This window comes from Poeciliopsis prolifica, unplaced genomic scaffold, assembly GCF_027474105.1.
Source record: "Poeciliopsis prolifica strain line A6 unplaced genomic scaffold, Auburn_PproV2 SCAFFOLD015, whole genome shotgun sequence".
Lineage (NCBI taxonomy): Eukaryota > Metazoa > Chordata > Actinopteri > Cyprinodontiformes > Poeciliidae > Poeciliopsis > Poeciliopsis prolifica.
Window position 1 is genome coordinate 11,110,552 of NW_026562390.1, and position 144,179 is coordinate 11,254,730.

The window sequence follows — 144,179 nt, forward strand, 5'->3', positions numbered from 1 at the left end:
AAAATATTCTAGATTTGACTGAATAATGTGCACATTCCTAAAACTCCAGGTTTTCTGAATCACCTTTTATTGAAACTTTACCGGTTTTTTGGTACAAGCATACCAAAATATTTCACTCTCCCTTGCATTTTCTCTAGACATCTAGATTTGGAGGACATCAGAGATTTTCAATGAGATGTAGTTCTATGTTGTCTGGTTCCTTCCAAAATCTTATTTTCATCAGAGAACGGTATTGATGTGTTGATTTGAATGCATTAAATCACTCCTTATTGTCAAGTTTCTAGCAGACATTGGAAGGTTTTGGGACAGAATCGGCCAATGTTAAGAGCTGCTCTTGAGGGGTTTTTTCATTAATAAATGATGCTACCAGTAGGTATGGCGATTTATAACATTTTACATTTTCAGTGCTCTACAGGCATTTGGACAATTATATATTGAGAGAAGTGTAAAAGCAGCAGTTTGTAGGCAGGTCGAACTTTTTCTGAATCATAAACACTGTTTATTTGTGAAACCTGTCTGTAAATTCCAATAAAAGGTCGCTGACATCCTCGGCCCATGGAATACCAACTACAACCAACCCGATCACAAACAAACAGACCCACAAACGGTGAAAGCTGGTGTCTGGAAGCCATCAGGAGGAATGTGACACTGGGAGCGTGACCGTTTGTTCCGCTATCTTCTTTGCTTTTTGTTTTTCTTTTGTCATCATCATGACCTGATGTCATCTGAGGACATCACATTCACTCAGAAAGGTCAAGCTTTTACCATATTCAAGTAAACATCTCACAGTCTTTTTTTTTTTTCTTTTTTCATTTACCGACAGAGTACAGAGTCTCTGCTGGTAAATACAAACTGAGCTTCTCAGACTTTCCGGGAGGGATAATTTTGTATATTTTTTGTAAACAACCTACAATTATCTATTTACAAATAAACAAAACTTGTATAACATTGGCATCTGACATCCGTCACTGGGAGATTTTTAATTTTCTTGCAGGTACTTTCTTCTTCAAATTCCTTTTACAAATTTTTAACTGGATTCAGATCTGGGTGTTTCTGTACTTGGATGTTTTTTGCTCTACAAGTTATAGGTTAATAAGAGTCTTTTGAGACTTACGTCAGTCTTCATCATATTTACTAGAAGTACAAAATGTTATGACAGGCATTGCTTTTGGGCTGCTAATGCACTGTAATTTTCCTTTAACTGAAGTTTCTGATTTGGATCCAGTCACTGAATTTGTTTGGCAGTAACTTTCCAGTTACTGCAAACTTCACCAGATGTAATATTTAAAGTCAGGGTGTGGAAATATATTTATAAATCTAAGGATACATCCAATACACAAGCTTTGTCTACAGTCTAATATGCTGTTTTTTGACGATTATATTTTCAAAACAAAACTAATTTAAAAAAAATAAAAAAATTTCTCTATGGCGTAGTACTGCTTCTGTTTAATAACAACGAACCTATAGCTGATGCCAGTTAATTAAAAGCAACTTCTTGTTAGTAAATTCAGGTGCCAAAGCTCAACACAATCATACCTACATAGCTGTCTAAAGTTATGGCTGCAAATGACAAGTTGAACTCTGTAATCTTGTTTTAACAATTTAAATAACAGTATAAGTTCCAAGGGCAGGTGTGCGGTCAACACTTTATAATCTGAGGTTGAGATCTGTGGCTATGTAAAGCCTGTCCAGTTGACAACAGTGCATGTCCTGCACTTCAACTGCATTTTGTTATCTATCAGGCCCACAACAGTGGAAATGTTCCCTGGAATTTTTATTTTCATAGCAACCTGGAACTTGCTATCAAATTTAAGACATTTGCATCCAGTGCTAGTCTTATTTTTTAGTTCCTTTGGTAGTGGCTTTGCAAAAATATGTATGCACTCTTAGTTATTTTTTTTTAAATTTCACTACGATTATTAGTTAATTTATTCCTTGTGAAACTAACTTAGATATTTATGAATAAAACCTTATAACATCACAGCCTTTTTTTTTATTATGAACAATTTTAGTTTTTTGCTGCAAAATCCAAGTGGTGAAGATTTAAATAACAACTAAAATAATGATAATAATAATAATAATAAAAAAAACCTGAGAAACAGATTCTTCAGTAACTTTACTCTCTGAGTGCATGACAGTGTTTCTGTGTCTGAGACGTGCAGGACAGGTGATTACCACTTGGTGGCGTGAGGAGGCATCATCTCTGAAGTCTTGATGCCTGGGAACTGACAGGCTGGCTACCAGCTGCAGGCAAGAAAAGGATGGCGACAGGAGGGGACTGTGTCTGCAGAGCCAGGGAAGTCGGTGTGTGTGTGCGTGTGTGTGTGTGTGTGTGTGTGTGTGTGTGTGTGTGTGTGATCTGGTTTAGCTCGGCCTGTGAGGACATGTAATAACATTGTGGATGCTCAAAAAATAGCAGACTACAGAGTGAAAAGTGGGCATATTAGCTGTCACAGTTAAACTCTTAAGTGTTTCAGAAGAGAGAGTATGTTCAGAGTGATTTAGTTTCTGGGGTATAGTTTTCTCTAAAATGCATTTATTGACCATATTTTGTTACTTTCACTTTTTATTATAAAAATTATATACATATTCACATACAAAAATGAACCTACTTCCATTTTAAAAATGAGAAATGTTGAGTGGCGACAGATAGGGCTGAGTGCATCACAAAACGTGCAGAGAGCAGCCTTGCATAAACACAAACGAAATATGTTTTTTATACGAGAACATTATATTCAAATCTAAATCAATTCAAAAGGATCTAAAGACAGTTTCTATTTTATTAAGAAAATGTCCTGTAAAACCTAACTCATTGGGTATTTGAACACATCCCAGAAGTTTGCATTACTACCTTTAACAGAACAGGTCTGGAAACATTGTTAATCTTTGAGTAGCAGAATCTAAGGCCAAAGTTTAATTCTGATCTCACATCTTGAGCTTTTCTACTGTTCAAAAGTGTAAACATAACCTTTCTTCAATCTATTTTACCATACTTTCCAATTGAATTTATGTTCCCTTTTATTAAAGGTTTTATAGGCTCTTGTGGCCTTTATTTGAGCGTAGTTCAACAGGAAAGTAGGTCATGAGGCAGGGGGAAGACAGGCGGCAAAGGTCATCAGGCCAGGAATCAAATCTGTGACGTCCACATCATGGACTGAGGCCTCCTTATGTAGGTTGTACTTTACCACTGCACCATCACAGCCCCCTATTATTCTTATGTTCCCTCAGGTTTCATACGTTTGTCCGTGTACAAGCACCAACTTTCAAGTATTTTTAGGATTTTATGTGAAAACCTGCAGAGAAAGTGAAGATTTGTGAAGTGAAGTGAAGGGAATATTAAGCTTGCTGTTTTGTCTACTGACCTTACGTCTGTTTGACACGGTTGACCCCAGCGTCTTGAGCATTGTGGCGGTAAAAGGAAACAATACCAGAGAGCTTCAGGTCTTAGCTGTTTCTTCGCCAGTCCATCTCACTGGTGGAGTTCCTCAGAGCTCCACTATTGGGCCAATTTCATTTTCTATTTACATTCTGTCTTTGGATATAATCGTCAGATCGTCTATTTTCATTTATATGTATGTAATATTTTGATCTATTTTCCATCTTTTTGAACTGGGTGGCAACCAGAGCGCTTCCAATATACTGTAAAAATTGAAAGCCTTTTGTGTTTTTTTTTATTTTTTTTTATGCCACACTTATATTTTGCTCCAAACAGATTATCCACAGTTTATTACGTCCCAACTTAAATATTTCAACTCTATGTATTGGTTTCAGTCAAACTTGCCATGTTTCATTGATCCAGAATGCTGCAACCCGGCCGTTTTCTGACAAACTGAAAACCATGAGCATATTTCTCCTGTACTTGCTTCTCTTCACTGGCTCCCTGTTTGTTTTTGGAATCGATTTCAAAGTTTTAGTGGATATCTGTAACTGAATGGACACTCTAATAGGTATCTGTCTGAGTGTGTTGTTATTCTTCTATCTTATATAAACAGCTTTAGCCAATAACAGTTGTTTTTGAAACATTCTATGAAAACGACCGAAAAGTTGAGCTTAGAGGATGCAAAGACTTGCAACTAAACATACAGACAACAACAACAGGATGGTTTAGACCAAAACATATTTCAAATGTTAGATTGACCTGTTCAAAGTCTAGAACTAATCCAAGGAGAATATGTAGCGAGAGTTCAAGGTTGTCCTCTCCAGCCAATCGGACTGAGGTAGATCTGCAGAAGAATAGACATAAATGTCAGTTTTCATGTACAAAGCCTTTAAAGACATGCCCAAAATAACTAAGTGGGTCAGTTTCCTTTTCCTTATCTGTGAGGGATTACAGTAAAATTAATAGTTCATTACAATTGTCCACTGTCACTACAGTCTTGTCCAGGAGAACTGCTGCTGAAAGGCAGTGACTCAAGCAGTCTGTTTGCTTTAGAAAGAAAACCTTTTTACAATCTGAATAATAAACCGACCTCAACAACATTTCATCACTAAGATCAAACTGGAAAGTATGCAAAGGACTTTAATCTGTCTGTATGATTGGATAGAAATGCCTTTTCTTGTGATAAAGAGCCTTGATATTTGTGGTGTTGAATTGAAACCAAAATGGAAATAATTCAAACTAGAGATGCGAACACCAAAATTTTCAGGTTGAAAGTTTTCACACAACACAGTTGTGCACTATTTTGTTTTGGGCTGAAACATAAAATTCCACTGAAATATATTGAAGTCTGTGGTCTTGCTGAATTAGAATGCTAATGTGAAATTAGTACATTTATGAAGCACTGTGTTTTTTATAATTAGCATACACTCACTTATGAATCCAGTCCATTACCGGACTTATCGTGACCACATGAAAATTGACTGCTAGCTGCTGTCTCCAGCTTGTAGCTGTGCACCTGCTGTGCAGCAATAGCAGCTGAGTGCTGCTTTTCCCCTCTACCTTGCACTGATGTTATCTTTGGTTGCATTGTATGCATCTGTCTTGTCCTGACCTCATGCTCCTCATAGATGTCATGTCAACTGATGCACTGAGGGATTTTATGCTGTAAGTCATCCGCAGCGGTTAAACCCGCCAATTATTTTCACACTGACAACTTTTCCTTTTGGGATCTGGGGATCAAAGTAAATGTTTTTTAAAAGTCAAAGTTATGACAAATTACTCAGCGGGTGATGCAATCAAACTCATTATTTCTAAAAGTGAGATGAAAGCGATGAAGGCGGCTGACTGGGACCACACAGGATAAGGCTCAGGGAAGTTGGGGAGAAGGAAGAAGAAGAGTGGATAGAGGGCAAGAAAAGAAGCAGAAAGTAACACAAACTGGGGAAGGGATAAAAGTGAAGGGAGAATGAGGAGCATCCGACATCTCTCTCTCTCTTACAAATGTTTCTCTCAGCCGCTGAGGCACACAAGAGCAAACAGAGAAGTCTCTTCATGCAGCTCCAACTGAACGGCAGATGAAATAGCTTCCCACTATTCATGATGTGACTTGTAAAGAACAGCTGCAAGGAGATTGATGAAAAAAATGAAGCTACTGTAATGTGAATTGCATGCTGCCTCCTTTGGTCTTTCTGTGGAAGAAATGGAATATAGAGACTTTGAAAAAACATGGACAATGTTTCATCCAACAACAAAAATGTTATTGTTTTTCTCTAACTGACGGGACTTCTTGCTTCTGTTAACCGTGAGTGTGAAATTGCAGTTTTATCCATGGGAATATTTTCCTTCATACCACTGAAGTCCTGCTAACTCAGTCAGGCTGGATGGAAAAAATCCCTTCTTCAAATTTCAAGTTTCCAGTTTGCTTACAGTTCAGTTTTGTTTGTTCTTACTAATCTTGTGGGAAAGTTTAAACAACACTTCTATCTTTTTCACTTTTTCACTTCACAAAGGCCAGATTTGTGGAGTAGAGGATAAATAACCTGGGTTATTTTTATATTGTCATATCTTTTTTTGTTTTATCTGAGCTGTGGAGATCTCATTGAATACCACGAGCCTCTTAGTTGCTTCTCTAATTAACACTGTTTTTCTTTCTTGATTTTTGAAGCTTTGCTTTTATTACCAAGTTCTTCCCAAATGCATCCTTGACCTGTCTTGCATGTTCCTTGGTTTTCATGATGATTTGCCTTCATTAATGTGCACTGACAAACCTCTGAGGCTTTCACAGAACAGATGGCACAAATGTTAGCAGGAATAAGTTCCTAGTTTCATCCAATAGCCTTTCTGCCTGGAGTTCCCATGTTTTCTCATCGCTGGCGACCCCAGTGTCCTCCACCGTCACAATCAACACCAGGCCTGCGCCCCACAACAAAGTTCAGATTTATAAGTGGAGGGAATATGTTTAAGTCAGGTGTTAAAAGAAAGAGGAAGTTTCAGCTTCACAATGAATGAACTCCAGTAAGTCATGAGGCAAACAGACAGTGTTATGCAAGTTCAACCTCCAGAAGAAGCTCAAAGTTCAAAGACCAATTCCTTACTCATGCAGCTTTTCCTCTTATTTCTGTCAGGAAAAAAAAATGTTAGAAAAGATATATTTCCATATGTTAATGAAAATCTTTCCAGGAAACTCTGCTTGTTGTTTAGATGCACTCCAGGACAAGCAGGAGACAGACATTGTGGGAGATTGCATTCAAACTTAGTGAAGTTTATTTAAGCACAGCGTCATTTTACAAAGCCACCTCTCCCATAGATGAAGGATTGGATCTGTGTTGTTACTGTCTGTATACATACAGGTCTAGGAAAAACTAAACTGCATGCCCATGCTGTGACTGGAGCGCTTCATGGATATATATATTGCAGTGATATCAGGCTGATTAGCGGCACAGTATCAGTAACTTTTCCTCAAATAATAAAGCAACGACTTAAAAAAAATGCCATAAATTCACAATTTCAGGCACTAGATAAGACACTGCAGACCCCCTGCAAAACACAGAAATATTTCAGAGAAAAAGTTTAATGTGAAAGTTTGAGCTAAGGTTTATCAGGTCACCTCATTTAATAGGAGTCGTTCATATGTCTCTCACAGTTTCGGCCTTGCCTTTAATAAAGCATCATTTCCATGTCAGCCGTCCATTAGTTTCTTTTATTAGCTGGGATGGTATTTTGGAGCTGCTGATCTGATTTGTGAGGGCATATTGAGTCAGGCATGTGTTTTTGCTTCGGAGAACATTTGAAAGTGTTTAGTTTTTGTGAACTTAATGAAAACATAAATCTGTTCACAGAAAGACATGTAAGGTCTTTGGATCGGAGTTTTGTCACATGCATTCAGTTTTTACAAAAATGACAATCTGTATTTCAAAGCACAGGTGTTAAGCATCACTGTTTAAAGACAGCTCAAAAGTGTTTACGAACCCTCACATTTTGTATTGTTACAACCCGAGTATTTGATTTTTCTAATGAGATCAATCTTTTTTTTTTTTTTTCTCAAAGCTGAAAATCATAGAATTCAAACATATTTTCCTTCTGTGATCCAATAAACATGGGCCAGTCCATTTGAAGAGAAGCATTCCCACAGCATGATGCTGACACCACCATGCCTCACCTCTAGGACAGTGAATTTCACTTACAAGATATTTTTTCATGTTATAAGGGAAATAATCTATCAATGGAACCGGTACTTTCTAATCAATATTAAATAACTATTGATGTAAAACCAGCTGATATATCTTGCTAAATGGTTACTAGTAAGTTAGTTTTATTTTACTTCAAGTGTACAACAATATTTGAATGAGAAACCAGTCCAGGGTTTCGTACTCAGCGTTACTTCTGACTAAGGCGCCACCGAACATGTTTTAGTTGTGCTGAGATATTTAAAGGTTGGTGTTTCTGTTTCATAACCTTCAGCTCTCTAATGAACATCTGGACCCCTCCCAAAACAGCTTCATTTGTGCTCTCTGATGACACACAGTTGGATTCCTCTCCAATTGATTGCACTGGATTTTATTTACAAGTATCAGAGTTAAATAAAAAGCATCTATCATTATCCTCCTACTGCTACTTTGTGTTGATGTAACTCAGCAGGTAGATGTTTGTGGTTGTAACACGTAAAAATGTGAAAAAAGCTCAAGAGGTACAAGATAGAAAGTCCTGAAACTAGAGATGTGCTTCAGTGATGCGCTTTGGAGAACATCATCAAGAAGCTTGTGATATCACCTTGGAAAGCTGATTGAATTTGGAGTTTTACTTTCTTTGGTGGCTCTGTTCTCTCGATGGTTCATGGTTCCACCAGTAAAATGGATGAAGACTCATGGTGTGCAGCCTTTGTTCTCCTCTGTATTTCTCCTCTCACAGGCATGGCCAGTAGTTGGTACATGGTGTGCTTCAGTCGCTCACCACCCCTCCTCCTTTTTCTTTCCTCCTCCTCTTTCTTTTCTTCCTTCTCTGAGGAAGCAGATGGCATTTACTGTTGGTTATTTCCCTTTTCAAAAAAAAAAGGGCCTGTTCGATATTCTTAGCTCAGGAACTGCATGGGGTAAATGTGACCTTGCTCAGGGAATAGATTTAGTTGGGGATAACTCCACCGTTCTGGCCACCCCCTTCTTTTCCTTTGCTTTTTTTTTCTAGTCCAAATATCTGTCAACTTACATGGAAATGGAAACATTGTGTGGTCCAGATGCTGGGACATCTCCATGTTTTCCATGTTTTCTTCCCCCTTCTTCTCATCCTGTTCTCTTTCTCCTCAGCCCCATGTGTATCACTCATCCTTCTCTCACACGTCCTCGGGGACCCTCATTTCAACACCGTGCCCCCTCCCCTGGCTCCTCCCTTATGCAAAGCAGGTGTCAGCCAAGACAAGGAGGACAGCAGCAACCTCACAAAGAAGCCAACAAGGTCTTGGGGGGCAAGAGCGCTCACCCTTCGACACTGCATGTAGTCCCCTTCTGTGTCTCCTCTCTTCTTCATCTACATGCATATGCACTCCACACATGTGCTCCCCCCTCTACCCTTGTTTTTTTTTTTTTTTTGCACGTACACAGTCACAAAACACACACATCCCGTGGGCTGGGTTGGAGCTGGGGACAGGGAGAGCTGGAACTGCCTGTCTGTCATTAGTATTCCAGCAGGAGGCTCCTGGCCCCGGCCAGACATCTGAGAGGAGCAGCCGCAGCAGATAAAGAAGAAGCCATTAATCCACGGAAGATTACCAGGACTGATACTTTATCCCACCGTAATACAGCAATGCAACCAGACTCATTCCATTTACAATGCCGTCGGTAGAAGAAAGAGGAGGGAAAAGAGGTTGGGTGAGCTCACCTCTTTGGATGGCAGGACGCACAGAGAGAGCCGGCTTGCCTTCTTAGCTCGTGCCATTTGAATTTCTCCTTTGATGGAGCAGGGGATGGGCAGAGGCACGAGCGTGTGGGCCCGCATTTGATTTGGAGATGTTTTGAATTCAGAATGGGTCACCCCCCTCTCTACCCACCCGCCACCGCCCCCTTCAATCACCGTGTCACAGATGGCCACTGTTTCCAGATCTAAGTTGCTCCAAAGAACAGCTGGCTGTCTTTTACTCCACGCTGAGTCTGTTTGAATCAAATACCCTTAAAAACAACGGTTGTATGAGTCAGTGTGGTGTGTGGTTGACGTTTTCCCCAAGCAACACTAGCTGCACTGCGAGAACCGTAAGCCACCAGTGGTGGTTTTTTGATGTGGGCGACAAAGTTGTCTAAGGCTTGTTGATGGGTGGTAATGCCAAGAAATAGCTATTTTGTCTAAGACTTGTTACTAAATAAAATTAAGTAGCGCTTACATTGAATTAATTTTTTGCTCTTAGCATGCTCCCTCCCGGGGCTGTGATACATGTCTGGTTTACGGTTCACAGCGTAGTGCCAAAATAAAAGTCTCTACATTACCACATTAAAGGCCAATTTGCTTTTAGACCGTTGTCTTGACTTTAATCTTTAGTTCTTGCTGTAATCTTTTCAGTTCCCATTTTGTTTGAAAGGTCTTTCCGTATGCAATCATTCCTTTGAATCTACTTTCTTAGTTTATTCATGTATGCTGTTCTTTATGCATTTGGATTTTGTTCTAATATATCAATGTTGTTGTTTTCTTTGTGTCTTACTTCAGCCTCCAACTGTTTATAATTCACCTTACCTCAACTCACCAGTTTTGTCCTTTTCCACAGCTGCTCTCAATCACCTGATTTCCTCACCTTCATCCAATGTCTTCCTTCTCTCCCTCTTCACTGGCTTTATTGTTCATGATTGGATCCTCCTGTTTTTGTGTCTGTTTCCGTGCTCCAGGTTTCTGCTCTCCTCGTGCATCGTCTGCAGGCTTTTTGTTTGCTTTTATCATCACATTCACTCCAAACTCCTGTCTGTACAACTTTAAACACACACAGCAGCATAACTTGTTTTTGAAGAGTGATGGCTGTGTTTGTCCATCTTTAGTTCAAAATGATATATTTGTTTAATATTAGGTCATGTCAATCTTCAAGTCAGTAACTTGTTTGTTTTTTTTTTCCATTCTTTCTTGGTATTCAGAAGTTTCACGACTGTCGCAGGCCTAAAAAGCACATCTATCGACCGGCTAAACATTAAACGAATCCATTGATCATGGATACTTTTAAAAACAGTTTGTGTTTAAAACAAACTGAGGATTTTTTTATTATTATTTCAGACAGACATTTCACCATCCAAACGAAATAAAAGAAGAACTTTCCGATTTTCTAAGTGTAAATACAAAATCCTATTACCAAATGTTTATGCTCAAAATATATGCACATACACCACCTCTTTTGTCACTGAGACTAAAAAGGAATATGATGAAGTTTGACTTATGTAATCATGCCTCTTTTCCATCCTGTAGTTTATGACATGGACGTTTCTAAATGTCCTCAATGTCTCTAATAAATTACAGGCAAAACATTTTTTCTTTTGTTCTTTTTCCTTTTTATTTAATAAATGTGTGTTTGGTTGGCTGCAGAGTTTGACCAGGGAACCAAGCATGCAAGAATCACCTCTGTGAACCATGCTTGACATATATATATATATATATATATATATATATATTATATATATATATATATATATATATATATATATATATATATATATATATATATATATATATATATATTTTTTTTTTTTTTCAAAGGTGAAAGCTCAGATTTCCAGTTGAAACCATCCATCATGTGATAAGACTATCAGCGCAGCCTGGAGAACCTGATACAACAAAGGCAACCCTCAGAGGATGGAGTGAGTCTAAAGAGGAGGAACAATGGCACGGTAGATGGCGCAGATTAGATCCAAACTGGATGTACACATGCAAACTGATAGAGCTCGGTCGCAGTTTGGATTTCTGGATGACGAAACAAATTGCGACTGAGGAGAAGGAACTGTTGACTCAACAAGCGGTGTTGACAGACGAGCTGAGGACAGGAGGGGCCTGATAAAGGAGAGAAGAGGGCAGCAGGAGGAGGAAATAATACATTCGGCTCAGACAGAGAGAAGGATGAAGGTGCATGAGGGTCCACCAATGGTTGCAGCTCGGAGCTCATGTGTCCTGCAGAAAATCCAATCCTTTAGACTTGGCAGATAGTGTTACCATGAGAACAGCAGTGAGGTTATTGTGAGCAGAGAGAGATGGGGAAAAGCCTAACTTGCTCCAGCAACCATCTGTTACTTCAGCTCAGCATGGCAATGAGACTCACCTTTCTCTGGAAAGGAATGCAGAGGTCCAAACATGATAAAAAAAAAAGACAAAGAAAAACCACAAACAATGACCTCTCACTCTGTCTGGTGTTTTTGACCTGCATTGGGCAAGCAAACTTTATTGTTTAATGGATTTAGGAACAATGGTGCTTCTTCTTGGGAAATATAAAGAGCTGAGATAAGAATAGTACTTTTTGTTAAATCCTGAGAAGAGTTTTATTTTCTGAGAATTTGTCAGTAGCAAGAATAAATCTTGTGGCTCCTGTGGAGGAAAGATTTTATAGTTTGGATGAGGCCTTATGGTTAGCCTTATTTTTCCTTTACCCTTTTATTGTATGAATGTTGAATATTTAGTTTGTTTCAGTTAAATTAATTTAAAATCTAATGCATTTATTTGAAAATTTTTAGACACATTTACCAATACAAGTACAGTTGACTTGCAAATGTATTCAGAATGTGTTTGTCAAACTTGTGGTACCAGGGTGGGCCCCCAGTATTTGAGGGGTTTCCAAATTGCTGAAATCAACAAGTACTTAAGACCCGCTCTAAAATGTCTCTTTGTGTCTTTGGGGTGGAGCTAATCAGCCGTTCTGGATTGCTGATTTTCCAAAGGCCCACCAATAATGTGCCAAGCAGCACTATGCCCAGATATTTCAGCATCCCAAGTTATTTTGAGCATTTTAGATGTGCTCTATGAAAACCCTGCAAATTGGTGAAATACCACAATTAGATGACGGTCCACTGCAATACTTTTAATGTTTTTTTTTTGTTGTTTTTTTTACAAAACAACAATTGATCTGTGAATGCGGGAGAAAAACTAAAAACCACAATGTCTAATAAATGGGGACATATTATCAAACAGAGATTAAGAAGCAAACTACAACTGATTCTAACAAATCGTTTAGAAAATCTGTCACTTATTTGCCTTTTGTTTGACTAAAATTAACAGAGATTAGTGATATGAATCACCATATGGTCTTCTCCAGAGGACAAAAAAATGGTCTTTATATCTTGACAACAGTTCAGCTTTAACAATGCTGTCTCCATGTCAGTGATCTAGTTTTTGTGGCCTCCAAGGAAACATTTCAATTCCCCATCCATCTGTGACCTCCACAATTAACTCAGCGGCCAATCATATTAGAGTGGGATTCAAGAGGATGTGAGCCACTCAGAACTCTGGAGACAGAATACTTCATCCTTGCTGTGAGATGTAGCCCATAAGATCTGTGTTGTCAAGAGAAGTGACTGTCAGTGAAGTGGAAGAAGCAAAATGCAAAACAGGGTCAAAAAGATGCTGTGCATAAGTATTCGTTCCTTGAATGTGTGAGCGCTTCACTCTGCCTTTGACGTTGTGGCTCGTACTCATGCAGGCCAGAGCAATGTGTTTCCATTTTTCTTCATTATACCTCATGTACCAGCAGAACTCTGTTTTGTGTGCACTGTATTTAATTGTGGCGTAATGACACCGCAGCACGTCATTGATTTCTTCTTGGGAAACCTTTTACGTGTCGGTATTAGAGGCGGCATTATATTTCACCTGCAACCTAACGCAGCACAGTGTGGCTTGTAGCAGCATTTGCAATGATGCTTTTCAGTAAATTAAGAAGAACGGAGCGAGCATGCAAAGAGCAACCATTCTCTACTCAGACGGATGTGGGTTTGGTGGTTATTTCCCGGATGTGGTTTGGTGGTTTCATTCAGGGGTTAAACGTACGACTAAAAGAACATGTTCACTTGTGTATACCCTCCCCCTCACCCACTCCCCTTCAACAAGGTTCCCCAAAATAACCTTTAATTAACAACTTGTACCAGACAATGAGATGGGCTGTATGGAGTATATGTGTGTGTTGCTGTTTTTTTTTTTTAATGGATGAAGAATACAAAGCAGGTTTATTTTGTGTGTGCTGTGAAAGCAGTTTTTAATGATGCTGCAGCTTGTAGATTCAATTTCCAGCTAAATACAGATCTAAAGCACAGCTCAAGACTTCGTTCTCTGCAAATCAGTGTTCCATTCAGAGTTTATATAATAATAGTTGCACTAAATTTTCAGATGTGGAAAATAAAGAGTTCTTCAATTCACCGTCTCAGTCAGATTATGAGCCAAAATTGCAGAGGAACGTAGAGCTCTGCAACTCTGTTTAGAGAGAGTATGCATGATTTCATAATGGAAGATGAGCTGAGCAGAAAGGTAGATTCATAAAATGTTCAGCATCATAATTCTGCGTATTCTGATGAAATACCAAAACAGGGATGCAGGTGTAATTACAGCTGGAGGTATTGACTCTTTATGTTAGTTTATCACATAAATCACAGTTAAAGTTTGTGGTTGTAATGTAAGAAATAGTAGAAATCACGTCTATCGTGATTCAAAAGAATTGAATCTTTTCAATGAAAGAAATGACTAAATACCATAAAATTGTGATTTATGCAAATGCATGACAGGCAGTGTTTGTGTATCTGTCCATAACTGATTGGATAATTCAGTCTGCATCACGCTATTCGACTGTAGCTGAGAAATGTTTGTCTTTTCAGAGTTGCTGTTGAGTGCAGACTATTTGAGGTGTGATCACATGATCAAGGGTGGAAGTGTGTTACCTCTGTCTCTCAAACTTTTGCATATGTGAGTCAGAGTCTTTGTAAAGGTGCACACTCTTCTCTCTCTTTAATCTTATCTTTATAAATCCAAACTTTTTTTTTTTTCTTTTTGGGAGAGGCACCCTTCTCGTGAGAGCTGCAGAGAATTGCATCATCTGATCTTTTACAAAGAACTCTGGAAAACATCTGAGAGAGCGAGAGAGACGTTCTCATGTGCATGCGCTAATAACTCCCTACCTGCGGTCAGCACATCTTTAAATCTGTACCTGGCCTTCTCTTCTCACCCCTCATAATCTCATCTTTGTCTCAAAATGTGCTTCCTCTCTCTTCACCTCATCCTGTTTCCTCTAAGCCGAGAACATCTCAGCCTTGCTTTGAAATGCGGAAATGAAAGAAGGTCTAAGCATTTGGCAGCTCGAGGAACCATTCTTCCATAAACACTGTATGATAAAGGTTACAAAGGCACAGACGGAGATAGAGCATCACAGTTTTCAGGGAAAGGGCTTACTCCCATTGGTAGATGGTTGTTTCTTTTTTTTTTTTTCTCCCCCGATGAGAAAAGCTTGTGCTGAAAGATGTGGTCTGTCTGTGTTGACAGGCTGAAGATAAGGAAGTGCCCTCAGGTATTAGTTGTCATTGCTTTTCACCAGAAAGAGGAGCTGAGAGCAGCTACCTTATTTTCTTCTTCCCTCCTCAGTGGACCACCTCTTCTTCCTCTTTTTTGGATGAATAGAGAAATTTGCAACAACAAAGCCTTCGACTCTCATTAAGTCAGCTGCAAAGCCAGACACAACCAAGGAGCACAATATCTGAGGCAGATGAGTAATCCCCCCTGTGCTAAATCTGAAAGCTGGCACAGAATTTCAAATGTCCATAATAACTGCCAGAGAACGAAGTGAAGGACACACACACACACACACACACACACACACACACACACACACACACACACACACACACACACACACACACACACACACACACACCCACACACACACACACACACACACACACCACACACACACACACCACACACACACACACACACACACACACACACACACGCACACACACACACACACACACACACACACACACACACACACACACACACACACACACACACACACACACACACACTGTGATGAAAATAAATTTCTTATTGACCATTAGCCCAATGCAGCAGAGGACAACTAAAATGTCCTTCATCTTAGAATGTCACACTGTGAGTCTAAGTGTGTGAATATTTTTGTGCACCGAGTCTCCAAGTGAAACATCTTGGAGGACAAAAACAAACAGATCTCTGGCGATTAGCAAAGTCTTTAAAATGGTGTCTTTACTAAATAATCACTTCAGTGTTTTTGGGTTTTTTTTTTTTAATTGAGAATAACCAAATAAGTCAAAGCAATTTAGATAAAGCCGAATTCAGTGAACAATTGCATCTTATCTAATAATTAACCACTGCCCCTTTTGGCCAAAAGCTGCAGCAGTATATTTCCGTCCTCTGCTTCCTGCATATTCAGCAGCAGATCAAGAAGGTTGCAGTAGCTTGCAAGAGGGGAAAACACTATTGGTAAATCCATTTAGCTTCTATCCACTTTGGAAATATGGAGCCGAGATGCAGGAATGAGTCAGCTCTTTTCACTTGGGGAATGAATCATTCATCTTGGCTGCCAGCAAGGTCCAGAACCGGATGAGGAAGAGGGGGAGCAGGAGGAGGGGGAGGCCGGTTGAGGGGAGGTTGAGCAGGAACTGATGGCTGGTTCTTCTGCTGACTCCACATGCAGCTTGTGGAGCTGCTGGCGTCCGATGCGCCTGCTCTGGGACGGCTGAGATGTTAAGAGGACAAACACTGAGGTGCACACACTGCAGTGAGCTGAAAGCATGTCCAGACCAGAAGCATGAATTGATTGCATCACTTTAAACACACACCATCCCCACTGCGAAACATGCCACTGTTTGTGTGGGCTTATTTGTGTAATTAAAAATTGTAAAAAAAAAAAAAAAAATGCCACGCCCAACCTTCCCTCCACCTCTAATCCACAGCCTGTCTCTGTAACAGCAGATGGTTACCTCCAGCCCGTGAAAGGCCAGCACACCTGATTCAGTGCGTCGTGATTTCAAACCTTGGTAGCATCTGCATAAATGATTTAATGTCTTACATAGATTTTGACTTCATATTTTGTCTGATTTACTGTTGAGGAAAGTAATTCAACTCTGGTATGAAGCATAGAAAGTGGATACTGGATATGTTTCTTACATTTTTCCAAAAGCTGCAAATATATAGTTAAAGAGGTCACACTTAAAAGTAGCGGGTTTTATTTCAAAGATCCACGACTATGGTGGTGGCATTGGGATACCTTTCTTCAGCAGGTTGAATTCATTAGGGAAATAGATGAAGCATGTTTAACATATGAAAACATCATGAAAGAAATTCTGGTTGAAATCTAATCAGACCATTCCTGGTATGTATTCTAAAAAAAAAAAAAAAAAATCACTTTAAAGAACCTTTCTTAGGCTTAAAATGGTTTGAGGGTATAACAACACATATTTATCAGTGATAATCATCTATGATTTAGAGATTCACAATATATCAGAGCACACTATCTGTATTTGCAGTATTATAACTGACTGGAAACAAAAATTGGCTGGCGATGGTGTTTCTGCTGCCATGCAATAAAACTTTGTTCCAATGATCTGTTTGACAACTTGGAAGGAGCTCAGGGACAGTGATGAAGACACTATAACAATCAATGGATCCAGTCATTTAGACCACTCATGTTTCACATCTCAGGTGTTCCTATACTTAACTCCAGCTCTCATTTTGTTTTTTAGACTCCATCAGGTAAGCTCCCCCTGATTCATGCTGATTTATGGAGCTTACGCCTGGAAGGTATGTTTTAAATTAAACTCACAGATGTTTGGAGGTTTATGGATTTGTTTAACTAGTTCATTCATAGGTTTTGTAGAGTACCTTTTGCAATATACCAGAAACAATTTTGACATTTTCTGTGTCTACTTTTAACATTGTGTGACATATGACTGCAAGCATAAAATGCCTTTTATTGGAAAAGTCCTGGACATTTACTGCAAGCTTTGCTATTAAAACAGTTTCCCAGGATTTGAACATCTCATATTTCTGATAATAGAGTTGAATATGATGTAGCTGCAAGGAAACAAAACAGTGTTTCTCTGATTACTCTGAATAGCGGTGTAGGAGTATAAACAAGTTCATGGAGAGGGCATGGCGGCCTTCAGAGAAAGTTTAGACCTCTGACCTCGCAGGGAAGTAGACTCTGAACAGAAGGTAGGGGCCAGTTCTGCAGACTCTGCAGGACTCTTCTGTCCGCCATGTTGCAGCTGGAGTACCACAATAAGAAATCACGTGGCATCATCTCTCAGTCAGCTCTGAATTATGCTGTGCTAGGGGGAGGTGCTTCTTTCACTTCCCTCAGAAACTGGAGTCTCTGCAAGAGGTGAAACACCACCCATCTGTATTTTGAGGAACATAATGAAACATAATGAGTGTTCTCTTCACAATCCCTGTCAATATTGACCAACTTAGTGTCAGTGCACAGCATATAAATCTTAATCTGCCCAGTGATGTGGTGACTGTGGAAACCACTGGAGTAGAGAAAAAGTCATTGTAATGTTTTTGATGTAGGTTTTAAAGTATTTGAACCTTTTTGGCACGGTGTAGTGTCCTACTGGACAAAAGCCCGGATCATTGATACAAAGCAGGATGAAGATGAGCTTCACATTGGTTAAGGCAAATTCTGACTATAATCTGAATGCCACAGCAGAGACTAGAGCTGGAGCAGAAAACATGCTTCTGCCCATTTTTGGAGACTCTGGTTGAATTATAGATTTCCTGTCCATAGCAGGCAGCAGTGGCAGCCAGAGTGCTCTTCCACATGCTCCTGATTGATATATGCAAGGGTTGTCTTCCAATTATGTCCAACAAATCTGCCCAGTCTTTCCTGTCATCAACAAGTTTTTTCCCATCGATATAACATCTGCTCACTGAATCTTTTCTCCTTTTTTGGACTAATCAAGTAAACTGGAGAAATGGTTGTGATTCAAAATCACAGTAAGTCAGCAATTTTATTATATTTAAACCAGCCTACCCGGCAACAATAAGCACGGAACATTAAAAGACCCTTAAACAACCTTTCTACCCAGTAGATTGAACTTCTGTAAGTTGTCCTTGCCACATCTACAAATAGTTTGGGTTGGTGCCATGGGATCGGCTAATTCACTATTTGTGTTAGCAAGCATGTGAACTTAATAATGAGTGTTTTTAGTTACATATCAATTAAGACATTAATCTAGTGTGTCTATAATGTCACAAGCAATGGCGATTGCCCTCAGTTGAGTTCTCTTTGTTTATTTAATGTCTTTTTCTTCACACTGCAAAAATCCCATCTTCATCAGAAGATCACAGCACTATGATGTGTCCCATATGATGTGTCTCTCTGTTCTCAGAGAGAGCGATATGGTGGAAGACCAAGCGAAGTTACATTGTGGTAGGACAAACTACCTGCACAGACAACTGGAGGAGATGGGAGAGCAGCAAAATGGAGGGTGGCTGGAGAAGGGACAGGGAAGCAAAAAAATATATTTATATATATGACATTGGAGTAGACAATATTAGGGAATATGAGGGAGGTAAAAAAAAAAATAAAACAACAAAAAAGCAGAGCTGACTTTCTAAGAGGCATCAAGTGACCTCCTCCCTCTCCGCTGTCAAAAAGCAGGAAGGAGACAGGTTGGAGGCCATGGAAGGGGAAGAGCGTATTGGATCAACCAAGCAGAGTGAAGCTGCATATAGATGTCAATAAAGGTTAATAAGACAACAGAGTGTTTTAAAAAAGGGACATGGGCTGAGTATATTATAAATCAGATCAAATGTATTTCTCTATGTCTGAACACGTATGGCTTTATTGAGAGTAGTGAGTAGAAGGAAACAGACATATGATGAAAAACATGAGGATTAAAGTATTATCTGACCAAGTATGATCACAGGAAGAGGAAATGTCTCATCACACAGAGGAAATGCCTTTATAGGACGGGGAAACAGGTGGTGCTACCATGTGATCGAGACAGATCAACATGTGGAGATCAAACAAGGACTGTAACCTCTTTGGAAACAAAGGATTGCACATTAAAATCACATAGATTTGAAAAAAAAAATATTTTGATTTTATTTTTATACTAAAATGACATTTTAAAGGCTATTTAAATTTGAATTCACCAAACAATCACCTGTATTTTATTTCTACAACTTCAAGGTGAAAGGATTATTTCTTGATAAAACAAATCATTATACTTTTATTGTGAAACTCACAAGATGGGAGATTAATTGATGCAGGTTTTCTTGAAGTTTTTCCTCCAGTTGGAAAAAACGTTGCTGTTTTAGACACGGGAAGTAATTAAATTGCCTCATAAACCATCCTATGAAGATAAGTTGGCTTCTTTTCCAAGGAAGCGTCATGTCTTGATGAGGCGGAGGACCCAAACACAGGTGTAAAATAATCACAGCCCAAAACTTATAAAACCAAGAATCAAAGGAGACAGAAAACCCACAAGAGGGAACCTGAAACTAAAAGAGAAACCAACAAAGACTGGATGATAAATTATGCTTTACAATATTGTTGCGGGTACTTGAATTCAAATTACTGAGGTGTAGGCAGCATGGAAAGTCTAGAGTTAAGCACAGACTAATAGAAGTAGCATCACTCTCTTCTGGTTGGGCAGAAGATAGCCAAGAAGGTGAAAAACTAAGGCTTCAGACTAGCGTGTCTAAATTTATTTGATCAATTTTCATTTGAAAAACCCTAAGACGACAGAGTATATACTTGATTTTCAAGGCAATACAACCTTTGTTTTTACCATGGTGAAACCAGGCTTTTATTTTTGCTAAACAATGTGCATGTCATCTGCACTTATACTTGTGAGTTTCTTGTGAATTTCACAATAAAAGCTTTGGTAAAATCTTGTCTGCATGGCTAGAACCGATTTGACTTCCATGATAGTTATGCAAGAGGATAAATACATAGGTAGCATCAGAAATACAAAAAATAAGATTTTCTCACATTGTTGAGATATGCATTTGTATTAATACCGGTAAACACTAATAATATGTGCATTGAATTCTCTTAATTGATTGCTAAATTTTGGGAGGGTAGATCAATGGACGTGAAACATGTGAGTCTGATTAATGGGCTGATGTTGACAGAAGCAGGAAGCTGGAACAAACTGGCGTGACTGGCTGGAGAATGACTCTGAATGAGCAAAGCCAAGAAGGTGAAAAACTAAAGCAATGACAAATGACATATTAAAGAACAAAACATCAAAAACCTTCGAAGACACTGAAGCAACAGAATAACTAAATCAATTCCAGTGGATCCTGATACAACGAGTCTTAAAAAATGATTTGTCTTAAAATTTCACAACAGCTTTATGAAAACTTTATGAAGTTTGGGTTAAATGTGAACTCACCAAGTCCATAGCAAAGTTTGTAGAGACACAACTATGAGTATCCCTGCCATACATCTGTCTGGTATAAAGCCAAATTAAACAGAGATTAATTTGGCTTTATACCAAATGAATTTCTGATGCAAACCATGAACATGGTTTGCATGTTCATGGAGAGAACATGCAAACACCTTGCCAAGATTCAAAACCAGCACAGTTTCTCAGGCGGCTGTGCTAACCACTCTGCCCTTGCTTGGCACATGAACAGCAAATTAGGTAATATTTTTGAAGGATTCTCTTTGACTGATTCAAAATTCATATGCATGTATTTTGGTAACCGTTTAATATCACTTGTAAACATTTTTTTTTCTCCTGAATGAGAAATGCAATCTTTCCAAATCGCTCAATTAACTGCACAGTCTCAGCCATAGAGGATTGTGGGAACCTGTTCAGATTCAAGACAAACCAAAGCAACATCTTCATTCTATGCATTTAGAAGCCCTGCTTTATCTCCAACCAATCTCTCACTGCTTTTTTTTTTTTTTTTAAATTATGGAGAGAAAATATCTGAAAATCCGAGAGCAAAATCTTGGTCTAATCTGTCTGTCCCTACACCAAGGACAAGCTGCGACATGATGTGTGCGCTGATGAGTGGATGAATGGTTGTCAGCTGCCCTCCACCAAAGAGCTGCATGATGCCACAGTGACAGATAAAAAAAGGGGGGTTAAGGGGCTATTTTGCCATGAAGCCTGCACACCAAAGCAACCATCTGCCCTGAAAACCCCACATCTTCTCTGAACTATCTGAAAACCCACAAGGTGTACAAAGAGGTAAAACAATTACAGTCTATAACGGTGACGGCTTATTCTCATAAATTACAATACATAGAGAACAAATACAAATAAGCCGGGAATGTATACGTAAATAAGCAGTTGTATTATGATTCTTCTGAAAAAACAAACACCCAGCTTTGTCCAGCCCAGCATGAGGCACTGACTGCTCTTTATCATCACACCAGAGGGAGCTCCTGTCACTGCTGTACTATTCTTTGTCCCTCTGCACATTCTAATGCTTCATCCCTTATGATAAATTAATGCCAACTGATGATGACGGATATCAGCGTGCCAAGGTAACCGCCATTATGGAGCGGTGATCGAGGGTCGCTCAAGCGGAGCGGATGTTTATACTGTCCCCCTGGTGTAAAAGTGCTGCTGTGGAGCCGTCATGATGACAGGGGTCATTAGCTCAGGGAAGGTCAACAGTGTTGAGCTTATTCACTTAGATGTGATAGAGACTGATACTCTGCAAAAGGAGGAGGAATATGTGAGCCGCCACTTGGAATAGTTTGAGGAAGATCAATAACCTACAAAGGAAATACCACAGCTCAATTTTTTTTCGTCAGCCCAATGCAATAAGTTAGTTAATTTTTTAATGGTCGCTTGACAGAACAGTTTCATTAGTTGTTGTATTTAAACAGCATCTTCTTAGGTTTGAAAATGCACAGTATTCACACATAATGTGTCTATACACTGTGACCTTTATTTAGTATCTAATTGAAGAGGATGTACACTATTTTTGGGTGTTTTATTAGAAATGACTTTTTTAAAGGTTTAGACTGCATGTTCTGGATATAAATTGTCCACATGCAATTTATATCCAGTGCTCATATAATAATAATTGGTTAAAAAAGAAAAGTAAGAGATGCATCTAATTTTCTCTGTTCACAACGTCCATATGTATAAATTTGACTTGACACCAGGAAATGAGTTCAACTTTAAAGTGGTTTCATATCCATCAATGTCTACTAGGAACTAACTGCAAGAACAGCTACTTTCCCAAATTTGCCCATGAGATTTTTATTTCAAATAAAATTAAAAACTTTAAAACTGTAACTGTAACAAACAACAGAGAATGAAGACTCATCATCAGTTGAGTCCTCGTTTCTTATATTTTAGAGAGGTAAAAAAAAGTCAAATCTCACAGATCAGAGTTGTTCTTAAAATGACACATTTGTTTTAAAGCCTTTAGCACATCTTTACTGGGACAGTAATTCATGTAAACTGTGTCCAATTGATGACAGTGTTTATTCTAAAATGCCACTGAATTAAAATTTGTGTTATTTATACTGTAATATAATTAGGATGAAATTGCCCTTCATGCCCTTCCATGGACAGATTTTCTCTCCACATTTATCCACAGATATTCCTGGATATTAAAACTGTTCTGTAACTTTTCACAATGCTTCAAGAGTTTCCATGTCAAAAATGGTTGAAACTGGCAATTTTTCATTTCTAATTTAATACTCCTTATTTAGTATTAGGTGTTCATCCCCAGTGGGTGCATTCCTACCTTGATACAGGAAATATTGTTGGTAAAAAGCTGGCACTCCAAAGGAAGTTTTAATGCCAAGATTACTGAATTTTCTTACAGAGACAATTTTCAGACATTTTATAAAGAATGAAAAGTACAAAGTATATTATGTGCAAACCAATCACTGATGGGGCTGCAGGGGTTAAGATAGGATTCCAAGATAATACTACAACATGATTCTTAAATTGATCAGATGGCATGACTGTTCAGCAAATTAACATGGTTAGATTCAAATTTGGATTCTGATAATGTTCATCGGGTTTGACAGACTACAAGAACACAGGTGACCAAGAATATCATAAAAATCAAACTGAGGCCTGTTTAATTTTTACGATGAGAGCTTGAACTGGAAAGCTGTTCAAGCTTTGATTTATCCATCTGATTGACTTCTGTGGATGTCTGCCACTGGTAAATGGCTGCACTGGGCAGGGAGCCATGCTACCAATCTCTAAACTGTCACTGGTGACGCTGAATTTGGGACTTGTTTTTCTAGCTTTTAATTTAGATGCATTTTGAATATTTTAAGGTTTAAAATGTAAAGACTTTTCTCCAGTGAATCTCCTTCTTATCGTTGAATTTCTTTATTTTATTATTTTCAAGCCAAATACAATGGACAAAGAATAATTAATACATCTTGCTTCCTCATGGCGATGATAGCGTACTATTTTACTATTTTAACACACAAACTGTTTCCTTATGGTCAAAGTTTGGTATGGATTTCTGACTTTGGCAGCACAGGTGTAGGTGATCTGTCATGCCCTCTTTATGTCTTTACGTCGTTATCTCTGATGTTTCCCTCTCCCTGTGATTTAAATTTGACGATAATACAATATCTTCGGATTGCTAGAAGGGCTACAGTAAGAACTGAAGTCACTCCTCCTTACTTGTAAAGCTTATAGAAATAGATAGAAACCGAAGTTGCAAGTTACATAGAGATGATTTTGTTCATTTGCGATTAGACAGCAGAAACAAGAGAGACCTCGACTAATGTAGGGACTTTTCTCCAGTGAATCATCTTCATTTACTTTTCAACAACAACACTTGGTATATTTACTCAAGCATGTCATAACTGGTATTCAGTATAAATGTGCCTATTAGTGATTGCTATTGAGGTCCATTTCAGGCAAAGTGCTGAATCCATATTTATGGGTATGACTGCCATTTTAAAGATGTGTGACAGAGGAGTCATGTCCTGCTGCACAAGGCTGAGGTGGATATAACATTTGCTAGTTTGCATCAGCTGGAATGAGACTCTTCTGCATACAGGATGGCACTTTGACTCAGAGCAAAAGAAAAAAAATGTATTGGTTTTGTCACTTGCAGTCTGATTTTTGATCTTCTGGTTACACGTGTGATGCAATACTCATGTCAAAAAGTCAGTATTATTCCATGATAAATATGAGATATGGATGCTGAGCCACATGAGCAATAGTTTTATATTAAAGCAGTACATGCTGTCTTGCAAGTGCCATGCATTTTGTTGTCAGTACATTTAGGATTTTTTTTTCTGCGTTAGATTTTATTGATTCTTCATAAGCACCTGAAACGAGGAGGAGACAAGAAGAAAATGAATTGAAACAATTGTAAAGAGTGAGAACAATCAGAAAAAATATCTCATCTTAAAACATCTTTGTTCTAATTTACTATTTCTTTGAAATATTTCATAAGTAGCATCAAACCTCTGGAATATTCAGTTCTAGAAAGATAGAATTAAACTACGGCAAGCGTAGATGAGTTTAATCCAATTTTTTTTTCCATTGTCTCTGAAATCTGGTTTCCAGAGTTCCATCAATCAAAAGGTCATAGTGTCTTCATTTTGGGTTTTTTTATTTCCATGTGTTTGACATAATCTAGAATCCACACTTTCATCATCCATAAATAAGTCAAAACATCCCAGCGGAGACTTGTGCATGCTTTTTTCCACGGCACATTTCACATATTTGGGGATGGGCCAGTATGAGATCCTCAAAGCCGGATACTCTTGAGTCAGAAACATTATTCCACTTCATTCACACAAACACTGAAAACAAAAAAAAAAGCATAACATGATGAAATTATTTCCATTTAAAATTCAAAAGCTAGAATTTTGTTTAATTGCTGATGCATTATTAAACAAAAACATCTCATGAACATTCATCAAATGAATTTTGGGTAAAATTTGCCCTTGGCCCTACACACCTGAATCAAAAGAGTGAACTCTATCCAAAGTATGCAGTCACGTTTTCCAGGTGCTAAGCACATAATTATTTGACTCAGGTGTCCTGAAGCTGAAACCGATTGAAAGGTTGCAAGATGCTGGCTTGGATTTGACTTGTGTTACTTTATGTTATGAAGTAACACAAACACAACATGCTGATACTAAATTATTCAATTTCTGGGATGCCTAATAATTTTGGATTCAGCTTTTGAAAGGATTTGCATTGGTTTGTCTACATTTTATAATAATGAGTTTCTCTGGTCTGAAATGTGAAGTTAAGTTGAAGCTGGGCTGCTGAGCAGGATTAGGACCTTCTGCACAGACCTCCATTCCACTGAAGGAGGAATTGAAACATGAAAAATGTGCATAACAGGTTTCTTCCAGCTGGAGAAATCGTAGAGGAAATATTGTTCTGAATTGTTAGCAAGTTGATGTCAGCAACTAGTGAACAGATATGAAAAAATAAATTAAAAATTGATGCCAAAAGTGGGTGTGTGACAGTATATTTTCCAAGCAACAAAGAATGCACTGCATCTATGGCTGCAGATGCAGATTAGATCAGCCATGATGGCTTCCAATATACTGTTGAGCGAAAGTAGGACTATATTTAATAATGCTAAACATCTGTCCGCATTCCTTAGTTGTCTGTTGGTGCTTCATTCCAGCAGCAGTGGGAGAAGCAGATGGAGGCAGCCAAAGCAGTCCTGCTACAACATCTGGAACAATGTCAGTTTTCACTAGTTCTGCTACACTGCTGTTCCACTAAAATCCAAAGAGTATCCTCCTTCCCCTGCTGTTTCTTTCCTCTCCTACTTCTAATTCTGCAATATCCACCTTTACGTTTATATTTTTTGAACTTTTATGAAACCATTTTTTTCCGACCCTGCCAGGGTGAAAAGAGCTGGCCTGAAGTCCCTGTGCTTTCAGAACCTAATCCAGAAGCTGTGGAGGAAGCTTTGTGGACACAAAGCTTTGGTCTTGTGCCAGGGGTATTTCTGCTGCAGGCTGACTGGGGCCAACATCATATGTGATTCAGACAGAAACCACTGGTGTGACCCAGCCCAGGGATGGAATGCTGGAAAAAAGCAAACGACTCTTTTGAGGAAAAAATGTCCAGTATTCTGGAAACCTGTAAAAGTAACTAGGCTGCATTTCCAAGAAACTGATTAAATAAAATGGACCGATTCACAGAAGCATACTGTGACAGGAAGCCACATTGAGAGCTTACTGTTCATAAAATGTAGAAAACACAGAAGATTTCAACCAAAGTTGTCATAAGGTATACGTCGCATTACATTTGGAGTAAAACTTGCACAGCATTTCAGAAAATGGACTTTAAACTCACTCTGCCATAAATTTTGCTATTTACCAGGAAATCCTGAAACCCGGTTGTTTGGTAATGAGTTTGTCAGGCATGCTTGGTTAATCCAAGGTCCACCAAACTGGCAGAAAAAAAAAATCAAGGTACTGTAAAAGTCAGACTTAAATCAGTGCATAAGCATGACCTTTAATAATCTATTTAGGCTTGACGCCCGGCCAGTCAATGCCAGGATATTGCAAGCAATTGTTAGGTTAAGAGGTCAGTTACTTTTCATATCACCCCAAGTTGGTTAAAATCATTTTTTCCCTCAACAACAACAACAACAAAAAAAATTGAAAAACACAGAATTCTGCATTTTCTGTGTGTATCTTTGTCTGGCAATATTTGTTCTGTGATCTGAAAGAATCAATTCTGATAAAATGCTAAAATGTTGGTGGTCTGGAAGCTGCCAAATACTTTTTTCTGGCGCCGTAAGGAGGTGCTGTTATTTAATGCTGGCAAGCGTAAAACACTCAATTTAGTATAAGTAAATATGGGCAAAGGACGCTTCAAGGTAACTGCAGTGAAGGCGCTGCACTCCACAGTGAAAGTCTGAGGGAAACACAGGAGAAGAAAACAGAGGCAGTCATTTTGAACAGCAGCTGCAGTGCAGTGACACTGTGCTGACAGGTCGGAGATTGGAAGTATGAGCAGCTAATCCTGCAGGGTGAACTGAAACACTGTGCCTTTCGAAGGACCAAGGTAAACTTTGTTGAGGACAGTGAGTTAATTGAAGTGTCACTCTATTCTCCATTTGAATGACATCTAGTTCAAATGAAAATCCCAGTTCGCTCCTCTCACATTTCCCAACTCTGCATAAATCTCTCTTTGGAGGTCAGTGACTCTGAAAACAGCAGCCGGCCACTTAGTTCACACCAATATCTTAGTCATACTCGGGCATAAAGTGGTTGCCGGGCTTTATCTACAGCCAGCAGGATTGACTGACAAGCATATTAGCTCCTTTTGTCCCAAGGCTCCGAAAACACATCATATTTCCTATAACTTTCATTTTCTCTATTCAGATTGCAGCCGCATTGAGGCATCTCAGTTGCATACTAATTGCACGACACTCAACCTCTGAGGACGAGCGAGCCGTCTATGCAGAGAACTACTTTTCACCGTTGCACAATAACGTGCACAATCTCAGACAGGCATCCAGAATAGCAGAGATCTGCCGCCATCCGCAGAGAACCCGCGATGATCAAGACACGGACAAAATATGATTGTTTGGGGACAAAAACTCCACATGGTAATGTAAACACAGACTTTCTTCATCTGCAAACCCCATAAAACAGCTTTTCTTTTTCTCTACCTCTGATGATATTCTGAATCCCCTGCTGTTTCTGTCTCTCCCCAGTTTTAACTCTGCAACGGCCCCCTTTTGGTTTTGCTTCCTAGTTAAATGACAAAAACAGGGCCCTCGCTCTCTCCCATGGTGGATATCACAGGATTTTTCTGCTGCAGTTTTCTACAATCTGTCTGCCCAGGAGAAAAGATGATCACAAATAGAAAAAATAGCAAAGCTGCATGTAAAATATTGCACCTTGGGTCTCTGGACAGGTTTAAAACATGTTCTGGCAGACAGACCAAAGTTTGAAATTGGTGAAGCCAAATCAGAGTCCTTGAAAGCACAAAATCAGATGTATGAGATTAAAAAAATAACAAAAAACACAAGGAGTAAGAAGTGGTAGGGTGCTGAGCATTTCACTGCTTTGTCATTTGATACCTTTGCAGTGTTGTTTATCTCTACACACATTTTTTTTCATTAAAAAATAATCCCTCTCTCTGTTAGGAAGCTTGTTATGTGCATCAGTTCTTTGATAAATATATATTTTTTACATAATTCCAACAAACTGCATCCATTTTACTACTATAAGAATTATCTATATGAATCACTCATCGTAACTCTAATTTCATGTGAAGTTCTTTACATACAAAATGCAATGTGTGCAAAAACTCTCCAGTTTTAGAGAACTATTAAATCAATTATTCATCTAAACTGCAGCCGGAAATGATGGTTAAGTTACCTTAATTGAAAGAACCAATAAAGAAAGCCTCTGCTGATCTTAGCTTTTACATTTAGTGCTTGTCATAGATAAGCATTTATTTTTAAATGGAGCACCAAAACCTCTGCATATCCTTGGAAAAATACACAGGTCTTTTAAGGAAAAGAAAAGTGCAATGACACACAAGCTACTGCTTTGACACAGATGTCTGGCAGGTGCAAATTGTCAGAGTTTTTGAAATATGAATATTAATGTACAGTAGAGAAACTGAATTATTATGCTAAAAACCCTCCGTCCTTCTGTTTCAGGCAGATTAATGCAGCCAAATATGGACTAATATGCATAATACCGTCAATTAATTCAGTCTACATTCAGTACAAAATTCTCCAAGAAGACCAGAAACAGTGGAATAAAAAAAATGAGTATTTTAATGTTTTGAAATATGTTATAATCATATCTCTCTATATGACAGAGTGGGTTCCGGGTCTAACAATTGAACGCCTGACTGAAATAAATGGAGGCTAAAATCTGCCCATCAATAAGCAGCTTGGGCCTACGCCATGAGGGCCACATGCTTCCCTGCAGATGCAGCATTTAGAAAAAAAAAAAAAAGATGCATCTGGATCCTTAATTGTGAGTCTGTAAGTTTGCGTGTACGCGCATATGTGTGTGTGTGGGTGTGCATACATGGACACAAACTCGGCTCATGCAACTTGGTGCTCCTTTCTACAAGGATTAAAACCTCAGACATAGATTCATCTAATCTCTGGTGGCCCAAATGGAGAGACAAAATTCAATCCCTTCTCTGCAAACTGTGATCCTCAGCACACAGAGGAACAAGTGCTCCCCTCAGAACCTGGCCGCATGAAGATCGTTCCCCCTGCAGCAGTCAACAAAGGAACAGAGCCAAAATGGGGGGGAAATATACTCCAACCATTGATTGAGAAGCTTTTAGAACAACATTTAGCAACAATGCATCAGAGGATTGTCGCTAAATGAGGAGAGGAGAAATATTCTTCCAATCTTCTTTAAAATGTTTCTTTAGTTCAGTGACCCATCTTAGGTCTATGCACGACATTTCCATCAAAGAGGTATTAGAGTAGCGCTTTGTCAAAAGGTCAAAGGTTTGATTGAGGAATTAACTTGTTTTTTATGAATCATTTACTACTTTGTAAATACTACTTTAAACATACTTTGTTTTTGTTTTTTTAATCCTAATACTCCTACTCAAAGAAATGGGCTTAGAAGATGTGAAATTAATCCTTTCCTCTGAATAACAACATGCTGCCTTCTCTACTTTTCTTCTCACTGGACTGTTTTCATATTTTGCTACATTAAAATGACACATTTTATTGGGATTTAGTAGATCATCAGAAATAGAATATACATTTGTAGAGGAATTAAAGAGATAAACATGAGTAGGCAACACCCCTCATGTTTTTTTTTTGTAAATATTGTGTCCTATCTTTTCATGGCGTAGCACTGACACTTTAAAACAGTCTAATGCAGTCACTGTACAGCTTGTGTAACAGTGTAAATTTGCTCTCTTCAACTTAACTCAACACACAACCATTAACGTCCAACTGTATTGTTTTACCTTTAGTAATTACACAAAACTGTTACAGATTCTGAATTTAATTTAGGTCTCCACTGACTTAGCCATTGCAACACATTGATTAATTAATTTATTTATTAATTTATTTATTTATTATCTAAACCATCCCATTGCAACTCTGGCTTATGTTTTGTGTTGTTCTGCTGGAAGATGAACCTCTGTCCCACTCTGACTTTTTTTTTCCCAACCTGTGACTAGTTTTTTTTTTTCCTTCTCTTGTTTTTGGCTCTAACATTTTCTCAGTTGATCTGAGGATATGAAGAAAAGCGACCCCACAGCATGCCACCATCATGTTTCACCATGGATGATGTAGGCCAAAAGGTTAAATTTCAGTCTCATTTCATAATCCTTAAATAGCTTGTAATAAACTGCCAGTAGTGCATCTTATAGCTGTGGGTATCTACACCTCCTCCATAGTTACATTAATTAATACTCTTCTTTCTTGCCTTTTAGTTTATATGGATTGTGCACCAGTGCTCTGGGAGATGCTCAAAGCTGAACGTTTTATAATCTATATCTGCTAAAAGCATTTTTCCCGAACACTTCAGTAAAACAGTGATATAGACAAAACAACTCATTGGTCTTTTGAACTGCCTAAAGAAAAGAACATACCTTGTATCTCCATTTCATATTAGTTGACTTGCCAGAAGGAAACAGTGTATGTGTGATAATACAACTTTGCAGCAAAACATTTAATGCTGCAGTTGTTCCTTCCTGTGTGGCAGTGCACACATTCCTGGTGACACTCTCTCTTTGAGTTGAGCCCAAAGCAGATGCATTCATAAACAAGCAGCAAAAAAAGAAACAAATCTGAGCTGAACCTGAAGCCACCTCATCTCAGAGGCGCTGCAGAGCACTCGACAAGCTTCTGATGTTTAATATTCAAGAGTAATATGTGAAATCAGATGAACAGAGGAACCCAGGTGTATGAGGCCTCTGTCTGTGCAGGATTCAATCAAAGCCAGGTCAGCTTTATTCGATCTTCCCTTCCCAGAATTCTCTCTCAGGTTCTTCTAATTTCACTTCAATTCGGAGAGCTCTGTGGGAATGAATGAGCACTTCTCCCACTGCATCAAACAACAAACATTATTTCTGACTGTTTGCATGATTGCAAACTGTATATGAATGTGTACCTTTGTGCATTATACAGTGCCAGACTGTGTTGGATCTTCATTTCCATATTTTCTATCCTCTTTTGACAGACAGGAAATCACATCTGACACAAGTTATCATTGTTTAGCTCATGAATTTAAACCAGGTAAACAGAATTTCTGTAATGCAGCTCAGCCTTGGGCTTTCTGAACTTTTGCTTGTTTCGGTTTCGAGATATCTGTGGCATGTTTAGAATTCTTGACTGGTGATATTAGAAAAAAAAATGTCAGTTTCAGTTTCATTTTTCTCTTTCAAGATGAGAAAAATGAAAAGGCAGTGCTTGGAAAGATGTATAGAAGATGCTGGGGCAGACTGGTGACTCAATGAAAAATACCAGGAGGAAGCTCTCATTGTGAACTTTAATGTTGAAAAGGGGGGCATATTTTGACTTGAGGTCAATGAATAATAATGACTACAATAAAGAGATTGCATCCTGTTACAATGTGACAAAATACTGTTTCGCTACAATGTTATAACAAAACATAATAAAGCTGTAACAATGTTTTGTTACATTGTATGTCATCAGTCAAGAAATACAATGTAACAAAGTTTGAAGAAAATACAGTATGATTGATTTCACGTCTTCTGAGCTAATTTCTTTGGATAGTAATGTTAAAAAAACAGGTTTATATCCTTTGGATTCTATACATGGTACATGTTGTTCTAACAAATGTGCCATGTAGAAATAGTTGACCAAATGTAAACAATAATTGTTTACATGTAAACAATGATACATGTAAACATCATTGATTTTTTTATCAGTGATGGTAGAAAATACAAGCTTAACATTGGTTTTGTAAATGCATCTTTTTATTTTTAAGAATAACTTTGATAACACTTTTTATCATCTTTGGTTATAAACAACTAACCATTCAATTACTGCAGTCCTTTGATTAAATAGCAATTTCTTGCTGCTGCAACTTTATATAAACAGTAGCTTTAAATAAAGCTACTGTTTTACTTAAAATATGTTTTAAGTTGAAAGGTTATAGTAAGACATTTCATGTTGGTCAAACCCATCAGTGAGAAATTGAAATTAACTTCTTCTATCTGAGCCATGTTAAAAGTGGAAAACAAGATTTTTTTAGGATGTCTTGCTGTAAAATGTTCATATAGAACAGAGGGAATGAACTAACCAAAAGCTGATGTGGCAGAGGTCAGTCTGGAAATAGGCAGCTTTTGCGGTGAAGTTCTCCCAGGTCTGGTTGCCTGGGTTTAAAACGGGGCTTGGTAACCATTGAAATGTATTTATTGAAATGTATTTAATATATATTCATATGTTTTTTAAGGCTTTTATAAACATAGAAAAGCATATCTTGTCACATAAGAGATTCTCTTGGTGATCAAAATGTCACTAAAATATAGAAAAAGTGAGTTCTCAACATTTTGGCTGGGATTTCAACCTTGGAGCGGAAACATCTGGCTGGTTTGAAATCCTTTAATTCATCATGTCGAAAATGCACCATCAGGAAGAACAACAGGTTTTGCAGCAGATGATGTTCTCTCATCTCATCCTGCACTGACTCTGGTTTTATTTGACAGCAGCATGTGAGAGAGATTAAATCCTCTGTGGCAGCCTCTCCAGCAAACTTACAACAACCTGCCTGCCAAGCATCTAAACTCAGGGAGAACTACTGTCATTACCCACTGTTCTCTACATCAGTAAATCTGTCAATAATATAATGTTACCCCACAGCCACTTACCTTACAGGAGTCTTTTACCTGGTGATTTTTAAATAAGATATAATTACACTGTATGCCGCAGAAAATTACCTTTTAAAATTGTTCAATGCATATCTAATACAGTTTAAAACGTTGTATATGCTCACAGATCTAAAATGAGTGCAGGTGTGTGCATGCATGCGTGTGTGTGTGTGCAATAAATAAGGAGATCTGCTATGCAAAAGGTCAGAGGATCTCATTTTCGTTGGATACATCCACATAAATGCTGCCGTGCATCTTAAGAGCACTGCAGCGGTTTGAAGCTTCTCTTTCCTAAAAGAAGAAGAAAAAAAAAAGCATACATATCTGCACTCTTTGACAGAATCCATTTCCACCAGCAAAATCAAATCCTTTCAAACGTTTTAAATACTTTTTATGTCTATTGATGGTAGGCTTGTACCCCATCTCAACAGAGATTATCGGGACTGCACAAATTTCTAAAATATTTCACTCCAGGTCTTTATAGCCAAGGCAGTGCAGATGTCCTTCAGATATCTGCAGAAGTCTTATTGCATTCACTTTAGACATTATAGCCAGGTATGTTGCTTTCCGTCCATCTTTTTTATGGTGGTGTGCTTTGGATTATTATCAAGGTGGAATATTCCTCCTCTGGCACGTCTCTAGAAGTTGTGAGTCATCTTGTCAGCCACTATTTTGACAGATCCACATACATGGTGTCATCTATAAATGTCATCTCAACACAAGCTGAACACATGCCTCACTGTCAGGCCCTGGCATTTACTGTGGCAGTCCTGGTTTAGCTCATACAAAAAAGAAGGAAATGTCTTGGGCTCAAATTTTACTCAAGTCCCATTAAACATTTACTTCAAATATCTCTTAATAAATTATAAAATAGAAAAAACAGCTGCTGCTGTTAATGACAGAGAACTTTTGAGCTGTGATACCAAGAGCAAGCAAATAATTTCCATATCATTTTGACCCTTCTGCTCACAAGTTGTGCAAGTTGTTTACTAGCCTGCTTGCCTTTACTAAACTTGCCTCTCTGGTGTCAGACAAACGGTTGCTGCGCACACGGCTGCCATGTTTGAAGCTAATTTGAAATAGGAATTATCTTGAAATATGTATAAAATGTCATATTGTGTCTGCTTTGGTTCATTTTGTTCCTGTATTTGACTGTCTTTGAAACAGAGGGAGTTTTGAGGTAGGGTCGACTCTGCGCTCAGCAACTAACTCCCAGATAGGAATCCTAGTTTTCCCACCTGCATTCATAGTGATGTTTTCCTTTAACACAGACATACATGCATTGTGGGGGCTGGGCACAGGGGGCGTGGCATTGCCCTCCTTTGCCTCTGTGCCCATTAGGCAAAGGACTAGTGATATAGAGATGACCTTGGGTGCTTTGGCTCTGTCACAGGGGAGGGCTCAGCAGGGGGCTGTCCTTCTTGGTGTGTTGTTGCTCCCTGCCTGGCAGCCCGTTTTTTCTCGAGGTCGCATCGGCCAGCAGGGGGCCATAGGGACAGCTCTGTATTTTAGTGGAGATCCTTTCCTCTAGGCTGCCTGTGGCTGCCTCATCAGGTGAGATCGCTCCGTGCCCTCTGACTTCTGGTCACCAAGGCGGGCTGATGCTTGCCAGCCAGAGGCTCTAGGCAGGTTTCGAGGGGTCTTCATGGGCGAGTGCCTGGCCACTGAGGTAACCAGGCTCCGGGCTTGGCCTGCAGTGGGGAATGTGACTGTTTTGGGGATTTCAGTGCCCTGCGTCTGACCCTTTGCCTTGCTGGCCTGAGGACAGCTGTTCCTGTGCTTTGTAGTAGACCTGTTTTCATGTCCAGCTTCTGACTGTCCTGTGGGGTATCTGGTGTTTGTCTTCCCCGGGCTACTGCTGCTTTCAGTTGCCAAGTTTACCTGCTCTGCCCTGATCTTATGTGCTTGTGTGTCAAAATTTTGTTCTCTCTTTCTATAACATCTTTGAGCTAATCAGATGACAAACTGGCACCCACCTCTATCCCTCGCAAACTCACGCATCCACACATCCTTATATTTGCAGTAATCCAAATGGATTAAGATCATTAAATTACAAGTTCCTATTTTATGCACGTGGTCTGTCTACTTTAGTGACATATTCAGATGTCTTGATTTCATGAAGTCAATCAAGCAAAAAGAAAAGTCTCATCTAAAACATATTGGAAGCCAGCTTCAAATACAGCAACAAGAGACATGAAAAACACTAAAAACTGTCAATCACCAAACAAAACAAGAGAAACAATCATATTTTTCCAATGTTTTTCACTGTGCAGCTGAATAGTTTTATAGAACAACTGTGCCAATCAAAGACTGAAAAACTGAAAGGTTTTTATAAACATTTTGTTTAGAGTGCTGTTCATTTTATTAATGATTTTAAAGTAATTTTATTGTCTACAAAACACAGACAGTTAATTTAATGTATCATTGGTTCAGTTTTTAATTGTTGAACAGGTTGTCTTTCAAGTGGACTGCAATGTAAAAGGAAGGTTAGTAGTACAGTGAACAACTGGAACTGCTTGTGTGTGTGTGTTAGTGGCTGAAGGAGCATACAGACTACAAATTAGTGCAGAAATCAATGACATTAATAGAAGAATATGTTGGCTATATACAGTATTTAAGGTTGAAGTTGTGGTAGTTTTCATTTTTAACTTCAAAATTCTCCTTTAGCTAAATTGATTTTTTTTTAAAGCTTTTAAAGATTCTTATCTAACTGAAGACAAATGATGTGTGCATCAAAAGATGCTGTGCTTATATCAAAATTAAGCTGCTGAATTTCACTTGCCAATGTTTTGACTGTGCCAGCATGAATTATAAAGCACTGTGTCAACAGCTCATTATAATTCATGGAAAAATGGCTGTGCTTATTTTTCATATTTTTGCTGGATCAAGTTCTTTGTTCTGGCTATGTGAAAACTTGATTCAAAGCCAATATATCTGGGAAATATCTATTAAAAGAATTTAAAAAACTGTTAAGTGTTTAAAAAAAGGTTTTCATCATCTCAGGAGGGATGTAACTAGTGACAACCAATCGTTAATACTTGCCTGTCAGAGCTGAAAGGAACAGCAAGCAGTTTAGACTTTTGCTCCAGTCATTGTTTGTATTTCATTGTAGGAAAAGAGAGAACAGATCCAATTTAATTTTGATTTTGCAGTAGGCTTAATTCAAAACATGTTTGCAGCAGAGATATCACAAGAATCCACATTTAAATGCTTCAAAAGGGAATGTTTTCACAAAAACAAACATGCACATGCAGACAGCTACGGTTGACTCACACATGCAGGCCCGTGAATGCACACAAACACAGAGAGAACTGTCAGTTCATCTCAAAACCCTTCACACGTTATCATTTCGCTCAGCCCAAAGGACATCCTCTTTGAACGAGGCTTCATTCTCAGACACACTATTTTATTTGTCCTTATAATTCTGGCTTAGTGCAGCTGACAAGTGTGATGTCCTTTTGCACGCCCCGGCTGAGGGGTGGGGAGAAAGTGCTGACATGGACACTTGTCCCATGAATTTCAGCCCAAGCAAAGGGAATCTGCTGACGCCGCCGACTTTGGCAGGAGGAAATCTCAACAAAGAAGTGAAATTAAATGCCGACAACTCCGTCTGCGCTCCCCGGACTTACACCACGGCTTTAATATTTCATACCTGCTTCCATATCTTCCAGATCTATTTATTGTCTGACCTTATGAGAGTGCAGGTTCAAAGAATCAAAGAAATAGACAAGATAACAATGTCCTCTCAAGGATCCTGGCCACGGATTTTTTTTTTTTTCCCCGGCTGTTTAGGATTTCAAATGAACCCTAAATCATTCACAAAGAATAGAGAGTAAATTGGATTATTTGGCTTTCCAGTCATGCTTTTAATTTCGTGAGGAAATTTATATTCTGAATTGCTCTGTCTCCACAATTTAATGCTCAGCACAAAATGGTGTAGAAACACTCTTCTTGTTTGCTATTTGCGATTGAAAAATACTGCAATTGCCTTAAACTGTTTGAGTTAAATATTGGCCAAAAGAAAAGAAAGAATCTGTTTTAATTTACAAACTTAGGCACATCAGCATTCAAAGGATACTAAGAATTATAAGTAATCCATACATACCCTTCTCATATTATTGGGTTTGTGTTATTATAGTCACAATTAATCTTTTTATGATTGTTAACAATTTCAGACTGTGAAATACATTGCCCAATGATGTATTACTTTGAATTGATTTATTATATAAAACTCTGCTAAAATCCAGAAAGGTTTATATTTTTGACAAGTGTTGTTACTTCTCCTGTCACAACACAGGAAAAAAAAATTGAATTAAAGGAAAGAATCCAGTAATTTGAAGGACGACACAGAATTGGATTGGATTTTCGGGACTGGACCCAAAGAGACTTTTGCAGACTGTGTAGAGTCGACACTCTTTAGTTGCGGCCTTTTTACATCATCATCAGAAGCATCATCATCAAAACAATAAAATGAAAAAAGAACTTGTGCGGATTTTAGGTAATAGTCGAAATCTTTCGATAGATGCTGAAAAACGCGCATGCACACACACACACAGAATATTTGACCACAACCCAGTGTTTTGTTGTGGTTTCCCCCCTCAGGAAGTGGCACACTTTCATTTATTTCTCATGATTGCATGACATCCTTAGTGCAAAGATGTGACCTTGGAGAGCCATGTTGTTATACTTGTTGCAGATATGCTTTTAAAGTGCCGTATCTTGCACATGCGAGGGAACAGTGTTGGAAAAAAAAACACCTAGTATATAAATTTCCACAGTAGATTTGAATCTATGAAAATCTATAAATCTGTGAACATCCGACGATAAGCTTGACTGACGAACAGTTATTTGCATAAAATTGCTTCGGAGCAGAAAAGTGAACAATACAAAGATGAAAATGTGAAATGTTTCCCAGACTTTTTTGTGAATGTTCGCATTAGATGTTGCTACCTTGTTTGCCACTTCGCTACAATCCCAACTCTGCCTGTATTAGCAGAGATGCTTTTAAGGGGAGCTGACAGTAAAATGGATTAAATGGGGTTTGCTGACAGAATACATATCAAATCTTAGGGCATGCAATTGTGGGGCTGCAGTATTTGCAAGGCTTATGACTTCTGCTGAGGCTGTGGATCCATCGCGCCTCTGCCAGCTCTCCTCTTCTCACTGCCGTTCAGATGAGGAAGAAAGAGGGGGAAAAGGAAAGAGCTCTTGATCACCTGCTTTGTCTGAAGTGAGTCACCTTGCAAATATATGAATAGCAAATGCGGGAAAAGTAATCTGGTGGTGCACAGGTACATCCTCCCATTTGCATATCTGCCAGCCCCCGTGTTTAGCTGCCGCATTTTAAAACTTGGCATCGGAAATATGCAAAGGTATGCATATATTTCACCCCCTTTTTCACACTACACCATTCTTTTTCTGCAGGTCACCCACTTTTGTCTCCTCAAAACCCTGTACACCCTTCACGTTTCCGCTCTTCCCCTCTCTACCTTATCCTTTCCCTACCACCTCATGATTTTCTTCTCATTGGGTCTTCTCTCAGACATCAGGGTGCAGGTGGAACAAGAAGCAAGTGACAAATCTTCCCTTTCTCCTGCATCTCTCACCCACTGTCCTGCCAGAGGCTTTTCTCAGACATTTTACCTCCTTCATTCCAGCAGTTATCCATCTCATCTGACCACATTGATATTCAAATCTGACCCAGGCTGAGTTCCACCTTCACTGAAGGTCTTTCCAAACAACCAAGAAAGAAGAAAGTCGCACCACTTTTCAAGCCTGACTAAGTGACAACCTCAGACCTTTGGCCAGTAAAACATATACAGTAAAAACACATAAGCCTGCATGCCTTCTTTGCAGAAGTGTTCACACCTCTTGACCTTATATTTACAACACTGTAGCTGAAATGTGTCATATGCATTTGCATACAACTGTGGAATTAATGTTTTAAGGGAGACATACAAATGGACTTTCTGCCACATATGGTTCAAAGCCTTATAAGTGGAACCATGTATTTCTTGCTACACTTGCTAAATTTGTGTAGAGCATGATTATTGGTTGTCTTGCCAACTGAATCTCCAAGACTGAGCTTTGGATCTCGGCATTTCCTCCAGCCACCATGGGCTGTTTCTCTGATTAATGCTTAACAGGCATTTTGTTAGGGGTATTTAGACAGGAAATAACTTACCCACGGGTGACCTCTATTTATCAATTACATGATTTCTGAATACATTAATTTGCATAATAAATTCTGAAAAGTATACATTCACTTCCTTTCACGTGAAATTATCCCCTACTTTGTTTTGACTGAAAACACAAAATCCCTGTCAAAGGGTTTATGGCAACAAAATACAGCAAAGCTGTAGGCATATGGACATGATTGTGCAACAAATAAAAGTGTTAGTCAAAACGGTACCGCACTGCAAATATGTGTGCAGATGAGGTTCCCTCGCTTCTTCTGAAGAGACGATCCTGGAGGAGAGGTGAGAAAGCACTGTTTACCTGTCTGCTGTTGCTCTTATTGACATGGTCCCACATGACATGTGAAAGAAGACAGAGTCCAGCATCTGGCCATGAGCTATCATTATCTTTGCCTTCTCCTCTCTGATGAATCTTGCCCAGCTCCTTGCTGAGGAGCACGGCTTTATTTAATGGGCTCTTTCAGCCGTGGTTTGCCAGGCGGAAGCCTCTTACAAACCCATTTAAAGATGGTTCTATGGATTTCATGGCTCCCCGGGCACTCTCTCCTCGTTTCAATAAGGTGAAGTCCAAGGCTTTATCCATCTGTCAATGGGCCAAGGGAACGGTGCATGCAGCAGTTTTTTAATCCCTGAGATGCCACTGTCCACTCTGTGCTCGGCTGTTCTCTGATAGGACAGGCTGGCTGTGCGGCGCTCACCTGGGGACTTTTGAGTTCCTGTGGCAGAGCAGATTTATTGTTGCATTGATGAGGATAGAGTCTGGGCAACTTAGAGTGTGCCTGCAGACACAAACTCAGATAATAGGATAGGAGAGGAACGACATAGAAAGAAGATCCAGGTGCTTCTGAAATAATTACACATCTGCTATGTGGGATGTGCAAATATGTCTACCACAAATTTATTCATCATTTTCTTGTGAATTTTACATGTGTACTAACAACAATCACATTTGCAGGAAAACATAAGACCATAGTTAAAATAAAAAGAATCACACACCAAACTTTTATAAACTCACACTTATTAGTTGCTGCGTTGTATTATATTTGTAATGCTGATTACATCAGCAGTATTTGCAGTATATTTTTGATAGATTATAAGCATATTAAGTAACATGCGATCTAAGATGAATATTGTTAAGTCAACTTCATGAAATACAATTGAAACCGAAAAGTTAAAAGTTTAAATCAAGGTTCACAAATGTAATGAGATTAAAAAAAATTCTCATCTTGTTTTTGCATTCTCCTTCCTCTTTGCTGTGGCAAGATAAGCTTAGCTCCTCACCCAGCCTTGTCTGCCCCAGTTCCAGTTGTCTGAAGAATTGCACTGAGCACAAACATGAGCAACTTTGGGAGAGTTGCTATTTTCCTGACTTACAAAGATAAAAAAACACACCATCCTTCCTTGACTGATTTGTTTTATTAAAATGCACAGATTTTTCAAACACAATTGCACTTTTTATGTTTGTAGCTATTGTTGTAGCCAATTGCTGATGTGTGAAATGTTGGCACACATGCACCTTACTTCACTAGATGTTTGTTTTTTCATTTTTACTTATTTTTGTTCGTCCTACATACATGTGCTTCCTCGTGGCACTCCATTAGGGGATATTGGTGGTCTCCGTACATGATCATTTAGAATGAGTGTGTACATGCATAGCTGTTTATCTCTGTATTTTGCTCAGCTATATTTTTCTACAAATGAGCTCTGAAGACAGGTCCCAGCCTCCCCTCAACCCTGCAAGAATAAGCAGCTATATTTTCCCATTTTGGTTTTATTATTAAACAGCCAAGCTGGTCACTCCATCATATTTTTATTATTATCATGTTGGAATTTCAATTTGCTATGATAAATTTAAGTTTTCTTATATTAGAACAATACTTGAAGACTTTAGCTTATGATAAATGCAATTCTGACTTTAGGTTTTCTAGTGTTATATCATTTAGATAGTTAGAAGCAAAAGATGCAGTCATTTTTTAGTCATGATAAATCAGGATAGAGGAACGTCATTGAGTGTTTCAGACATGAAAGTATTCTTCATTCTGAGTCTCTTGATTGTGCCCTAGAGAACAGGGAAGCACTCGTTAATGGCATTATCAGAGGCAATCACTTCACTGAGGTCAGACAATGAGGACTTAAAAGCCGTAAAGTTTGCAACAATGACAAATTATCTGCCAACACCACACTCAGAGTCACACAAAAACACATTTTCTCGTACTTTTTGTCTGGAAAATCGAAGAAAAACTAACATTTTTCATCCATATAAACCTAGACATTGTAAATGCGTCAACAATATTCTGAAAGAAAAATGACACAAAATGTGTTATTGTATTCTGTTGTGTTGTACAAGATTTCAATATTTTACATTTTATGTAAACTTTCATGGTCCTCGGTGCAGGAATCATGGTTTAATTTTTCAACTTAAGCTGTCATTAAAACCTGAAACACACTTGAGGTTTGATAAAGGAAGAGAAGAACAACAACCCACTAATATGCCTTTAAAAGTCTTCTTTGAATTTCAAGTATTATGTCTTTGTCTTTGAGATCAGATAGTCATAATTTGACCTTAAGTGCAAAATGTCGCTGAACATACGACTGACCTAGAACCAATTTGACAACAACTGACCTCCTTGCTGTGAGCTCATTCCACTGACACAGGAATTTGAAACATCTGTAGTGGGGGAATTAAGCCCACTTCTCTTCACAAAAAACTCTCTAAATCCTTTAGGTACTTGGATTCCACTCACAGCTCAAGCTTCAGACCCCTCTGCAAATGATTGAGGTTCTGAGACTGCCTTTGCCTCTCCATGACCTACATGTGATTTATCCACTTCTTGTTTTTCTTGTTGGTTTTGGGTCACTGTCATCCCAAAAGACCCAAACAGGACCAGTCTACGGTGTTCTAGCTGAGGGGAGAAGGTTCTTCCCCTACCTTTTATAGCACTTCAACTTATTTATCTGTTCTTCTGATAAATAAGAAGAGCAGTGAAGTCGTCATTCACCCTTATAAAAAAGATCCAAGCATGATGATCCATCTCCATGTTTCACTGTAAGGATACGGCTCCTCGGGTTAAATTTCTTATCTTCAAAAAATGTGAGGTCCAGTTTGTGTCTAAGAGCTTGACTTTAATTTACATCTGACAATGACGCACACTCTTTCTCTAACTTTAGATTGATAGTGTGACAAATTCTCAAGTTAAAAGGATGGGTTAGATTACACTTTTGATTTAAAAATAAAAAAACTATTACTATTTTATTATTTTTATCTCTTTAATGATAAACTAAATAGCTTAACATTTAATTATTCTGGGGTGGAAAGTGCTCTGTTAATCAATGTTGACATGAAAACTGCAAAGTTCGTACGAAGATCTTTTTAAATGAAAGGTAAAAAATTAATACAATTTTTGGTGTTGATTTTTATTTTTCTTGTCTGGAAGGACTTTTGTCTATTCTAATAAGGGAATATGGGACAATCTTTTCTTTGGAAAAGATTGGAAAAGACTCAAAATGCAGAAAGCAGTGTCACCAATGCTTTATTTGTACTGTAAATGGAAAAACTAGTGGGGTTTTTTTTATGTCTGTTTAAGACACAATCTTAACATTTATAATACTAAATTATATCCACAAAGACTTTGCCATACACTCAAATATAAATTATTCAAATCTAACTAAACCCATTCTTATATAACATGTTCTCATTTGATCACAAGCTGAGAAGCTTAAGAAATGTCATAATATTTTGCATCTAAGGAATATATTCTACTAGATCTACAGTCATTGTGACAGTAACTTGTGACCTACGCTGGTAATGATCAAGGAACTCTCATCTTTGCAGGGTGAACAGTGACTGTCAGGTACAACAGAACTTTAAGTGACAGGGAGGGAAATGTGTGAAGATGCGTGGAGAGCTTCTTAAAGCTCGGGAATGTTACTGGAAAAACTACTCACCAACAGTGAGTTCAGTCAGAGCAACCAATAAAGTGTTTAAATCACCTAAAACTAATAATATGGATCCACCTTTGTTTTATACTAAGACAGTAAGTAGGATAATAAAGGAGATCAGTAAAACTTTCTTTTGGCTCTGTGCAAACAGTAAAAGAGGAAATTTGCTCATTCAATATAAACTGCATAGATGGATGTAATAGTAACTGATATGAATGCCTTCTGGGAACCAACCTTTGGAGGTTTTCCTGGGTCCAGCCCCCTAAGAGGAGACCCAAGAGCAGACGCAAAAAACATTGGAAAAGCAATATTTCCCTTCTGGTCTCCAAACGCCTGGGGATTTCCCAGGATGATTTTGAAAGTGTCACTGGGGAGAGGGCTTTCTGAGTTTGTCTCCTGGACCGGTGGCAGAGGAATAAAAAATATAAAAAAAGAAAAAGAAAAAAAGAATGACCTGATGGTCAGGCAGACTAAAACCAGCATATATGTAACAGTACATTCTGAACTTTATTATTCTCCAAACATATCATTGCTCAGATGAGCTGAAACACAATTTTACCCCCAAGATTTACTGACAGCATCTCAATCTGCAAACTTCTGATACTAAAAATAGCATGGAGGAAATCAAAGGTGTTCTTTCACTTAGTTCTCTATTTTTCATAGGAGAAGGTTGATTATCATTCTCTAAATATCAGATTATCATTCTCTAAATGTCTATCAGCCTGCTAAAGCAGATTGGTTTTTTTTATTATGTCAATATTGTCCATTTGAGGTAAACCATTTCATTTCAAAGGAATAGGTAATTGCATCCAATGTTGTGGTTTGACTTGAAAATTCTGTTTTCTTTCACCTTCTCTTTTCTGAAAGATCTCTCTTACAATTTGATGAGATGCACCAAGCTTGTATCCCTCAAAGTTCTGACTGATACTGGAGTCTTAGACTTCTCTTTAAACTTGCATAAAATAAAATAAAAAATACTAATTTGTTTCGTTGGTCATTTTCAAGCATTAACACATAACTAAGTTACTGTTTAGAGCAGGGGTGCTCAAGTCCAGTCCTCGAGAGCTACCATCCTGCAACTATCAGATGCATCCCTGCTCCAACTCACCTGAATCAAATGAATGACTCGTTACCAGGCCTGTTCAAAGCTGAGCCTGGTCTACTGGAGTAAGGCTGCAACTAAAAGTTGCAGGACAGTAGCTCTCGAGGACTGGACTTGAGCACCCCTGGTTTAGAGTTTGGCATCGTAGCATGTGCTTAATCTGTGTGATTGGGTGTATTGATTGCAAGTAGCTAAAACGCTGGAATAAAATGCTGGGATACATGATGGATGGATTTTATAATAATTGTTCTATTTAAGTTTTCTTTTTGATTGAAACCTTAGAAGAATTTAGACTCAGTAAATGTCCCCAGTTCCTAAAATGCCCACAAAGTTCCCTGTCATTGTTCACCTTGTAACCAACAACACCCCCTCTCCTGATTCCCCACTGCTTTGACCATCTGAGTCTGTGGTGGAATGTCCTTTTTTAGCTGCTCAGGCTAAGTTTGGATGGTGTGAGAGGGAGGCCGGACCAGTGGGGATGTCCTGGCGTAGTCTATCCTCTGTTGTACACCGGACTCCTGGCCATCCCGTATTAATCAGATTTGCTGCACCAGCCATATGTCCAAGCAGCATGATAAACCCTCACTGCTCTCCAGCACCTCTTAGCATGCACCGTCAACACAGTGTGCATTTGTCTACAGCACACGCGCTGTTCCTCCAGAGGTTTTTCTTCAAAGAACTGCTGAGACATTGAATATGTCTAGTTTGAATGTCTGAGGTGTTGTGTTTTTATTTCACTCTAAGTAAAGGGTGTTAAAGAAACAGCTAGCACAGTGACATTGCATCAGAGGAAAACCCAAAGGAGGAGGAAGTCACTTTTTGGCAACGGGACCATTGGTAGGGAAATACATGGGGCTATGTACGTCACTGCAACAGGAGAATTGGCACCATAGAAGTGCATTAACTAAAGCTTATTCCTGTTTCCATCTGTCATCTCTTCCTTAACAGGATGTTTCATACTTCATATTCTTACACGACCCCACTCCCAAGGTGTCATCATTTGGATACAGTTTCTTTCACACTGCTTAGCAACAGCGTTGATGAGATACTTGTGTTTCAACTCCAGTGGCAAGAATTGCACATTGATAACTCAGAGAGCAAAAATCATTTGTTCATACAAAGCTTTCTATTTTGCTCGACGAAAAGATGCCTCTCGCAATCCATAATTCATAAACAAAAATCACAAGAGAGAACATCAACACTTATCAAACATGATTAACTATGTGTCTTGTATCACAAATTGAATTTGGCTCTGTATGGATGCGTGATTGTTAGACAGCAATCACCAGAAAGCCTGAGGTAGTTATGTGACACAGGCAGGAAAATGAGTAAGTGCTGGAGAGTTTAGGCTTCTCAGTGTTGATGAAAACAATAAAATCCTCTGTTGGAATCGTCGGATCAGATATAGCCATTTATTGTCCACAAACAAAAAGCAAAAATGAAAATCTTACAATTACAAAGACTTCTGATTTTCTATTTTATTTGTTTTGTGGACATAACATTTTATATGCCCCTGTGTTATTAGGAAAAGTTAAACTACTCCTTTAACTTTCCATAATCATGCCAGAGCCATAACTTTTCCTGTGTTTTATTGGAATTTCATGTGATAACCAGCAGAATGTACCACTCAACTGTGAAATCTGAGGAAAATTATTCTGTGTAGATCTCAGACGATTTATTCAAGAACATAAATACACAATTTCTATCAGATGACAAATGAACAAAGCAAACTGGAAAAAGTTATGAAGTCAAAGTTAGTTTGATTCATTGTTAAGTTTATATGACAACAGCCCAAGTTTTAAGCATCTCAATGAGGACTGCTCATTCCATCATCTGAAAGTGGGAAGAACTTGATACAACCACAGACCTAATATATAGCAATCCCGGCTGAAAGTTTTAGATGCAGTCCTGTTCCAACACACCTGAATCAAATACCTGACTTAAGTCAAGCGACCAACCATTGAAAAGTTTAAAAAATGTAGGATGTCAGCCTATGATCTACACTGAAAGGCTTGGCATTAGAGAAAGAAACAATTGGTAATCTATTGGCGGGTAGGATATGGTGTTGATAGAACAAATGTCGGTCCTCCAATCTACAGATCTAACAATAAAGCCATTGTTTTATTTGAATAGAGACAATTTAACATTTGCATTTTGAAGAAAGTGGAAGATGTGAGCTCTGTTTTTTTTTTGTTTGTTTGTTTTTTTACTTTTGGCCTAAGAAGACTAACACTGCACTTCATGAACAAATGTTTCACCCTCTGGATGTACAGTACTTGTGAGACCAGTCGTCTCCACAGTCAGTCAAAAGGGGTTCTTGTCCTGCATGTTTCAGATATTTAGACATGGACATGAAAATGCCAACAACCACCTAACTGAACATGGGAAAAAGAAATAACTTGTGCCCTCCCTACCAAATCAACCACTGTTTTCAATACACCCGAATCAAATGAATGGCTCACTACCATCCTCCTTTCATCCTTCTGGTGAAAGACATTAACTCGGAGAGGCTGAACTCAAATTCACGTCACACTTTTTCAAATTTATATGGCTTTTTTTATATGCTTTTTAGAGGAACATTCTCTACTTTATGCTGGTCTGTGAGATAAAATACAGTTAGATAACATACTTTATAACTTTGTGGTGTAAAGTAACAGAATTTGATCAATTATGGGGGTAAATACTTTTCAAGGCACTGTGTATTGTCCTACAGAAGACATCTTCTCTAGTAAGAGGACCAAGAAGTCCTGCAACAGATGGCATTTCCCACCACACCCCCTTGCTCCCCCAGGGCCCATATATCAACAACATAGTCAGTGTGGGATTAGATGAAAGAGCAGAAGTTGCTGGGTAGTCTAAATCCACAGAGGAACTGTGGTAAGATCTCCATGATGCTTGGAACAACCTTCTGGCCAACAAACCTAAGGAGCTGTGTGTTGATTAATAGACAAGTACATGCTGAGCCAAACGCTGACCTGATTTATGCTGCCATTTGAAGACTTGTAAAGCCTTCAAAATGTTCTTATTCTGTATAAATAAGACCTCAAAATTTCATCAGATTCATGTGTGGAATCCCACAAAGTAAATCACCATATTTTAATATTGCACTGAATAAAATATGACATGTCAGAGGTCAGATGTGGAAAAAATGGGGTAAAACATTTGCGATTAACATTAACATTTGTGATTCCTTAAAGCCGTCTTGGAGAAATACAGAGTTCTGACCTGACCAAACAAAAATGTAGACTTATTTTATTCATTTTATAGAATACTTGATTATGGTGGTATGATTACTAATTTGTTTCTCTAAAATTGATGATAGCATGTCTTGTTCCAGAAGTTGCTAAAACAGCCGGTTTCCGGTTTTCGCCACTTCAGGAAAGTTGCCAAAGTTGTGATAAATTGTCAAGCTAGAGTGTAGTGGTTTCTTCTCTTCAAATTTAAACTTCATGACAAAACAAATCCCTAAAAATATTTTACAACAGTTCTCCGGTTTGTCCATGTGAAGCTCATTTGAACATTCTGCAGGTGGCCTGCAGAGGCGTATCTGGTGAGCAGCAGTTTTGCACTGTGCAGTTAAAACTGTTCCAGTCGGTTGCTAAGCAGATTGTGAACCCACTGACATCAGTCATTATTAAAGGTTAAGTTTATATAGCTAATCCTGAATTTTCACAGCTTGTGGTTTGTTTGGACAGAAAAAAATAAACCCTTCTCAATCCTTTGTATAGATATAGATATGTCATATTTGTCCTACAATAAATTTATCTCGACTCGTCTCTATTAACTCTAAATAAGTCTGTACATTTATTTCTACCTCTTGAATGCTCCCAAATACTTAAAAAAATGTTTATAAAGAAGTATCACATTTGATTTTTGACTCTTTATCTTTTGTGTTTTTTATTTATGTATTTGTGTAAATATCTATATTTTTATGTTTTAATGATCTTCATCTGGTATAAGGGAACCGATCAAAATATGACACAGCACCATAATTGTTCATTAAACCTATATATATATATATATATATAAGCACCGCGGGGTTCTTATCCTCTGAGCTCGGGTCCTCTACCAGAGGCCTGGGAGCTTGAGGGTCCTGCGCAGTATCTTGGCTGTGCCAAGGACTGCACATTTCTGGACTGAGATGTCTGATGTTGTTCCTGGGATCTGTTGTAGCCACTGCTCCAGTTTGGGGGTTACTGCCCCGAGGGCCCCGATGACCACAGGCATATATATATATATATATATATATATATATATATATATATATATATATATATATATATATATATATATATATATATATATATATATATATATATATATATACTTCCAGATCCAGACAGACCGAATGGTAATGGCGAACCAACCAGACATTCTCGTAGTGGATAAACAACAGAGGAAAGCCGTTGTGGTAGATGTAGCAATACCAAGTGATTGCAACATCAGGAAAAAGGAGCACGAGAAACTGGAGAAATACCAGGGCCTCAGGGAAGAACTGGAGAGGGCCTGGAAGGTGAAGACCACAGTGGTGCCTGTGGTCATCGGGGCCCTCGGGGCAGTAACCCCCAAACTGGAGCAGTGGCTACAACAGATCCCAGGAACAACATCAGACATCTCAGTCCAGAAATGTGCAGTCCTTGGCACAGCCAAGATACTGCAGAACCCTCAAGCTCCCAGGCCTCTGGTAGAGGACCCGAGCTCAGAGGATAAGAACCACCCACGGTGGGTGAGAAGGGAAATATATATATATATACATGACACCATAATGATCTCCAATACATGGAACATTGTAAATATTTAAAAAAAAATTATGATGCATTCAAATGTTAAACCCTAACACTTTTATGTAAAATAGCATAATTGTCTTGCAAAGGCACACTGTACATAAAACATGCAATGATTCTAAAATCATTGCATGTTTTATGCAATGACCAGCAAAGTGACCAGCAAAAAGAGCTGGTCACTTTTTTTGCCCAAAACCCTTAAAATATATGTAGGTTCTCAGATTCCAGTTCTCCTGTCTTTCCCATTTTGAAAGGTGTGTTAGATAGATAGATAGATAGATAGATAGATAGATAGATAGATAGATAGATAGATAGATAGATAGATAGATAGATAGATAGATAGATAGATAGATAGATAGATAGATAGATAGATAGATAGATAGATAGATAGATAGATAGATAGATAGATAGATAGATAGATAGATAGATAGATAGATAGATAGATAGATAGATAGATAGATAGATAGATAGATAGATTTGTGTTTTCTAAATTCTTCTATGCAACTGCATTAAAATGTAACTTTGTGACTTTGCAAATATAGCAATATATACATATAGCTCTTCACTAAAACAAAGGCTCTCAGGTGATATATTACACTCTAGTTGCTCAATCATGCAAGGCAGGTAGGTTGCTTCTCCTCACTAACCATCCACCCACCCATATATGCATGGCTGCCCTCTTTGCTTCTTACAGCTCAGCTCCCTCCACCCCCCCTCAGGCGTCCAACCCCATCCTTTTACTACTGACATACATCTAGCAGGACCCCCACACCTTTTTGTGCTGGGCTCCTTTTCTTTTGTGAGCTGGTCACAGCAGTAGCCCGCAGGAGCACATCAGCCATGTTTTTTTTTTTTTTTTTTTTTTTTTTTTTTTTTTTGTGATTGGACTAAGGGGCATAAAATAAACAAAAAAAAGAGATTTTTGCTAATTGATTTTTTTAGAATAACCCTTTGTGGTAAATGTGGTTGTGTTGACTGAAATTGTCTTCTTTTTTTGTCTTACTAAATAAGCCTTTAAAATATATATATGTGTATATATTTTTTTATTTATGTATTTGTGGAAATATCTATATTTTTATGTACGGTGTGAAGCTGCAGCATCACCAAGGTGAACTGCAGATAACCTCATGACGTTGCGCACATAGTATTGCCTGCCTATATAAAATTTACGGTGGCCGCGTGTATCTGCTGGTGCTCTGAGCCGCCGATGAGGCTTTGCAGATCATCTGACTTCAGTCTAGATGAAGGATGAGCTTCTCGGGCATAGACATTGTCCATCCTGCTGATGCTCTCCCCTCGTCTCATCGTAAACTCTTGTGCACCCTCTGGTGCTTGCTAGTCTCCCAAACTTCTTTGTGTAGCCTGCTTTGCAGATTGTCTTCCTTGTCTGTGTGGTTGCTCATTATTCAGAGACAGACGGATCTCAGGTCATCTGCAGCTGCAGCGAAGGAGAAGCAGGAAAGATGGCGATCATCCATTAGACCGACCGGGCGCACGCATGAAATACGAGGACAACTTTCGGGAGGATCGCTCGAGGAGAAGATTGTACCAGTGAGTTTTTTTGTGTGTGGTTTTAATCTCCCCTTCTTGTGATTGTGCGTCCCGTTTCGTCAAGATTGCTGCTGGGCTTTCAAGGTCCAAGAGAGCGTCGGTGTGGTAGATCATGGGATATAATTTGGAGAGCGCCTCGTGAATGACCTGGAAAGAGCTGCGTGCTCGCTCGGGTTTCGTCCAGGGTCCAGACGAGGAAGTCGGGGCGAGATTTTTGGGGGGTTTTGGGGTTTTTTTTAGTCACTAGGCAGCCCCAAAAAGTCAAGTGGCTCTTCTCGCTTCCCAAGCCGCTGCTTCCTCGCTTATGTCGCCTTTCGGTTTGTTGTCAAAGTGACACAAGGAAATGGACGCGGCGGCAGCAGCGTTGGTGGTGGTGGCGCAAAAAGTAGGAGGCTTGCCTGCGTGTTTCGGCAGCACCGGAGCGGAGTGTTTTGTTATTCCGCCGGCATGTCTGGTCAGAGGAATTAGTCGGTGGCCCCCCTCTCTCTCTCTCTCTCTTCCTCTCTCCCTCGCTGGTGCCTGCGCGGTAGCTTCATGGAGGAGCCATTGCTCTGGGTTGATCTCCTCTCCCAGACTCCATTAGCGACACAGAGAAGCTGCCATAGCCGCTGGTCCAGCCACACACACACCCCCCCCCCCCCCCCCCCCCCCCCCCACACACACACACACACACACACACTCACTCACTCACCATGAAAGCCATGTCCAGTGCTTTCCTATCCCCCTCCTCCCAGCTTCTAGAGAAAGAAACCTTATCAGCTAGCGATTTTTGGACTTCGTTCTCCACAGCGTTGGAGTTAGATATCTCTAAGAAAACCCACAGTTTGGTTCTACCTATAATATGTTCTCAGCTTCTTTTTTTTATTATTATTATCATTATTCCTTGGGTGAGCACTGCTTCAGTGTTACCAGCTTGACTGCTTGGAGGTGCTGTTTTGCTTGTCACTGGTCTCAAGTCAGGTATGTCACACAAAGTAGGGCTTCACCATGAAATGGAGGAAGGAAAGATGAGTCTCCAAGGAGAGCCCCTGGAGTCAGACAGGCAGGCAGAACAAAGGTTGTGTTCAGAATGAGCTCATCCACCTTTTTCTCCTTCTTCTTCCTCCTCCTTCTTCTGCTGCTTTTTTTTCAGCTCTGAAGTTTTAGCTTGCTGAGAGGGGGAGACAGGAGAAGTTTAAAAGTGGCGGTGCATTCAAGGTGTTGACTCCCCATGAGTTTTTTATTTTTTATTTTTGCTTTCACTTACATGCTTGCAGATGGTCGAGGGCCGATCTTCAGGTTTGAAGATCTACCAAGGTTTTAAAAAGTTAAATGTTTCAAAACCGCTGAAATGCTGCACCGTTTTGTTTCTGTTTTTCAAACGAATTTTAATGAGATCTAAGGGAAATAGCTGGAAATTGCTGGAGTGAATGGAATTGTGCATGGAGCAGGAAATCATCTCAATGACCTGCACACTACCAATCAGCTGGCTGAAAGAGGACGACTGCATTTCCTGGGTGCTGGTCAATTCACCCCTTTGCTCTTAAAGTAAATATTTATTCCCTGAGAGAAATTATTTTATCGTAACGGTATCTACCAAGCAAATTGTTGCACTTTTTAAAATTATAATTCACATTATAATCCACTCAATGAAAAAAGTAATGCAATGGTTAAAGTGCATACTTTGTTTATGGCTTAGCAAACATAACAGGGAGAGACAAAATGTCAAATTGGGCAAAGAAGAAAATTGGTTAAGGTCTACACTTTATAGCAAATATAAATTTATTAGTATTTGCTATAAATACAAAAAAATATTTTTATATTTTAAATAGCTGTTACATTTGTATTATAAAAGCTGTTAGTAGTTATTTTTTGATCAAAGGTATTGGAAATTATTAAGTAAAAATGTGGAGTATGCTTAGTAGCAACACTGTTTTATGTCTGTTAAACTGGCTGGTTTGGCTACTGCAACAGACTGCCTGACCAATTAGCTTCTAATAATCTGTTACGAGTACAGAGCTGGACAGCAAACTTGAAAACAGGCAATTTACTGCTTTTAATTTAAAATTATATAATTATTGTTTATCTAAATAACACAAGCCAAATGTACTGGTTATGTATAATTGAATAGTCGATGCACTATTTTGTGGACTGTTGCTCTTTCTGTCTATGAATGGCACTGAAGTCCTGTATAATGTTTTAAAGTGCTTAAAAAATAAAGCTAGATTTTATTGAATATAACTTTTAAAGTAAGGGCAATTAAGTTTTTACATGTTTTCTCACTCACAAGTACAATAATGCTTTGATGCATGGTCATTTTCTCAGTTATCAAAATGTGGGAATCTTGTACCAGGCTGTGGAAACAAACTTTCCTGGTGTAACACTGGAAGATCTTCAGTAAAAAAACATTTAGAAAATTCCCTAACACAGTGGATGTCAAACTTTTCCTAAAAACTGTTCTGGCAGGGAACTGTCCACTTACCACAGTACATATGTTTTAGTATTGGGTATTATTAATGCGCTTTGGCCAAAATGACGGCCTTGGATATAAAACTAAGTGGTAGCTGCAGTTAAAATATTTTATTTTAAATATCAATCACCTTATATGATGCAGTCTCCTGCCATAAATACAGTGTTATTGTATAAAGCATACATAAATGTACATTGCAGGCATATATTGCTAATTGTAGTTTATTTTGTCATTGATTATATAATTTGAATATTTGAATATCCTACAGGTTTCTTATTTAACACATTAGATTAGGTTCGATATCATTTTGTGGTGCCAGTTCATAATTTATTGTTAAATGGAACTATTAAGTTTGCACAAGGACATCATCATATTTCTTCCTCTATTCTTGTTTTATGACGTTTTGATGAAGCAACAATCAATATGCTTGGACAGCTCATCTGTTTGGCTGTTGGCATTGTTTGCCAAATCTTTTGTTTTTAATTATCTAGCACATTACTCTGCCAAAATTACTTCATAATACCACTGAGAGCAGCCCAACCTGCACCAGCGTTGCTTGTCGAACATTTTCAGAACCAAGACTCTATCTACAGGTGGACATGGAGATACCATAGAGTTTAAAAGCAGAACAATGTCGTTTTTTGTTTTTTGGTCTTGCAGGTAGTTAATGATCAACAGAGCGGTATTAACACACACATACGCACGCTCTTCTGTTTCTGTGTGTGTGTGTGTGTGTGAGTGTGTGAGTGAAGCAACGGCTGTTGCAGGCGGTTTCTTGTAGAAAATTCTTATGATGATTCTTGCTTTGTTTTGGATCCGTTTCCAGGCTGCCCCATCCAGCTCTCTTTAGCGGTTTTCATTAAAATAAAAGCAGATCGTTACAACTTATGATAGCTCAGACTCCAGGGAGTGGAGATCTGGGCTGCACATGTTCATGTTATTACATAATTACTCGTATTGATGTGGTTTTTGAGCCATTTAGAGATTAGGTGTCATGCATGAACATGCTCTGTATTATCTGCTCAGCCTTAGGTGACTTTGTGTGCATAATAGACTGAAGGTGTCCAGCCTGCCTGGAGATTGAAAGGAGTGTGTACGTGTGTGTGTGTTCTGCAGCTTTTCCTAGCCACTGTGTGAAATCTTGCTGACAAGAAGCCTGTGAGCTTGACACGGTGTGCTGCGACAAGGCTGGGGCTGGGAAGAGCAATCAAAATGGTGGCCACGCTCCTTCTCTCCCCACCTCGGCAGGGCAGACAAGTTCTCGAGGAGGAGCCGATAGAGGACGAGCAGGCGAGAATCTGCTGTGGTCGTCACATTCGTCTGGCAAGACAGGCTGGCTGCGGCGGATCTAGTCTGCTAGAAGTTGCTGCAAATGAGCTTGGGGATTGCATGCTCAGGAGGTGATTAAGGTCTTTTGGTGGAGGAAGCTCCAGCGTCCACACAGATAACTCGTGCTCTGTTTGCAGTTCCAGCTCAAGCTTCAACTTTCACAAGTCTGCAATACATTCCTTATCGTTTTTTTTTTTTTTTTTTTTTTTTTCTCCACAAACAGTTGATTGATAGGATTCCACCTTTGGGTTGCAGAGTCTGTCAGACTCCTGAAGTCTGTTGGCTTGCTTTGTTGGTTTTATAGATGACCATCTCACCACGCATTTCATATGAAGAATAGGAAGCACCATTTTGTTCGAAATGTCAATCGATTAATCAATAATCTGATCATCAGAAACTGACGTAAAAACACCATAAAGCTAACAATTACCTATAAACTGATCCTTTCTTTTATTTAGCAATCTGTAATTAAAGCCTCTTAATGTTCATGTGGAAACTTTGCTTTCACTTTTCATACAGATTGTTTCAAAATTATTATCCACACCTAAAGCTAAAGTTATACTCATTTAATGTTCTTGACTTTATATGTTCTCGTTCAACAAATAGGGCAATAATCCTAAAGCTCTATATACAAGGTAACGGGACTTTTGAAGACCTTTGAACTCTCATCCAAAATAGGATTTGGATCATGCATTAAAAGGATCAAATTGAGACCAGAATGATGATATGACACTGTTTGGGCATTATGGTCACAATAAGTAATCGACACAATTAAAGTTAGTAATGAGGTGTTTTACATACAATGAAATAAAAGACATAAATACAGAGTAATACAGAGTAAGGGGACAAAAATAGAAGTACGTCTTTTGCTGAACCCTTAATGGTTCCCTCCTTAAGAGCAGAGCCTTTTCTTTTTATTTTTCTATATTTTCTGTGCATGTAACTCCAATAGATTAATTTTCTATAGTCATACTTAAGCTCTGAATATTTTTAGACACATTTTTTAGACTTTTTTTTCTTTTTTTACATTTCATTAAATTTGGTTTAAAGTTGTTAGTCAAGGAAGTTTCATTTATTCTATAACTTTAGCACGTTAAATAATAATTTAAGAAATTTAAGTGAAATAGGCATTTCTGAACTCTTGTGTGTGATGCTAGTCAAGTTTACATAGAAAATGTTACTGATTATATATGTTTTGCCAGCCTTTAACATAAATATAAATGTTTCACATGATGGAGCTGGTTGTGGATAACATGAGAACACATTGATTATAATTACATAACTATTGCTTTCTAGGGAATTTACTTTCAATCTGGCATACTGTTTCTTTATTAAATAGGTAGAGATGCACATCAGTCTTCCTCCTTTACTTTTTAAAAGATTTGACAGGTGATTTTGATTTCTTTTTCATTTATTTTTCTCTTAAATTGTCAGAACTGTAAGATTTAGAAGATAAATTGTACCAGAGGCATTGGTTTTGTTGCTGCTCAAGAATATTGTTAGACTAGAATTTTGTCATAGTTTTAAATCGTTTGGCCTTCTGATCTCCGATGTGAAAATGACCAGATTGCTGCATCTCTGTTCAGCAGTTTTTGAAGGTGTTTTTCGCAGCATATTGCCAACTGAACTCCTTTGCTGGAGCAACCAAAGAGTGCAAGCGGCTCATTTATCAACTAAAGAAAGATGGCGAAGCAATAAATGAAAAAAAAAAAGTTCAACAATTTTGGGTTCCTATTCAATTCACGACCTTTTGTATATTACTTAAAGATCTTGCAGGTGCCATTTAACTGAAGTGAAGGAGCTGAATGCCTCTTTACAGCAGCTCATAATTAACATTTATAAACGATTGTCCAAATCTGTGATCTATTTTAGTAGCTCAAGTGTCCCTATCTAAATTAAAACCAAAATTCAGCATCGAGGTGATGGAGTAGAGGCCAAGAATGCTAAAGCCTTTGTGTTTGTGAGGTGTTTTAATCATTTTTAACTGGTAAAGCGGAGGATCAAACAGCCCCAGAGACCTCTGTGATGGTTTGAATGCTGGAAGGAAGTGGTCATGAAGCTCATCAGTCATCCCCGTTTCTCTGTCTTTCTGCTCTTTACCTTCTCCGTTCTTTCTCACAACGTCTCCCCTCCTCCTCCCGTTGTCCTGACCTCTCTCATTCACTTACTCACACCGCATGATGCACTCCTCCATTCTTCTCTACCTGGGGCTGTGAAGGAGGCCAGGAGAGACGCACAAAAGCAAATTGAAATGCTCCAGTGAGCGCTTTCTTGACGAGATACATGGCACGTGAGATGCAGCCCGGCTCTGCTTGCTGTTCCACTACCAACCAAAGCGCTGTCCAGCTAAACACTGCAGCCAAATTTTGTTTGTTTTTGTCTCTAATATTGTTAATGTTGAGGCTCTGAAGCTTCAAAAATGATTTCAGATTGTGTTCAAAGTGCAATATGATTTGCAGTGTGATCTTTCTGCTGTGTAACCTTTGGCCTGCTAAAAGACCTAAGTGCACCACCATGTCTGGGTTTTAGGTGGAACAAGGAAGTGGCTAAGTAGAGGTGTCATTCCAGTTTCTGTTGTCAGTTGCCACGTTACACTGCTGCCAAACTGGTTCCTCCTCTTTGCTTTCCATCTGAAGATCAGTTTCACCCTGCTTCCCCTCCTGGAAGAAAAAAGTGTTTGTATCTCAGGAAGTTTGTTTTCTCAACATGTATGTACCTAAGGAGTAGATTTTTTTTGGAAATCCTGATCTGAAATGACTGTGCAGATGTGACGGCATGTCTTGTGAGACAAACGAGGAGTCCTATGGTTTCCAAATTCATCATGATTTAATGTCCTTCTGCATTAGGACACAGTAAGCCTACTCTGTCTGCCTCGAGCTGCCTGTGGTGGAGGGAGGAAAGGGAGGAAAAAAAAAACCCTCAGGCTTCTTTGGAGACGCCCGTTCCTTAGGCAGTGTGGTGCCTCTGGACAAGGCCTTCATTGAGCAGGAACAGGACTGGTCTTGTAGAGGGAGAGATCCACACTGGCTCAGCCTCTGAGACAACAGAGCTGTCCATCCACGATTAAATATTTAGAAACTCGGAAAGGAGGTCCCTGTGGTAAGTTAATATTGATGCGTCTCTCGTCTTTCCCTTCTCAAACTTGTTGAGTTGCCTCAAGAGGTCATTTGGTAGAGCTAGAGAAGCAGAAGAACAAGCTCACCTCCTCTCATCTTCAACAAACTTTGAAGGTTTTTATTGGATTGTAATTGTAATCTTCCATGAGTTTTTTATTTTGAGCTATTTGGTTATTCTTTTGTGGTGGGTTACCGCTTCCCTTGTCCTCTGGGTGGTTACTCTGAAATGCTCTGTCCTGATGAGCTTGTAACCTCACCCACCTCCTGTAACTGAAGTAACTGCCATGTCAGGCTTACAAGGAAGTCAGCATTGCAGTGTTTTCTGGCAGTTGTCCACTGAGTGCAACTCACAAGAAACCCTTCAGTGCATCCTGCAGCTTTTTTTTTTTCTTTTTTTGTCTGGTGATTTGTTTGTGGGGAAGAAATGCTTTTGCTTTATGTCAGTAGAGACATATTTGAAATAAAATGGGCTTAATGTTTGGAACCTTTGAGATAATGAAGGGTTCTTTGCACAAGTTTTTATACCCCTTGAACTTTAGCCCTAAACCTCCCTGGTGAGTGCTTCATGGAACCTTTTGTTGCACTTATAGCTGCAAGTCTTTTGGGGTACTGAAATTATCACTCCTTGATTATCGCAAAATAGCTCACGGTGTGTCAGATTGGATCAAGAGCTTCAATCTTTACATGCGTCGATCCAAATTGACCTTGATTCGACTCCATATCAAATCGGAACGGCGTCCTTGAGTCTGCTGAAGAAAATTATTCCCACACAGCTGCCAACACTGTGTTTCATAGTGAGAGTTGTAAATTTAGAGAGTTTCCAAGTAGGCAAGAAAATATAAATGTTGTTTCGTCTCACCAGATTGCCTTCTTTTAGATAATTGCTGAGTCATCTGAATACTTCTCATTGATTTCTATCAATAATGACTTTCTTCTTGCTACTCTTCCATAAAAGCGAAGCCAGGTAAAAGCAGATCAGTGGACAAAATATTGCAAGTGGATTCTACCTCCTGAGCTGTCACCTCCCACAGCTCCTGTGGAGTTATTATGGCGGCCTTGGCGTTTCTTCTCTAATTGTCAGTCATGTCCTGGTAGGTTTTTGCTGCTGTGCCATGCAGTTAACATTTTTAGATGATTGATCAACAGCGCTCCATGAGATGATCCTAATCCATAATATTTAAACAACTTCTCATCTATATTCCTGACCCATCTGCTGTTTTCATGTTGCTTGTCCTTCACTGATGTCTTCTATCCAGCCTCTTAGGCCTTCAGAGAAGAGATGTATTTAAACTGAGATGAAATTATAGACAGGTGGACTGTGTTTGAAAGTTAGTTCGACTTCAGAAGCTGATGTGTTGCATGGGGATCAGATTAAAAGGGTTGAATATATGCACACATTTTCCTTGCACTTCAATCTTTTGCTTTACTTAAATGTGGTGTATCTCAAAGATATACATCAAAGTTTGAGCGTGAAAAAATGCCAAATAGTTCAGGGGCTGTGAATACTTTTGCGAGATGCTGCATCACGATGGCACTTTGTGAGTAATCCATGGAGTTTGTTTGTGAAACGATGCAGAGCCTTAGAGAAGGCAGTAGATTGATTTGTGTGAGGAAGCCGTTTCCTTGGAGAAGCCGCTTTCCAAGGCTGCATGGAATGTAAGGTTTCCTGGACTAATTGTCCTTGTGGAAAAGCACTTCCTGGTTTCTCTGTAAGGTCTGTCCTTGTCTCCTTGGTCGTGTTTGTTTAGCCCATGCACGAGCTGATGAGCTTCAATTTCAGGAGCTCTGACTCAGCTCTCCCGTCAGACAGTGGATATGGTCTGGTTGGATTTGCTTGTTGTTGGTTTTTTTTTCCCTTTAGCCTACTTATGTGTGAAGTTTAATTTCTCAGAATTATTTTTTTAAGAACCCTTAAGTTAAGAAAGCTCTTGAGAAAACTAAAAATATCTGCCTAGCTTCCATTGCAAAATAGTAAAAATAATCAGGCCTGGAGCTATTAATTAAATTCTGCATTTAATTATTTTTAGAATATTTAATAATGTTGCTGCAAAGGGTTGCCCTGAGATCCATCCCTCGTGCTTTTTTTTCCCCTTTCTGATTTTATTTGGTAATGCAAACATCTTATTTACACAAGCTGTCATGCATCATCTTAATGTTTTTTCGATGACAGGATTGCTGTAGGTTTTTAGAAGCGAGCTAACCAGACTTTGGATGCTGTCTTTAGCTTCTCTCATGGTTTGCTGAGATCAAAACCACACATCTCACTTCTGCTTTCTGCGTCTCGGTCATGACAGCTTGCAGAAGGAACCGGCAGGAGGGGAAGCTGCTTGCTCAGGTCTGCGCTCTTAAAGCTAAACACTTCCATCTGTGTAACAGGATAGCAGAGGCGAGCAGCTCCTCCACTCGGCTTGAGCAGGACGGTCAAAGACCTTGAGGAGCACAAAATGGCTGGCCGGCCGTGCCACTAATACTCCGGCGCGATTGGCTGTGCTCCTTGGCCGCTGCGGGGTCTGGCTGTGTGAAATGGAGTCCTCTGTGTGGAGCGTTGGCCCAGCCTCGGCTCTGATGCAGAAGATAATTCTGTCAGCCTCGAGAGGGAGAGACGAGAGAGCAGCCAAGTGAGGTGACTATGCTAAGAGAAGGCTGAGCAGAAGACTTTCAGGTTACTGCTCCGTAGCCTTGCTTCTTCATTTAGTCTTGATGTGTGTTGGGAGCTATTTTCACTTGGTGCAATTGAAAAGGTTCAATTTATGTTATCTATTTCATTTATGGTAACGTACCAAAAAATATAGGTTGCGTCAGGGTCTTTGTTACCTAACCTTCACACCGGGGAGGCTCTCACTCAGGGATTCTCCAGCTTGATGTTTTCTGAACATGTCAGCCCTGAAGGTCACATAAATATCTCTGAGAATCATATCCAAAAGCAGATGTAAAAGATGGTATTCTGGCTGTATTGTTCTTGATAGCCTTCACCATGACAACCTGAAGACAGTAACAGCGCAGAAGATGGCCCTTAAATGCCTGCTTCTTCGTAATCTGCCCGGTCATTATCGTCTAAGCAAAAAGAGGCCAAATGTTGTCACCAAGTGCTCTGTGCTGCAGTCGTCCCTCTTTTCAGAAGGAACATTCAGAGCCCTTTGCTGAGCACAAAGGCTACCCTTGGAGCAAGGTTACTTGTTCCATGATGGCCGGCTTCTTTCTCCCTCTCTCTCTCTTTTTTTTTTTCTTTCCCCTAGTGGAGCTTTAGACAGAAATGTGGAAAAAGAGAGCTGAAAATGTTGGGAAAAGAAAATGTCTTGTGTTGTAATGAAGGACTGAAAAAAAAAGGCTCAAGTTCACTGATCTCACTGCATGTGTGATGCCAGGTAACCATCTGCCAGAGATAAAGAGCACAACACACAAGGTGTGTCTTATCTGGTGAACCTCAATACAGAGTGTGCCTTTAACATGTTTAATGTCGCGATTGGTGCAGAAGAAGAAAATTAAGTATGGGACAAAATTGAGATTTCTGTCCTTTATTCATTAACACGTTTTCTAAAAGGTAACAAGTTCTTTTTTAAAAAAAGTTACATTTGTCTATAAATTGCATCATCAAATCTGGTCTTTAACCTTTTAACTTTATTGACTTGAGAGCCTAAAAATGAAGGAACAGACATTAAAAGAATAAGTCATTTCACAGCTTTACAACATAAATCCTGCATTAAACAGGACCTGTAGTTCTTAAAACTGGGTCTGTTATTCAAAACACCTGCTATTTTTAACAATAAAATTACCACAACAACAAAGTACGGCATATTGTTGTAAAGCATCTGTAGGGCAGTTGTGCCGTTTTTTATTACACTATTCATTATTTTCACACTAATCAAACCACAGCCATATTGTCAAGATATATTTAAATGGCTCACCTACAGGACCTGGTCTTCTTCCATAAGCTGCTTTTGTCACTAAACACGTAAATAAACTTTTAGCAGTTTAGATGTGCAGTCTATTTTTATTCAGAGGTGAAAATGTCCCAAGTTTAAAGTTGGAGAAGTAAAAATATTCACATTAAGCAACGATTCCATATGGGAGAGATATAGTCCACCCTCTAATAGGGCAGCCATGTGTTTACAACTTTGCAATATCCGCACTAATAAATTATATATTTGCAGTTCTAGTAATTTGTTTCTCACTGAGTCTTTTTTTAACATAGTGTTCAGCTTTTCTTTTTTTTTTTTGAGTATGAAATGCAGAGACATGCATTGCTGTTGGCTGCTGCTGCTAATCGTTGCCTGGTCATTGAGTAAAATAACTGACTTATCCTCCTGGCCACTGTGTTTGAACAATTGATGACTTTGATTGTTTGAGTTGCAGCTAGTAGGGAATGGTCTGTGTTATGCAGCTTAGGGACCAATTATGCAAAGCTTCCATCCTATTTAATATGAATAATTTGACAATTGAAACATTTGTCACTACAATGATTACAACTGAGTTCAACAGTTGGTTTTGTCTGAGGTGTAATATTTTAAAGAACTGCAATCATTTCAAAAACTCCTTCCAGTGAGGAAATTTAGTGCCAGATAATGTTTTCCTTTCAGTAAGAATGCCTCCATTAACACACACACACACACAAACCTATCACCAGTAGCAATTTTTAAGTCCTTGTTTATGATTAATGGATGTGTAGGATAATGGAGTTCTGATTTGCCAAATCTAAGTGTTACAGATTGTGAAAACAGTCAATTCAGATATTCAAACACCCGGGCTCCCCAAAAAGTAGAAAAACAACCCTTTACAAAACGGCCATATCAGCAGCCAATTTAAGCTGTATTGCATCATGATTTGCCAAACAAATAAAACTTTTTAAGATCAATTTTATCTAAAACACTGGAAAAATTGAAGTTTCAAATGGAAATTGTGAAGGAGCCCTGAACGCAAGAACTCTTTGACTGCAGTATAGATGATCCAGATGTTTCTGGGATGATGGCTGCATGATTCCAACCAGTGATCCATGTTTGAGGCACAGCTTTCTCCCTCCTCCCTTCCACCTTCCTTCTGTTTTTGATCTCAGGACTGGCTTGGAGCCCTCAGTCAGCCGGATGCTTTGAGGTTCAAAGATCAAAATGTCTCTGCTAGTTGTCCTCCATTACAGAGGTGGCATGTGTTCAGGCTGTTATGCATTAACTGAACCGACAGTGAACTTTTTTAAATTTAATTTTTATTTATTTATTTATTTTTGTCTGCCTTGGTTCTTTTGAAAGTGTAAATAAAGCTGCAAACTGTGCAGATAAGAACTTCTCTCATCAAGCTGGAATATTTAAGTAAGCAACCCCTATCCCGCTAACATGAGCTGTTTCTCTCTCTTACTTTGAATGTGACACAAGTGAAGGTCAGGCAGGAGACAGATCAGCAAATCTTGCTGGACTGCAGTGTCTGAAAAGCTCTGCACATGTATTTATGGCTCCTCTAAGGCACCCTGGAATCATAGAGCAGGTCTTCTGAATGCTCACTAGAACCTTGTCAAAAGAACTTGATGACACTATAAATACACAAAGCGAGCTTGGATAGGACAGAACAAAATAACACATTTTGAACAATTTTGAAAAATCAATCAAAGCCCATAACTATTCCACAAACATGGTGACAAAAGAACATAATGACAGAACGAAGGCCATGTCTACTTGAGGTCATTTCTCTATGATAGATGGTCCTATTAAGCGGAAGCTTTGAAGAAGAAGGGGGAGAAACGAAAAAAACTACCAAGAGGCCCACAGCAATGCTAAAAATAACTGAAGGTCTGTATGGTTGAATCTGTCTGCAGCTTCCACTTAACTTGAGTTTTATGTGCTCTGCATACTTCTGAGCTTTCCTCAAGTCAACAACATAAAAGAGGTCTTCTGGCTACAAGGTCTATTTTAATGTTAATTTCTCCAAGCATCTGGCTAATTCCCAAGCAGAACTTGTGGTCTGATGTAATCCAGGTAAAAATCTTAATTTGTAAATGTGGAGCACTGGGACATGGAGTGCACAGCTATTAAGTTGGAAGAGATTAAAGTTCCTCACATTTGTACAGAAAATCAAAAGAAGGAGGCCAAGAAAAAGTTGTGGCTTGAGGGTAATGTCCTGAACCGAGATTGTGAGAGTTTAGGAGCTGCTTGAGATTCCACAGATGCAGTTGTCTGTTGTAATATTTGATGAGTTTGTAATATTTGAAAGAGCACATGATTTTTTACTTCGAATAAATAATAGAGAAATAATAATACAACTTCAATCCATAGTATAGTTATCTCAAGAGGAGTGGAACCTCTTTTTAATCAGCTGAATAGTTTGTTTTCTTGCACCATAAACACCAAAAATCAACTGAATTGGTATTTGAGCACAAGCTTTCTAACCAAGAAACAAGCTGATGTCCCTTTAGTGATGGTGAACGCTACCTTTTGTGCTTGGATATTTGAGATGTTGCATGTTTGACTGCTTTGATTTATGATGTTATTTTCAAATTCAACCTGAATTGACCAATTCTCAAAATTAGCATGATGATGAAATCTTTTTTATAATGCCTGTTGACTTTTGAGCTCCTGCTATTGTTACTGTTTTTAAATATGCTTAAGACTTTAGTTTTTGGGTTGTTTAGGGCAGTATTTTAATAAAGTAGTTGAAATTATGCATTTTTTTTTGTGGTGGGTCACAACACAAGTTTTCAAAGCTTCCAATACAAATTGATGGCGCTTGATTGACATTTACAATTCTGTCCTAATTTGTAATCTACGAAGGAAATCTTGGCATATTTGATTTGAAAGTTATTCCATTCTTTTAAATAGAACTGTAATTGCATGACTCTTTTGGAAAATGTTAATACCATGTCTATTTTAAGTGACTAACTTTGTGTAATTATGTTGAAATATATCCACCAAGTTAACAAAGTAGCACCTCATTGCAAAGCAATTCCATAGCAACAAAAACTCACTGGTTTAATTAAATTAATTACTGCATCAAGGGGAAAAAAAACTGTTGGTACTCTGAATTAAGCAAAGGTGGATTTCGTTAGTTGAGCTGAACTTTTGACTCATGGGAGGAGGCATGTACCAGATCTGATTTCACAAATGGTGTGGTTTTGCTTCATGATGGACCTGCGTTTTTGATGTGGAAGTAATTGATGACTGTCTCTAATCAAATGCTCTATGTTGGGCAGAGGTTGACCCACTTTCTAGAGAAGTGTCTATCTCCAGATTATTGCTTGAGGTTTTTAAAGAGGTGGCTAGTTTTTATTTTTGGATAATTTAGTTGTCTCCACCGTGATGTAAGGACACTTTGGACTCTCAAGAGCTGGTTGGGCTACTCTGGTCAGGGCCTGAAATTCATAATTGATTTACTGGTTTACAAAGTTTTGCTTACACTTATAAGTTATCATTCCTAATATGCTTTTTTAGCAATCAAAAATGACCCCATTTAAAGGAATTTAGAAATTTCATACCCTTCCCATGGTTTTTATTTCAGTTGAAGAGCCGTCTGATGAATGTTATGACAAAATGTTCATAGTGAGCATTATTGATTCCTCGCCTCTCTTCGGAAACGTGCCCCTCTCATTGATCAGGCAGGTGGGATCGATGTTTCATCTCTCTGTATTCAGACTTCCGCAAATGAGCCGCACCATGTGATCACATCATTTTTGGAAAGGGCTTTGCTCAGGCAGCGAGGAATGAGGTCAGCATCCATCTATCTGGTCTTTATCACACAAGAGCTGCAATGCTTTTGTAATATGGCAGATATTCTTGTCAAGGATTCCCAAACAAGATATCTTATATAGATTATAGATATTGTGTTAAGTAGGATAGTTTGGCAAAGTATTTCATTTTTATCACATTGTTTTGTCAGTACCTAAAAATCAAGACTTTGCAAGACAGTTTATAAATGTGTTTTTATGAATACTCATTAGGCATTTTCTCCCTTAAGGTCAGCTGTTGAATTGTCCGCCATCACAAAATAATTGCTTATCGAATCCCAATCAGGTCTGCATCAGAATATTAACTCAAAGTCCACACATTGGTTATCGTATCTTCATCAGCAAGAAGTCCTGCAACAGATGGTCTTGCACACTTCCCTGTCCCTTCCCCCAGCCCATCCAGATCTGGATCTGAACAACATTCAGTCGGTCCAGGATTATGAAGTGATATAAATCTTCAGAATCAACCTAAATACAGAAGAACCCCCTGAAGGTTTTAAACTGCTGTTTCTAATCTCAACTGTTCGCATGCTGAATATTCAGATTGAGACTTTAAAAAGAAAAAAAAGGTTTTTGATTGAAATTTGTGTATGTATACAATAATTCAGCCCAAAACTATTCACACTCTGGCAGATTTAGACTTAAAATCAACCAGAAAGGAAGGTTTCTAAAAGGAATGGGACAAGCGTCTCTCAAAAGATGAAGCACTGTGTAAGGATGAGTAATTTTGGAGATTCTTTTTTTAACATTTTATTAATATTCCAATAATTATCTACGTCCTTCTCAGTAATGGACTTTTTTCAGTAATATAACTTTTCTTATGATGGCTAAACTGCTTATTGCATGTTTTCAGGACTATTTTCAAGATTTATCTTGGGTGGTGAGTTCCAAGTTTTTTGAAGTTAGAAGACCTTCTTATCATCACGCTATTCATCACCCTAATCTCCTATTCTCTTAACATTCAAGTTATGACTCAGGCTGGACCACTTCAAAACATTATTCCTACTTATCTCTAGTCCTTTTGCTATACAGACACTCTACTGTATTTATTTACTAATAGATTGGAGACCCCGTCCAGGATTGATGCTCTGTGATATCACTTCTTTTGCTTTTAAATCTTCAAGTAAAGATAATCCACCAAAAACCTAGTTGTGCAATTTAACTGTAACCTCAGTCTGAGAGGGTGTGTGTGTGTGTCTGTGCCTACAATCTCTGCTGACTGATTGTTGTGTGCAAAGCAGTTAATTTAGGTGCAGATGGGCGCTTGTTAGCTGATGGTCCAAATGTTAATTACACTTCCTGGCTACCCTTTTGCTGTGGTCTCAAAGCCTGCAGCTCCCTGTGTTTGTTCACCATAAAAAATTCCATTATGTTGTAAATGTGTGGAAACAAGTAAAGTGTTAACAATGTTGAATTATTTAATTTTATTATGCTGTTGGGGCCTTCAAGCACCTACCTGCTTTGACCACAGCGCTGATGTGTCACCACCTTTAAAGTAAACGTGACAATCTGTTAGCAAAGTGTCGTTTATTTACACAGCTAACTGTTGCAGACCAGCAGCAGCCATATTTCTGGTCATCTAGTAACTGCTACTCCATCCATCTCTCAAAAAACAACTATCAAACAATTTCCCTTTTTTCAAGAATTTTAAACAAAATATGTCTCAAAGATCTAATTGCAAGTTATTTAGGAAGCTTTCCAGCTGTGCTTTTACATCCAATTTCATAAGACCTTTGAGAAATATTTTAAAAACAGCCAAACAATAATTTGTTTTTGTGATCAACCTAAATGTGTCATGTATTTATCATACCGTTTATTGCTGATCATTTATCATAATAAACTTCCTGTCATCATAAGAATCAGATTTATTGTTATGATAAATTACAATTAATGGTTAAAATGTCCCAAAAATGTCTGCATTGTTGGAATTGTTAGCTTTTCCACTGTTTTGTTCAGCAAAAACAGAAATAAGAATCAATGCATTTGAAAATATTACTGCAATTACTGTGTGCAGTTTAGTGATGCAACTTGCACATCTATATGTGAGTGCTATCTTAAAGGATTGTGTTGCAAATGGGAATAATTTTCAAAAGCAGCATTTATGTTTGTGGGACTTTTAATTGCTGTGATTCCCAGTCACATCCACACGTATCTCAAAAAGAAGTAAGAAATCGTTTGTATTGTCAGCCAAACAGTCATCTCTTTTTGATATTGTATGTGCATTATACTTATTTGTGGATGGTAAATAAATGTTAATCACGGAAAGTACTTATTGTTTTATGGGTGCATAAACTTGTGAGTGCTGCAATAGGAGGAGCATTTTGATATCTCCCACACATGTGGAAGGAGTGACTCAGTTGTCCTGGCCCTCTGGTCACGTCTGTGGTGACTGTAACTCAAGGAAGCTGTGGAAGTCACCTTGTCTGACTTGTTTGGGTTTTTCATCAGACCGAGTCTGTTTTCAGCCAATGGATGTTTGTCGGCTGCATCCTATGTGGTTTCAAGGTTTGAACTGAGTTGATGAGCAAAGATAACTTGTTGTTTTGGTCTTCTGAGAAATGGTTTGTGAGGGTGGTGTTGGAGCAGTCAGGGGCAGCCTGATTGTTTGAGAGGAAACAATCTCCATAACACACTTTGAAGACACTGGTCTGATCTCCCTCAAAACAGGCACACACACACACACACACACACGCCCCCCCCCCCCCCCCCCCCCCCACACACACACACGCATGTACGCACACAAACAACACTGTCGGTCCTTTGGTTGTTGCCAAAACAGCTTCGACCCACCAATGTGTGAAGTCCACAAAACCTGAAGGTGCCCTGTGGTATCTGGCACCAGTATGTCGGCAGCAGGTTTTACTACGGTGCTGGAGACCGGGCTTGTACCGACGAACATGAGATTGTAAGTTCTTCTTTGAACCATCATTCAAATTGTGTCATTGCTGGCTCTAAGTTTCCAGTCATACCTTGGTTCATGGATCCTTCAACTTACTGGTTCCTGACTCAAAGGATTTGTTCTGAATAGGCTTGGACTGACATGAGATTCTCATGGTATGATTAACTTGAGAGCAAATAACATCATTTATAAGAACTCAACTCACTATAACAATGTTGTCTAGTTACTTTTGTTTAAAGCAAAAGTAATATTGCATATTGATTATTATTATAATCCTCTTTATAACATTTGTTATAATTCATTTTTCCATTCTGCTCTTTTATTGAGCAACACTACTCTAGCTAAGTGGATACAGGCAGATACTAGAACTTATAATCGAGGCTCTTGGTGACGGTCACTTCAGGCCAGTAAGCATAAGCCGGCATCTTCAAGCGAAAAACTCAAATGACAAAATATATATGTACACACATATCTATCTATCTATCTATCTATCTATCTATCTATCTATCTATCTATCTATCTATCTATCTATCTATCTATCTATCTATCTATCTATCTATCTATCTATCTATCTATCTATCTATCTATCTATCTATCTATCTATCTATCTATCTATCTATCTATCTATCTATCTATCTATCTATCTATCTATCTATCTATCTATCTATCTATCTATCTATCTATCTATCTATCTATCTATCTATCTATCTATCTATCTATCTATCTATCTATCTATCTATCTATCTATCTATCTATCTATCTATCTATCTATCTATCTATCTATCTATCTATCTATCTATCTATCTCTCTATCTATCTATCTATCTATCTATCTATCTATCTATCTATCTATCTATCTATCTATCTATCTATCTATCTATCTATCTATCTATCTATCTATCTATCTATCTATCTCTCTCTCTCTCTCTTATATATATGTATATATAAAAGACATTGCTATGTCTTGTTGAAATACAAGACACTAGACAAAATCTTTCTCGACAGATTTCAATACCTGTCTAGCAAAGGACCTTAACCAGCAGAATAGGTTATCTCATTTGGGCCATTCTGCATATTCATGTTTCTCTAAATTGTGTGATGATGGCAACTGAGGTTTACAAAAATTTAGTGACGTTCCAGACCGCTTTTCATAAACCATCTTTATTACACAGACCAATATTTCCACCAGCTTTGCTGGAAACATACATCGATCATTTTTTAAGATATTTTTTAAAGTAATCAAGAAGACAAGTGTGGCTACTCCCTCTTAAGTCCTTTTTTTCTAATTCTTTTTTTTTTTTTTTTTCATTTTAATCTGCACTTTGAAACTTGATTTGCTGATGCATAGAATTTAGAAACAGTTTTGCAACAGATTTGAATGTGCAGTGTTTGGTACAGAAACCTCTGTTTACAGTGACGAAGGCCAGATATTTTTGTCTCATCTGTCCTCATGACCTTCTCTCATGCTTCTTCCTCTGGATCATCCAGATGGTCATTTGAAAACTTAACACAGGCCTGTGTGAAGGATGAGCAATTTTGGAGATTCTTTTTTTAACATTTTATTAAAATTCCAATAATTATCTATGTCCTTCTCAGTAATAGACGGTATTTGCCCTTCTGCTTTTTGTGAAGTTAAAGAAGGTTGAAAAGGCAATGTTAGCTGATTGTTTTGCCTGGCTTGGTAAGATGTGTTGGTAGTTTTATTTTATTAATAGACATGATATCTCTTTAAAGTGCTGGCTTGAGCAGGGAGACCTTGTTCACACTTAATCCTTGACGGTGCATGTAGGGTGTTTCTCATGGTAACCTTTAAGACTATGGTCCCATCTCTCTTCAGGTTATTGACCTGGTCAGTAACGTAACTAACCTGTTGTGTTGTTCTGGGCTCTCAGCTTTCTGATCAATTACTTTTTTGATGCAATAACATCCATGTGTTTTATGTATTTCATGTGTGTGTGTGTGTGTGTGTGTGTGTGTTTGTATACGTAAACACAATAAATGTTACATAACATGTAACATCCAAATGTAAAAAAAATATATATGTTATATATTTAGCAAAGTTAATTTGTTTCAAATTAACTTAATCAGCTGTTTCAAAACTACAGTATTTCACAGAGTGAAATCCACCAAGATGTTTCTCATCCATTTCAACCTGTCAGACTTCATTATTAAGCACTGGTTGTGTGATTCAGTGAGCATGTAGACATGTAACCTGTCTACATGGTTAACATGTAGACAGTATCAGAATTCTCCATTTCTGTGACTCCTCTAATGATCGGGTTCAGAATGACCTACAGAAGAAAATCCTACTTTGAAAACAAACTTTGACTTTGAAATTGAGGCCTTACGTCAGTTTAATGCTGTTTTCAAAGTCTCTCAGTTGTATCTGGGAAAGGGAATGATTAAAGCCAAGGTGCCAAAACAGATACCTCTTGCTGTGGCTTGACTTGGCCCTCACTTGCATCAGCAGATGCTTGATTTCAGCACCAAGAATTGATCCTTCACATACAATAAGTGTGCAGAGGTTCTTCATACTGTGCAAGTGACAGGTTTTATTAGGATCATCATACAAGACTGTCAATTAAACTATAACTTGATGTCTTTCTACATTTAACAAGGCAAAAAGTCAAATTCAGAACTGAAAATTTATAATTTTTTTGAGAAATGGCAGGATCGTATTTTCTGTAAATATATTTGAACTCTGTTCCAAGTAAAAAGGAACAGATTTGGGTTAACATGACAGACTGGGAAATTTAAATATTACTATAATTGAAACAGGAGTCTGTGTGTGGAGAGGAGGAAGTATCCACATAAAATGCAAAATCAATAACATAGTACTTATAATATTTATTTATAGTAGTTTTAAAGCAGAACTTATCAGTGTTTCTAGCAACTGTGGTTTAAATAAATCCTTATCTGTGTAATACTGATTTTGAAATTGTTGCAAGCCATTTACGCTAAAACCAGCAAAGAACATACAGCATTTTTAAAGAAACATACTCTAGTTTAACATCTTTCTGTAAGATCTGTAAATAATTGCATGAAATTATTAGGCAAGGAAACTTTATTTCTATAGACAGTCCAAAGTGCTTGTACAAGAAAGTTAAAAACAACATACAACAAGAAAATGGCAATAAAAATAAATAGTATTTGCTCTTCTGCTTTTTCTGAAGTTAAAGAAGGTTAAAAAGGCAATATTAGCCGATTGTTTTGCCTGGCTTGGTAAGATGTGTTGGTAGTTTTATTTTATTAATAGACATGGTATCTCTTTAAAGTTTTTGCAAATCCCTTGCAAAACTTTAATTTTAAGTCACGTATACCTTTCTTTTAGTGTCCAAGCCATAGTTTTTTTTTTTTCAGCTCCCCCCCAAAACTACCTACATGATCCTGTTTTTTTTTTTTTTATGTGAAAAGTTGTATGTGAGTTCGACCTCCTTTTGTCACTACATACAGATTCTTGATGGCACACAGCAGGTACTTGGTGTTTCGCGGAAGTGTTTCTAGTTCAAGAATTGTATGGTGGAAAATTCTAGTGGTTTTGAAGCATCACCATGTCAAGGAGGTCAAATGTAACTTAAAAATCAGGGCATGAGGGTAACTTTAACAGATTCTGGCTATGTTAATTTTTTCACTGTGTTCAGTCTCTGGCAGAAGTGTGGTTTTCATGGATGAGTCAGAAGAAAAAAGTGTCACAGACAAACTCATCAAAACAGCAGCTGCTTCTATGCAACTCAGCATTTCATAATCTATAAATCTTTAACTGAGGTTGACAAAGTTTTGAATGTGCTTCTCAAAAAAAGATGCAGTTTAAAAAGTCTTCAAAAGTATTCATTGTTCCAGTGCAAGAAACATAAATCATAGGGTAGAGCCTAATATATATATATATATATCTGTATGACCTGGATACTGTCAGTCAAGATAGTAAAACGTGAGAGTCAAGACAGAAGGATCAGAAATTCCTCTAAATCCACCATGAATTACTTATGAAAAACCACAAGCTTAAGTTCTGAAGGACCCCTCCCAGTTTTCTGACATTTAAAGTTGTCGACTACGTGCAGATCAGACGTAAATCATTTTGGACCTGGAAGCGATGTTGGTGAAACAATAGGTGAAAATTAGGAGTTGAGGTGTGCTCTCAATTAACAGGTTTAATTTTGTGAAAATCAAATGTGTTTGCTCTTGAAATATCTTTTAAGAGACGTGGTATTTCCCTGCAGCATAGTTTTACATTTTTATGAGCAGCAGGGAATAATCCCAAGTAATTTTGATCTGCATTCGTTCTTTGTCACATCTCAGTAGGTAAAAGTGCCCTTATATGTAAGGCACCTTCTCTTAAAGGTGTGTTCGCACCTGTCCGCACTTTTGTTCTCCACCAAATTTGCATTCAAACACTAATATTATGTCATGTTGTTCCAACTTCTGCCATCTTTTTAAATTTCATTCATGTATAGATATTTCTAAGAAATGTGAACCATTTTTTACATATTATATGCTCCGAGTACCATAACTCAGAGAACAGAATGTGATAGTTTATCTATGAGTAAAGTGATGATGCTGTGGCAGGAGTTACTGTGAAAACATAGGACCATCGTCTTTGGCACGGCTGTGCAAACCTCCCTATCTCAGGAGCTGAATAGATGTTATTTACACAGAGAGTCGGTGTGCTAACACGCAGGAGCTGACGGTCGTGAACCTGTTTGTCTTGTAGGGCTGTACAGCAAACACCTCGTCCCTGGTGGCTGTGATGCATTTATGATAAAATAATCACAGCAGAGAGCCTCAAACCCCCATCCGCAAAATCTCACACTTTTCATCAGAGTCGGATCATGCGGTCTGTTGTTCGATTTTTCAGGTGCACCTTTGTCAGAAGCTGATGCCAGGATGTGCTATTAGACTGATGGTCTGAGTGATGTTCAGTATATATTACTGCTGGGTAGATAAATAGCTTTGCTTGATTATTGGCCAGTAATTATTAAATAATAAGCAATATTCTATTCATACACCTTCAACAATTTTAGCTCTGAACTCCTCTGATAAAATATAGCTTCCATCAGAATACCCTAATTAGAAATGAATCCATCGATGTGCAGCTTAATCTGCAAACATCCAGCTGTTTTATGAAGGCTTCAGAGGTTTGTTAGTGAACATTGGTGAACTAAACATCATGAAGACCAAGGAATAAAATTGTTGACACATTAATAGGAAGAACACTCCTCTCTGAAAGTAGAGAATATTGTGCTGCTCTAACCTAAAAAGAATCAGCCCAACAACCCAAACTGACAAGGAGTGTTAGAGAATGCATGAGTCCATCAAGAGAACTGTATGATTCTGGAAGAGTGTTATTAATGGTTAGAAACAAGAAGTTCTGTTTGTAGTTTGCCACTAGCTGTTTAGTGAAACAGAACATATATATGGAAAAAAGATGCTTTGCTCACATGAGACTATTTTTTTGTTGTTGTTGTTTTTGTTTAATTCCAGTATGAGACGAGTAGAGGAAGATTTATAAGTCAACACTTCCATTTCAATCTGAACACATCATCCATGCAGTGAAGCTTGGTGATGGCAGCATCATGTTGCGGGAATTGTTTTCTTTAGCAGAAACAAGGCTGAGCTGTTAAGTAAATGGACGGGTTTAAATACAAGTCAGTCCTGAAGGAAAAGCTGTTGGTTTGCAAAAAACTTAAGAGTGAGGGTGGTTGAGATTCTCCGTGTTTATGTCCTAGAAGGCCCAGTCAAAGTACACCTAAATCCAACTGAGCGTCTGTAGTAAGAATAGAAAATGAACACTCTTAGATATTCTGGGACAAATGAACAAAATGTCAGAGTGTAGTTTGGCAAAGCTGGTTGAGACATACCCCCAAAGACTCTTTGACATTGTTTGTCTGTCAGATAAAATCTCATTAAGTTATATTTAGGTTTGTGGTTGTGTTGTTGAATGATAAGGGTCAAGACGTATGAAAGCACTGTAAACAGAAATTTGACAGAGTTTGGCTGATACTTGGTGAGTTAAACCTCAAATTTCTTAAGTTTTAAAACATCAATTTGAAGTAGATGATTTGTCACAAACCTGTGGACTCTGTCGTCTTTGTTTCAGGAAGCTCATATGTACAGAGATGTTGGATGATGATCTCCCAGGTTTTTCTGCTTGAGGCTGCTTTTCATTGAAAGTATGGAGGTCATGTTTCAAAGCTTTAGTAATTTTATGCTTTAGTCCTTTAAGTCATTATCCTACCTGCTTGTGCTGTGTGCAGAATAAGCAGATCTGCTTCGGTGAACCCTCCTTTTAGCCATCATGATCAGTGCAGCAGTTTTGCTCTCCAGTTTCTCCTCTTTGTGCACAAAGCCAACTTGCTCCTCTGCAGACACAATGGGAGCTTTCTCCTAGGTCTTCTGTGTAAACCTGAACATGGAATAAACTAACACCATCTGAATTTGAAGTATCGTGTTGCCATCTATGCACTTCTTTTTTCATTTAGTTTCTTTAATAACTTCCTTTGAACTAAAAACGCATTGATCCCTTGCTGATGTTGTCATCTTATCTCTGCAGAAATCGATTCTCGCTATCTGCTGTGTTAGCTGGTGTGTTTTGTTTTTCTTTTTTTTTTTCCTTTTAAAACCCAGGCTGTCATTTTCAATCAGCTGGTCATTAATTATTGAGGCAGCACAGGTTGACAAGACGCACATCCTGTCTTGTTTGCCAGATGATTCATCTGCAGCCAGAATGCCCCGACGTATAATAATGTAACGTGTCTGTGGGCTCCTCTCTCCCAGGAGGGTATGAGATGGTAGGTCTAACCCACAGTTAAGGACAAAACCTCTGTACTACTAATCAGCTTAATGCTGGCTTATTCAAAGGCCTTCTTTCAGACCGAGCAGCTGCTGTCAGCCAGTTTGAGTAGAGGGTGTGACTGCTGGCAGAGCTTGCTGATGCAGAGAGACCGGTTGGTGATTAACAAACGTCAGTAGACTTTGGAATCTGGGGAGCCCAGTCCACTGGCTTTGTCTTGTGAAGGTCTACCAGGTGGCTCTGTCATGCTCCCTCCCTTCTTTTCCTTCCTATCTTCTCCCCCCTCTTTTTTTGCTCCTACTTCCCCTCGGGCTTACAGAGGTCCAGGATAAAAAAGTTCACATTTCTCAACCCCCTCGTGGAGGCTAGTTGGCAGCCTCTACAAAAAGCAGTACCTCTCCATTTTTTTTTCATTCCTTTCTTGGTGCATGCTGCCTGCTCTGACCTATTCTCCCCTTCCCTCGGAGCAGGGAAATCAAGCATTTCTTCGAAAATCTCCTGATGTGTGAGATAATGTTCCCAAGAAATGAAAGGACTAAGCAGAGCATGCCTGGCAAGAGTGGGAGATGTTTTCTGCTGAGCTGTGTGGGCAGACTGCTCGGGTACACCACCGTACATCTGGCAGATAGATTTCTGTCAGCAGCTCTCCAGTGACAAGCTGCCTGCCTTTCAGGAAGAGGATCAGATCTGCGGGTCCATGTTGTGAACACCTAAGCACACATAGCCTGCTCCTAAAATGGCTGCCCTTGAAGCTCAGCTCAGAGGAGGATCTGAGCTGCTCAGGCGCTGTCTGCTGGGGCCCCAGCTGACTAGATGAAAGGAGTTGCGCAATCTTCCATTAGCTCGGTGTGGCGCAGAGACTTACTGGCTGAAAAGACACAGCCAACTGTAAGGCAGATGGTGGGTTGAGAAGGAGGGTTTTCTTCCCCACTTCATGACTGTATTCTTCTCTCCTCCTTCCTGAAAGGCTTCTCTTGATACCCATGTCAAGGAACCTTGTGTTAGGAGCCAACTTTGTTCAGAACAGGAGCAAACTGCCAGGAGTGGGGTGTGGACATGTGATGAGGCTGTAACCTGACCCTGGACAACAATGGATCCACTGGTTGCTCAGGGATATGCAGGCAGTTGGGCTGGTTCTCTTGCAATTCTTCACTGGCTGGTCTTTAGGCTTTGGGAGGTGGGATGGGAGGATTAGTTTCTCTGGTTAGTTCAGATTAAATGGTTCACTTTTGCAAATTAACTACAAATAATAATGTTCCCCTCTAGATCATTGTACAATGAAGCCCAAAGTAACTCATGGCAGATTTAGACATGCTTTTTAGCCAACAAGTTTGTTATTGAGAGGAAATGCCAAACATCTAATAAGACGACGTAGACAGTAAACATTTTTCAAAAAGAGAAATCCTCTATTTAAGTTTTTACAGTATTGGCATATCAAGAGTTGTTTATACCCTTCTCCAGAAACAATATATATATATATATATATATATATATATATATATATATATATATATGTATATATATATATATATATATATATAATTTTTTTTTTTTTTATTTATTTATTTTTTTTACTGTATCAGGTATATATTTTATTTTTTTTTACTGTATCAGGTATAGCGCCATTCACTAATAGTTGCACCTTTGTTTAGGTTCTGTACAAAAGATTTAAATCATGTGTTGCCATAAATACCACTAGTTACCGAAGTTCTTGAGCAGTGACCATCTATCTTACTTTAATTGGCAGTTCTCTTGTCTTTCCCATTTTGAAAAGCAACTGAATCATGAGCCTTAAAGTCGGGTCACACTCATACTCAAAGTAACAGGGAATTTTTATGGGTTTTTTGCATTGTCTTTAAACAGTGTTGCCAATTTCAGTGGACGTGAATTAGCCCTCTGCCAGTAAACATTTTTATGTAGATTCTTTTTCAGCTTGATGTAATTGGGCAGACTTGGTTTTCCACTGCGGAGTTGTTTTTGTTTTTTTTTTAAAATTAGATCACATATTGCTGAGAAAGACTTTTTCATACACTCACCTCTTCATATATTTTATTCTAACTCACCATCAAATAGTACAATTTACTTCGTTTCAGAAACACTACTTAAGGTTGTACGTTTTTGTGGTGAAGGAGTTTTTAACTAATGTGACTTGTTTAATAATAATAAAATAATAATAATTAGAGGACAAAAATGTTGGATTTTCTTGAGGTGATTTATGCTACATATGCTAATCTTCATACTCTGCAATCTCAGTAGATCCACGTAATCCTTAAGAAACTGTTAGCACAGCGTGTAAAAATTGTCTACACTCTTAAAGGACTCTTCTCTCTTCAAAAAAATTTACCTGCTCCTGTAATTTAAAGTTGTACTTAAGAAAAAGTAGTCATTAAAACACAAAGGTCACCTAAAGTTTGCTCTAAGCATTGGAGTAATAACCAACTAATTTAATTTGAGCAGTGCTTAAATTAGCCCTGAATTTATGTTCTGTACATGAACCACCATGTTGACTGCTGTCAGTGACAACAATAAATTACCAAAGAGACATTCACATTTTGATCTTCTTTGAATGCATGCAAACAGTTTGTTTGACTAATGGAATAATCAAATGAGCTCTTGCTGCATAGAGACAGTTCTTAGAAACATGGCTTGTTAAATCTTTGCAAATGTTTTAGTTTGAAACATGCATATGTTGTTTTTTATAAATAATTTTGAAGAATACAGGTTTGCATAAATTAAAATGTCATCCCATGATAAACATACTCTTGCCATTCCTATTTTTAGTTGAAATTGAGAGACAGGAAGTGGTTTCAAGAATATTTCTGACTCTATGTTCAGTGTATTTCACTCTGTTGTGCTACTTTTTGTGCTTCTTTTAATGTTTCTTCTAGGTTTGGGTTTCTTGAGTCAAAGTAGGGCATCCTCTGCTTTTAGAACATCAGAAGGTAGACACTGTTGGCCAAGGCTGTAAGCACTACATCCTGACCTACAGAAATGGCATAAGAGAGTTCTTAGTTCTAAAAATGGCATCATGTGTCTATTATAGATCTATGCAGTGTCACTACCATCTTTTGTTCTAAAGTAAGTGGCAGAGCTGTCAAGTTTTGTAATTTTGTGATAGTTTTGTATGAGAACATTTTGCTCTTGCTTGATCAGTTTCAAATTTTGCAGTTATTAAAGTTGATTAATGCATTGAAACGGTCACTCACTCTATATTTTCTATGCAGACAAATTTATATGGTTATGAATTTGAAATGCATCTTAATGACCAAAAAAATTGTCCTAACCAGTAAAACCATGTCTAGTGAAATCCTAAAAATAAAACTCTCAGGAACACTCAATACATCTTTTTGTGTTTAGGGTGAGCAGGTACAGGCAGTGCTTATCCTTCACTCTGAGTTTGACCCTAAACAACACATTTTATTCAAGTCTATTTAATAAAAAGATACCGGATTTTAGCAAAAAAAAAAAAATTAAGACGAATTACAAAATGAAGCTTAATTAATCCCTTTTTATCTCGAAGAGAGGTTACTTTGCAGAATTGTCACTAAAAAAGAAATATGTCGATTTTTGACATAGTTCTTTTTTAGTGCTATATTGTGACAAGCTAAAGACAGACCTGCAAGTTTCAACATTTGCCTCTTAAGTCATAGAAGTAGGGAAACCTCTCCACCACATACTGTCCGCTGCTCATCACCAAGCATGCAGCTATGGATTTTAAACAACCCAAATCATTGGTGTCTGGTCACATTCTGCCTCTCTACCACGTGATGCCATGGCAAAGGAAATATTTTCACCTGGATTAAGGTCTAGGTTGTGTTTTTGTCAGATTGTCTGTCAACCTTTTGAGAATGTAAAACCACCAGCTTCCATTTTTACGATAAATGTCAGAATTACAGACATTCCCCCTTCCCCCTTCACACTACCCCAAAAATGTAAAGCCTTCATTTCTTAGTTGATTCATTCAATCTTCAGAGCAGTTAATGCAATCAGATGGAATATTCTGCTCTAAATACTGAGCTTTGGAGCTGCTCTCCAGCTGTTGCTTGTCCCAAGGTAAAAAAAATAAAAAATGGGACAAATCAACCCATAATCCCTCCTCAGTCCCTGCATTGTTCTTGGAATAATGCTACGCTGAAAAAAATTGAACCTGCAGCATCTGCTGAATCGTCCCCTCTGCCAAGTCCTGTTGGCAGAGGGGATGTCACATTTCAGATATATTAAGATACTTCATTATATTTTGATACTTGCTTCTCTTAGCTTATGTTGTGAAAAGTAAAATATAACGTTTCAATCAAGAAAACCGTTCTTAAACTGCTTTTAAAAAATATTTTTTCACATCTAAAATACATTTTTATAAAACATTTAGTATTATCTCATTTATTCTCTGCAAAAGCATGTCAGCATCTAGCATTTGATTGTTCATTGTTCAAACAGGAAGCATTAATTATAGCCATCGAAGATCAAGACTAAGCCCTTTCTCATGAAAAAATGTGATATAGATTTAATTCTTGTTGAATTCTTGTTCAATTATTAGCTTTTAAATCATTGTCTCTATACATATTTGTCCATATATAAAACTGTCATTCGTTAAATGAATGTAACACAGCAGCATGCACAAATGATTTCCCCTCTTTGTCTTGCAGGTTTCCCTGATTTTTCCAGGGAGTTCTCCCCCTTTTCAGTGATGGAGGGGTTGCAGTGTGATGGCTGTGACTTCCGTGCCGAGTCATACGAGGACTTGAAGACACACATTCAGGAAGTGCACACTGTTTTCCTGCAGCCATCAGATGCAGATGAGTTGGACTCCCTGAGAGGAGAGGATGAAGAGGAAGAGGAGGGAAATGAGGATAAGGAAGACAAGGATGACAAAGATTACACGCCTCCTAAAGCTGGAATAAGTATGCCCACCACAATCAGATGCTGTCGTTATTTTGTTTAGGATTAAGAAGCATTTCTTTTCTCCATTTTAGAGGCCTAGTAAGTGCTGATGCATTTTAATGAGTAGACAAAGAAATACTTTTCTCTGACTGCAAAAGAGTAAATTATATTAATAAAAACTCAGACAATAAATATTCTGAAATGTATCTTCAATACGTTATTTGATTGTTTTTTTTTTTTAGGTCCCAACTCTTCCGAAGGGCCCAACAAAACGTCACAGAAACCAACTACTGAAACCCATCTCCCTTTTTATCAATGCCAGTTCTGCGTCCGTTACTTTCGGTCAAAGTCGTTCTTGAGAAATCACACCAAAAAGGTCCACAATGTCACAGAGGAAAAATCAGATGCAAGAGTCTCCCCAGACAACGCTAAGCAGGCCAGCTACACTGTTATAACGCACAACGATCATTCAAAAGTGTATTCCTGTCAGTATTGCACATACAAGTCTCCCCGCAAAGCAAGGATCTTAAAACACCAACTAATGTATCATAACAAAGTTCCCTCCAGTAGCGGCAAAGCTCAGCCAGAGGGTACAAAGGCTGAGGAGGAACCTGAAGCAGGTGCGGAACTCATCAAGGGAACTTTTCCCTGCGAGTGGTGTGACTACCAGACTGACCAGAAGAACAGCTGGACTGACCATGTGGTAAAGGAGCACAGTGATAAGGTGAAGATTGTTTCCGGCCCTGAAAATCTAGAAGGAGAACCAAGTGCAAGCTCATCCAAGCCCAGCTCTCCAGCCTCTTCCTCTAGCCCAATGAGATCAAATGTGATTTTCACTGGAAAGGAAGATTCAGAGGAAAACCCAGATCAAATGGTGGAAAAGTCAGTTGCAGAAATCTCATCCATTCAATACGCACAGATTAGTGCAGTCACTCCCAACAGCACTGGTTCTTCTATTTTGTCAAAAAGATTTGCCTCCGCTGATGCCTCCAACAGTTTATCACATGTGGACACCAACATGGTCAATGAGGATGACTCCAGGAGCAGCTTGGAGGATGATGACGACGAAGAAGAAGTGGGTGATATAGATGATCCCAGCTATACGGGAATCCTCTCCGCAGATGCAAAGCAACTGTTAACAGATGGTGATAATAAATTACTGGAAACTAAAGGAATCCCATTCAGAAGGTACATGAACCGATTCCAGTGCCCTTTCTGCTCCTTTCTCACGATGCACAGGCGGAGCATCTCCCGCCACATTGAAAACATTCACCTTTCTGGCAAAACAACAGTGTACAAATGTGATGAATGCCCCTTTATTTGCACCAGCCCTTTGAAGCTCGGCACGCACAAGCAGAGCCACAATCCCTCAGATTTAGAGACATTGGACCTTACCGGGGATAGCCCGGAGCCTCAGAATGATGGTGCCACAGAGCCGCTTAACGGGGGCAATATAAGCTCCAAAGTAAATGGGAAGAAGCCAACCAGCACATCTAATGACCAGCAGAACCCTCATCGCTGCACGCTCTGCAGTTTCTCTACCACCACTCTAAAAGGTCTGAGAGTCCACCAGCAGCACAAGCACTCCTACTGTGATGACCTCGATTCCACTGTCTTTGAAACCCAGACAAGTGACCATCCAGACACTGAAGTGGAAGCTTCTCCAGTGTTTCTGCAAAAAACCCAGACATCCATATTGGGATCCACCACCAAGAAAACATTAGTTGCAGGAAAAAGAGCCAGAAAGTCCATAAATGACCTTCCTTTGGATCTGTCCTCTGTCAAAAAGAGAACTAGAATTGATGAGATTGCCAGTAACCTTCAAAGCAAAATAAGCCAAAGCCAGCAGGACATGATCATTAACCTGGATGACATGGATGATGAATACAATGGGGAAAACAATGGCAGTGGTGACGAGAGTAAAAACGACAACAAAAACCCAATCTTTGCTTACAACACGCATCTGTTTAATCAGGAATCCTCAGTCTCTCAAGAAGTAGGCAGAATAGGGAAAAGAAAAAACAACCCTAAGTTAAAACAGAGAAACATTCCAATATCTTTGACTCTGTCTGATGATGGTGAAAACATTTCAGCTGATCCCAGTGACAGCACCATCCACGAGAACATGGACTATTCAGATGATTCTGGAACCATGCGATTTTACTGTAAACACTGTGAATACCATAACAAATCAGCTCGAAGTGTCAGCACTCACTATCAGAGGATGCACCCTTACATCAAGTTCAGCTTTAAGTATATCCTGGATCCTGAAGACCAGAGTGCTGTTTTCCGTTGTTTAGAGTGCTACATTGAATACACAAATTACAATGACTTGCACCAACACTACATGGATCATCATCCGGAAGCAAGCAACGTGCTTAATTTTAACCAACCGCATCTTTTGTACATGTGCCGCTTTTGCTCATACACAAGCCCCAACGTCAGGAGTCTGATGCCTCATTACCAAAGAATGCACCCCACTGTAAAAATCAACAATGCCATGATCTTCTCCAGCTACATTGTAGAGCAAAGTCACAAGACCAGTGAATCGCAAACCCTTAGAGAGATATTAAACTCTGGCCCCAAAAGTTTTAACTCATCTTCTTCAGTGCCCAGGTCCTCCTCAAGCCCTGTGCCAAAAACAGCTCCAAAGTCTCCAGAGGCCAGTGCTGAGACAGAATCAGTAAAAGAAAGTATCAGCAATGTGGTTGTCTATGACTGTGATGTGTGCTCCTTTTCCAGTGCCAACATGCACTCAGTGTTGGTCCACTACCAAAAGAAACACCCAGAGCAAAAGGCATCTTATTTCCGTATACAAAAAACAATGAAGGTGGTGTCAGTTGATCCGTCACATCCCTTAGCAAACTCCTCCTTCAGCCCTGGCATCTCCAGCACTCCAAAACAACCCAATGTAACTCCATCTGTGTATGGATCAGATGAAGAAATGTACTACTGTAAACACTGCGTGTACAGCAACAAGTCTGTGGTTGGTGTGCTGGTCCATTATCAAAAAAGACACCCAGAAGTGAAAGTGACAGCTAAATACATCAAGCATGGTCCTCCCACTCCTGGTCTAATGAAATTAATGGATGAACTGCAAATTGCTACTCCCAAGCAATTTTTGAAGCAGTTTCAAAATAATGGCCATGATGGCTCGAAAAACTCCAAACTAGGTGGTGGTGAAAAAGGGGAAGAAGAACTGTTCTTTTGCCAGCATTGTGATTATGGCAACCGGACTGTAAAAGGAGTGCTCATCCACTATCAGAAAAAACACAGGGAAACCAAGGCCAACGCCGACCTGGTGCGTCGTCACACTGCAGTGGTGAGGAGCCAGCGCGAACGAGCACAGATGGTCCAATCTAGTAGTACTTCCTCTACTGCAATCTCGGTTTCTGCTGATCATGAAAATGCGACACCCATGCGTTCCCTTAAGTGCAGACACTGTCCATATACAACCCCCTATGTTTACGCCCTAAAGAAGCATCTGAAGAAGGAGCACCCTACTGTCAAAGCAACAGCCATGACCATTTTACATTGGGCTTACCAAGATCTGGAGGCTATCACTGCGTGGCTGATCCCCAGGGCCTTTTGCTTCACTACCAAAGACGCCACCCTGAGCATAATGTTGATTACGCATACATGGCCAGCAAGCTTTGGGCAGGGCCAGAAACCACCCAGCAAGGAAATACAGACACAAAACATTACAAATGTAAAGATTGTGCCTTTGAGGCTTGCTCTATATGGGACATTACAAGTCACTACCAGGCCGTCCACCCCTGGGCTATCAAAGAGGATGAATCTGTGCTTTTGGATATTATCAAAGGTGATGGCACTGTTGAAAGTTTCCAGCAGCAGGTCACAAAGGAGCATGGACTTCTGAATTGCCAGGCTGATGAAGGAGTTCTGGTTATCGCCACCCCACCTCAAGAAACCCATTCCCACCCTCGCCTTTCTATTTCTAACAATCCTTATCAATGTACTGTGTGTCTGTCAGAGTACAACAGCCTCCATGGCCTCCTCACTCACTATGGCAAGAAGCATCCAGGCATGAAAGTAAAAGCTGCAGATTTTGCACAAGAGGCAGACATCAACCCCAGCTCTGTTTATAAATGCCGACACTGTCCATATGTAAACTCCCGCATTCACGGAGTCCTCACTCACTATCAGAAACGGCATCCCTTGGTGAAGGTCACCGCAGAGGACTTTGCAGACGATATAGAGCAAATCTCAGAATTGCACGAAGGAGATGACAAGTTCAAAACTCAGAGACAGGGCTATGGTGCCTACAGATGCAAAATGTGTCCATACACCCATGGGACACTTGAGAAACTTAAAATTCATTATGAAAAATATCACAATCAGTCTGCTTCAGATATGTTCACACCCTCTCTGAGTAATTTTGCCTCCTTCAGAGAAACGGAACCAATGGCTGAATGCAGCAGCAGTAGTATGTCAAGCACTGCAAAAGTCCAGGAGGTGAGTGAGTTGAACTTTGCCCTTTCTCAGTTACCCATCAATAAGCCAGAGAAACATGCTGTATTCAAGTGTCAGCTTTGCAAGTACTTCTGCTCCACAAGGAAAGGCATTGCTCGCCACTACCGCATCAAGCACAACAATGTGCGCGCTCAACCAGAGGGTAAAAACAATGTCTTTAAATGTGCGTTGTGCTCTTATACAAATCCTATCCGCAAAGGCCTGGCTGCACACTACCAAAAGCGCCACGATATTGATGCCTATTACACTCATTGCCTGGCTGCCTCCAAGACGATGAGCGACAAGCCCACCAAAGTGATTGCTCAGCCGCCGTCAGATGGGGAATGCTCAGAAATGAGTGAAGAGCTGCGTTTGGCGGTGGAGAGGCGGCGATGTAACCTCTGCGGATTTCAGGCCTTCAGTAGGAAGAGCATTGTTTCGCACTACATAAAACGCCATCCTGGCGTCTTCCCCAAGAAGCAGCATTCCAGCAAACTCGGCCGTTACTTCACCGTTATTTACGCTAAAGAACCTGAGAAGGCTGAGGAAGGCGTGCCGGACGAAGAGGACAAAGAAGTGTTGGAGGTCCCGCTACAGCCGGAGGAGGACGGTGATGATGACTGGCTTCCTTTCAAGTGTCTGAAATGCTACCGGTTGTCCTTTAGCACAGGGCAGCTGCTATCTATGCACTACAATGACCATCACAGCGTAGACCTTAAGAGGGATTTCTTGGTGTCGTCTATCCCTGAGGATGAGGAGTCTGAGTTATACGAATGCTCCCACTGTGAATTGAAGTTTACGGGTCTACCTGATCTGGCCGATCATCTACTGCAGCACAACGAGGAGTTTGAGAAGAGAGTTATGAGACTGGAGAGAAAGAAGCAGGTTCTTGGCAAGCAGAAAGGAACAGAGCCGCCGGATAATAAACATGAGAAGGTGAGCATAATGAGCTCTCATGGAATTATTTTTGGCTTCAGAATGCCTCTCTTATAAGCAATTAGTATCTGTTGTAGAGAATGAATGGGTGTGTGAACGGGAATGACCGATTTTATTGTAAAGCATCTTTGCGGGTCCTGGAAAGTGCTATGTAAGTCTGATATCAATTAATTTAATTTAATAGATAATACTCATAGCATCATTATGTAATATAAAGCTTGACTACCTGGTTCCAGATGCTGAAACTTACAGATAGTGCAAGAAGACAAAGACCAAAGTGGACTTCTTCCATTTTACAGGTCCAAGTTGAAAAAAGAAAACATTGTAGTGGTCAATGCAAATAGGATTCCAAAACCCTTGAAACCTATATTGTTTAGTCTTAAGTCACAATTAATCAAACACATACAGGCATCATTTCGTTTGTGCTTTCTGCATTTCTGTAGTTGTACATAGCAATGCATTTTAATTAGTTTAATTGAATGGTTGTTAAAAATACCTTCAGATTTATTATGAACTATTAGATGTTTTAGCTTCCTGGAGAAAAAGAATATGAATGCCCGTTGACTTATCAGATATTTTTGATTATTAATATTTTTGTCATTAGGGAATCTTAACTCTATAATCTATCTAGAGCTTCTATAAAATGGTTGTGTAAACCAGATTCTTTTTTTTTTCTTTTTTGTTATCAGGAAAGCCTTGCAAATAAAACCCCCATAGGATTCCGGTGCAACTTCTGTGTGGAGATCCACCCGACCCTCCGAGCCATCTGTAACCACCTTAGGAAGCATGTCCAGTATGGAGAAGCCAAACGGGGTCGTGTCAAGGTGAGCAAAGCTGTTCAATATTTCTGTTACAGATGTAGTCTTAGGAAATTTATTCTTTCCAAGGATCTAGTTGCACAAATGTTTAGCACAATAATAATATATATACAAAAGGTAAAAGATGCTTTCAATCACACTTTAATCCTAGTATCTTTAGATCATGAGCTAATTATCTCAGTGTCTTGAGATGCTCGTGTTAACGACTTAATTGTTATGTAATTGAGGGAATCCACTTATGGTTATCAGGAGGTATGCAGAGTGTCATGCCAGCATGCATGGCTGGTATTTTAAACACTGCAGCAAGTGATTGGTTTAAAATGTGTAATCAAACAGGGATGCTCCAGCTCTGGCAATTTCTCATATTTTGCATACTGTAAGAAGACATTTTTTATTTTTAGAGGAAAGATTTTTCACATTTTTGAATTAACATGATAAAGGTATGAAAGAGTAATGTGGGACAACTTGAGATTCAAAACTTGTTTGTTTTAAAACTAAGAGGAAAGTTACACTAACTCTGTTCTTAATCATCAAAAAAAGTTGTGAATTTCAATTATTTTCAAATCTCTGGAGGAAGAAAAAAATCCATGCCATCCATGACTCTCTACAGTTTATACGACCATCCGTGTTTGTGTGTGTGTGATACATCCCGCCATACTACGTTGTTTCTTTGTATCTTAGAGATGAAATGGACCAAAAACTTCTGAAAAGTATCGCTATTTGATCTGAAAAATACGTAGGCTCTTCATGCTTAAGAACTTTATCATCATAACAAATATATGTAGACTGTGTCCTAGATTCCCTTCAGTACACCAAGCTCTAATTCCTGCCCCCTTGCTGTTGTAATCGTCAACAATAGGATGTCAAACTGTTCCTGTAAGAAAATTAAGCTCCCCTCAAAATGACACTCCATGCAAATGCAAAGATTCCTGCTGTGCTAAAATGATCCACAGATCTTTTTTAGGGTGTTGTAAAAGCACACTCTGCTGGTCCCTGGTGAGTCTGTTGCATTTTCTAACTCTGAAAATTGCAGTGATCTGCTTAAAACGGACTTTGGTTTGTGCATTTTGTTTATTGCGGACAGAGAAATGAGTTGTGCTGTCCCATCCTAAGCAAGATGATGGAGCTGTGAGCCATAACGTTTCAGACAGTCACTGGCAACAGTTTGTGCATTAGTAATCCACTGAGACTGCCACAGAGGGCAACAGGCCCGGGGATCCAACAACATACTCGGATAGAGGCCTGACTCGTCCATCAAACTCTTTACTTGTCCAAGAGAAGATAGGCAGACAAGCAGAGAGCATGACACAGAAAAAGTTTTCTGCTTCCCTATATATCATGTTACTTTCAAAATGTTTAAAAATATTTTTTATATTTTTCTTGGTAACAAGTAGTGCATAATACTTGTTACCAACAAAGTGCAGGACAATAACTGTACATAACTTTCAGGGTTTTTTTTTTTTTTTGCTTTAGAAATCCAAATCTGCAAAGCAATGGGTACAATGGGTACATTTGCATGCACACTTTCATGCAAATGTACCCAAGTAAATATTTTGCAAAACTATCTTTCGCTGTGATTAGAGCTGCAATTCCTTTGGGCTAGTTCTTTGCCAGCTTTTTGCCTCCAGAGACTGAAATTTTTGTTCATTCCTCCCTAGAAGATCTCAGTCAGTTTGGATGGAACGCATCTTTGAAGATCAAATTTCACCTTTTGCCACATATTCTTAATGTGGGTCTGAACTTTGTACCATTGTGACACATGAACAGGCTTTGATCAATCATTCCATTGTAGCGCTAGGGCAAGGTTGCTGTCTTGCTGAAAAGGCAAACCTCCAGGCACTCTTTAGTCTTCAAACAGGGTTTCCTCCACGGCTAGCCCTTTATTTAGGCACTTCGATTTATTTACGAAAACCATACCCACAGCCTGATGCTGCCTCAGTCATGTTTCAACATGGGGATTTTGTGCAGTGTTGGTTTTTTGCCACTTATGGTGTTCTGCATGCCTGCCACACAGATTTTTACTTGAGTAACAATTCATAACCATGGATCATTTGCATTTCACGTAATAGTTGTTATTGTATGTTTTAAATTAAAATATTTACTTTATTGATTAAACTTACCATATAAAAAGAGTTAAAAGCAATGTTTTTTAAATGTTTTTTTTTTTTTTTTTCAAAACCAGTTTTAAATCAGGAAGTGCTTCTGATAAAAATGAAGAGCAAGCACTACTAGTGAATTTAAGAACTGGTTGACTCTGTGGTTGGTGCTTCTTATTTATGGCTGCCTGAAGTGCAGGGTCAGATCCTTCCACAGACAGAATGAGTTTTCTTTTGGCAATAAAGAAAAAGAGTGCAGCGATTGTCTTTCTCCTCTCCATGGTCGTAGTTACTGGCCTGCTTCTCCAGCAGACGAGGAAAGTAAAAGAGAAACTGATGGATTTCCTTTGCTTCTCTGTTCTGTAAATCAAAACAAAATTAATGCAATGTTCCAGCTTTAACTTCTAACCAAACCAAAGTGATTATTTACAATAAATGTTTATGGACTGACATGCTGATTAAGTAGTAAATAATGAGTTTTAAGCACCACAAATGAATCCAAGGGGTTAAAATTTGACTGGTGTAAACATCTCGGTGAACAATTTTTCTTTTCTTTTGCTTTGCTTTTCAGCAGGAAGTCACTGACGTACCCCTGACTGTGCCCTCAAACACTCTAACCAACGGCGTCCAGGAGGAGGATGAAGCAGCCGAAGTCGACGGAACCGACAGACCCGAAACCTCATCGTTCATCCCCCCGTTTTCAACTCGTTCCATCGATCAGAACGTTGACGATGTTGATCTGGAGACCACGGATCCGGACGCAGAGGTTGAAGGAAGAGCGGCCGCCCTCGTGGCTGCCGCCAGAGCTACGGTGTCGGGGACCCAGCTGAATCACCGGCTGGCAACTGGGGGTCACGCGTGCTCCCAGTGCGACCGGGTCTTCATGTCCATGCAGGGGCTGAGGTCCCACGAGAGGAGCCATTCTGCCATGGCTTTGTTCAACAAAGAGGATAAATACAGCTGTCAGTACTGCCATTTCGTCTCACCATTTAGACACAAGTAAGTGAAGAAGAGTCATCCTGCTGATACTTGACATTATTTTCCTCTTCGTCTTAGATGCAAATATTGGTTTACATATGAATACATGAATTTACATAAATTCCTGCATGTGCTCTGTGACTCAGTTGGTCCGTTCTTAGAGGTTAAATTTAAAAGAAATTAATTAGAGAAAAGAAATTAAATGGACCCCAGAACTTCATAAGTATGTCACTAAACAGTGTTCCTACATAGTCTGGAAAAGGAATTAAATTGTCTCAGTCCATCAATCTGGAAACTATTTCCATCTTTCCTTCTTCCTGTCTCACTTCTGTCCTTCACTTTGTCTGTCCTTGTCTCCCATCCTTTCCCATGTCATTTCCTTTTTGATAATTCTTGTCTTGTTCCATCATCACATTCTTTATTATTTTTTTGTCTTCCCTGCACTGTTCTTACTGTCTTTTCCTGTTGTTCTTGCTTGCTCTATTTTCATCCTTCCTCACTTGCATCCTTCCTTTTCTAATTTATTTCTTATCCTTCCTATCCTTCTTTATTTCTTTCTGTCATGATTAGTTTCCTTCCATACTCATTGTTCTTTTCTTTCCTATTGTGTATGTTTCTGTCCTTCCACCCTTCCTTATTGTCCTCTTGTTCTTGTGTCTTTCCTTCCATAATGTTATCCTTTCCTATCTTCATTCTTGTTATTCAATCCTTGCTTTCTTCACTTTCTTTCCTGTCTTTATTTCCTTCCTTGTGTCCTACATTTCTTCTTTCTGTTCTTTCTTGTGTCCTTCCCTCCTTCTATGCATGTTCAGTTTTTTCACTTTCTTTCTTCTTGTCTGACTTTGTGCTTTTTGCTACATCCTGGTGTAGAGATTCATTAGAAATTTTTGTTTTTATTTTTGAAAAGATCAACAGGACAGAACTCTCTGGAAATCTGAGTCTGGGACATTTTTGTGTTATGGCATTAAAAAGCAGCTAACAGCGGGCGAATTTGAAGCACTTCATTTCTAAACACAGGATTTCTGAATTCAGATGGGAGCAGTGACTAAAAGCTCATATATGTGGGTGGGATGGACCTATAGTACCGCACCGGTTCCATTAGATCTGTCTTGAATTAAAAAGAATAAAAACAAATCTAACTCGGCAGTTAAAACATTTCATTCACTCCACTTGTATTGGTCACCATCAGCCTGCCTCCCGTTCCTGATGAAAGCATTTATTTCTCCTGGCTCAGCAAAGGTTTGGAGCCCAGATTGAACTTGTTTTTCAGAACCAGAGCCAGTCAGGAAAAACCCGTTCTAAGCAACCGTTTTTTTTGCACACAACCCGGTTTCACCTTTGTCCATCTATCCATTTTGAGCTTTACGTTTGTGTGACCATGATAAAAGAATATCTTAATTTTTTTGCAATATATATTTCTTCAGTTGTTGCATCATTTGTGACATTATGTGCTGTAAAGTGCGCTAATTCTTTCACTTCATTCACATCAGGCAGGAAGAACGGTCTCATGTAGTTTAAGCTGAATCTGCATGCACCATTTGTTGGAGATGTAGCCACAGTTTCCTACATTTTTAACCGTTTCCTTGAACACCCTTCCATTCTGATAACATCTGCCGTTTCAATCACCTGGCTGTTGAACTCATTTTGTTCCGAGCACAGTTTTACACCTCGCTCTGTTTACCTGATGGCAGTCCCTCCGAATCTCCAATCTTCTCTGAGATTTCCTGCCTGTTAGGAGAGAGATGGGCAAACATTACAGCGAGAGACGGGACATTTTGGTCCTGCAATTTGTTTTATCTGCCGCAGAGACGGCGAGAGCGAGAGGGAAAGGGAGAATCCTCATCTCCTCTGAGCTCCCAGGTGTAATCCCTCTGCACTGTACATGCCCCGACCCAGAAAGAAGCTGCGTTGTCGTGTCACCGCAGAGGTACTGGCGTTAAAAAAAAAACACAGCTCCAACCATCTCCACAGGACACTAACACACTCATTCCCTACAGAGGATTGTGGGTAGATGAGTTCATCCTTCTTGGCTCCATGTTACACAGTCATTAGCAAAGATTTAGCTGTTGTTAGTTAGATGAACGTCATTACTCTTTTCTCCTTTTTCTTTTGTTTTTTCTAATCCAAACATTCCTCCTTTATTTATTTATGTTTATTTATATATTTATTTCATGTTTTGTGTCACGGCAGCCTGGACAGACATGTGCAGTCTCACCATGGTCACCACAAGCCGTTCAAGTGCAGGTTCTGCCCCTTTAAGTCTGCCTACGCGAGTCGCTTGAAGAGCCACCTGCATAAGGCCCACACAGGTAAACACACACATGCACACATTACAGGAGAAAGCAGAAGGCCTAAACGGCAACAAATTCATTACTATATAGAGCACAGCTTACGATCTGTTTCTGCTGAAACACAAAGTTGCTTATCTTTAGTTGAGGATAAATGCCGGCTGATGTCTTCTGCTGTGCAACCAGGAACTCTGAAACTTTTCAAACTGTGATGTTCTCCCGAGATAAAGCTTAATAAGGCAGTGATTTTCCAGCCTAACCACTTCTTTTAAGGCCACATTGCAGTCAGATCAGATTTGCTACCTTGCTTTTTGAGCACATGCAACAGAAACAAGGAAACTTGATTCTGTGGTGGTGTCATGATGACGATGTCGACAACACTGACTGATAAGATCAGCTTTTCAAAATAGCTTGTCCAGCAGTTTTACCAGCAGTTTATCTCTATAATTAACACAAATATTTTAAAAAATGCAATTTCTCAAGTGCTCTACCAGAAACCTTTTTAATTTATCTTAATGGAAATCAAATGCTAAAATCCTGGTCAGACTTTCAATTCAGTGCATAATCTTTAAACCAGACCCAAATTTCTTCCACTTGGTCTCCAAAATTCTGTATTTCCTTCTTTACCTTTTGAAAAGTTTTCATACCCCTTAAAACTTAAAACTTTTTTAGTTTTTTAAATTTTTTTCTTGTTATAACCTCAAACATTAATGTATATTATTGGGATTTTATGTGATACACCAACACAAAGTGATGTATAAATGTGAAGTGAAAGGAAATGCCATAAAAAGATATTTAAGCTGTAGGGTTGAGAACCATTTTTGACAGCTTCTAACTGGTTTGAATATTGGTCTTTGAACTGCCCAAAGCTTTAGATGTAGTTTTACAGCCCACTTCTGTTTCATGTTTCAGATTCTTTTTGCCAGTATCGTTTGAAAACCATGAATCATTTGCCATCCAATTCACAATTATGTGCTATTTTGTGTTGGTCCAAAACATTCAGTGTAGTTTGTGGTGGTAACGTCACAAAAGTTCTAGGAGTCTGAATACTTTTACTAGACACCACGAATACAAAGGGGAGCCCTAATAATTCCAGGTGGTCTTACCTGTTACAAAATAATACAGATGGCTTTGTTTCTACAAAAACAAAAAAACAAGAACTTTTGTCAACTGTTTCTTTAATCATGGATAACAATATATGTATTTTAACATTTGTCCATTTCCTTCCAGGTGAGCAGTACACATACAAGTGCTTGTCCTGCCCATTCTCCTCTATGACCATCAGCCAGCTGAAGGAGCATTCTCTGACGGACCACGGCGAGGTTCTGACCCTCTCTAAACTCCGAGCTGCCACCCAGGCTGCGCACGCTGCTATCAGGCTCCCCCGACAGGCTGCGCACACTGACCATTCTCATCTGACCACAGATGGTATAACGTCATCTTCAAAAAGTTTTTCAGTAGATGGGAGACTACTCGATAGTATTAGGCGGAGAAATTGAGAAGTTTCTGAAGGTTTAGACAGAATGCAGATTACAAATGGGCTGGATGGAGATAAAAGTAAAAGTTGTCCTGTGTATTTTCTCAAAGGTTGCGCACATTCTGTAGCGTTAGTTGGAAGATTATTTTTTTCCAAGTCAAGCTAACAAGTTTCACATCAACTATTTTCATTCCCTTTTTTATGTCAGACATCTTGATGCACTTACAAAGACAAAATCTGCTTTGGATTCTTGCCTTCCAGGTCTCCCCTCAGTTTCGTCTTTGACGCCTTTTCTTTGCTGAATATGTTTAGTCGAAGCAGAGTCTGGCTATAGCTTGACATGCTGCTGTGTTTTTTAGGTGTTGCCGTGGTTTTTTTGTGCGGCAGCGGCGTTAGCTTGCAGGCTTTTCTTGGCAGCAGCTGTCACCTTGCTGCTGGAGCTGTGGAATCTTCCCTGGAGCCGGAGTGGTGCAGCATTCCTCAGTGCACCATCCACTGCTGTCAGCTGTGCACTAGCAGGACAAATGAAGCATTGAGAGAGAGCAGAGCTGACATATTGAATGTCTCCATGCTGCGTCAAACCAGCCACCTTCCGCTGAATATCTGAAATTCAGACCAAGCAAGGCTTTTTTTGTTCTTTCTTTTGAAGATCTCCTGGTCAGTTGCCTCCGTTTTTAGAAGTAAAGTTTACACAGTTTTCCTTCGAATTGTGTCAGTAATGGAACTGACACTCAAACTTGAAAATATTTAAGCTGATGATGTGGCTGTAATTTTGATCAAGATCGTTAACAAATGTGTGGTTTTCCATCTTCAACAATGAAAACGAGCTCCGGCTCTATTTTATTCAAATCACCACTGAATTTTCTTTGTTTCTGCTTTTTTATTATTATTATTTCCTCAGTGCAGAGAGGATAATAAAACATTAATCAATTGTGGTGCATCTGAACTTCTCTACCTCCGCAAATGTCTGAAATCGGATCTTAGAAAAAAAAACTTAAAAAGTGCAAGCTTTCCTTTCACTTTGAGTGCTGAATTCGGCTTTTCCTACATGGGTACATAATCTGTTAGTGCTCCTTCCCCTTATTTATTGATGTGTTGGAGGCTCAAAGTAGGACGAAAGCATGAGCCCAATCACTGATATCATAGACCCTTGGGAGAGGGGGAAGGAGGATGAAGATGACTGAAGATGCTCATGCTTATTCTCTTTTACCTACGATGGTGAAATTGCCCAGTTTAACGCAGCAAATCAATCCAGTGCTGTAGCAGTAGGTAGATTGCTTTGTTTTATGCAAGACGTGTATGAATCAAAGAAATGAGCCAGTAATCTGAATGGAATTACAGATGCACGCTTGAAGCTTAATCTACTCAAAATGATGGCAATTTGTGTCTCCAGTGACTTCTGGCCAGTTTGTTTGTGGGGCAAGCAGATTTTATTTGATTTATGTTCATATTTGAGAAGAATAACTCTAAAACCTCAAGTCTGCTATACATCAGCAATCTGAGGCCTTGTTTTGTTTTCATAATGCAGAGGTCAGTTTCATGCCCAGTCTCATGAATAAGTTTCAATGGTGCGATTAGCTCAGATACCAGTAGCATGATCAATAAGCAGAAAATATGTAAATATGTATTGTCATCCTAAAAGCTACAGGTTGATCAGACATAGGAGGAAAAAAAAAAAAATAAAATGCAGTATTTCAGTTCCGGTTAATTTGTGTTTTTATGTTGGCTAGTTCCAAAAAGAGCCAAACAGTGTACCGTTCTAATACATTATTGTACAATTATAAAACCTGAAGTGAAAGAAGTTTTGTATTTATTCAGTCAGTTATTACACAGCTAGGGAAATTTAGAAGTATTTTAACCAGTGCAGAATTATGAAATGGAAAAAAAACAATTTGTTTTTTTTCCCAACAAGAAAGGCTGAAAAGTAGGATGTTCAGTCCCATTCTTCAAAACTGTGGCATTTTGTTGTAACTCTGTAGGGCCATGTTTCCAGCTACTTTAATGAATGTTATTTTTACAGATGAACCTATTAGAATGTCTTTTTTATTCAACTAGAGGGCTGAGAACAGCCATTATCAGGTCTTGCTTATAAAGGTCTGGACTTTGACCTGGCCATCATAAAACATGATTATGCTTTGATCAAACCCTTTCCATTTTATCTTTGGATGTGCAATCAGGTTGTTGTCCTGCTGGAAAGTGAACCTCTGCCCAGTCTCATGTCTTTAGGTGACTTTAACAGGATTTCTATTTAGTTCCATCCCTTCTCTCATCATCTCTGACCATCTTCCCTCTTCACAATTTTCCATTGAGAAGCTATTTTCAGGTTGCTTTTAGCATCAGCGTTTTTATGTCGTGGTGTAACAATGGCTTTCCTCCAACATTTAAAGTAACTGGAGAGAAGTTGTTTCGTTCAGAGATTCTCGCACCTGAGCTGTGACTCTGCAGCTCCTACAGAGCTACCACGGGCTTTTGGCTGTTTTTCTTATTGCTTTTCTTGCCCATTCTGCCAGTTTAGGTGGACGGTCATGTTTTGGGAGGCTTGCCATACTGTTTCTGTTTTAAAAGATTCATTGGCCAGTGTTACATGAAGTGTCCAAAGCTTGTAATATTGCTTTATGAGCCTTCACACAGTTCATTCTTGACATGTCTGGTGTGTGCTCTGTAATTAACAGCTGTATTTTTGCTGAGATGAAATGACTTATTTTTAAGATTGTAATATTCTCTTTCTTTCTCCTGCCTCCTTCTCAGATCCATCAGATCTGGAGCCAGCTGATGTTTGTGAGGAACTCAGTCGCTACAAGCTGGCTTCCCGGAGTCAGATGTCTTTAAACTTTCAACCCGGCGGCCCCACGCCATGCGGCTTGCTCACATGCGAGTTCTGCGAGTTCAGCTCTGGATACATGCAAAGTCTGCGGCGGCACTACAGGGACCGCCACGGCGGCAAGAAGCTCTTCAAGTGCAAAGACTGCTCCTTTTTCACCTGCTGCAAGTGAGAGAAAACTCCCGACCTTCATTCAAAGTGCTCCGTTTTATTTTGAAATGTTAAGGGTGCAAAATCCATCTGTAAATGTTTTTCAGGGATAACTTTTCCCTGCATGTCGAGGCTGGTCACAACAACAGTGGAAGCGGGGATTTACCTAAGGAACTGCACTGCCCTCTCTGCCTCTATCACACCAAACACAAGAGCAACATGATTGACCACATTGCTCTGCACAGAGGTATGCATTACTAGTCATGGAAAGTACAAGTTTTACAGGAGTGGTTCGAGAGTTTTGCTGTTTGTTTTTATCATTGCCAACTCTCCTATTGTTCCAAGGTTCCGACATACAGATCGAGTAAAGAATTAATATAAGAATTTTTTAACAATTTGACTTATTTATCATCCCATTCTAATTTCTAGACACATATTATTTATTTTTTGGCATGCCATGTATTTTTATTTAAGGTTTTAACTCTTAACATCCATGCATACAAATTTGAAATTCAGTTTTATCGATTCTGTACATTGAATGAAGTTGAGGTCAAGGCTGAGGTTAAGTTTAAATAAATTTAGATTATTTTATTTTAACTTAACTTTTTCCTCTAAGTTTAGTCATGTTTCCCTTAGTTTAGATCAATTTGACTTAATTTTCTCATTTTAAGTCAATTAAGGTCTTAAAATAAGGTTCTTGGTTGGGTAATGTTAAAGAACTTTGCCAGTTCTTTAAACACACTAATAAAATACAAACCAAAGAAACAAACTTTCCATTAACTTACCCTTTACAAATCTGTGTTTGCACTTTAGAAAAGTTTTATTTTTATTTGACATTTTTATGGTAGTGGAGGCAGAAGATTTTCTGTAATGCGTTAAATGTAAGCCCTAGTGCAGATAAGTCAAACATAAACAGTAACATTTTAGTTTCACAGACTGGAAACTGCTGGGGTTTTTTTTACTTTTTTTTGCCCTGGGGTCTCTTGCTGGTTCCCTGGCAACCTCGTGGTGACGTCGAGACTACAGGAAGTCCCAGTACTCTGTTTGCTTTTCCTCACAACAGCCCACAAAATGTGCAGCACTGCACACATATCTAATTTAGATTCACACAAATCGTCCTCCTCCTCTTTCCATCTGTTGAAATGAAATTAATTTTCACTCCCCTCTCTATCAGAAGATCGTGTGGCTCCTCTGGAGATCAGCCGCTCCAAGCTGTCGAGTCACCTAGAGGGCCTTGTGTTTCGCTGCCACAAGTGCACCTTCACATGCTCAAGTGACCATGCCCTGCAGCTCCATCTGCAGAAGCATGACGAGCTCAAGCCCTACCAGTGCCAGCTCTGCTACTATGACAGCAGCCGCAGCAGCCAGCTAGAGGAGCACCTTCGCCTTGAGCACAAGGTCAGTTGGAGACCAGTATGTGCGGTTTTGCATAGCTACATTTTCCATGGATACACAGAAACTATGAGCAGACTTTCAATGAGCAGAGACTTGTTGGGTGAACTCCACCAGGGAGTCTATTAGCAGCAGAAGAAATGAATATCTTTGTAATTAGGTTAAAATGAAAGAAAAAATAATAATAAAGCTGCACTTGGGATGTTTCAGAAAGGAAACTTTTCTCTGACGGTTGCAAAAACAAATGATCTCTTAGTGAAAATACACTATCTTTACCTCTAAGATTATTTCAGCCTTTTATAACTGATGTACATATTCTGACATTATTACACATTTACGTTGCAGCAGGTGTTTCTCCATTTATTCACTGGCAATGAGTAGATGTATCATAAGATTTTGGGATTTATTTTGTTTTTCTCTGGAATCTAAATCCTTCAAAAGTCTCCTTTTCTAATTAAAATGCTTTCAAAAGTATGATGAAGAAAACGGCACCATTTCAGCGTGAAGCTAAAGAATTCAGAGATCCATCTTTTTGTGCCGAGAGCGTGACACCTAATTCTTTAGCAAGTGTTTTACAAAGGGCAAAAGAAAGAATAACCTATTTTAATCTGTTTCAGGTTATCACAAGGTTCTAAAAATCATCAATATAACCTAAATATGTGTCTGAATAACTGCATTTTGTGGTGCTTATGATTATAGCTCTGTTCAGTGCAAAAATTCAGGCCTTCTATAAAGCAAGTTTTCCCAAATTTCAGAAGAGAACATAAATATTGCTATTTCACTCCAGTCTTTCTGATTATACAATTTTTAGACACGAACCTGCTTTGCTTTTACATTTAATGCTCTAAACAATAAACCAGGTCTTGTTTAGATCTAGTAATTCTAGCTTTTACAAGCATATAAAAGTCACCGAATGTTCCTGATCCAAATTAAGATGAAAGAACAAAACTTTCTTTTGAAAAGCTTTGTTTTTTTTCCTTTGTGTGTAACATTTTCATCTTTAAAACATTTTAACTTGCCAGTGAAAATCCAGCCTTCAAAAAGTGAAATAAAGTTGTCAATTTAACACTGTTCTTGAGATGCAGTATTTTAAACACCTTCAAATGAAGCCCATAATTAAAGCTCTTAAAGGAACGCTGACATCTTGTTTCTGATCAGGTTATCCGTAACTTCGAGCTGATGGGCCGAGTCAACCTGGACCAGCTGGAGATGCTAAATGAGCAAGAGAGCAGCGCAGAGGAGGAAGCTGAGAGCGAAATTCTGGAGATGGTGGCGGACGGAGAGGCCACCATGCAGGGGGAGGAAGAGGAAGAGGAGGACGAGGAGGTGGATGACGATGACGATGAAGGAATGGAAATCATTGAGAACATGATGGATGACCAGGAGGATACGAATGAGAAAGACGGGGAGGAAAACATCAGAGAGGACGGGGAAAATGAGGTGATGGAGGAAGAGGACCAAGAAGAGGAAGAACTTCAGGAGGAGGAGGAAGATGATGAGGAAGAGGAAGAAGACGTCAAGGAGGTAGCGAAGGAAAACACGGTCCCGCAAGGTAAAAATCCACATCAACCAAAGGCCCTTCTTGTATGAAATGTTTTTGGAACATAAGAAGAAATAATTGAACACTTTTAACAGCATTAGAATAATAAACTAATATTTAAAGGAGCAACTATTTCCATCAGATACAAAGAGGTAGAAACGACAACAACTGATTGTGACTGAGCTGCCAATGAAAGTAGCTAAACTTTTCTGTGGACTAACTCTAAATTTACATTGCTGAAAAGTTAAAAATGTGGCTTGATTACCAATTACTATGGTTTTCTTGGGCTGTAAATGGCTCACTTTGTGCTAAAATTAACCATTTGTTTCAACTCTGTTCCCCAGAAGTCCTTGCGTCTCCCAGCAGCACCAGCTCTGGGCCAAGCGGCGGAGAGAAGCGAATTCCCTGCGAGTTCTGTGGCCGCTGCTTCACCAACAGCCTAGAATGGGAGAGGCACGTCCTGCGACACGGCATGTAAGTCTCAGCTCTACTGTTTTCATCTGGGCTTTTTCTCTCTCTTTTTTTTTCACTCTGTCTCTCTCCCTCTAATTCTCTCTCTTTCTCTCACATGTTTGTTCTAAAAATGGACCAAAAGTTGACTGGAATCTGCTAGTTCCACTCTGGAAAAGTATGGGTTTTGGAATTTGCTGTCAGAGCCCGTAAATTAATTTGTTCCATGAATTACATCTGCCAAAGCTATGCCTCCAGGAAGCTGAATTTTGTGTAAGGAATGCAACAAGTCTTACATGTCTCTCCTTCATGTCCCCTCCTTCATCTCCAGGGTAGTTAACAACACGCGCCTGGACACCGGCTCCACGTCAGCTGCTGAGGCCTCGGCTCCGTCCTCCAGTGACTCCTTCGTTAATGCGGACTCAAGACTGGACCTGGCCAGTAACGGCAAAGAGGAAGAAGATCCCACTGATCTCTCACTGACTAGTCAGAGCCAGTATGTGGAGGACAAAGAAATGCTTCACACCAAAACGGATCAACAGTCTCCTTAAACTGATCGAAGCGACTTCATGCTTATAACAATTGGAAAAGATCAGCGCAGAAGCCTTTGGGAGGTTAAAATAGAAAGAGAAGTGACTTTTATCAGTTGGTGCATTAGTAGATTTTTTTTAGGTGTTACATATATAAGTATTAGGTTGTGCTGCATAAAAAACGTCTGAGCCCTTTTAAATGGGCAGTCCCCTTGGACAGAACTTAATATATTGGTAACCAATAGTGAACAGAACTCTTTTATCGCTGACATTCTGGTCACATCCACCAAGAAAGATTCCTACCTTGACGAAACCAAGCTATTTATGAAGAATATTGTCCAAATCAATAACTTAAAAATTAGCATTTTATTATTTCAAGCATGTTTTGCTTCCATGTTTGGTTAATTTTACCTTTAAACCAACGACAGGTGAAAGAGGTAAAAGTTTGCCCCACTGAACAGCAACCAGTTCTTACTCCTTGGTAAAATTTGGGACTTTTTTTTTCATCCTGTTAAATGTGTGGGAATATTCCTTAGAAATAATGGCACCTTACCTGTGTTGGTATAAATCAAAAATCATCTTTTCCCCATTTTAGAGATTTTGAACATTTTTTCCAGCCTTTGTAGCAAATTGCTATAATCTAGGCCCCTTTATATTATATTATACTGAGTATAAGCCTTCAACCCGTGATGCCCGGCTCCTTTAACCTTTACTTTTTGTTTGTCCTCTTGGTGAATTTACACAACACCCCGTTATCCCTATCAGATTCATGTTGTTAAGAGACCTAGAGATATGTTTCAAGTGTCATGTCTGTGTTCATGTCCATTCAGAAATGAGCTGCAACTGGCTTAAAAATAATGGCCTCTTGACAAAGGCTAATTACACTTGTCTTTTCAGTGCTGATTGTTGGATTAGGTGTGTGCAACCACATCTGCAGAGACCCAGACAACATAGGTTCACTGGGTTACAACGTGCACAGAATCAGACCACAGTGGGCTCAGACCTCATCTGTGTTTTGAAACCAGTGCCTTACAATAAAACTCCTCTACTGGCAAATATACCAAATAGATAAGTTCTTTAATGAAACCTAGAGTTTTAATACAAATACACACATATATATATCTATGTTACTCCCATTCAGTTGAAGACATCATTCAACAAGCAGTTCTACTTCTATTGGTCAAACGCAGCAAACTCCTTGTTCTTTCAAGATAGGACAGAAACACATCAGTCCAGTAGCCCAAAGAGGGCTTAAGCCCCATGGTGTGCATGACCTTAGCTGTTGTTCAAATGCTATTCAGTCACTGCAGATTTTGACTGCTCTCCTTGTTGTCTTGCAACAAGAAGTCTTGCACACTCTGCATCACCTCTGCAGTAGAATGTTTTCTAAGAGACATGCACAATGCATTTTGAACAGTAGATGATGGTTTGTGCACCTCCGTTCTCTTATTTTCTAATGTTCTTAGTGAGCAAGGATTGTGTGGATCAGCTGCTTGGTGCAATGCTTTTAGTTGCAACAGTGCAATGGCAGAACCCTCGAGGGGCGCTGGTGCTACCGAGGCTCCTGCAGAAATCACTCAGGACTCGGCGCCCACTGCCATAGTCATCATCACCATCATCTCGCCACAAAGGTTTTGTGAGCAGGGTTTTTGATACACGTCAGAAGACTTCTTCTAGATCCTGCAGGGAACATTCCACATTCTGGCTGATTTGGAATATCATAGTCCAGTCTGAGAGAGCTGGTCTGATGCATACTCAGCTATTATTTTCAATGCTGTGGCAACAGATATCAACAGTCAGATTTCCATTGTCATGTTTATTGATACACTTGGCTGAAAAATAGTTGGTAAGGCTTAAACACATTAACATTCAGGAGGGTTACACTCAGACAATACCATTAAAAAATGCAACTTGAAGGTCTTTTTTTTTTTTTTGAAAGACTTGGATTCAATTTTGAGGAATGAAAGAGAAATTTTCTGAAACATTTTGTCCGTTTGGGGTTTCATTAGCAGTAATTTTTGCTTCTTTTTTTTTAGATGCCTAAAAAGTTTCCTTTTTTAAAAATAATTGGCTTGCAAGTCCTTAATCTAATAAATTTAAGGTGGGAGCAGTTCCTGTTCAGTTTTGGAAAGAAAAATCACAGAAAAGACAAGTGTAAGCAAAGCAGAAAGTTCCAGACTTTTTATGAGGTAAAAAAAAATACTGTTAAAATACTGTCAAACTCTTATTCTGTGTTGATAAACATGTAGTGTGCTGTTGTTTTTTTTATTATTATTATTTTACAATGGTTTATCTTGTTGATCTTGAAAAAAGCAGAGATTGTATTTGTTGGAAGTTGCTGCTTAAATGCCCTGAAGCCTTATGAGACAATGATTCTGTTCAATTCGTGTCCAATTTGAGTAAAACCGACAGGAAACGGTGAACAATCTGTGATTTAAAAAAAAAAAAAAACAGCGGATAGCTCTAATTTTAAAATTTGTTCAGGAGCACAACCGATGTGGCTGTGTTCTCGGTACCAAAATATTTATGAAGCCTGCTGTGTTTGCTGCTGTACTTGTCTTTTTATGATTATTATTATTATTATTTGCATTGAACTGTCAATGGAGATGGTGAATTCTAGGTTTGGACCTCAGAATCCTTGAATTATAGCTCAACATGTAGGAACCCAGGAAAGCTACATATTTGCAGCCATGTATAGAAAACACAACTCCTTGTTAAGTGTGTGAACTGTGGTGTTTCAGAAAGGATTAATCAACCCTGTTTTCCTTTGGGTGTTTTATTTTGTTTTATTTTTCAGGGCAAGAAAAAAAACATGAAGATAATCTTTCGAGACTTTTGAATCTCAATTCCAACGTTATCGAGCTGTTGTACAATGTCTGGTTGCTTTTTTTGTGCAGCGGAGGAGTAGAAAGGAAGCATGAAAGGAAACTTATGCAGTTCTCAATAATCGGGCAGGGATGTCGTTGTGGCGATTGAAGAGATGACGCACGCAATAGTCCATTTGGAAGCACGAACTGCTTGAGTCCTCTTCTGAGCTTTGCCATCATGTGGCTTTTTTGTGAGCCTATAGATGTAGCCGGTCCACGTCTCCACTGTGTTCTCTTGGTTAACAGAAATGCTGACGATTTGTTTAGCCCATGCCTACTTGCTCATAATCTCATGATCTTTCCAGTCAACAAGAAGTGAAGAAAGCAGCCCTGATCTGCTCCTCAGTTCCTGAAATAACTTAAATCCAGTTGAGTTGGTGCTCAATTTTCAAAGCTGTTCTCCCGTGTTGCAGAACAAACTTGTCTCCCCTCCCAGAAGGGAAAAGCCAGTTGAAAGTAGTTGTCGTAGGAGTACAGTTTTAATGCCCAGCCCGGTGTGAACCAGAGGATGAGTCTGGACAAGTGTGGCCATGAAGCTGTCGGCCTGGTATAGTTTGTTGTTCTGTGATGATCTTTGATGAATCCTTCACTGTGTTCAGGATCCAGACTGTAAAAATCCCCAGTTTACCAAATGTCCCCGCCCCTGCTGAAGACACACTGGATACTTGTATATATGTTTAGTTTGTTTCAAAAGCATTTCTCTTTTCAGACTGTTGTCTCCATAGTTTGAAACTAGAATCTCTCCTTGCCTTTTTTTTTCCTATATACATCTGATTACCTGATGGTGGGTTGTGATGTTGCCTAGAATGATTGTTTACAATTTTATTCCATTTATCTCTGGATATTCTGTAAATATTGTAATTCAATGTCTTTTTTTAACTTGATAATAAAGTTATCAGAATACTGAATGTTGTTTTCCTCTCTGCTCTAAAATGTCCTGTAAAATGTCGTATCGTTGGAAATAACACAAAGGAGAACTAAAGCTTATGATGAGGTTTGGCGTTACTTTAAAATAATTAATTTAGTTAAATCATCGTTTCCTGATTTAACTAAGTTTCCCTTTGAGAATGGAATTAGACTTGGAGAATATCTCTAAAGGCTTTGCAATTCTAGGGAGTGAAAGTTTTGCCAATTAGTCTTTGCAAATCAAAGCCTTGAACAGAGAGCATCTGTAAACTGAAATTTCCAGGTCTGGCTGCAGATTCTCAGTTGGATTCAGGTCTCGACTTTGACTATGCCATCCTAACATGAAATGAATATGTTGTAACTTAAACTCCAGTCTGTATGTTTAGGATCATCCGACTGAAAGGTGATTGAAGCTCCTATATTTGTCCCCATCGTCTCTCACCAGGTTCCCTGTCCTTGCTAAAGAAAATGATCACCACAATATGGTGCTCTTTATGGCTCTCTAAAACAGTTGTTCTCTTTTTTAATCACTTTCTTTTTGATCTGTTTAGTTTTTTCTAGTTAGTCAATACTCTTCCCATTTTCTGATGTTGGATTGAACAGTAAGCACCCGGACCTGCCTGCTGTTTCCTGGGTCTTTATGATGCTGTTTGATCTCTAATGTTCTACAAAACTATGAGGCGTTCACAGAGCAGCTGGGTTTACACTGACCTTAAAACATCTGAAGATAATAGGTTGCACTGGATTCTGTTTAGGGCTATCAGACCTGTGACTGGAGTCTATTATTTTATTCTAAACAAATGTTGAAAACAATGTCTTGCAGTAATAACCTTTTGTGTTGGTCTGTCACATAATAGCCCAATAAAATACACAGACATTTGTGGTTGCAATGTGTAGAAATTCTCAAAAAGTCATGGATGTTCAAAAAGTCACTTTGGTTTTCTTCTTTTTGAGGGTAAGGTCTGTAGACAGTGTCTCCAATTTGAATTTAGAAATGAATGGTTCACACATTGAGCAGGTCTCAGAAGTGAATTATTGTGGTTTTGTTTTGGATTCTCATTTATAAATTGAAAAACATGGTAAAATGATGAGCATAGTTGCAAAAGCAAACCTTCATACACTACTACATGTGCATCTACATTTAGACTAATTCAAAATTGTTCTTGGTTTCATGTTGTAAAGAGTTCCATGCACTCTATGATTTTTATTTGTCACCTTGTGACATCCTGGTTTTGTGCAAAATCAACCATGACACCTCTAAGGACGGTATATGACTAAGCAATCAAAATCTTGAACATAAAACTTGTTAGAGTTCATCATGCTTTATTCAACATAATTTCTTATTAATTTTTAAATGTTTGTAAGGTTGGGATCCCCAGTTGCTCTGTGTTACTGCAGTTCCTCTAGGTTTATTAACTCGTGGTGCATTCAGCAAGAATCGTACGGTATCTTTTTGTGAAACCTTTTTTAGTCAAACCGCTTTTTTTCTGTGCATGCGGTTAATTGCATCGAGTTATTTACATGAGAATTTCAAACTGATAACAGATTTTCAGAACACAGGAGAGGAGAGGGGAAGACCAGACTTGCAGACATGTAACAGCCATCCCATGGTTCAGTGATGGTCCTCATATTATTGTGGCCTGTTTAAGGAAAATACTTTTAGGATTTATGTTCTTGCTATAATTTTTCATTCTCTTTAAAAGTATTCTATGTTGCTAAATACCCATCTACGGTGATGTATTGTAGATTAATTAATGGCTATAAATATTATGAAGGATAGGTAGATGGAAACTGAATAAAATAGGTAAATAGTCACTACGCTTGGATGAGAAAGCATGTCAGTAGCTTTCATTGACTACACCTTTCCAGTCATCTGTTTTCCTCTGAACTACTCCCCACACCTTGCAAGAACCATGCTGACTGAAACCATGCATGTTTTTGAGTATCTGTTCAAGACACTTGCAGTCCTGCAGAGCAGATGTTTTCAGAAAAACGGCTTCGAGGTTTCGGGAAGTCTGTGGACAGTTTCTTTTTGTTTAGATTTTTTATTTTTTTTTTTTCACTGAAATTCTCATTTTGATGTCCTTCCCCACTCTGCCTGCTTAACGCGGGGTGGTGGGGGCTGGGTCTTTATTTCACATGTCTAACATCATCTCTTAAAAATATCTTTGAGTCACCAGGGATCAGACTGTAATCTCTGCAGCTCTCTACCTCAGAGGAGGCCGTTGGCAGACTGACGACCCCTGGAGACAGGAGCAGGAGACACAGTCACAGAGAGGAAGAGGAGAGGCGAAAAGAGGACAACAGTACAGCTGCCGAGTGGAGCAGATGAGAGGATGAGAGGATGCATAGGCCAAGGCCAGTGAGACCACTGTTTCTTCTGTGAAAATGTGATGGAGGGGGAGGGGGGTAGCCTGTGTAGAGAGAAGGATCTCAAGATGCGTGAAGAGCAGGCCATGCAAAGAGACGTAGAAGGACATAAAGAGAAGTGGGAGATGAAGATTGACTAAGGCTGCACAATATTGCAGAACACCTCAATTATTTAATTTTTTTGGAATTAGCAGGCCTCCTAAAGTGATCACTGGGCAACAACTTTGAAAAAAAAAAAAACAGCATTACATAAAAGCTTTGAATATTGAGTGATAGCAGGTGATTTGACAAGTGTTGAAGGGTTGTGATTGTAGAAACTTTCTCATCAGTTTCTACTGCAACACAAACATAGACACAAGCCTTTTTTCCATGTTGCCCACAAGTCAGCAAACTGACATAATACTACTTTGTACTCGTGATGCCTACCGTTACTCTTCAAGTACAAATGTTCATGTTTACTCTGTATTGAAATAAATTAATTGCCGCAAGCATTTTTTGTTTTAAACAAAGTGTAAGTAGAGGGGAATATTTTCACTCAAGCTTAGTGCTGAATGAATGAGGTTGATCCACAGACTTTAAGTCAAATTAAATAAGTTGTATTTATATAATCACGGACAACAACACTGTCACCAAATATCTAATCAGCTGTAAAAGAGAGTGAATAAAAATGGTATTTTATTAACACAGTTGAATAAAAATATTAGTGCATCAATATTACAATTGCTGAGTCAAATTGAATGCCAACACAACATAGGATGTTGTTCGCCATCTAACCACTAGGGGGACCATAAGCACGATGTGTAACACTCGAAGAAGAGAACCGAAAAGTCATGGCGGCTGACAGGTTGTGATGAGCCAACGAAAAAAAACAGTGGAGTCTTTCAAGTTGGATTGATTAGATTTAAGCCAGTCCGGTGGGTAAAGCTCGACTGACAAGATGCTGATAACTCTGAAGACATTGCAACAACAAACATTTAAAATTGACATCGATGAGGAGGAGACGGTGAGAGATACAGATATAAGTGAAGGGGGGTGGAGTGGGAGTGGGGTATGTCCTGGAGCCGAGAACAGTTTTGGAATGTCTCACAACAGGCACATCCATTAGTAGGTCTGCGCAAATTCGTGGCATGTTATTTATGTATTTGTCCTCAATTCCCACTTAGGCTTTGAATATTTGTGTCATAATTTTTGAACAAGTCAAAGTCACTGACTTGTACATGTTGAAAAAGTGACTTGTGTTATCAGTAATTAGCCGCAGCCCGCGTGATGCTCCAGATGATGTTTGAAATGATTTACTTACTAACTTTTACTTTCGGTGAGCTTATATAATGTTATTTTTTCACGTACGGAGACTGCGTAATGTTTTTAATGTCACCAAAAGGAAACTATAACTATTTTTATCTTCAATTTGTATGTTAAACTGGATTTAACTCGGGTCTTTGTGGCAATTTCAAAAGAAAGCCGTTATTTTTGAAGGTGATGTTTCCCAGGGAGTTTGGTTAGTGGAACCAGTTTTATGAGAACTCACTTCCTTTATTACTCACAGCAACTAAACAGGATGCTTTAAGGGTTGTAAACACTTGTGCAACATCACATGTGACCACCATTGTTAACGTTTTTTATTTTATTTTTTTCTATAGGTGAAATCATTAAAAGAGAGGATTGAAAAGGAGAAGGGGAAGGACATCTTTTTGGTTGCAGCACAGAAATTGATCTATGCTGGTATGATATGTGCGAATCAATAAAATCAGATACTGTCTTCATGCATTACCTTCCATGTTTTTGGAGTCTTTGGTAGAGATGTGTGAACGTCTGGAAAAATATGGGATTTTATTTTTTCCAAGTTTGATTAAATATGGAGGGGGAAAGAAGAGGTCTGCAAATGTACAATTCAAACAGCCATTTTTGCCCTAAATAAGTAATTTAGAGTTGCAAATGTTACATGACTTTTTGAATAAAGGTTAACTTATATGTGATAAATATACATTATAAGAAGTTTGTTGTGATTTTTAAAGAACTAAACTTTTTTAAAGAACGTTTTATCTTGGTTAAACATAGAAAGCATCACCAACGTTTTGAGATGCCACTCGACTTTGCATATACATCTGCTTGACTCTGCCAGACAACTGAAAGGACAATGAGTTAAAATGTGCGGCAGAATTAACACATAGATTTCTGTATGTGTAAGTCAGTACAAAGACAGAAATCCCACTGAAAAGCTGCAGCTGCAAGAGAACAGAGTGACCAAGAAGTCAAAAGCTGATTGCGTCAAGTGTTAAGAGCAGAGGAAACAACAATTGTGTCACTAAAAAAAGCTGTTCTTTTTCTAACTTCGCTCGGTGTTTCACTGAGAATCGCCTCAGCGTGACCCAACTTTGGAAGCTTCAATGACATCATGTCTGTCCATGGCAGACAAGTTGAGCCGTGACTGTGACTCCACCCACCATCCAATATCATGGCCTACCTATCCCTCTCAACTCATTCTCGCTTTCTTCCCGTGTGAAGAACTACAGCAAAGCTCCCTCAGCACATTCAGGCGAGCTTTGCTCTGCTTAATGGTTCGAAAGCTGTTTCTTCATACAGATTTTTTTTCCCCCACTAAACGAAGCTACCCATGATCCGTGTGCAACCTTATTTTCACCTATTGATTTGATGGATTATGGTCAGCTTCATTTAGTGAAAAGAAAGAACTGTAACCACAGTTCTTTCTAATTATGAACTGTAATCAGTGCATAATTAGAGAAGTCTCTAAGTTGTTAACAGTTTAATCAACTTTAAGAGGCCTTTGTTTATACAAGTGATGCATATTTTGCTACATTTGCTTTGTTTTCTACAGTAATGCTAAGTAGTATGTTGAGATTTATCCATTTATGTTAAACAATGTTGCATACTCACATATTTTTCTAATGTATTGGGACTGTAGAATTTTAGACTTCAATGTAAATCCTGAATTTTATGCCTTTGCTAACTAGAAATCATATAGTTGAGTCTTTGTTCAGCAGAGGTTCAAGTCATATAAAACGTGCACCATTTCATAGGTGTTATTTGTTTTGTCTTTTGGCAGGTAAAATCTTAAATGATGACACGCCTCTCAAGGAGTACAAGATTGATGAGAAGAACTTTGTGGTGCTCATGCTGACAAAGGTTCATAATTTAAAATTTCTCCAACTTGCTGTGTTTATCTTTTTGAATTAATATTGTACCATATCACACTGGTATTCCAGCTTTAGCTTTAGGATTAAAGCTGTCCAATGACTTTAGTCAGAAAAAAATATTTTACTATTTATTGTCGATTTGGAGCAGCACAATTATGTAAAATACAACAGAGTTGATAGTTCGATCATAATAACAGCTGTCATTTGACAAAGATATTTTATGGCCTATGATTTAATTTTTTTTTCTTCCAGCCCAAAATGGCCTCAGCCACCACACAGACTTCATCAACCACTTCGGCTCCCGTCTCCACGGCTCCTGCAGCTCCTCCTGCAGCTCCTCCTGCAGCCGCTCCTGCAGCTCCTGCAGCTCCTCCTGCAGCCGCTCCTGCAGCTCCTCCTGCAGCCGCTCCTGCAGCTTTGTCTAGTTTAGAGAATCCATCAGAGCCGGCTCCCTCCGACGACAACAAGTCAGAGGACAAACCAGAGGAGACGCCACCAAGCTCTGAACCATCCTCCACCAGTAGTGGCAGTAGCGGGTAAGGATCAGACATTCACTCAATAATATGTTTTGGAGATATTATTTAAGTATTTTGTTTTCTCTTCTTGAAGCTCTGATATTTCACCAAACTTGATAGATGAAGCTGTTTCAACTCTTGGTAAGACTTTATTTATATGTCTAGATGTTTGTTAGCTGTTCTGATGTACGCTAGGCACTCGTCTACATGTCCTCATGCTCTACAACATGTATTGCCTCGAAGTGAATCCTGTGGACCTGCATGTCTGAAAATGCAGAGCAACAATGCTTTCTGATTTCCTCTAAACAATAATACTTATTTTCAAGTATTATTGTTTAAAAGGAGTTATGTTTATGCTTCCCAGAAACAAGTATCTCTCTTGCTGTGTCTTTGCTTTTTAAATTTTGTATTAAAGACTAGAGATGAAAAGATTTGACTGCACTGTGACAATAAATCTCAGTTGCTTTATTGGCGACTGTCTACTCATTCCTTCAGTGACAGGTTCGTCATATGATGCCATGGTAAATGAAATGATGCTTCTGGGCTTCGGGAGAGAAGAAGTGGTGGCAGCTCTGAGAGCGAGCTTCAACAACCCTGACAGGGCTGTGGAATACCTGCTGTCGGTATGAAGAGCTCTGTGGTCGAAATGAATGCGCTTTTAATCATATTACCAGATTGATACATCACTTAACAGATAAAAAGATCATGGTTCTGTGTGAAATTTGCGGTTTTGGAGCTTACTTTGTGAAAGGCTTTTTTCAAACTTTACATCACATTCATATCATTGTTTTGTAGACAATTTGATTATCTATAAAACTTTACAAGAGGCCCCAAATATTTGTTCATAAAAGTCTCCTACCACTCACACTTCTGTGGGTTTACTATTTCAATAGCACACAAAAACATAATACTTTAGGTGAAAAATACAATATTTTTCACCTCATTAGCAAGGCTCTGGAGAACAAGGAGGAGGTAATAAGCCATTTCATCGCAGTGTTAAAATATTTTTCACCTAAAGTATGTAGTTTTAGCTTCCAAAAAATCAGGTTGCCAAAGGCTTTTTTTTTAGTATTTATTTTTTGGGGAAATGTCAAAAGCGTTACACTTGATGAGTAACTTGTAGACATACAATATAGCACAAAATGCAGTAACGCCTTGGTTTTTAAAATAAGATTTAAATTAACAGGCAATTCCATTTAATCCTGCAGTTGTGCCACTCACTGTGGCAGCATGTTGGAGGAGCTCTATTGCATTATTTCTGATTTCTTCCTATTGTTAATTTTTTTTTTTTCTGGCTGTGGCATTGCTTTTTTTGGAGAATTATTCCAGAGGAATTATTCCCTCTGGCTTTGGATGTTGTGCAGCTGGAACAGCTTTTGTTTATGCTGTTTTACTTTCAGGTAGATGTGATTATGCATAACCATGAGCTATTCCCCAGGCTGGGACTAGCTCATTAGAATGTCAAAAGTTTAAATAATCAATCAATCAATCAATCAAATTTTATTTGTATAGCACATTTCAGCAAGGCATTTCAAAGTGCTTTACATCATAAACACAAGAACACAAAGTCATGCAACATATAATAGACAATACATTGTTACATATTACATTTCAAAAACAATTCTAAACAGGTGTGTTTTTAATTGCGATTTAAAAGAAGTCATAGTTCAGGTATCAATAATACCTGAACTATGAGCCCAAAACCCAGAGGAGTTTAAAAAGGGACTTCTTGGATGAAGAGCATCCAAGAGCATCCTCCTCTTGGATGAAAAGAGGAGGAGATTGTCCAAGCCGGCTCTTCCAGTTATGATAATGGACAAAGATCATATCAACAACTGTAACGTTACAGACAGACATTTAAAGAGGATTGGCAAAAGCATTGAGGTAGATTAGCAGTGTTTGCAATAATGCAAGCTAGGGGTTCATTAAACCCAACACACGCATTTTGTACACTTGACAAAAGTGGTTTCACAGAATGGAATAAATTTTTTGTTGTACAAACCCATATAAAGTCCATTTTCAAATGCGTCTGCATCCATGGAAAAATAGGAAACAGTTTGACAGAGGTTTTAGTGTTCACTTGCAGAAAATACTTAACACTCCTACAGAGTACTTCTTAATCAAGATATGAGAGCATCATCCTGCTTCTTGTTGATCTACTAGAGGCCTGCCTCCTTCCACAGGGTGTGTCAACCAGAGATCAGAGTCCTGCACCAGGACCTGATACCACGGCGACTCCATCAAGTGGAGCTCCAGCTCCTCCCCCCGGAAGCGTTAACACTCCTGCCAACACTGGATCTTCACCAAGTGCTGCGGCAGGAAGTAAATGGAACACCCCGATTCCACAAACAAATGAGACATGTCACTATGCTTTCTTTGCCAGTTTTTCTTGTTGCTTACAATTTTAATTTCCACTTCCAGCCAATCCCTTGAACTTCCTAAGAAATCAGCCTCAGTTCCAGGTGATGCGGCAGCTGATTCAGCAGAATCCTGCCCTGCTTCCAACGTTGCTGCAGGAGATCGGCAGGGAGAACCCAGAGCTGCTGCAAGTGAGGAAGAGCCAGAGCTCAACAATATTTCACTTCTAGATTAAAAAACCTGTTTACTTTTATCGGGAAGTCTTAACAAAATGACAGTTTACTCATCTACCTGTCTACTATATCTAGTGTTTAAAATGTCAAGTAAGTATTCTAATGACACATTTGGCAAAGAGGCTCGCCAGAGACGACTAAGCCTCATGGACATTTTTACAGTTAGTTTTAATGGGAGCTTGTGCAATAAATTAACCAAAAGTAGTGTGTTTGTCAAAGGAGAGCAAAATGTTAAATAGAACTGAAACATAATTTAGCTTTTTATTGCACAAAAAAATGTATCAGCAGTTTGAACTCACCTGTTTTCTTTTTATCACACTAATAGATTCCACACAGCCACATTAAAGCAGAACTCTGTTCTGCGTTTCACTTTGCAACAATAACCTATTCATAAACTTTTCCTACTGAATGATAGGAGATCAGCAGCCACCAAGAACAGTTCATCCAGATGCTGAATGAGCCAAGTCCAGACTCGGCTCCAACAGGTGGTGGAGGAGGACTGGGTGGAGCTGGAGGAGTGGGAGGTGGCTCATCTGGTGGGGGTCAGATGAGCTATATCCAGGTCACACCACAGGAAAAAGAAGCTATTGAAAGGGTGAGGTGGACCATGACAATATAATCTAAAAACTCTGGAGCTTAAATTGAAAAGGTTGATGGACGTTACAGATTTTGTGAAACTAACTTTCACGTTTTGCTTTCCATCCAGCTAAAAGCCTTGGGTTTTCCAGAAGGACTCGTCATCCAAGCCTACTTTGCTTGTGATAAGAATGAGAACTTGGCTGCCAACTTCCTTTTACAACAAAACTTTGACGACGATTAAAGGAGACGGGCTTTTTTTGTTGTTGTTTTCACTCTTCCTCTTCCACTGTTTTGTTAGTCATGTTCGGTATATCTGCAAATAAGCCTTTTAATTTCCAACGTGTATTTTATTCCCCGGTTCCAAATCAAAGTTTTATGATAACACTGGATAATTCTCAGTTGGGAGCTGCTGTAAAAGGACGAGCTGTTGTTAACAGGTTACGATGGAGTAGTGATTAAAATCCAATACTTTTGCATCAGAGTATGACTATGTGCCTTTTGTTTTATAGCTTAAGAACAATTGTTTGTTTGCAAATAATTCGGCAAATCTAAGAGGTCCTTCCAGTATTCATTTGCTTCTTGGAAAAAAAAAATTAAATGGGAACCAATCAAGCAACATGTGTGTCACCTTCTGTTTGTCTTTATTTTTGCACCATAATATATGTTAAATTTTACAAATGCAACTCACGATATTTTTGCCTTCCCTTATATCAATTCCAATGAAGAGACAACCCAGAGAGCATTTCCTGTTGTAAAAATCAGGATGATTTAGCTGAATAAACCTGCAGAGGGCAACATAGACCACAAAATGTTTCACGTTTAACAGCGCCGACATGAAGATATGCAACAAATGAATGTCGATACTATATGCTCAGTGTCCCAGCATGGGTAAAGCTCATATTTAGTTTAACTACATCTTGGTTTTTGTCCCCTTTTAAAGCTTGTGTAGAATTATTAGTGTCTTTAAATAATTCCATGCATACCAACTTGGAAAAACCTTGTTAAGTGTTTCTAGCAGAATAAGGTAGGAAGATAATGGTCAGGCTATGAATATACTGTAAACAAGTCAAAAATATTAAAAATAATCTGGAATAGGAACAATGCATGTTAAAACTTGGAGTACACTATTTGCAAAGTAAAATTGTAAATTGTTTTGATGCTTATATATATAAACACATTTTTGTGTGTTTAATTTGTCTTCTTGAATTTTCTTCCTTGTGTAGATGCAAAGATGGTTTGTTCATTTTCTGTTATTTTTTATTTTGGATAATCTTGAAATTTTCATATTAATATGCACCAAAAGGTTCTAAATCTGTTTTCCATTGAGAACTGTTTTTTCTAAATGTTGAGGTAGTATTTATTTACAGATAGTCTTTGAGAAGTGTTTTTTTCCCCAGCATTTCTTTTTGCACTGTCATGTTACGAACTCATGTTATATCAATTTAACTGCAGTTTCTTCAGCTCAGGTTCACATTTTGGTTTGTTCTTGGACTGGATTATATTAAAAAAATGTTTTAAGATGCTTGCAGTTTGAATGACTCTCAACCCGCGAACATGGGAACATTCAAACGGCAGTTTTATGCACACAGCAGTGTACAAACAAGAAATGAGAATACAAAGACTGTCATTCTGGCCTCACTTTGTGTTTTTATTCATATTCTCTCAGCAGAGAGCAGCAATCAGATCTGCTGTCATCCTTGAATGTCCCGTTTTCTTTCCTGTGACAGGTGGAAAGAAAAAAACGTGCAGAAACGGGAAAATGTCTTAAATGGCAACATTGTGCTGGTTTGCGTCTTCATATGGGACAATTATGTTGTGCAGGATGCGACTGTGAGTCACCGCTGAGTAACCACATGCATCTCACCGTAAATTTGAATTGGCAAAGAATATAAATGCCACCTTGATTTTCTTAGTTCAAATACATTTTTATTTCATTATACTGTAAAATACAAAACAATAACAAAACATTTTATGTACAAATGTACAAAGTTTAACATTATATTACATATTTTGGCTATAAACAAAAACAAAATCTTTGTTCAGAGTTATTCATTCAATACAAAAATACGAATGTTTCATATAAATTATTGCACTTTGCAGCTGCAGTGCGTTGTAGATTGCCATCGCTGTTTAGAAAGTGTTCACCTGAAGTCATACTTTTTGGAAGAAAACACAAACAACAAAATGGCACTTTTAATTTCATTGCTTCACCCTTTTTTTTTAAAATCCATTTTCCATCATCTTTGGTACCTTTTTTTTCTAAAAGAAACCTTCTCTATTACTCAGCACCATTCTGTATAAATTAACATTGTACCTGAAAATAAATGGCTTTGCAGGTGAAATGGGATGATAAATATCACTGTGTTTATTAAGACAGTTTGTTTTAACAGTGTGTATTAGGAGTAAAGTCTGCGATGGTGTGTTGCTCGCTGCTAGAAGGCCTCTGGAGATGCTTTGTCTGTTGCTCCTGGTTTCCCTGAATTTTCCAGTTAAAATCCGCTGGCACCTGGTCCACCAAGTTTTGTCAGTTAAATAAGACAAATTCCAGTTTGGTCCCTTTTTTTTTTTTTTTTTTTTTTTCAATAAGGTTTTACAACCTTGGCTGAGATGCCTCGTCGAGTCACCTGCACAACGTGAGAGGGGCTCTTAAAGGAGTAATGCGTTTTTTTTTTTTTTTTGTCTTTGTGCCATGAACACCACAGCGTGTCTTGCTGCTCGATGTCAGCTTGAAGGCAAGTTTTGGTAAAAAAAAAAAAAAAAAAAGTGTTTGGGATTCTGCAGACAGATATATATATACTGTGGCCTTCAGCTTTTGTCGTCTTGTCTGCCTCTCATAGGTGTCTCTTCATGTGGAGAGCAAGGTGGTCCGACCTGGAGAAGGCCCGGTCGCATTTCTGGCACTGGAAAGGCCGATGACCCGTGTGTTTCCTGTAGTGGCGAGTGAGCTCATCGGAACGTGCAAACTTCCAGCCGCAGCCCTCCCAGTCGCAGTGGTAAGGCTTCTCCCCTGTGATAAAAAAAACACATACACGCAGAGAGAGCAGTTAGCACCATCCCTGATGGTTGAAGTAGCCCTGGCTTCACCACCTCCAGCTAAAAAAAGAGGTCCATCCTGTCCTGCAGCTCCTCCGTAAAAGGCCTAGCACTTGTATTTGAGCAGGGATCAGTGTCAACCTGTTTTGCTGCACCTGACAAGCAACTCCCCTAGTCCATCCCCCACCCTTCCATGAATGTGTTTGTTCAACAACGTGCAAGTGATGTGGCCTGTCTTTTTGTAAATCCACAATGAAAGCCTTAAGCTGAATAGCTCTAGATAACAAAAAAAAAGCATGATTAACGAGCGAGGATTCAATGTGCATGCCTCATAAAGTAAAAGGCAACAGGAGAAGGAGAAACTGTAAAGGGAGCTCTACCTGTGTGTGTGCGGTGGTGTGCTTTCAGGTGGGAGCTCTTTGTGTACGTTTTGCCACAGCCAACGTAGTCGCACGTGTGCGTCGCCACCCTCTTCCTGGGCCAGGAGCGCCTACCGCGTTTGGGCTTCGGCTCCTCGGGCAAGCATTCCCCGCTGGAGATCATGAGACCCTCTGTAGGGTGAAAGGACGGCCAACATAATCGCCACGAAACATGAATATCATACCAATAGAAGAATAACGATCTTGATGATAGAATTTGCTTGTACAGTCGTCATTGCCAAAACCATTGTTTCTTCTCTAAAATTGAATTCATTGAATAGATAAACTCTCTGCTGAACTGGTTTTACAATAAAGTGGTGTGCCAGTCACCTGGGTACTGCATGGATGAGCCCTGAGGGTAGGAGGTGTAGCCCTGAGAGGTACCATGGTGGTACCCCTGCGGAGGTAGCGGGATCTGAGAGAGGGGGTGGCCCAACTGATGCTCCCGGCCAAGAGGATTGTCTGGAGAAAGGGAAGAGGATGAAGATAATCTAGTGCTGGTCATGGTCCTCCCATTCCCTGGAAATGCATGAAGATCCAAGTTGCTGGGGCGCTGTTGCTGGCCTGCCCGGCCATGAGAGTTCACCCCTGCCAAGTGCAGGTCTATGGGCTGTGATATGGTGCAGTTGCTGGGGTTCTCCTGCTTTATCCGGCTGCACACGAAGGACGGCGAGACCCGCGACGGAGCAGAGTCCGATGCCGTGCCGACGCAGGCCTTGCCTACAGTCATACTTTGGCTGTACTCTCCCATGTCCATTGTTGTCTTGACTACAAACTTGCCATGGAGGCTCGGGAGGTGGAGGTATGCTGGGTCCAAATCAGGCCTCATGAGTTCTGCCACAAAGCCTCCAGAGGGCGAAACGTCACTGATGTCTGGGATGGTGTAGAGCAGCTCACTGGCAGTGTCTTGAGGAGAAGGAAGTTGGTAAGATGAGGTGAAGGAACCTGGGGACGATGACATGGCCTGGGCAGAGCTGCAACCCATGGCGTCCTCCTGCTGTTGCTGTTGCTGCTGCTGCTGCAAGATGGAATTGGACAAAATAAAATCATAGTCCAAGTCCAGATCTGGCTCAGTCTCCTTCTTGGACATGCTGGTGCTTGTTATGCTGGTGGCTGTAGGGTGGTCTGGGTCGCAGCAACTGCTTCTCTCTGGCACACTTGGTCTCTTAAGATGGGACAACTCCTCCTTCCATTTCTGGAGATAAGTTACAGAGACCAGATAAGAAGCTTGTTTGTGTCGCGTTACCACTAATAACAAGAAACTCATACCATTGTATGCCCTGCTCTACTTTAAAAGAGTCCAAAACAAGGGAAACTGACTTGTGGACAAGTTCAGTTCAAGAAAGAATTTAATGAAGCGGGGATATTTATGAACGCTGAGCAACACAGCTCAGTCAGATGGAGGAAAAAGATCTTATGAATGTGCACTGGCTGGAATAATGGAATTGATTCAAATAGTATAAAAATGGGGAACAAGAAAAGCACAAAAAAAAACAATAAGTAGGCTGAGATAAGTCCTCGGAGACTTCGTGCAATCAAATAATATTCTTTCTAGGAGTTTTGCTGGAAACCATGTGTGCTTTCCCAGTTTGAATGCCTAAGGTTCCCTGTATAAACTGGTGCACGCCCCAGCAGTGTCAAGCCTTGACTGCAGTAATAACATGGGAGCTACACTGAGGAATAAACACACTTTAAATAGAGGACTGTAAGAGATCCCCTGATGCCCAAGTTCTATCTGGCACACAGTAGGGTATACTCACCAGATAAGCACCTCCTATGGATCTGCTCTTGTCAGTCGGTCCGCTGGCAAACGTGGAAATAGATGGGAGAAGCGTGCCACAAGCCATCTCGACGTCATTTGGAGGCTGCCTGAAATCACACAGAAAACACCGTAAATCCCCTCGGAGCGATCCTGCAGGAGGAGGCGCAGCGCAGGCTCCTTAATATTCCACAGGCAAGACGACGATCGGGGCCGATGTTTGCGAAGAATGCTTCACCTCATCAGTTAGCGTCGACTCTTTAATTCTTCCCGCCGCGGACTGCACTGGATCTGGTGGAAATAAAATCCGCTCGTCAGAAACGCTTCAAAGTTTCTGCTCCGCACCGCGCGCCGCACTTTGGCTCCGGGACATGCCGCCGCTGCATTGGGCGCGCCGGTGGAAAGGAAAAGCAAAGAAGAAGAAAGAAAAAGAAAAAATGGAGCGACTTGTGACTGATTGGAGGCTGTTTTGAAACGGGGGAAGACAGAGAGGCGACGAGCAGGGGAATCCCTCCCGCCAGTTGCCTTGCAGGGAGACCGGCAGTCTGAGTGAGGAAACAGCGTGAGAGAGGCATCCTTAAATCTAAATCACGGGAAACGCCTTCTGTCGCCTCGGCAACAGCGCAGGAAAACATTAGGGGGAGGGGGAGGGACGAAGAGGGAAGGGGAAGGCCGAGTCTAATGGCATAGAAAAAAAGAAAAAAAAAGAAAAGAAAAAAGTGTGAGGCACAGCGAGGTTTGTTTGTATTCATAGCAACCGTACCAATCCTTGCTGCTTTTATTCTTGTAAAAAAGCCATTTAGGAAGCGCAAGTTTCCAATTGCAACACGCAGACTGACAGGAGAACAGAGGCAGGACGATTAATGCGGACACCTGCACATATCACCTGAGAGCACAGATAAAGAATACTTAGTAAATAGTGGAAATATTATGTCATATTAGTGCCAGTCTAATAAAAAAAATAAATATATAAAAATTATGACTCATCTATATTGTTGTTATTCACTCATTTTTATGATTTTACTTTAGTATTAGTTAATGCCACGCATATATAACTATAGCCTATATGTGTGTACATATACAAAAGTTCACTTTTATATCTAATAATCATTATATATTCATTAAGCAATGAATATTGCTTGATAATTTTGGCCCTGTGGACCTAATTTGAGGAATAAAAGCAAATTTTTGCAATTTTTTAAATATATTGTCTATATTTGAAAGTAGACGCAGGGTTTTATACTCAACCATGGACAGGTTTGAGTATGAAATGGCAAAGCACAGAGAGGAAGACAGGGCAAACAACCATGCTCTCTGACACTCACTCCTGCAGCCAGTTTAGAAAAAGCAATTACCATAACTTGCATGCTTTTGAACTGCGTCAATAAGTTGTACCTGGGGAGACACAATGATGCCGTGCAAACTACAACACATTGCCCACATTGAGCCTAACCGTGCCACTGTTCATCCTCAGGCATAAACAAATCCAGTTATTTGTTAAAAAAATGGCTCCCTGTTTACTACTTAGGAAAATTATTATGTGTTGTTTGGATTAATTTTAACTTTTACACAGAGTTCTGTGAAACTGCTAAAATTAACTCGTGATGAATCACTCTGTAGGCTGCATCACGCTGTGGAAATGTTTTCCTCTGTTTGGGATTTGAAATCTGGTCAGGGATTATGGGAAAACGGACGTGACTAAATACAGGAGAATCTTCAAAACTATGTTCAAGGCTGCAAAAACTTCAGTACACAAGATCGTGTGTTGCCTCAGTCAAGAATAATGACAAAACAACGAACAAAATTGCAGCAGATGTTAAAAAGAAAAAACTATGAATAAATATTAATAATGACTGTATTAGAATTTCTGGTTGCTTAAAATTAAAAAACGTAAATGTTTTTAAATAAATGTGTACAGTGCTGAATTATTAATTAAAGATATATGCAGTCAAAGATTTCAAATATGATTAAACTTTTGCTTGGTAAAAATAGTTTGATTAAAATCAAATCATAGTAGTTTTACTCTATAAGTACAACAATTTATTCCAACGACACACACAAAATAATCTGTAACTGAGGTCGTGTTGGGTTTTTTAAATCTTCCTTGAAAAGCATTAAAGCTTTAAAATGCCAGGCTTTGTGGTTGAACTGGCATCTTGCTGGATGCACAAACTCTGCTGTCCAGAATAGCTTGGCACACTGACTCAAGATCATTTGCGAGAGCAAACAAAGTGTTCGGCATTGATCCTCCTGCTTCAGGATCTCGTCTGTTAGGTATGTCAACAAACACGCTGGCGTTTCAACAGGACATGTTCTCCATAAACGACTTGTCCGCGTCTTCACACAGAGTCTGAAACTGCATAAATGCACAAAGCTTCAGTTAGCAAACAAAAGCATGTGGGAAAATGGCAGTACACAGAGGCACATGAGCTCTGTCAACAAAATTGGGTATCCTGCTTGGGCTGCTTATGGCTACAATTTGACATATTATCTGAGCCCAAACATCACATATGGAGATAAAACAAACATTTACATACACTGCATAATAAGACAAATCTTTTTCTCTCGAAAGCAGTAAAGTTAAACTTTTCCTGTTTTTGGCCAGAATGCTCAAAATGTTTTATTGCTTTCCTGCTTTAAACATTTGAGTTTGCTTTGCAATTTGGGAAAACCCTGATAATGATGCCATGTCACGATAGGTTAATTCACAACATCGTAGTTAAAGGGAGGTGTGCCTGTGGATGTATTTAAGCACAATACATTAAACTCACTGCTTTGTTGTGTAGCGTCATGGAGAAAAAGAAAGAAATATAAAATAACAGCAAGAGAAGGTTAGAGCTTCACAAATCTGGTTCACCCTGCGTATAATTTCCAGATGCCTGATGGTACCGTGCATATACAACCATAGGAAGGAGACGGATTGCATGTCTGGAAGAGTAGTTGTCATAGAATCTAATTGCAGCTTCCTCCCGTCACATTTTGATGTGGCGCTGGGCAAGGCACTCAATTTTAAGTTGCCTACCGATCTCAGTATTAGTGTTTGAATGAGTGTGTCTGACAGTGACAAAATACAAATAACTTTGGTATTGCTTGCTAAAAAGGGAAAAGTGTAGTCTGATTTGATGTCAGACAGGTGTCAACAGAAGCTACCCATCTTTTTAAACACTATATGTAAATATCAGGTTCCACTTGTGTATTTACTTGACTTTCTTCAAATGTGCGGAGAGCGAGTAAGTGATGGTTTTAAGTTGTGTGTATGTGTGTAAGGTTCTTGAAGACCAGCTTCCTAAAGCAGGTAGGAAGACAATAGAGACCATGTCATTATAGCCACATTCTTTATGATGGGGCATAATGGTTTTGAAAGTGATCCTCAAAACAAAAGGCTGACTTGAACAAGTGAGGTGCTTTGCATTGGAATAATAGCCCGGAGAAAATAAATAAAGACTGAGAAGATGACACCATTGTGTGCTGGGCTCTGTTCCTGACATAATGAAGTCATGGCCGTTCTGTAACTCACACCAAACCCACGTATGGAATAAGTTAATGCAGCAGTTATAACTGAATGAACCGCTGATGTTTAAAAAGAAAAGTTTTCTAATCTTGTGATACACCACTACAGTGAATCATTTCAACATAACTTCAGATATTTTCTTGAATACTGCGGTGATATAACAATCGGATGTGGTGAGACTGAGGTAATGGTATTTTATCAGCAAGGAGAGGTGAATGATATGGGTAATACTTTCCTCTTGTGAGCTTTCAGCAACCCCAGGGTTGTGTTTTTGTCTGTTTCTCTGTATAAATAAAGTCTGCCTGTCACAAGAAGTGCCTTCACCTCCGTAAGTGTTTTTAAGGTGAGCTCAGGTGTTGCTCTTGGCTGTGCTGAGAGTTTCGACAGAAACACTTGTAGAACATTTGTACATTTTGAGACTCATTAGAATGAAATGACATACCAAACATTTTGAGAATTCAGATAAAACCTGCAAACTGCAGATAAATCGTAGCCCCTCCAGTTATTGTTATTGTTTCATCGCTGTCCCTCGGTGAACGCCTCCTCCCCCCAACCTGGACGGCTTCCAAGTGAATATATCAGCAGATCTCCAGATATTGAGGTTTTCTATGCTCTCTTCCAGATGCTGTTCAGTAATTAAAAAATAGCTTTCATTCTTTCCTTAATTTCTAAAAGTTGGGGGAAGGTTTGTCGTCCCTCCGGCTGTACTTCCACACTTCTAAATCTCACATTAGCTGTAGTTCTGTTAACCTTAAACTGTGTTTTGATGATTTCTTGCTTAGTAGTGTTAAGAAAGAAGTAATTTAAACTAAACTATTCATCTGGTTGCTATTCCTAGGGACGGATAAGGAAAACAAAGTTTAGACACTTTCTGAAAAGAAACTGCTTAATGTGTCTGTTCATTATTTGGTGCGTTACTCAAGTTTTTGCAGTTTTTAAATCAACTACTTGAATGCATTTCATTGAGACTTTTCATGACACACCAATACAAAGTGGTGTATGACTGTAAAGTAGAAGGAAATGAAATTTTTAAACTTATTCACATATAAACATCTGAAAATGTGGTGCTGCTTGCTTTGTTTTCAACCTCCTTGTGTCAACTACTGCAGCTGCAAGTCTTCTGGCCTCTGCCAGATTTGCACAACCAGAGACTGAAATTCTTCTTTGTGTAACAGCTCAAGCTCAAACAGATATAATGAAGAGCATCAGTGGACATTGGTCCTTTTTTAAATTTCCTGCTACAAGTTGTCTATTGGATTCGGGTCTGGACTTTGACTAGGCCTCCACAGGACTCACTACTTATCGCCATAGTGGTGATAATGTTTTAGATCTAGAACAAAAATAAATCTGCTACATTTCTTGAGGCAAACTGTCTGTGCACTTCTTTATAAGACTCATTCTTTAATGACTTTCACCTCACCACTGTTACTTAAAGGCTACATTTTTTAGTGTCTCACTAATGATGTAGTTATGCTTTGGTCTCATTTGACCAAAGAGCCTTTGTAATTAATGCTCTCCTTGTCTGGCTTGTGAGTTCAGGTGGATGGCAATGTCTTTGTAGGTTTGCAGTTGTATCATACATTACCTTTTTCAGATGATGGGTCGTACGTAGCATTCTTGGGATACTGTTTGATGATGAAGCTCTGCTTTAAGCCTGTTTGAGATCTTCCTCACTAACCTGTCTGCTGCATCCCTTTGTCTTCATGATGCTGTTTTTCGATGATGTTCTCCAGCCAACCTTTGATGGCTTCACAAAAGAGCTAAATGAAATACACATAAATAAACTATATTCACTGACTAGGTGTCTGGTTGCACTGGATTATTTTTTATCGGAACCATAGCAAAAATGGGTGAATAGAAACCAATGCCACACTTTTCCAAAAATATTTAAATATTTCAAATCTTTTGCTGTGTTTTTCCCCCTTTCACTTCTTATATAGCACTTTGCCTGTCATTAAAAGCTTGATAAATGCATTAAAGTTCATGGTTGTAAGAGGTAGGCATACTTTTGCAAGGCAATGTATTTGTAAGACTTTGTCTACCATGTCTACTAAGTTTTTCTTCTGTTTAACTGAAGAGACAAAAGCTTATTGATACTGTCCGCTTCAGTTTGAAAGGACTCATAGAGTAAATCCAATTTTGTTTGTGGGTGAAATTAGCTTACGGCCAACAAGTAAACATATGCACAAGGGTTGAGTCAGTTTTTGTTGTGACAGTTGCACAACAAAAATATGCTGCAGAGTTGCAGCAAGGCATTGCTGATCTTTCATCATGTTGTATAATGCAGCTGTGGGCTTCCACTGGGACTGGAACATGTGGTCGAGGTGTGGAGTGGTGGTCGTGGTCATGTTTCAGGTTTTGTGTAAAGCTAAGCGGGTTTAAAGGAAGGAGCAAAAACAGGGAAAACATCCCAAAGAATCCGACTGTGAGAAAGGAGAGAGAGAGAAAGAGAGAAAGACAGAGAGCTCCTGCCGGGCGGCAAGCTGTCCAGCCTTTGCCTGCCCTGGGATTCCTCAACAGCCTTAAATATGCCAGTTATTTTTAACCGGCGACGTAGCAGAGTCCAGTGTCCGCCCCCTTTGTTAGAATATTTCCTTTCTGTCAGGAGGAGAAATGGATGGGAGCCATGCTTCCTGGTCACATGATGAAGTCCAGGCGGCCAAGTGAGAGACTTTCTATGGGCTAAGCAAATGAGGAAGAGAGAAAGAGAAGGCTGGGCTGGCTATTGCACATTGACTCCAGCCCACACATTCACCCAGCGCCTCCCTTCTCTAAAGTTTAACCACCTCAGAGCGCCAGATGAGGCGTTAGATGAGGCAGTCCCTCTTAATCAGATGCTCAGACGTCAGAGGCTTGGGAAACCGGAGCAGGGATTGGTGTTCGTGAGCTGCAGAGGAAATGAGAGTGCGGGTACGGCACATAGGCAGACAGAGGCTTGGGGAGGAGGGCCCTGTGACGTCAGGCCACAGACCCACCAGGATTAGAAGCCTCTAAAAAGAAAAGGTCCGGGACTGGGCTGCTAGAGCTGGAGAGAGTGTGTTTTTCTGTCTGCCTGACATGGGAGAATCAGGGACTTACCATGAGCTCACCTTGTTGATATACCGAGAACTTGGGCTGCTTCCCTTCCAAGTCTTAAACATAAAATCAGTACTAGCCACACAACTGCCGTGTCTCACCGATTTTTGTTTTCCGTCCAATTTTTATACACAGATTAACATGCAAATTATTACAGCAGCAGTTAAAGCAATACTTGTTGAATTTAAATACCAAAGTCCTGATCGAAAGATGCCAATAAACATTTATATTTTACACTTTCAGTATCCCATTTACATATCCCAGAAACATTTTAGACATTAAAAGAAAATGTTCAAGTTCCTCAAGGCACGCAAACTAGAAGCAGTCAGAACAAAAGGGCCTCTGTTTGCAGCCAAATAGGCTGTCAACTAAGAACATGGTCTCTCTGAAAGTAAAACTTTTAATCTCAACCTAAATTAACAGCAGACTACACTGACAAAAAAATCCCTTTAGGACAAAGTTTAATGATGAAATGAGGGAAAGATTGACTTGTTTGGCTTCGCAATATTTGGAGGAGTAAAAGTAAAGTCAAGGCAAGATCTTGAAACCAAACGTTAATGGTTGCAGCGTCATATTTTGGGGCTGCCTCGGCGCCAAAGGAGATGCCGGCCTAATTCCATGCTGTTTTATTTGGCATGGAGCACAACAATAACAAAATCCTTCTGGTTTCCTGACTTGCAACTGAGAAGATGATCTGAAATCTGAATTATGGCTTGTGAACAAAAACGGGAAAAGCAGTAAACCCCCATATTTTCAGTTGACTGGTGATTCCAAAAGTATCCATGTATTTCAAATAAGTCAATACTTTCCCAGGGTCTGGAAAAGACTCAAATTTGGTTAAAATATGTTCAGAAGCGCTTCACTAACCATGGATCAGACTGCTACACAAAATGCAATTTGATTCAGCCACACAAATAGGTGGAGGTGTATTTACATAGTTGAGTATGTGTTCAAATTTACTCCTGTGTTTACTGGAGTTAATCCACCATGAATTCCAACTTGTGCAAGTGGCTTTTGTTTTTAAGGTCATTCCCTTTTTTAGACCACATAGTCATTCAAACCTGGAAGACGAAATGACTCAAATAAATTGTTGAAAGTCACAATTATTTTCCTATCACACATCCAACATAGTCATGACAAGCCCACTTCAACCTTATAGAAAAAAAATCTAGTTGAGTCACATGATACGTTATGCCTGCCACATTTCTGAAACGCTCGACTGGATCTTCATGGTGCTGAAGCAGTGCTGAGATGCAATGTGTTATTGACTTGATTGTTCAAAAGTTTTGACAAGCTGCCTAATTGCGGTAATTTGCAGAGTTAAAACCCAACATGCTTGATGTTGTTACACATAGAACATCAAGCATGTGGGATTTAGCTGATGGCTTAGCGCTTACGCACATAAGTTTTGAATTTAATGTATGAAACTGCCCACACATCCTCTGCTGATGATCACCAGACCTGTTGGACACCAGTGAGAGGAGTCCTGCAAGTACAGTGCTTGGCATTATAATATACTGAAATTCTTCTGGTAATTGCAGTCAGATTTCAGGGTGGTAGGCCTCTGTGTTCCCGCAAAGGTGTACAGTTGTATGTTTTCCCACTGGGAGTGGTTGAGAATGTGTGACCTTTCCAGGGATCACTTTTTTTTTCAGATCCTGGATTAGCTCTCTTGAAAAGTCAAATCGTCTGACCCATTCGGGAATGTGAATTGACAAGAATAATCTTGAATGCTAGAACAGAGACGCTGGCCGGATGATCCATGGTTTGTAGAAGAGAGGAAACAGTCTTGGTGGGAAACTCCCATCACAAAAACCAGGGATCTCCTCATAAATTTGCAGTGCAATAAGAGACGAGAAGCATAAACGTCACCACAGTTTTTTCAAACCTCCCTATGGTATGCAGTTTAATATCCACGCATAAATCTGAGAACTGCATGGTCAAAGTCAGAACTGAAAAATATTGCATGACTGCAGTGGACTAAGAGCAGAGATGTGGAAAATTACAGTAAGGAAAATAATTGGAGAACCAAATGATTTCTTGGTTCTTACTTAAAAATCAGTGTGAGTGTGGAGGGGATTTTTCTTCATCAGTGCATTTTTCCTTGTGTACAGTAACCTGAGCAACTCTGAAACTTTTGTGGCAATGTGTTGAAGGCAGGAGGCCAAATCAAATCAGAAATGGCACATTGTGGTAACCTTAATCAAACTACAAATCATTTTAGTGCAGACTGATCGGCTGTGCGGAGCACTGCATGGAGAACAATGCTTGACAGGTCTAATTTAAGTGATGGCTTTGCTAGTCGGACGTTTTATTGACATCATGCTGGGTCTAATTGAGGAGGGGGTTTCAGTAATTCAAATCAGATGGGCCACCAGCTCATGAACTAACAGCCAACACACTTTCCACATGCCTTCTCTGGCTGTCGTTTTCTTTTTTGGTATTTAATCCAACTATAACCATATACTAGTTATGCAACTTTGAAATCACACGTTTTATAAAAATGACATTTGAAGTGATTTCGCATGCTCCATAGACGTGGAAGCTTCTCACATTTTCTATATGAATATATGGGATAAGCTTATAAGCACCCATGAGGGCATTATTTGAACTTCTGAGAACTGCAGCATTCTTATTTGCTTTCCTGCCAAAGGTTAGACGAAACAACACCATGTGGGCTTAAGCGATCAACAATAGCTTGAATTTGTTTCAAGCAAATTCCAAAAAAAATTACAAAAACATGAACAAAACATGAATTGTGGAGTCTGTGACACAAACGTTTCTATCCTAAAATCATGTCAGCATGCAGCAATTTATACTATTGATTTATGACGGGGTCTTGCAGCTATAGCGAGTAAAATCTGCTGTGAAAATCAGATAAAGATCTGGCAAACTTGAACACAAAAATGTTGGGGAGCAAAGCTTTTATAGAGCTTTTTGCCTTATGTCAGTAAGGAGCTGAATATATTTTTTCATAAACTTTCATTCAAGAAAACTGAGCTTAAAACAAAATATATTTCAGTCACTGACGACGTGTTGAGAAAGATGAAACAAAAGTTGCTTTTAGATTGAGTCCCCAATCAATTATTTCCCACAAAGTTTAATTACTGAACTCAATCAGCTATCAGAATTACGGAAGATTGATGTATTGTTATATCATTGCCTGTTTTCTTGTATCTTCCTGCAGTTAGGGTAGCATTACATCCAAGTTCAAGCATCCAGTTATTGATGAGGAGTAGGTTACAGAAAGATTGTCATATCAACTAGTCTGCAATTGTCCACTGGATTCTGTTGCTTTGCTTAAAAGCAGTTGGATCCAGTGGACGAAAAGAGCTAGTTTTATCACCCACAGAAGAAAAAAATACAAGAATGTTTGCTTGGATGAAGGACTGGAAAGACAAGTTAGTCCTCAGGGATTAGGACAACATGTAAACTGTTGAATTCCTGATGAGAATTAATTCAGCCACTCCTGCTGTCTATTTCTGTCTTTGAAACTGCTTAGACTCTAACAAAGTATCGTCAACTGATAGTGTGGAGTGTAAAAACACCCGAGAGCTGTGCATGTGCGCACGTTAGAAATGTTCTTTACACTGGCACAGAAAACATTTTGAAGCCTTAAAGCCTAAAAATACCTCTGTGAGTCCTTGAGAGCTCAGTTAAACTGTGGTGTTCCTATAAAAGAGCTACAGTTTTCACTCCTGCCTTACAGGGGGTGATAAGTGGTCCATGCTGTGTTTAGAAGAGCACCAAAAAAGAAATAATAAAACCATGTCACACCAGGAATCCAAGGTAGTTTTGTATCCTGGTTCCCAAGAAATAAATCACCCAGATAGGAAAAACAGCAGCTTTTCCCTCATCGCCACTGTCATTGTTATTTTTCTTCCTCTGCTCGTTTTTCTTTATCTGCTGTATGTTAGGCGCCCCTTTGGACTGCTCTTTCAGTGAAGTCACAAAAGTCTCTGCTGCACACAGATGTCTACAGAGAGTCAAAAAGGGTCAAGTGAAGCAATTACAAAAGACAAAATTCACAACAGAAGGATTTAACAGAGCAGACAGTAGAGCAAATCAGAAGTGTGAATCAGGCCTCAAATCAATGGCTTAGACTTTCTCTTCTCAGTCGTAGCTCCTGTCCCTGTTTTTATTTATGTATTTATTTATTTATTTTTGCAGCATAACTCCAGAAAGGCAAATATATTTTCACAGTACTTCCTGTTTTGACAATTTAAAAGAACTCAACCTGAAAATGTCCCTGAGATGAAACACCTTGTTAGCAGATATTATATGTCCAACTTTTATAAGACATTTAAGTCTCATCGTTTTCTGAGACAAACAGAATTTGGATTACAACACAAATCTATGTTGATCATAACTGCCATCTGTATCAATAGAAATCAGTGCAATTGTCATTTTCATGCAAGTGTATACAAATGACATACAGTGTATGTCATTTACTTCACGCGATGTCCTTTTTGTGTTCTCGGCTGGATATGGTTGTCAAACAACTTTGTTGATTTGAAAATGTGCTAGTGAAATGTTCCTTACTGAAATTTGAAAATATATGTTTTTACATTATTTGCATTTTCCAGAGCTGAGTTTCATCTGACTGTATAGTATAGAAAATAGCAGTATATCTGATCTTCTAAGGGAAAATGGCCGTGCATTTTTTCAAGATTTTACATTAATTTTACCACTGCATAAGATTTCAGAATCTCAGACACAGACACTATTACAGAAGGAAAAATACTACAAAGCATGTTTATTAGACACATGGAATTAATGAGTCTGTGAAGAAATGTGGCAGTTAGAAGTGAGCTAAATTAGTGGCTTCATATGGCATTCTTCAGAACCAAAATGGGAAATTTGCCACATCAGCGAAATGCTCGTCATTTGTGGATATTTTTGAAACAACATCAGAGACTTTCTGATTTCATACCAACTGCAATCAATGAGACACTTTAAAGCAATGAGGGTGAATTCAGCAGCTGCTAATGACATTCATGACCCAGCACGTTTGGCGCTGTGATCAAGCAGACTTCAGAAAATACTGAGAAGTTCCAAAGAATTAAATTAGGGTTTCCCTGGCACAGTTCGCCACATATAGATGGCCATAAACAGGACAAAGGCATGGTAACCATTAAAGTTTGGCCTTATTGTAGCACCCTTAATAGTTTTCCTGCTCACAGATTTTATTGATTTTGGTTGGAAAGACTGGCATATAAGGTGGAAGTAAAAAAGGAACACTTTCCCACTTTATTTTCATATGACATCAACTTCAGAGTTCTGACTGAGTGTACGTACTGCTGATTTCACACGATCTTGTTTTTCACTGTATTGAGCACACGCAGTTGAAAGCAGACATTTAAAATATATTGTTTAACAGATCTCATTACGATTTCCCCCGCCCTCCCCTTACTTTCTGACATTTATTACCAAAATATTGATCAAGATTGTTACATTTTCTTTTTTTTTCTTCACACTCTGAAATGAAAAAGAAAAAAAACTGATCTAAAACATGTTTAGTATAATTTGATGGCATCGTTTTTATGGAGTGTATGAAAATATCTGGTTTGATCTGAGTGTGAATCTATTCCTGGTAAAAAAAAAAGAGAGAAAGAAATAGACCTGTAGAGTTTTAGTGCACAGAAATATGACTACATGGACATTTTTAACCCTTATTGATCCAGAAATAAAAGCCATATAATTTGATGTTGCTGGTGTGGTATCCAGAGTAAAGTGTGTTTTTTTAATTTAATTTTTTTATTCATATACTTTTTGTGGTATTTTATTGTGTCAAAGGAGTTTTTCTCTCAAACCTTTTGACCCTCAGCTGGCTTATAGAGCATACAGTCAGTGGATCTTGTGCAGAAAATGCATTGACTTGGTACATATGACTGCTGCCCAGCTCACATACTCATTGTGAACTCAAGCTACTTCCATCTGTGCCAAAGGAAAATGTGATGCAGAGCACGCTGCCAACAACACATTATGGAACTGCATAAAAAAACAGCAAAACATGGATATACAGACACCACATAAGCAAAATTACACCCACCTACCTCCATTATGTGTGCTCAAGGAAAAATACAACTTTTTGCTTGTCTTGGAGGCCTGAGTGTCTTGGACAACTCCAAGAAAAAAAAAATCCATTTTAAGATCAAGTTTGTATTTTCTTCTTAAATAGGTGAAGGTCTCTTTCCTGCCTGTAATGCAAACAAGTGCATAAGCACAATCAGCAGTTCATGTACCTGCTGCAAATGAGTTGCAATTGGACTTAATGGTTTGTGTGCTCACACATCCCTAAGAGCTATGACTACTGCCACTTCCTCACTCTTTTTATGGTCTTTTTTTTTGTGTCCAAAAGAGACGTGAATAGAAGATCAGTGTGTTATATTCCTTTGGACGATTACGGTGTCAGTTTCAGTCCTGTTTAACAGAGAAGGGACTCACCTCAAGGAATGTAAAAGCATTTTTCTCGCTTCTTCCTAATAGTGTTGGCTGAAAGGAAAGGATGCAGCAGCTTTGCGGGATTTCTCTATTGTTGATAGAGCAAAATGTAATCTATCCAATCCAGCTTGCTCCTCTTCACTACTACTTGTATTTACCTTCATTGCTGAATCATTCACAAACCTTTCTCACTCTCATTCATTCTCATTGCTTACGGCTCAAAACTTTTGCTGCAGCCAGTAACAAGTAAACCAGCCTGGATAACAACTATCAATGAAACCACTCAAAAATAGTAAAAGTTGCACTTAAGGGACTTTAGTCAAACTTGGTAATACTTGATTTACCAAATTAACCCCCTTTGCATTATCTCCAAGAAATGAACACATAATGTTGAAGAGGATTTGATGAATTGTTATATTTGATGCTCTTAAATCAAAATGTGAGAGAAAGCCCACATTCTTGACCGGTTAAAGAGTGACACGGGTTGAATTGTAAACCACAGTCTCACCAGTATCTTTTTCACAACTACATTTTATATGTTTTCATGCCAATAAACAGTACATGGATTTATTTTTCTTCTCAGATGGATAGTTATAATAAATCTATGAAAATGAATATTTATACACTATATATCAAAATGATTCTGAACCTCTTTCAGTCATGTAGTAAACCTTTTTAAAAGTAATTTGAGAAAATGCATGTGTAATAAGCATAATCACTTCTAGGCAATATTTCTTTCAACAGCTTTGTCAAAAAAAAAAAAATGACGTCAGAAAATTAACTTTAGAGCAGGGAAAATATCTATAGATATTATGTCTATGTACAATTTAAATGTTTATGTTACACATTAAATGGAAGTGAACCATTTACATGTGGACTTTAGTCAAAATTAAAATAAATAAATAAATAATAAAAAAAGACGTTTAGAAAAGAACTAGGATCTATTTTTCGACATTTTATCTAATAAGACGTGGAGCGTTTTCTAAATCCCTGAGGTGGGGTGTGACTTCTGTGTGCTGACTAATGCTGAATCACCGGGAAGAGTCTGGACAGACTGAGAACACACAGAACCAGAACCAGGAAGGTCCAACCCAATTTGTAACCAACAGCCAAGCCCAATTACCTTGTTTTAAATTTCGGTTGCATACATTTTCTGCTTGCCATCAATCCAAAGCGTTTTGTGTTGCCCTCACACACTTTCAGTAGAGACAGAACTACGTTTTTTTCCAAAACATCAATTTAGTTACTGTTCCCAACTTGGTACGGAAATTCACAGAGAGGAACCATCGGACTATCCAACATCTGTGCTGGATAAGAACAGCCGGGGTTTTCCTGGGCAGGCTGAGATTGAGTAGATGTGGTGCTGAGATTCATTTGTCCTCTCAGATGAAAAGCCAGACACTCGGAACCTCAGGACAATGGACCCGGGCCGGCCCGTCGAGAGCTGACACAAGAAGACTCGAAAGCAATCCATGCCTTACCAGTTTTTCTGAGGCTATTTTCTGGCATGAAAAGCTGCTGGACATCAAAGACTTTCCTGCTTCTCAATATTTCTTTTCTCTCCTCCAAACTTTTCATTATGCAAATTTAATTAGTGTAAAAAAACAGAAAGTAATGAACCTTGAGTTTAATTTTCAGAGGCACAGCGAAAGATCAAGTTTAACCTTTAACTGGCTAATTATAATTCTCGGCTCTGTTTGAAATTTTCTCTTTGACTAGTTTGAATTGTTTAGTTAATTTTTCTTATTTAATTAACCGTTAAAATATATGAGTTAAATCACTAATAGACAATTATATTTCTATAAGTTTTAATCCAAGTATTTCATTTCCAATCAAAGGATCAACATTGTGATCCCCAAATTAGATCTATTTTTATAATATGCAAATCTAATTTATTCCTCTTTAAGATATTCAATAAGCTGGTTCAATGGTTAAGGAAAATAATTTACTTTTTTAGTATTGTTTACTGGTACATAGCGTAGAAAAAAAAATGAAGCTGAATGATTCTCCCATTTTTTGCACCATTGTACTAAGAACAATAGAATCAGTGAATTACATGGGTTGTTGCCATAGTTTACATTGAATATCTTGCTCAAAACATGAATAATATGGCAGATTTTTGTCTACACTGAGCCTGCTAAGTTTATAGATGTATTCTACATCGCGTAAGCACTGAGAGAACCTATCAGTTTGTAGGATTAATGGTCTCCTGCTTGTGAATCTTTATCATCCCCTACAATTATCTTTTTTTTCTCCCCTCCTCCTTCTTTAGTTGTTGTTTCTGTTTTCTCCCCCCATGCAGTGGTTCCAGATGCAAACTGCTCATGTGCCAATCCAGCACCTCTCTCCCTGAAGAAGAATTCGGATTGTGCAACTGTCCGTCAAACCAGTTTTTTTTCTCCTCACTATTTAAATACTTCACCACAATGTAGTAAAGGAGACGGGCAGGCCCTCCCTTCCCTGTGACTCATTTTGATATGTGCGTAAGCAGTTGCTACAGACCATGGAGTAGTATTCCATTACTCTTTCTATTTACAACTGCCTTCAGCGTCGTTGTTGCTGTTCTATGAGTTAATTTTTATTTTTCTGTCATGGTGGTGGGAATGGCTGATGGATTAAAAAAAATAGAGAACAACTCATTATAGCAACAGGTCTTTGATGATTGCATGTGGTGATTATGTCATTATTGTCTTGTGTCCGTGGAAATGTTTTGTGCCATTGCTCCTCTTTGTGCGCAGTGCGCGTTTAGTGTGAGACTGAACTCCGAAGCTCAACACTAAAATAGTAAAAAAAAAAAAATCCAGCAAAGATGTTGACAGGCTGCCAAAGAAAGTGAAGGCATAAGAGGGAGAGCATGTGAGAAAGTACACGAAGAAAAGCAGCAGGTGTGGGTCAGAACTATGGGTCAGAGAAAGATCACTTTGGAAGTGGTTTTCCATTGAGCTGGGAGTCTCTGTGGTATTATGTCACCCGTTAAAACATAAAGAAGGAGTTACCTAAATTATAGCACATTAAACACTGAAAGCAACAGCTTCAAAATTTGTCCACTTGTCTGAATCAAAATCCCCGGACATGTACAAGAAAAATCAGGAGACGTTTTGAAAATGTTGCACTGCCGTCGGGCAACTCATGGAACCGTCCTCCACTAAGATGCCAAGCAAAGCCCAGATAAATGTCGTGGGATTGTGAATGAGAAGCTAGGGCACTGGGCCAAAGGGTAAATATCCACTCCATGATAATGTGCGTGCTGAGCTCAGTAGACATGCCCTCTGCCCACAGATAGGAGCAGTCATTTATCTCAAACTGTTAACACGCTGGTGACAGTGACGAGACAGAAAAACGGCCATACGTACAACTGGTGAAGTGCTGAACAAGCATCTTTTCTGATTAGTGTAGAGTTGTCAAAATATTAAGTTGCTTAAGTAATTATAATTTCTTATTATGTTCCGTAGAAAATATTATTTGCTTGCAATTATTCCCTTTCGCAAATCGGATACTGTTCTTGACTGTTCTTTTCAGTAAAACCTGTGACTGGTGAAGTACTCCTTACATTTGTTTTTAGCATTATCCTTCTGAAATAAGAGGCTTTAATTGAAACTCACACCAACAGAAGAACAGCCTGTACATCTGAATTAGTTTATGTACCATTTGCTCCAGCATGTCCTCTGTGCATGTTGTTTTGGGGTTGTTCTTGCTTTTTCTCAAACTTGGCTTCTCAACTGATTTTATTTGAGTGGGGTAATTCATTTCGACGAACCTACAATATTGTAGTAAACATAGCAGATTTAGCAAGGTGTTAATTTTCCATCTGCAGTCCCGTAAATATTATTCGTTCTTTGATGAATAACATGATGACATGTGTGGTGTTTGTTCATGTCAAGTTAGTCTTAACTCAGTTTAGAGACTGTTAAAAGTAGATTATATATGTGTTTGAATGCTAAACCTGACCTGTACCCTCTCTATATATGATTGCTCGCCAATGTATTGCGCATTAATATGAAATATTTGCTTTGCACTTCTTTATTCAACGGCTATTGTGTTCACTGTTTCTAAAATACAATCATTATTTAAGTCATTTAACCACAGAATAAAGTGCTCGGGTAAATATTTAATGTGTGTCGGGAGATTCAGAGACCAAGGATGTTGCCATCAATTTTTTAACAATGTTAAAAGATTGTGTAGATTCTTAATACAGTACTAAAACGTTTTCATTCATGTTTGCTACTTAGTTTTAATAACCCATTTCTCAAAGTTCACTGGATGTTTTATTGATAAAAGGAGCAAACCCTAATCATTTCTGAAATATTTAACCACTTGTTCAGTGTTTTTTTACTCTTGCCTTGCCCACACAGTCCGGCTTTTCCAACATTCAAACAGCAAATCCACTTCAGTCTTTTTATACTGTAATGTTACAAAGCTGCAGCCAGTTTCTCAACCTGCTTTAACCTGCTTGCGTGTAACCTGTTCAGGGGGCAGGGATTTTCTTCCCTGCAGCACTGAAAAGGTCCAACAAAGAAAAAAAAGCACTTACACCTAGTTCACTACCGCTGTTGTTAGAAATACCTAAATACCTTGTTGTATTGTACTTTTTTTTTCTTTTTTTGTCTGTCTTGGTTGCTTAATTGTGAGAAATTATAAATAAACAATAATTAAAAAAATGGAACCAGCACCCTTTTTAAGTCTGAAACCTTTATGTTTCCTCTGCAGTGTGCAATTCTTTTCAATGCAAATGCATCTGAACAATGTCTACATGGTTTCCAGAAATCAATGCTGCATTTAGTAGGTATTTGGATTAAAAGCGGTTATTTTTGACAGGTATAAGTAGTTGGGAGATTAAATGTAGACCTACATAGCTGAGACTGACTGGCACAAACAAGGAGTGAAAGCAGCTTGTCTCAAACTCAGAACCTCATGATAATTCAAATCGATTTGATAATGCTGCAGCCTGGACATGAAGAAAAAGTTCACACTGTTCGGTCAAAGGGCCAAAGAAATTTCTGCAACCTCAAGATAACTTTAATCTGAAAACTTTCATAGCTTAATTCAGATTAATACCACATTGCCATAAATGGCTGTTTCCAATCCTGACTGCACCTCAGCTCCTTTAGGAGTTACTGACTGCGGGTACGCAACTTCTATGTCACAACCTGTTCTTTGAAGCATCCCCCCAAAAATCTGAACCGTACCTTTTAAGACATCACATACAGGCAAAAGAGATTCACAGTTTTGTAATTCCGTATCTAAATGACATTTTTTCCACAAACTCTTCCTAATGGATGCTATTTCGGCCTTTTCACGAAATGTGTCCTATTAAGCCCCAGAACCACAAGTGTGAGAGACAGAGACGCTTCTTGTCACTGAAGGGTGCATTTTGATGTTTATCAGTATTTCAGAGCGCCACTTTGTCTCCACTCAATTTGGAGTCCAGCTGCAGTGTGAAACGTTCTAATTTCTGCAATAGGAAATGTTGACCACAGAATCTAGGCTTCGCTCACGGTTAGATGAGATAGAGCCACGAAATGCACTCCCTTCAGGAGCCTCTAAATGAGCACTTTTGTGACTTTGTCCCCTTCGCTGTCTAAACAAAACTCATAAAAGTGTTCAAAGCTAAGGTCCATTTCATAAATACACATAAGGACGTAAGTATTGGTAGCTAATTGGCTGGCATTGCGTTACGGTACAAGGGCAGCATGGTCATTAAAAAGACATTTCCTGTTTGAGTTGACTGATCCTTTGATTGATAAGCACAAAGACAGTTTTATATGATCAGAGATTACAGGCACCGATCTAAAACTGGATAAAGAGGGAGGTGTCATAATGTAATATTTGTTCATCTGAGGCTTTTTGAGTCAGACCTAAATAGTTTAAGGAAGAGTTATGCTCCTGACAAGGCCCAAAGCACACAGCTAGTACTTCAATATGCTTAAAATATGCTTTGGGCACATTTATAAATGGCTACAGTTAGACCTGCTTCCTCAACATCACAGCTTGAGCTCAAGAGGAACAAGCAACAGGCCATTCTAGACAGAGGCACGCAGGCACTATATCAGCCAAAGGTCGATGACTTCACAACATTGTGCTATCAAATCGTCGTTATGCAACAAGCCCACCACTACCCATGTTGGCGAGGCTGCAGAGGAAGCGTCGAGAACAGATAGACCACCCCCCTCCTCCTTTTCTCTCTCGGGGGGCTAGGTGGAGAGACAGGCCTGCGCTCAGATCTGATTTCGCAGGAAGGAAGGGAGAAGGGAGGGGAGTGCTGGATAAGAGTGCTGTCGTTGCTTTATTTCATCCTTTCCCTGTGACCCAGGCCTGTGTTATGAATGCCACAGAGGTGGAGTTACTGCACACACAAAGCCAAGCCAGGTCTAATCTTGCTACTATTTTGTTCTGCAACAATGCTGGGCTCCTGTTAGGAGGGCCACATGTCAGATAAGTGCAGTTCGACACACACTAAGCAAAGTAAAACTTCTGTAGCAACACGAGTCGGAATTAATTTACCCATTTTTTTTTAATTTGGCCATGACAGGGGCATGCGGCATTTTTAGACTCTTTGTCTTTGCTATCCTCCTTTCACTTTCCTTTGCTGCTGTTCACGACACTCCTTCGTCTTCAGGTGATTGGAAAGTACTTGTCTAGGCCAAGGGGCGCCACAGTCTAGCTATAAAAAGACAATTACTACAACAGGAAGCTGCTGTCAGCTGGAGGGAAATACACAAGAAGGAATGCACACACACACCCATTAGCCTGCCTGCATGCACGGATACTAACACGGAGTACCTCTGAGATATCTGCACACCTCCTGATGCTTTTCAAACACAGTTTAGGTGGCAGCCATGCCAACTCTCTTAACCCCTCCTGAATTTTTCTGTGGTGACGGGGCACTTCTTAGCCAGACGACACAGAATCTCCCCACCCAACAGAAAACTTGGAGCACTGTGCCAGAGGTTTGACATGAAGTTGGCAGAGGAAGAGGACCCACACCCTGCTGGCAGGCGGACAAGCACAGCAGACCTCACTACCTGTCTGTCTTGGCTGTCAGTGTAACCCCCTACCCTTTGCCATGGCAAAGGGTAGGGGATGGCTCACAGATGGTAGCATCTCATCAGCAACACTTTTTAAGTGTACTTCTAATGTATTTTTAATTTATGTAAATTTCCACAAGAGCAGATATAATTTTTGCATGTTTTAAATTCTGGTCAATCAGCCTTAGAGGTATGATCTAGTTGAAGAAGGAATATGTATGTGCAGTGGGTCACTCTTTTCGTATTCACAAGTTGGAGTTTCTATGTTCCCTATTGGAAATGAAAGAAGAATGCTCTATCAAGTACAATTTTTACCGCTGGCAGTTTTAGATTTCAACCTAATCATGTTCAATTGAGAACTTTTTGCTCATAGGACAACGAGACAGTCACATCCGAAATGATCACTGAATAGTGTAAGATACATATCAGAAACTGAGGACAGTGTGTTTTTAGCAGAAAGAGCTAAACTTTGAGAAGTTGGAAGGTCTCCTTGTCACTAATCTAGTCTTTACCTTCGTCCACAGGGAGCAGTGAAGCAGCCCCTCAACTTGATGCTCTGCTTAACAGCGTGCATGTTGTTTACCTTGAATCCTCAAAACCTTCGAATTATTTTGACCAAATAGCTGCAAATTCCGTCTGTTCTGGAGCAGGAGCTTATTGATATGCTAGTTCCTCACTGAGGACAGTAATGGTTTTATTCCAGGACCTTCCAGATCGGTTGGAGTCAAACTGTGTTGGTTCTATGTAAAATTATGTCAAGAACCCATCACAAAAAAAAACAAAACAAATTGGGTTTGGGTGCAACTTGCAAAGGAACTTTACTACAAATTTTAGTGGGCTGGCATGCATGTTCAAACTTGTGCAAGCTGTTCTGAATTTGACTGTTCTGTTATGAGGCCACGTCAGAAATGTAAAGATCACGTTAAGCCTGAAGTTGCAAATAGTAATAATATAAATATTGAACTTAACTTTATATAAATTGCTCAAATGAAACAAAGAAAAGAGCAACAAATACTTCAAATGCTTTTTTTTTCTTTTTCAATTTTTCAAAACTTCAATTGAAACATTTTTTTATGTCATAGGCTATATTGAAAAATATTGTATGAGTTTATGGGATAGAAGTTCACAAGTTTCTTACTTCTTCCTACTCCTTTTTGAGCTTGTCACGATTATTGTGGTATAAAAATATGTATTTTGCATTCTTTGGTCATGTGTGTGAATTTATGCTTCCATTATGTTTGAAATAAAATACAAAAAAAAAAGTTATAAAAAATAAAATAAAATAAAAATAAGATCCTAATGAAGACATCATTCAGATGTGAATAGGGTAATGTTTGGTAGGAATAGTATTAGTAGAATTTATATCACTTACAAATTCTTAAATATTAGTAACTTTCTAGTGGTGTTACTATTTTTAAAAAGCTTTTTTTTGTGGAGATGAATCTGGAAATCCAGAAACATTAAATTCATAGATGGAAACACATGGAAGTAGTGGAAAATGAGAATAGTATTAAAGTTCAACATATCATGTTGGACAAGAACAAATCTGCAAGCGTCAAATGCTCACATGTTGTTTTAAACTTTACCATGTTTGCTCAAAACAAAGGTATCTTTCTATTGGAATGACGTTAATATATTTGGTCTGCATACGCTTTCATTTGAAACGACTTAGAATCTAAGATAAAAAAAAACAAAACAAGCTCAAGTCTGCAAATATTCATGCATTGTTCCTGCAGAAGGGATGTGAACTCCCCAAACAATATTAAAAGTTGACTGAAAGTCAACATTTCCAACAACCTCACAGTCATTGTTTCATTTCATGTCTTCAGCACAGGACAGGAGCCAACACAATGAGAGCCATGTCACTGTCCAAATAATAACAGAGTGCACTGTTTCTGGAAATCTACACATATCAGTTTCAGCGTTAACCGTGACAGAATGTGAAACTGAAAAAATAACTGCAATAACTACAAAGACGCATTCCTGAGCTGCGTTTTCCAGTTTCTCCCATAATCTTTTAATGCTCTGCGATGCAGTTTCTCAAACACAGTCAGCTTTTTCTTTTCTTTTTTTTTTTGTTTTTTAATCTCTGACTCTTAGTTACTAAAGCTGGGCTTATAAAAGTAAATTGCATGTCTATAAACTAACCTTCTGGGTTTGTGGGGGCCATATTTGAAGTTGTGTCATAGCAGCAAAACAAACTGTTAAAAAAATTATACAACACACAGTCACCGCATAAGATCAGCTAAGCAGTTACACGGATTACGATATACCATGAGCCAATCTGCAATGCTTTTCGCACGACGTCGGTTTTGTTGCTCTTTTTTTACAGCCTTCGTTCAAACCCGTTAAGGCTTTGCGTTCTTTTATACAACGTACGTAAGACGCGACCTTCACTGAGGAATACTAACATCTAGTCCTAAAAATATTCATACAGACAGAACTGGCACTGTACCCTCAAAGAAAAAGGTGAATAAAGGATTCCTGACTGGTCTTAGGTGTGATGTGTCTCTATTGGCAGAGACACATCTGGCAACAGTGGATTTGACTGTCTAATGGCCAGACTTTGTATTACAGAATGTGCAAATGCTCAGGTGAGATCATGATTTGTGTTTAAATCTTTGGTAACATCCCACTCTCATTCTTGGAGTGTCCTACTTCCCCCCACATATGACTCACTGGTAGCTTGTTATCTGATAAAGGCTCTTTGTCCTTTTCTCTGCTTTGACAAAAAGCGCTTGTCTACCTGATGCTATTCTCACATAATGCATATTCTGTGCCATATTTTATTTTTGCATGCAGTCTGTGCCATAAAACAAAGTTGTTTTTTTTCAGCGCTATCACAACATAAAATTACAAGCAATTTCATCTGCTGATATGCTCTTATCTGGTGTGGACTGCGTGGGAGTTCTGTCTTGCAATTGGCAAGAAGGAGGCCAAACAAAGTCCAATAATTTGCTGTGACTTGACAAGACACGAACAGAACGTTTAATGGGAAGCCTGCTCCTCTGGTGTTTATGATATGGGAAGTGTCCAAGATTAGTTTATTGTTTTTCCATTCTTAAATTATGTCAATATCATATCAGTAGAGTTGACGGTGTTGTATAGTTTGCTGGGTTTAACTTTACTTTCTAGAATGTTCTCACATTTTTCTATCCTAAAACTTTGGACAGATATTGATATTCTATTGTGACTGAAACATAATTTACACAAATTTCCCTTCAGTGTTACTGCAGTGACCCAAACCCAAAAGTAATAATACCACTTAAACTCAGGCTACACTGTGCAGACACCCTGTATGCGTTGATAAGATTCACTCACCTCAGCAAGCCAGCTTCAAGCTGCTCCAAATGACCACGGTTCAAGCTGTTATTTTGATTAATTTGGATTAATTTGGTTAACTGAATTAACCCAAACAGTTAGTTCAGTTTGTAACCATTTGGGAATGCTCACTGATGGTGTGTCCACAACATTTGCATAGCGTTGCTGTTGGATTGTATTTTGTATTTTTCAAGTATCTGATTTGTATTTTTTCTGTTTTGATAATCACATGTTGAGAGTGTGACTGCTTGCTTATAGGTGAGTCATTTTTCAGAGAAAAGAACTCAGAAAAGCCTCAATGTCCTCATTCAGAGCCTTGCATTTTATTCCTGCAGTTTTACTTCAACCTTGTAAAACCAGAATTGCTAACTGAGATAGCGTCAACCCTAAGCTTTTTGGGTGATATTGCATTTTCCCACATCTTAATGGTGCAACAAATACAGTGATCAGATTAACTGATATTAACCAAATGCAAACGAATAACTATATTGAAGAATCAATTTGTTTATACATATACTCTGTCATGACTGGCTGCTTGTCTTATCTTCTTGCGCAGACCTGGTTTCGATCGGCCATTTCCAACTCCAAACCACTAATCTGAATCATTTTTTCCCCCCTCTGTTCTCCCTTTTTTCTCTCTGACATCGTTGGTCTTATCCTCCTCGAGTATGAACGTAATAACGCTCGTCCATCCAAAACTCTGACTGCGGAAAACCCCGGAGGACACCACATTCTTTCACCCTGCCCTAAAATACACATGCACACGCACGCACATGCACATGCGACAGAGAATCTATCCTCTGTGGATGGATTCACATCATGTACCCCTCTCAGCTGGCTGTGTGCTCACCACACCCAGCTGCTTGACATCAGCCTGTGATGTCATCATGGGACCAACATTGGCATGTTGTCGAGCACAACTTCATCATCTGTGTCCTCATCTTTTGGCAGCGGGGGAAGGGGCCTCGGATGGGACGCAGCTGGACTGTAACAGGACTATCAACCTTCATGCATGCCTGTGCGTGCGTGTGTGTCTGTGTGTGTGCATGTCAGAGCACAGGGAAAGCTAAGGGATGTCACTGCTCTGCCTCAAACAATCTGAGCCAGACCGAGTTCGGACCGGTTTGGCTTCTCGGTCTCTTTTATAGCCCTCTGTGGATGGATTCACATCATGTTTGTCAATATTTTAGCTGTGAGGTAAATATTACGTTGCTCGTTACAGACCGTACACGCACAAACACGCACACACATGCACACATACACAAAAAGAAAAAAAGTGAGAGAGGAGAATGTGAAGGAGCTGAGAACATAGAGGCTGAAAAAATAAAAACAATATGTGAGAGAAGGAAAAAGTCAGTTTAAGTGAGATAGGACTGGATAGAGTGATAACAAGGTGAGACAAGGCAGGATGGAGGGAGTGCGAGAAGGTAAAGAAATCAAGAGGAAAAGTATTTTTTAGAGACTCAGGCACTTGAAAAAGTGCAGCGATAATGAAAACAAGTTAAAAGTGACACTTTTTGCCCCGTGATCATAGTACCTTATTGCTGTTATGTCAGTTTTTAAAAAACATTATGTGCACAAGGATCCTAAAACATGGATTTAATGCTGTGTTTGTGTTTTTAATGGCCTGGCAGCATTTTAATAAAGAAGTAGACATTTCTATGTTGCATCACAAGACACCTAAAGTTTATTTTCCTCCACTTTCCTTCTGCTTTCCTACAGACCTGTGTAATCATGTACCATTATTCAACCAATGCTCAGTTTTAGGTTCTTTGTGAATAATGTGTGTGAAAAGACGCTGGACTTTATAGGCCCTCCCCTGTGTTTTTGGTTTTCATCATTTTGGTGTTTTTATAAATCTTTTTGGGAATTCAAAAAAAAGAAATGAATTATGCTCTTTCTTTTGTGATTTGAGGGACTGTTTGCACAGTTTGCAATGGTTTTTCTCAAAACGACCCTGCAGATCACATGACTGCCTGGTTGACATAGAAGTCGGACTCAGGAGAGAGATTTTTTTTTTCTGTTTCTTATTCTTGTAGACTTTATTAATGTCAACACTTTAACCCCTTAAGTATTTGGCTTTTTTTATTTCCACCTGTAAAAACATCCCAGATTACAAGATCAATTTACAAGTGTGAGAGGGCCCCCTCAAGAAAATCTTCAGGTCTAGGGATAAGAAATATTTGGAGATTTTTGGAATTACAATAAGTCTCCCTTCCTGTTACATCATTTGCCATTTTGTTTCTTTTTTTTATGTTAAAACTGTGAATTAAATTACAAACATCAGATTTATATTTAGCAGAGCACTGAGGAGATTTGCTTTTTAAATCCCTGTAAAAAGAAAGACACAAACAGATAAAAAGTAGTTTGCTACAGTTGTGTCTAAAGATTTGATGTATTTTAGAATTAAGGTTGACAGTGGCTCCGAGGTTAAATAGTTGTCTTTCAATTGGAACGCTGTAGGTTCAATCGCAGGTTCCTCCTGCCACATGCTGATGTGCCCCTGGGCAATGCAGTTTATCTCAAGTTTCCGATCAATTTGTGTATCAGTGTGTCCGCAGTGTAAAGTTCTTTGAGTGGTCAGCATGAATAAATGTTAGTGATCTTGCTCTCCTTTATTTCACAATCTCTCGTACAGCAGTATGTTTAGGGACTCTTCAATTATTATACTTTTTCCTAAAAGATCCTGAACTGAGCTCCTCTAGGTTTTAGTCAACAATGTGGAATCACTTGCTTTTTAGCCTTTGTGAAAGTATGTGACACCGTTTGTATTTTTTTGCCATGAACCTGTGTCTGTTT

At 39.0% G+C, this 144,179-nt stretch overlaps 3 protein-coding genes across 3 annotated transcripts; 2 read left to right on the forward strand and 1 right to left on the reverse strand.

The window, feature by feature from the left end:
* Positions 1-51,362: 51,362 nt before the first annotated feature.
* Positions 51,363-103,585, forward strand: znf462 (zinc finger protein 462). The gene is given in 14 exon segments (XM_055040084.1): positions 51,363-51,662; positions 79,627-79,881; positions 80,104-83,409; positions 83,412-85,270; positions 85,960-86,094; positions 88,756-89,183; positions 91,353-91,471; positions 92,681-92,878; positions 95,676-95,916; positions 96,006-96,145; positions 97,073-97,296; positions 98,449-98,842; positions 99,175-99,304; positions 99,612-103,585. Coding segments are annotated over 13 exon segments (7,608 nt in total). The 5' UTR covers positions 51,363-51,662; positions 79,627-79,667; the 3' UTR covers positions 99,832-103,585.
* A 3,186-nt stretch (positions 103,586-106,771) lies between these two features.
* Positions 106,772-113,274, forward strand: rad23b (RAD23 homolog B, nucleotide excision repair protein). The gene is made up of 10 exons (XM_055040348.1): positions 106,772-106,956; positions 107,594-107,675; positions 109,018-109,097; positions 109,361-109,644; positions 109,718-109,764; positions 110,119-110,246; positions 111,807-111,945; positions 112,045-112,172; positions 112,630-112,809; positions 112,921-113,274. Exons 1-10 carry the CDS (start codon positions 106,891-106,893, stop codon positions 113,032-113,034), a joined length of 1,248 nt encoding a protein of 415 aa, XP_054896323.1. The 5' UTR covers positions 106,772-106,890; the 3' UTR covers positions 113,035-113,274.
* Positions 113,275-115,391: 2,117 nt separating this feature from the next.
* Positions 115,392-118,745, reverse strand: klf4 (Kruppel-like factor 4). The gene is made up of 5 exons (XM_055040347.1): positions 118,243-118,745; positions 118,006-118,114; positions 116,576-117,440; positions 116,207-116,377; positions 115,392-115,800 (listed from the first exon to the last, which is right to left on the reverse strand). The coding sequence occupies exons 1-5, from the start codon at positions 118,245-118,247 to the stop codon at positions 115,625-115,627; spliced, it is 1,326 nt and encodes a 441-aa protein (XP_054896322.1). The 5' UTR covers positions 118,248-118,745; the 3' UTR covers positions 115,392-115,624.
* Positions 118,746-144,179: the final 25,434 nt, after the last annotated feature.

Coding starts and splice junctions, on each gene's coding strand:
- rad23b (XM_055040348.1), top strand. CDS start 106,891: ATGCTGATAACTCTGAAGACATTGCAACAACAAACATTTAAAATTGAC. Junction 107,676..109,017: donor ACAGAAATTGATCTATGCTG/GTATGATATGTG, acceptor GTCTTTTGGCAG/GTAAAATCTTAAATGATGAC. Junction 110,247..111,806: donor CTGTGGAATACCTGCTGTCG/GTATGAAGAGCT, acceptor CTCCTTCCACAG/GGTGTGTCAACCAGAGATCA.
- klf4 (XM_055040347.1), bottom strand. Junction 117,441..118,005: donor CCATAGGAGGTGCTTATCTG/GTGAGTATACCC, acceptor ACTTATCTCCAG/AAATGGAAGGAGGAGTTGTC. Junction 116,378..116,575: donor CTCATCCATGCAGTACCCAG/GTGACTGGCACA, acceptor TTCACCCTACAG/AGGGTCTCATGATCTCCAGC.